Source organism: Macaca thibetana, chromosome 11, assembly GCF_024542745.1.
Source record: "Macaca thibetana thibetana isolate TM-01 chromosome 11, ASM2454274v1, whole genome shotgun sequence".
Taxonomy (NCBI): Eukaryota; Metazoa; Chordata; class Mammalia; order Primates; family Cercopithecidae; genus Macaca; species Macaca thibetana.
The window spans coordinates 98,040,439-98,184,617 of record NC_065588.1 but is presented as its reverse complement, the minus strand read 5'-3'; the positions used below and the strand labels follow the sequence as shown (position 1 = coordinate 98,184,617).

The 144,179-nt window shown below is 42.1% G+C and overlaps 2 protein-coding genes, 3 non-coding genes and 1 pseudogene across 5 annotated transcripts; 4 read left to right on the top strand and 2 right to left on the bottom strand.

The window, feature by feature from the left end:
- Nucleotides 1-587: 587 nt before the first annotated feature.
- Nucleotides 588-1,690, top strand: LOC126931780 (10 kDa heat shock protein, mitochondrial-like). Its single transcript, XM_050750249.1, has one exon. The coding sequence runs from the start codon at nucleotides 1,157-1,159 to the stop codon at nucleotides 1,463-1,465; it is 309 nt and encodes a 102-aa protein (XP_050606206.1). The 5' UTR covers nucleotides 588-1,156; the 3' UTR covers nucleotides 1,466-1,690.
- Nucleotides 1,691-27,219: 25,529 nt separating this feature from the next.
- On the bottom strand, nucleotides 27,220-28,070 carry LOC126931772 (insulin-induced gene 1 protein-like; annotated as a pseudogene).
- A 24,858-nt stretch (nucleotides 28,071-52,928) lies between these two features.
- On the top strand, nucleotides 52,929-140,631 carry GNPTAB (N-acetylglucosamine-1-phosphate transferase subunits alpha and beta). Its single transcript, XM_050750206.1, has 21 exons — nucleotides 52,929-53,321; nucleotides 87,353-87,438; nucleotides 94,364-94,483; nucleotides 95,922-95,963; nucleotides 98,309-98,514; nucleotides 103,915-103,979; nucleotides 104,249-104,383; nucleotides 113,341-113,502; nucleotides 113,913-114,092; nucleotides 114,307-114,477; nucleotides 116,378-116,501; nucleotides 118,472-118,675; nucleotides 119,471-120,573; nucleotides 122,968-123,167; nucleotides 123,385-123,604; nucleotides 124,578-124,691; nucleotides 126,691-126,776; nucleotides 127,038-127,136; nucleotides 130,836-131,003; nucleotides 136,305-136,395; nucleotides 138,855-140,631. Exons 1-21 carry the CDS (start codon nucleotides 53,205-53,207, stop codon nucleotides 138,930-138,932), a joined length of 3,771 nt encoding a protein of 1,256 aa, XP_050606163.1. The 5' UTR covers nucleotides 52,929-53,204; the 3' UTR covers nucleotides 138,933-140,631.
- LOC126931843 (U6 spliceosomal RNA) lies at nucleotides 87,597-87,704 on the top strand. Its single transcript, XR_007717957.1, has one exon. It is a non-coding gene; the product is annotated as a U6 spliceosomal RNA (small nuclear RNA).
- Nucleotides 94,508-94,608, bottom strand: LOC126931915 (small nucleolar RNA U13). Its single transcript, XR_007718022.1, has one exon. It is a non-coding gene; the product is annotated as a small nucleolar RNA U13 (small nucleolar RNA).
- On the top strand, nucleotides 119,265-119,368 carry LOC126931867 (U6 spliceosomal RNA). Its single transcript, XR_007717976.1, has one exon. It is a non-coding gene; the product is annotated as a U6 spliceosomal RNA (small nuclear RNA).
- Nucleotides 140,632-144,179: the final 3,548 nt, after the last annotated feature.

The following is a 144,179-nucleotide window of genomic DNA, read 5'->3' as shown; positions in this document are numbered from 1 at the left end:
ACCTCTACTGAAAATACAAAAATTAGCTGGGCATGGTGGTGTGTGCCTGTAATCCCAGTTACTCGGAAAGCTAAGGCATGAGAATTACTTGAACCTGGGAAGCAGAGATTGCAGTTGAGCTGAGATAGCAGCCACTGAACTCCAGCCTGGTCAATAGAGCGAGACCCTGTCAAAAAAAAAAATGGCCAGGCTCTGTGGCTCACACCTGTAATTCCAGCACTTTGAGAGGGAGAGGCGGGCAGATCATGAGGTCAGGAGTTTAAGACCAACCTGGTCAACATGGTGAAACCCCATCATTGCTAAAAAATACGAAAATTAGCCAGGCGTGGTGGTGGGCGCCTGTAATCCCAGCTACTCAGGAGGCTGAGGCAGGAGAATTGCTTGAACCCGGGAGGCAGAGGTTGCAGTGAGCAGAGACCGTGCCATTGCACTCCAGCCTGGGCGACAGAGACTCGGTCTTTAAATAAATAAATGAATAAAATTTAAAAATAAAAATCACAAAAGCTAGCAACCATGGTTTCACTGTAATCTCTACCTAGGTTTCTATGTTCTGAAAATCACTCTGTTCCTTCCCTTTTTCCCTTTCCTGCCCAGCTACTGATTCATCAAATAAAAAAAAAAACAAAACAAAACAAAAAAAAAAAAAACCTCTCCCTAAGCAAAGAAATTATAATGTCAAAGAGAATTCACCTGATCATCTTACCCTTATGTAATTCCCTGAATTAAGCAATTCAATTGGCTAATCACTTTTAACACAAATATAAGAATTGTCTGGCCGGGCGCGGTGGCTCACGCCTTAATCCCAGCACTTTGGGAGGCCGAGGTAGGTGGATCACGAGGTCAGGGAATCAAGACCATCCTGGCTAATGCGGTGAAAACCCGTCTCTACTAAAAATGCAAAAAATTAGCTGGGGGTGGTGGCGGGCGCCTGTAGTCCCAGCTACTCGGGAGGCTGAGGCAGGAGAATGGCCTGAATCCGGGAAGTAGAGCTTGCAGTGAGCCGAGATCGGGCCACTGCACTCCAGCCTGGGCAACAAAGAGCAAAACTCAGTCTCAAAAAAAGAGAGTTGTCTGTCTATAGAACTAACAAGAATTTGTCGCTTAAGATGAATATGTATACACGAGAGAACAGTACCAATCTGAGGCGGAGGGAGTCATGGCAGGCCGTGCGTTTAGAAAGTTCCTTCCACTCTTTGACCGAGTACTGGTTGAAAGGAGTGCTGCTGAAAGGGTAACCAAAGGAGGCATTATGCTTCCAGAAAAATCTCAAGGAAAAGTATTGCAAGCAAGAGTAGTCGCTGTTGGATCGGGTTCTAAAGGAAAGGGTGGAGAGATTCAACCAGTTAGCGTGAAAGTTGGAGATAAAGTTCTTCTCCCGGAATATGGAGGCACCAAACTAGTTCTATATGACGAGGATTATTTCCTATTTGGAGATGGTGACATTCTTGGAAAGTACATAGACTGAAATAAGTCGCTATTGAAATGGCATCAACGTGAAGCTGCCCGTTCCACTGAAGTTCTGAAATCTTTCTTCATGTAAATAATTTCAGTATTTCTCTTTCATAATAAACTAATGATAACTAACGACATCCAGTGTCTCAAATTGTTTCCTTGTACTGATATAAACATTTCCAAATAAAAATATGTAAATGAGTGGGAAAAGGGGCATGTATACATATATATTTAAAATAAATACACTATAAATGTAAAAGTTCTGTTTTTTTTTTTTTTTCCTAGACAGAGTCTCACTCTGTCACCCAGGCTGGAGTGCAGTAGTGGGATCTTGGCTCTCTGCAACCTCTGCCTCCCGGGTTCACTCAATCCTTGTGTCTCAGCCTCCCAAGTAGCTTGGACTACAGGCATGCCCCACCATGCCCAGCTAATTTTGTCGTTGTTGTTGTTGTTGTTGTTTTGTGATGGAGTCTTACTCCCATCGTGCAGGCTGGAGTGCAGTGGCACGGTCTCTGCTCACTGCAACCTCCACCTCCCAGGTTCAAGCGATTCTCCTTCCTCAGTTTCCCGAGCAGCTGGGATTACAGGCATGCACCACCACACCCAGCTAATTTTTGTATTTTTAGTAGAGATGGGGTTTCGCCATGTTGGCCAGGCTGGTCTTGAATTGCTGGCTTCAAGTGATCCACCTGCCTTGGCCTCCCAAAGTGCTGGGATTACAGGCGTGAGCCACTGTGCCTGGCCCTTCCCAGCACTTTGGGAGGCCAAGGTGAGTGGATCACCTGAGGTCAGGAGTTCAAGACCAGCCTGGACAACATGGTGAAACCTCATCTTTACCAAAAATAGAAAAATGAGCTGGGTATGTTGGCACATGCATGTAATCTCAGCTACTCAGAGGCTAAGGCAGGAGAATCTCTTGAACCTGGGAGGAGGAGGTTGCAGTGAGCCAAGATCACACTGTTATGCCCAGACTGTTTGTTCCCCAAAGAAGACCACCAGAGTCCAGAGTCAAAGCCAAGCGGCAAGGATCTTTACTACAAGTTCGAACTTGGTCCCTCCTTTACACAGTATACAAGAGGGCCCCGAACAATGCGAGCGTTTGCTTTTTATAGCCCGAAAGTTGTAGGGGAACAAAGAAATTCTTTTGGCTCCTGCGCTTTCAGTAACCTTGAACGGCTGTCTCCTTATCGGAGACTTTCCAGGTGGTGTTTGTACTGAGCTCAGGGAGTTTGAGAGATATATGGTGGTGGGATGGGAGGATGGGATGTGTTTGTGCTAGGCTCAGGGAGTTTTGAGCCCGGGGCTGAGGAATGTGCCCAGCTCCTTTCAACACCACTGTACTCCAGCCTGGGTGACACAGTAAGACTCTATTTTAAATAAATAAATGAATAAATAAAATAAAATATAAATAAATAAATAAAATGTTACTCCAGTGAACACAAGATAACAAAGTAAAACAGCCTTATTGCTGATATGTAGAAACCTTTAGTCTTGTAGATGGAAGATCAAATCTGCCACTACATTCCCTTAAGCTAAAGCCTAATCCAGAGCAAGGCTCTACCTCTTAGTTCTGTGAAGGCCGAAAGAGGTGAAGAAGCTATGGAAGAAAAGTTCGAATCTAGCAGAGGTTGGTTCACGAGATTTAAGGAAAGAAGCCATCTCTGTAACATAAAAGTACAAGGTGAAGCATCAAGTACTAATACAGAAGCAGCAAATTACCCAGAAGATCTAGCTAAGATCACTGATAAAGGTGACTACACTAAACAACAGAAATTCAATGTAGATGAAACAGCCTTCTATTGGAAGAAGATGCCACCTAGGACTTTCACAGCCAGAGATAAGTCAATGCCTGGCTTCGAAGCTTCCAAAGACAAGCTCTCTTAGGGGCTAATGCAGCCAGTCGGTGACTAAGTTGTAGCCAATGCTCATTTACCCTTCTAAAAATCCTAGAGCCCTTAAGAATTATGCTGGCCAGGCATGGTGGCTCACGCCTGTAATCCCAGCACTTTGGGAGGCCGAGGCAGGCGGAACACAGTCAGGAGATCGAGACCATCCTGGCTAACATGGTGAAATCCTGTCTCTACTAAAAATAAAAAATTAGCCTGGCATGGTGGCATGCGCCTGTAATCCCAGCTACTTGGGAGGCTGAGGCAGGAGAATCCCTTGAACCTGGGAGGCAGAGGTTGCAGTGAGCTAAGATCCCAGCACTGCACTCCAGCCTGGGTGACAGAGCAAGACTCTGTCTCAAAAAAAAAAAAAAAAAAAAAAAAAAAAAAAAGAATTATGCTAAATCTGCAATAACACCTGGAAGACAGCACATCTGTTTATAGCATGATTTACTTAATATTTTAAGCCTCTTTTTTAGACCTACTGCTCAGAAGATTTATTTCAAAATATTACTGCTCATTGACAATGCACCTAGTCATGCAAGAGCTCTGGTGGAGATGCACAAGGAAATTAATGTTGTTTTTATGCCTGCCAACACAACCATTCTGCAGCATGGATAATTTTGTATTTTTAGTAGAGACGGGGTTTCACCATGTTGGCCAAGCTGGTCTCGAACTCCTGATCTTGTGATCCACCCAACTCGGCCTCCCAAAGTGCTGGGATTACAGGCGTGAGCCACCGCGCCCGGCCTTTTTTTTCTTTTTTTAATTTGAGACAGACTCTCGCTCTATTGCCCAAGCTAGAGTGCACTGGCATGATCTCGGCTCACTGCAACCTCTGCCTCCCAGGTTCGAGTGATTCTCTGGCCTCAGTCTCCTGAGTAGCTGGGATTATAGGCACACACCACCATGCCTGGCTAATTTTTATTTTTAGTAGAGACTGGGTTTCGCCATGTTGGCCAGGCTGGTCTTGAACTCCTGACCTCAGGTGATCTGCTGACCTCGACTTCCCAAAGTACTGTGATTACAGGCATGAGCCACCATGTCCAGCCTCATGTCTTTACTTCTATATGTTTTTATTCACAGGCAGTGAAAACCTCAATTATCTCTCCATTAAAAAAGTTGGAATATCTCCTCTCTCTTTCTCTCTTTTTTTTTTTTTTTTTTGAGACAGAGTCTGGAGTGCAGTGGCATGATCTCACCTCACTGCAACCTCTGCCTCCCAGGTTCAAGAGATTCTCCTGCCTCAGCCTCCCAAATAGCTGGAGTTACAGTCGCCTGCCACCACACCCGGCTAATATTTGTATTTTTAGTAGAGATGGCGTTTTTACCACTGTTGGCCAGGCTAGTCTCAAACTCCTGACCTCAGGTGGCCTGCCTGCCTCAGCCTCCCAAAGTGCTGGGATTACAGGCATGAGCCACCACACCTAGCCAATCCCCTCTCTTGGAGTATGGACTAAAGCTGGGCATGTTGGCTCATGCCAGGAGTTCAAGACCAACCTGTACAATATAGTGAAAACCCACCTCTACAAAAAATATTTAAAAAATTGGCCAGGCATGGTGATACACACCTGTAGTTCTGTAGTTCCAGCTACTCAGGAGTCTTAGGTGGGAGGATTACCTGAGCCCAGAAGCAGAGGTTGCAATGAGGTGTGCTCAAACCACTGCACTCCAGCCTAAGTGACAGAGTGAAACCCTGTCTGAAATAAATAAATAAATAAAATGTAAAAATGTAATAAAAAGGAGTGTGGACTAAGTGACTTGCTTCTGAAGACTTGAGTATGGAAAGGGTAAAAAAGATCTTTGCAGGAGAAATCTGGTAGACACCAATTGAACAAGCTGATTAAAGTGAACATTGAAACCACCATTGCAAAATTATAACTGAGTAGATCTAACCAACTCCATTTTGCTTCCAGCCTCCAAACTGTCCTTGTTCATTCTCGGGCGTAGGCTGAACTAATTTTGGGAGGAACTTACTTTACAGTTTATGGTTTAAAGCAAAGATAAGCCGGGCGCGGTGGCTCACGCCTGTAATCCTAGCACTTCAGGAGGCTGAGGCAGGCGGATCACCTGAGGTAGGAGTTTGAGACCAGCCTGACCAACATGGGGAAATGGGGTCTCTACTAAAAATACAAATATTAGCCAGGCGTGGTGATGGATGCCTGTAGTCCCAACTACTCGGGAGGCTGAGGCAGAAGAATTGCTTGAACCCAGGAGGTGGAGGTTGCAGTGAGCTGAGACTGCACCATTGCACTCCAGCCTGGGCGACAGAGGCAGACTCTGTCTCAAAAAAACAAACAAACAAAAAACAACCACACAAACAAAGATGATAACAATGATAATAGCCCTTTCCCAAAACAAACCCCTTCTCCCCTGGGGACTAGACTGCCTTTGTAGGACGAACAAATTAGCCACAACATTAGAAATTATGGTTTAGGAATCATGCAGCTGGAGGCTACAAGATTCTGGCCCTCCCTATACTGTTCCTAATGAAGCAGGCTATTTCCCTGACCCTTTCATGGGACTTGCAACAGCTGTGCCTCGTTTACTTAGCCCGCCACTCTCAACTCCTTGCAGGAGGAAGCAGGAAAGCGAGCAAGGTAGGAATTGGAGTGCACAAACACTGGAATTGGCTGGCTGCTTCAGCACCAGTGGGACCAAACTCCACTCAAGCAGGCTCATTGTGTTCCACCCCTTGCGGGAGGGAGCACGCAGGTGAATGGGTACAGGAGCCAGAGTGAGTGCTTTTGGGCACCAGCAGTATTGAACTTTGTGCAGGCCCCTCAGCAGCGTCCAGGCAGGGGTACAGCAACTTCCAAAGCCCCAGGGGGTGTGTTACAGTGCCCTTTCAGCTCTGCCATCCCCGGGCAACTTTGTTAACAGCTCAGTGGACCCACTGCCCCTTCGTGTAGGCGAGTGCCCTCTGCTAGCAGAGGCAAAGGGCTAATAGACAGCCTTTTGAATCCACACTTGTGGCTCCTGAGCTCTTGTCCAGAGTCCAGGAGAAACGAGGTCACACAAATTACCTGAAGGATGGTCATGCAGGGGATTTTATGACTAGTTAAAGTGGCTTTCAGCGGGAAGGGGAGCTAAAAAAAAAAGATGGAGTGGGTAGGTAATCTTCCCCTGAAGTCAGCTGTCTCTGACCGGATTGTTCTCTGAAGTCTTGCCATCAAACTGTCCCTTTGAAGTCAAGTCACTTCTCTCTAACGTCCAGCCATGGTCCCCAGTGTCCAGCTGCTTCTCCTTTCTGAAGGTGAGTCTGGGGTATTTATAGGCACAGGCTAGGGCAGGGCGGGGCCATAGGTGATTTAGGAAAAGGCAACATTCAAGCAGGAAAACAGGGATATAAGTTCTCACTTTGAGCCATGGCTCAGGCTTTTCAGCTTGAGGGTGGGGATTCGCCAGAGACCCGCCCCTGTCTGCCTAGAATTTCTCTGCCTCCTGCCTCTATCATTGTATCACTAAGATCAGTGCTTGAGATATTTTGCAGACCCTGCACTTGATGGATCAGCTGGAACCACCCTAGATCGATAAACTGGCTCATCTGATCTTACGGCCCCCACCCAGGAACTGACTCAGCACAAGAGGACAGCTTCAACTTCCCATGATTTTATCTCTGACCCAACCAATCAGCACTCTTAACTCACTGACCTTCCCCACTCACCAAATTATTCTTAAAAATTCTGATCCCTTGCCAGGCGCAGTGACTCATGCCTGTAATCCCAGCACTTTGAGAGGCCAAGGCGGGCAGATCACAAGGTCAGGAATTCTAGACCAGCCTGACCAACATGGTGAAACCCCATCTCTACTAAAACTACAAAAATTAGTTGGGTGTGGTGGCAGGCACCTGTAATCCCAGCTACTTGGGAGGCTGAGGCAGGAGAATCGCTTGGACCTGGGAGGCAGAGGTTGCAGTGAGCTGAGATTGCGCCATTGCACTCTAACCTGGGCAACAAGAGCGAAACTGTCTCAAAAAAAGAAAAAAACAACTCTGATCCCCAAATGCTCAGGGAGACTGATCTGAGTAATAATACAACTCCTCCATCTCCCACACAGCTGATTCTGCATGAATTACTCTTTCTCTATTGCAATTCTCCTGTCTTGATAAATTGGCTCTGCCTAGGCAGTGGACAAGGTGAACCTGTTGGGCAATTACAAATTTGGGGGCTCGTCTGGGATTGCCCTGTAACTACATGCCTATGGTTCAGTAGCCCCCCTCCAGCAATGGATCCAGAGGCCAGCCCAAGCAGTCACCTAGTTCTCTTGGACTGGGGGCTGACTCTGGTACTCTCTACTGGCACAACACTGTTGACTCCAAGAGCATGGATTTAATTGCAATAGAGAAATAGTCCTGGAGAGTCATTCCTTAATGGTAGCCCTATTATGCGGTGTCTGTAGCCCCACGGTGGGGTGTCTGTCTGTAGCCCCATTGGAGGGTATCTGTTTGTAGCTCCATCATAGGGTGTCTGTCTTGTTTGGCTCCTGGGAGGTCTCAGTTGGCTCTCCCTAACTAATAGGAAGAGTCCTGATTCTGGAGACTTCTCCTTGATGAGGAAGATTTCAGGGAGATTTCTCAGACAGAGAATAGGAGGTTAGTTTGGAAGGGATACTGTTGGAATTCTTGGTTAGGGATCTGATTTGGAAGGCTTTCTGTCCGTCATATCTTTGTGTGTGTTTGTATATGTGGAAGGGATCTCAGAAGGAATTGCTGATGGAAGTCCAGCAGGCCTAACTCAGAGAACCCTTCTTATTCATCTGGTCACATTTGGTGAGCCCTGAAGAAAGTTCAACAGGCCCATCTCTGGGTGTAATTCTCATAATTTGTGTGTGTGTGTGTGTGTGTGTGTGTGTGTGTGTGTGTGTGTGAGACAGGGTCTCACTCAGTCACCCAGGCTGGAGTGCAGTGGCATGATCTCAGCTAACAACAACCTCTGCCACCCGGGTTTAAGCAATCCTCAGCCTCTCAAGTAGCTGAAGCTACAGGCATGTGCTGCCACACCCGGCTAATTTTTGTATTTTTAGTAGAGATGGGGTTTCACCATGCTGGTCAGGCTGGTCTTCAACTCCCGACCTCAGGGTTTTGCCATGTTAGCCAGGCTGGTCTCAAACTTCCAACCTCAAGTGATCTGCCCGCCTCAGCTTCCCAAAGTGCTAGGATTTCAGGCATGAGTCACTGCACCTGGCTAATTCTCACAATTTGGAAGGCCAAGGTGGGAGCATCACTGGAGCTCAGAAGTTTGAGCCCATCCTGGGCAACATAGGGAGACAGTTGTATCTACAAAAAATTTAAAAATTTAGCCAAGTGTAATAGCTGGACCTGTGGTCCCAGCTACTTAGGAGTCTGAGGTAGGGGGATTTCTTGAACCCAGGGGGTTGAAGCTGCAGTTAGCCATGATCTCACCACTGCACTGCAGCCTGGGCAAGAAAGCAAGACCTTATCTCAAAAACCAAAAATACAATCTCATATAATTTCACACTTCATTAGTGTCTTAGTTTGGACAGCTCTAACAAATTACCATAGAGAGGGTGGCTCCAATTACAATCATATATTTCTCACAGTTGTGGATGCTGGGAAGTCCAAGATCAAGGTGCTTGCAGATCCCATGTCTGGTAAACCCCAGCTTCCTGATTTGCATCCTCTTGCTGTGTCCTCCCAGGGTAGAGAGTATAAAGAGAGAGGAAGCCGGCACACTCCATGACTTCTAATAAGGGCACCAATCCCATCATGAGGGCTCCACCCTCATGAATTAATTACCTCCCAAAGCCTCCACCTTCTATTAGCATCCCATTGTGGTTTTCTTTTTCTTTTTCTTTCTTTTTTTTTTTTTTTTTTGAGTCAAAGTCTGGCTCTGTTACCCAGGCTGGAGTGCAGTGGCGCGATCTCGGCTCACTGCAACCTCCACCTCCTGGGTTTACACCATTCTCCTGCCTCAGCCTCCCGAGTAGCTGGGACTACAGGCATCCACCACCATGCCTGGCTAATTTTTTTTTATTTTTAGTAGAAACGGGGTTTCACTGTGTTCGCCAGGATGGTCTCAATCTCCTGACCTTGTGATCCACCCACCTCACCCTCCGAAAGTGCTGGGATTACAGGCGTGAGCCACTGCGCCTGCCTTTTTTTTTTTTTTTTTTTTTTTTTGAGATGGAGTCTTGCTCTGTTGCCCAGGCTGGAGTGCAATGGAGGGATCTCAGCTCAATGCAACCTCCGCCTCCTGGGTTCAAGCAATTCTCCTGTCCCAGCCTCCCAAGTAGCTGAGACTACAGGTGCATGGCACCACGCCCAGCTAATTTTTGTATTTTTAGTAGAGATGGGATTTCACTATGTTGGCCAGGCGAGTCTCAAACTCCTGACGTCAAGTGATCCACCTGCCTTGGCCTCCCAAAGTGCTGGGATTACAGGCATGAGCCACTGCAACTGACCCCATTGGGGTTTATGGTTTCAACAAATGACTTTGAAGGGGACACAAATATGTAGCTCATAACACTCAGTCGCCTTATTGATACAGAATGCCTGGGGTCCCAGCTAAACCCACCCTAAGCCTGGCCCTAAGTGAAAACAGCTGACCCCATTTTTCCATCTAAACACTGCCTTTTTGGCTTGCCCTGCCCCTATGCTGTGCCCACAAGGGACATCAGCTGGCAAAGCCAAAAAAAAAACAACAGCTAAGCATGGGAGATACAAGCCGCTGAACGGCAAGCAGAGAAGCAGCAACTGAGCATTGTAGACTATGGATAGACACGGCTAACTTCAGAAGGTGTGGCTTCAAGGAAAGATCCCTTCTTCCCGCACCATCCCCTTTCCATCTCCCATCCCACTGAAAACCACATCCATCAACCAATAAAATCCTCTGCATACACTACCCTTCAATCTGTTCATGTGACCTGATTCTTCCTGGACGCTGGATAAGAACCCAGGTGCCAAGAGGGCAGGGGCTTCAACACTGCACAGAGCCTGCTCCCACCAGAGAGGAGTGACTGGCTGGTTCCAGCATTCATTCCCTCTGGCTCCCACACTCACTTGCTCACATGCTACCTGTCATGAGTAGTGACCAGTGGTGGGCTGAGTGAAAAGAGCCATTCCAGTTCCCACCCATAAAGGGTGTCAAGGTCAAGGAAACAATCCCGTTTCACTATGACAACCATACTACTTTTCTTTCTCTTTTCTTTTTTTTTTTTTTTTGAGATGGAGTCTGGCTCTGTCGCCCAGGCTGGAGTGCAATGGCATGATCTCAGGTCACTGCAACCTCTGCCTCCCGGGTTCAAGCGATTCTCCTACCTTAGCCTCCTGAGTAGCTGGGATTACAGTCATAGGCCACCACACCTGGCTAATTTTTGTATTTTTAGTAGAGACCGGCTTTCCCCATGTTGGTCAGGCTGGTCTGAAACTCCTGACCTGGTGACCCGCCCATCTCAGCCTCTCAAAGTGCTGGGATTACAGGCGTGAACCACTACACCCAGTCTGACAACCATACTACTTTTCTAAGTTGTATTGTAGAAGCAGAAAACATATGTCCAGGCAGAAATGATGAGATGTTCACCTGGGATAAGAGATTTATGCTACTTTTCTACTGTGTAGTTCTTGCTGGGAAGGGGCTTCTCAGGCAGGGACTTCATTTCCTAGGCCTCTGAGAAAAGAAAAACAGCTCAGAGCAGCCTGTGGTATGGGAAGTATGCAAAATTCAGCAGGCCAGAGAGGCATGAGGAGAGGACTTCAGCCATGCCCTGCCGTGCCCAGGCCAGGGGACAATTGTTTAAAGATATTTTGTTCCGGCCGGGCGCGGTGGCTCAAGCCTGTAATCCCAGCACTTTGGGAGGCCGAGACGGGCGGATCACGAGGTCAGGAGATCGAGACCATCCTGGCTAACACGGTGAAACCCCGTCTCTACTAAAAAATACAAAAAACTAGCCGGGCGCGGTGGCGGGCGCCTGTAGTCCCAACTACTCGGGAGGCTGAGGCAGGAGAATGGCGTGAACCCGGGAGGCGGAGCTTGCAGTGAGCTGAGATCCGGCCACTGCACTCCAGCCTGGGCTACAGAGCGAGACTCCGTCTCAAAAAAAAAAAAAAAAAAAAAAAAAAAAAAAGATATTTTGTTCCTGACTAGCTGCCTTACCCATTGTCTTTGAATTCCTGGAATTTGCAATACAAAGAACAATGTACAGCCAATCAATAGCTTATGTTATTTGAATATAAATTCTTGGGAAACAAGTTAGGAATTACGTTTTCTTTTTCTTTAAAAACCTACTTGGTTGGGGGCTGGGGAGTGGTTTCCGGATGACACAAGCACATTACAGTTTTTGTGCACTTTATTTCTCTTATTATTACATTGTAATATATAATAAAATGATTATACAACTCACCATAATGTAGAATCAGTGGGAGCCCTGAGCTTGTTTTCCTGCAACTACACAGTCCCATCTGGGGGTGATGGGAGATAGTGACAGATCATCAAACATTAGATTCTCATAAGGAGCACACAACCTAGATCCCTGGTATGCAGAGTTCACAATAGGGTTCATGCTGCTATGAGGATCTAATGCTGCCACTGATCTGACAGGAGGCGTGGCTCAGGTGGTCATATGAGCGATGGGGAGTGGCTGTAAATACAGATGAAGCTTTGCTTGCTCACCTCCTGCTGCGCAGCCTGGTTCCTAACAGGCCACAGATGGTACTGGTCCATGGTTCAGGGGTTGGGGACCCCTGATGTATAGTATTATTCTTTCTTTGTAAAATAGAATGCATGTGTTTAATTTATGAAAAATAAGCATGAAGAATGAATCTGTAAAACGATACACCAAATTATTAGCAATGTCATCTGGAACCATATGATTCCCCCTTTTCTTTTCTTTTTTTTTTTTTTTTTTTTTTGAGACGGAGTCTCGCTCTGTCGCCCAGGCTGGAGTACAGTGGCACGATCTCGGCTTACTGCAAGCTCCACCTCCCAGGTTCATGACATTGTCCTGCCTCAGCCTCCCGAGTAGCTGGGACTACAGGCGCCTGCCACCACGCCCGGCTAATTTTTTTGTATTTTTAATAGAGATGGGGTTTCACCGTGTTAGCCAGGATGGTCTCGACCTCCTGACCTCGTGATCCACCCACCTCGGCCTCCCAAAGTGCTGGGATTACAGGCTTGAGCCACCACGCCCGGCCCCTTTTATTTTCATTCATAAAAATATCTGTATGCCTGGGAGGCTGAGGTGGGCGAATCACAAGGTCAGGAGATAGAGACCATCCTGGCTAACACAGTGAAACCCCATCTCTACTGAAAATACAAAAAAATTAGCCGGGCATGGTGGCAGGCACCTGTAGTCCCAGCTACTCAGGAGGCTGAGGCGGGAGAATGGTGTGAACGCGGGAGGCAGATCTTGCAGTGAGCCGAGATCTTGCCATTGCACTCCAGCCTGGGAGACAGAGCAAGATTCCGTTAAAAAAAAAAAAAATTGTTTGAGTTCTTTGTAGGTTCTGGATATTAGCCCTTTGTCAGATGAGTAGATTGCAAAAATTTTCTCCCATTCTGTAGGTTGCCTGTTCACTCTGATGGTAGTTTCTTTTGCTGTGCAGAAGCTCTTTAGTTTAATTAGATCCCATTTGTCAATTTTGGCTTTTGCTGCCGTTGCTTTTGGTGTTTTAGACATGAAGTCTTTGCCCATGCCTATGTCCTGAATGGTACTACTTAGGTTTTCCTCTAGGGTTTTTATAGTATTAGGTCTAACATTGAAGTCTCTAATCCATCTTGAATTAATTTTCGTATAAGGAGTAAGGAAAGGATCCAGTTTCAGCTTTCTACTTATGGCTAGCCAATTTTCCCAGCACCATTTATTAAATAGGGAATCCTTTCCCCATTTCTTGTTTCTCTCAGGTTTGTCAAAGATCAGATGGCTGTAGATGTGTGGTATTATTTCTGAGGACTCTGTTCTGTTCCATTGGTCTATATCTCTGTTTTGGTACCAGTACCATGCTGTTTTGGTTACTGTAGCCTTGTAGTATAGTTTGAAGTCAGGTAGCGTGATGCCTCCAGCTTTGTTCTTTTGACTTAGGATTGTCTTGGAGATGCAGGCTCTTTTTTGGTTCCATATGAACTTTAAAGCAGTTTTTTCCAATTTTACAAGAAAAAAACAACCCCATCAAAAAGTGGGCAAAGGATATGAACAGACATGTCTCAAAAGAAGACATTCATACAGCCAACAGACACATGAAAAAATGCTCATCATCACTGGCCATCAGAGAAATGCAAATCAAAACCACAATGAGATACCATCTCACACCAGTTAGAATGGTGATCATTAAAAAGTCAGGAAACAACAGGTGCTGGAGAGGATGTAGAGAAATAGGAACACTTTTACACTGTTGGTGGGATTGTAAACTAGTTCAACCATTATGGAAAACAGTATGACGATTCCTCAAGGATCTAGAACTAGATGTACCATATGACCCAGCCATCCCATTACTGGGTATATACCCAAAGGATTATAAATCATGCTGCTCTAAAGACACATGCACACGTATGTTTATTGCGGCACTATTCACAATAGCAAAGACTTGGAATCAACCCAAATGTCCATCAGTGACAGACTGGATTAAGAAAATGTGGCACATATACACCATGGAATACTATGCAGCCATCAAAAAGGATGAGTTTGTGTCCTTTGTAGGGACATGGATGCAGCTGGAAACCATCATTCTTAGCAAACTATCACAAGAACAGAAAACCAAACACCGCATGTTCTCACTCATAGGTGGGAACTGAACAATGAGATCACTTGGACTTGGGAAGGGGAACATCACACACCGGGGCCTATCATGGGGAGGGGAGGGGGGGAGGGATTGCACTGGGAGTTATACCTGATGCAAATGACGAGTTGATGGGTGCTGACGAGTTGATGGGTGCAGCACACCAACATGGCACAAGTATACATATGTAACAAACCTGCACGTTATGCACGTGTACCCTAGAACTTAAAGTATAATAATAATAATAAATAAATAAAAATTAAAAATAAAAATAAAAATAAAAAATCTGTATGCCTAATTTTTTTATACTGGATATATAGTATGTGTTCAATAAAGAAATAAGGAAGGAAGGAATGGAGGGAGGAAGGAAGGAAGGGAAGGGAATGGAAGGGAAGGGAAGGGGAGGGGAGGGGAGGGGAAGGGAGGAGAAGGGAAGGGAAGGGAAGGGAAAGGAAGGGAAGGGAAGAAAGGAAAGGAAAAGAAGAGAAGGGAAGGAAAGGGAAAGGGGAAGGGGAAATGAAAGGAGGGAGGGAATGCATTCAGACTCACACCTTTATTTATTTATTTACTTATTTTAATAGAGACAGCATCTCACTATGTTTCCCAGGCTGGTCTTGACCTTATGGGCTCAAGCAATCCTCCCACCTTGTCCTCTCAAACTGGTGGGATTATGGGTGTGAGCCACCACACCCTGCCCACATCTTTATATCTTTTGAAAAAAATCGTGATACTATATTTTTAAATTGCAAGATCATACGGATCATTACACCCAAGTAGATGTTACCATCCTCCATCCAAGAGTCCTTTGAAACACTTAAGTAAGTTTATTTGAGTGAGTGTACATAACCATTGCTCTGAAAAAAAGGGGCACACATACTAGGGCGTACTGTCTCTTTAAAAAAACACCATAAATATTACAACTTCTCCTCTCCCTTTTGTGATGGGAAGAAACTTAAAACAAGCTCTTGAGGGTAGGGACCAGGTAGAATCTCTTCCTTCTATTCCTGCTTCTGGCATTAAGCATTGTCACAATGGGGATGTCAAGACTGGGACCAGCCAGTGCAGTGTCGGTGGTCACCATGTGAATGAATGGCTCACCCTGTGTGTGTGTGCATGTGTGTGTGTGTCTCTGTGATTGAGTGCACATATGCACCTGCACGTGTCTTTTTCATGACAGAGGCCCCTCACCTGTGAATGGATTCTAGGCCCTGTCCGCAGGTGTGGAGAGAAGCACTCCTCTATAGAAACTGGGGACACTTCAACATGTTCTCAATGAGTTTTGGATAACACAGAGATTACACAGCGAGCTGGAAACTTTTCTGAGCTATACTTACTTGTATATAACCAACCTCCAAAGATATGCTGTTCATTTCTTTGTAGATCATTCATACGCCAAGCTTCTGTTCTTTCTTCAGGTTATTCTCCTAGAATGTAAGCTCCATGCAGGCAGGAATATCTTTCTCCTTTATTCACTGCTGTGTTCCCGGGCTTGGAGCTGAGCTTGACATAGGCACTTAATAAATGCTTGCGGATTATATTCTCCTCAGCAATAGCCTTCTTCAGGAAGCCTTTCCTAACAGCCCCAAAGTGTGACCTCTGTGTCACTTCTCTGTATCCTCAGGCTCTTTCTATTACATATTTCACAATGTCAACTTGTCAACCTAGTGGATAGAATCTAGACTCTAAACATTGTGAACAGGAATCGAATTTCATATATTTCTATTTCCAGTGCCAAGCACCAGCACAAAATAAGTGGTTAATACATGTTTATTGAAAACATATGTACAGATAGATGCATGCTCGATAGTAGACACTATTACCTAGAGAATCTGATGCTATACATTTGTAGGTACCAGCAGCATAGTAGCACCTCATAAGAGGTACTGTTAACCCTAAGAGTACAGACATCAGAAGGAAGAAGCAAAGGTTTAAAATTTTTCATTACTCGACTAGGAGCGGTGGTTCACGCCTGTAATCCCAGCACTCTGGGAGGCCGAGGTGGGTGGATCACGAGGTCAGGAGATCGAGACCATCCTGGCTAACACGGTGAAACCCCGTCTCTATTAAAAATACAAAAAATTAGCCGGGTGTGGTGGCAGGTACCTGTAGTCCCAGCTACTTGGGAGTCTGAGGCAGGAGAATGGCATGAACCCAGGAGGTGGAGCTTGCAGTGAGCCGAGATCGCGCCTCTACACTCCAGCCTGGGCAACAAAGCGAGACTCCATCTCAAAAAAAAAAAAAAAATTTTCATTGCTCAAAGGGAGAGAGCACCAGTGCCCTTTGTGGGAATGACACCTGACTGTTGTAAGGAGAACCTGATTATTACAAGTTATTACAAGTTTGGGCAATGGAATTAAATACATCTTAAGTTTCATATTTTTTGGCAGATGTTTTCATGCTACCAGAGATGAAGGGAAAAAAAGGCGTTTGAGAAATTTGGGAATTTCCATTATGACAACGTGAGAAATTCTTGTAAGTTTTAAGAGGTCAGGGTTTTTTTTTGTTTTTCTCCCTTCCCCTTATGAATGGTTTCTAAATTACCTCAAGAATATAGGAACTCATATGGTCTAACTTTCTCAGTTTAGCTAATCATAAATCTCTATTTACTTCAACAATTCTACGTAGGGTTTTCCTACAAGGCGCAGTTCATGTTTTAGTTGTCATTATCTGCAGACAAACTGAGTATGATACTCCCGTTCACAAAGATCTTATTGATTTCTCTCTCCACATAGTGAATATATTACAGAAGGAGGAAAAGACTTTGTCAGGTTTTTGCTTGTTTGTTTGTTGAGACAGAGTCTCACTGTTGTCCAGGCTGGAGTGCAGTGGCGTGATCTTGGCTCACTGCAACCTCTGCCTCCCAGGTTCAAGCGATTCTCCCCAACTCAGCTTCCCATGTAGCTGGGACTACAGGTGCCCACCACCACGCCTGGATAATTTTTGTGTTTTCAGTAGAATAGGGGTTTCACCATGTTGCCCAGTCTGGTCTCAAACTCCTGATCTCAAATGATCTACCCGCCTCGGCCTCCTAAAGTGCTGAGATTACAGGCATGAGCCACCCCCGGCCACAATTGTTTTTCTTTCTTTCTTTTTTTTTTTTTTTATTGAGACGGAGTCTCGCTCTGCCGCCCAGGCTGGAGTGCAGTGGCCGGATCTCAGCTCACTGCAAGCTCCGCCTCCCGGGTTCCCGCCATTCTCCCGCCTCAGCCTCCCGAGTAGCTGGGACTACAGGCGCCGCCACCTCGCCCGGCTAGTTTTTTGTATTTTTAAAGTAGAGACGGGGTTTCACCGTGTCAGCCAGGATGGTCTCGATCTCCTGACCTCGTGATCCGCCCGTCTCGGCCTCCCAAAGTGCTGGGATTACAGGCTTGAGCCACCGCGCCCGGCCACTGTTTTTCTTTTTATAGTCTGACATGAATTGGACAAGATTTGAAAGTGGCTACAATAATGACAAAAAGCTCAGAAGGTAATTGTTTGCTTCCCTGCTCAAGGAAAAAGGGAGGGGGATTCTTTTAAGGGAAGGGTTTCTTTCATAATTCTTCTACTTAATAATTAATATCTTGCTGGGTACCGTGGCTCATGCCTGTAATTCCAGCACTTCGGGAGGCCAAGGCAGGTGGATCACTTGAGGTCAGGAGTTCAAGACCAGACTGGCCAAAATGGTGAAACCCCATCTCTACCAAAAATACAAAAATAAGTCGGGCGTGGTGGCATGCACCTGTAGTCCCAGCTACTCAGGAGGCTGAGGGAGGAGAATCACTTGAACCCGGGAGCAGAGGTTGTGGTGAGCCCAGATCAAGCCACTGCACTCCAGCCTGGGAGACCCAGAGAGACTTTGTCTCAAAAAAATGTGATAATAATAATTATTATTATTAATGTCTTATTCAGAAACCACCATCCAGGATCCATGATTAATTCATTCAAACGTTGATTGAGGATGTACAATTTGTCATTGTGCTTTGTGATCAACGATATGGAAAGAAAATACTCAGTGCCTGAATTCAAGGTCATGGTGTTCAAATGAACTTGATTTGTCAAGGGAATAAGTGGTCCAGTGTGACTGGAACACATGAGGATAACACTGGGGAGATTGGTGGTGATGACCTTGTAAAGGGCCTTGTGTAACATGCTAAGGAGGTTGGATTTTGCCCTGAGAGCAATAAGGAGAGCTCATGAGTAGGGTGGTGTCATCATCAAGTTTATTATTTTGTGGTGATAACTCCAGCAACCCTTGGATAGATTGGACTAGAGATAGCATTAACGATTAACATCAGGAGGGTCCTTTTAAGAAATACTAAAAACCTAATGTAAGGCAGTAGATTGTGGATAGAGAAAAAGGATTTGCTGGCCAATTGGATGAGCAGAGTAAGAGAGATAGAAAAGTTGAAGAAGAGGAAGAGTTAGTTCTAGTTTGAAAGGCTCAATGAACTGGGCGCCGTGTCTAGTGCCTGTACGCCCAACACTCTGGGAGTCTGAGGTGGGCGGATCACTTGAGGCCGAGAGTTCCAGACCAGCCTGGCTAACATTGTGAAACCTGGTCTCTACTAAAAATAATACAAAATTTAGGCCAGCATGGTGGTGCACATCTGTAATCCCAGCTACTTGGGAGGCTGAGACATGACAATTGCTTGAATTCGGGAGGTGGAGGTTGCAGTGAGCCAAGATGGTGACACTGAACTCCAACCTAGGTGACAGAGTGAGACTGTCTCAAAATAAATAAATAAGTAAATAAATAAATAAGGCTCAGTGAATATTAATCATTCATTTAGCCAGGGAATAGAAGAAGTCTGGAGGATTACGAATTTGGTTTTAGACATCCAACAGTTTGAGATGTCTGTAGGACACCTCAGTGGAGACAACTGCTAGATAGTTGGAAATTGTCTTGGAAAGGGGTTGGTGTATGAGAGATTACCAAAAAGCAAATGCTGCAGTGGAATCAAGCGCAAAGGGGAAAAGAAGAGATTGGTGTGGGCAGATAAGCAGTCACTGGCAATCTTTGTAGGAATTTCAGGAGAGTGGTACAGATAGAAGCTGGATTGCATGGAACTGAAAAATAAAGCAGTAGGTTCAAACTTCTATTCCAAGAAGACAGTTGGAGAAGCACAAGAAGACAAAATGGAGAGATACATTTGGGGGTTAGGACAGAATGCTTTCTAAGAGAGAATATGAAGACAAAGCAGAAGTAAGTGATGACGCAAAAGCAGGAGGAGGAGGAAGGAATTAATAGTAACAAAAATGTGTTTACTTCTCAGAAAATTTTCAGGTTTACCAATCTCAGCCACATAATTCATGTGCCTGTGCTTAGACCGGATGTATCATTCAGGAGTTCTTTCCATTCTGGCCAATTATAATGACCCCAATTCTAAGGGACTGGAGAGTTACATAATAGCACTGCAATGCATTGCAGTTCCAGTAAGAGGTTAACATGTGACTCAATGAATAACTCAGCTGGCTGACACATTTATGGACAATGAGCCATCTGAGCATTTCAGAAAAAATTATAGATCTACAGAAAAGTTCCTTAGTGGTCATCTGGTCTAATGTCTTGGATTTGCACAAGAGGAAACTGTAAAACCAGAGAGGTAACATGTGCATACTCATATGCTATTTAGTATCAGTCTCCATCATAATGATCATAATCCAGGTTTTATGGTCTTATCCAGGACCTTTGTCTTCACATTTCTTTGGTTAAAGAATTAAAATAAGAAGCCGGGGGCAGTGGCTCACACCTGTAATCCCAGCACTTTGGGAGGCTGAAGGGGGAGTATCACTTGAGGTCAGGAGTTTGAGACCAGCTGGCCAACAGGGTGAAACCCCATTTCTACTAAAAATACAAAAATTAGCCATGCGTGGTGTTGTGCACCTGTAGTCCCAGGTGTCAAGAGGCTGAGGCAGGAGAATCACTTGAGCCCGGGAAGCCGAGGTTGCAGTGAGCTAAGCTCATGCCACTACACTCCAGCCTGGGTGACAGAACAAGACTCCAACTTAAAAAAAAAGAATTAAAATAAGATAAATCTTATTTAAGATTGGCTCAAATTACTCATCAGCAGACCAAAATCTGAAGCATTAAGTATTCTGATTACTTTTTTATGTTTATTTTTTATAAACAGATCTTTGTGGCAGAATGCATTCCAATTCCTATCAAGTGCAGTTTTCTGTGTTTTTGCTCAATTCTGTCATTACTATATCATCATTAATATGTATTGAGCTCCAATGTTTCATGATCAAAATTTAAATATTATGTGTTAGTCTCTTCTCATGCTGCTGTAAGGACATACCTGAGCCTGGGAAATTTTTAAAGGAAAGAGGTTTAACTGGCTCACAGTTCCACAGGGCAGGGGAGGCCTCAGGAAACACAATCATGGCAGAAGGGGAAGTAAACATGTCCTTCTTCATCTGGTGGCGGCAAGAAGTGCAGAGTGAAGGCGGTGTTGGGGGAAGCCCTTTAAAACCATCAGATCTGGTGAGAACTCACTGTCATGAGAACAGCATGAAGGTAACTGCCTCCATGATTCAATTACCTCCCACTAGGTCCCTCCCATGACACGTAGGGATTATGGGAGCTATAGTTCAAATGAGATTTGGGTGGGGACACGGCAAGATCATATCATATTATATCTTAGCTATGTAAAAACATGTACTCTTGTTTTTGCATAATTAATCTAAAAATAGAAGAGAGGCACTCAAATTTCAGGACACTCAAATTTGATAGTTAAAGGGTGATATAAATATAAACTCCCCAAATAGTTTTTTCTCTATAATCTTTTTCCTGTTCTTGCAAACATTCCTCACTTTAAGACTAGGAGATGCTTATTGCCTCAGGGAAAAGAAAGAGAAGAACTAGCTTTAGGTTAAGGAAAAAAAAAATTTCTAAAAGGGACGTCTACCCAGAGGAAGCCTTCCACTGGTCTAGTGGTGCAGGATGTAGAAGATGTGCAGGAAGAGATTAGACACCAAGACCCTTCCTTTATACATAGCTCCTTCTCCCTGTTGAAACTCAAGGGATTGTAATGATAAGAGTTAGCCAGCTTGCTTTAGGCAGACAGTAAGGGAAGGGTCCCCGGAGAACCTCCCACCCACCCCACAAGTGCTTACACCAGATGTTTTGCTCAGATAAGGGAACTTGCCCAGGGAGCTTGCCGAAACATGCCTGCAGTGGAAAATTCCGTTCCTTAACACATACGCAGTAAGGGAAATAGATCAATATGGAACTGCTCAGTCCAAGGGCCTGCATGAGCACTGGAAAGACAGGGTGGAGTCACCAGAAATTCATGCCTTAAGCCTTGGTATGCGACTGTGAAAGGGGCAGCAACCAGTAACCTGCTTTCAAGTCCCTTTTTTTTGCTGAGAGCTTTCCTTTCACTTAATAAATTCTACTCCTCTCACTCTTCAAGTGTCTGCATGCCTAATTCTTCCTGGTGGTGAGATGAGGACCCAGACCTAGCTGCGCTAAGGAGTAAAAAATCCTGCATCAGTAATTGATTAGAAAAGGGAAAACCCAGTTTATGTTGAGGGGAGAAAATATATGTAAAGACAGATTTAGCCTGACCTCTTGTTTTGAAATGGAGAGAACACCACTGCAGAGTGCACCTAGGCCTACAGTGATGTAACGGTAGCCTAATTAGTGCAGACCTCCCTTGATGACTCAGAAGAGAGTCAAAAGTCCCCTTTCCAGCATCCTTTTTGGGGAACTGGAAGGTAATTGAGTGTGACCTGCCATTGGGTCACCATGAGGAATTGGGTAGACAGGGACCTGATAACCTCTGCCACATGTCTGAGGGAGACAGTGGCTGAGTCTTGAAGGGATGCAAAGGTGAGGTCAAGTCATATTTGTAGATCAATGGGCCCTACCACAACTGATATGGTTTGGCTGTGTCCTCACCCAAATCTCAGCTTGAATTGTAATAATCCCCAGATGTCAAGGGCAGGGACAGGTGGAGATAATTGAATCATGGGGCATTTTCACCCATACTGTTCCTGTGGTAGTGAATAAGTCTCTCAAGATCTGATGGTTTTATAAAGGACAGTTTTCCTGAACAAGCTCTCTTGCCTGCCACCATGTAAGACATGGCTTTGCTCCTCATTCGCCTACCACCATGATAGTGAGGCCTCCCAGCCATGTGGAACTGAGTCAATTAAACCTCTTTCCTTTATAAATTACCCAGTCTCAGGTATGTCTTTATTAGCAGTGTAAGAACAGACTGATATACGCCAACCAAGAGGACAGACCAATAGTCATACCACACACTCCAGCAGCAAATGTCCCCAGTGTCCCAGTGGCTGAGCATAACCAGGATATCAATACTAAGTTGAGCAAAAACCTTGAAGCCCACAAGGATTCCAAAGCCTATGGAGAGACTCATTTATGGATAATAGGGTTCCCTCTTCCTGCCAAAAGCACACATGGCTTGCCCGTGGAACCCTGACACCTTGAAAAGTAAGAGAAAGAAGGATGAAATGGCACTGATGTGGAGTTAAATATTAGATTATTTCATATTTACCCAGCAGGAGATGGTCTTAACCATCTTGCAGAGACTAAGGGACCCTCATCTGACAAGTTTAACTCCTGTGGCATCCTACTTCTCTACCTCCCTCCTCCCTCCAACCAAACAGGGTGGAGTTTAGTGAGAATGTTTAGATCAATTATAAGCAGAGACAAAGGAGTAACAGTTGTGGCATATGTGAGTAGTGGTATTTAAATTTTTAACCTTATGCCAGGCATGGTGGCTCACATCTATTAATCCCAGTATTTTGGGAGGCAAAGGCAGGTGGATCACTTGAGGCCAGGAGTTCGAAACCAGCCGGGCCAACATGGCAAAACCTGTCTCTACTAAAAATACAAAAAAAATTGGCCAGGTGTGGTGGCTCACACCTGTAATCCCAGCACTTTGGGAGGCCAAGGCAAGCGCCTCACCTGAGGTCAGGAGTTTGAGACCAGCCTGGCCAACGTGGTGAAACCCTGCCTCACTAAAAATACAAAAATGAGCTGGGTGTGGTGGTGGGAGCTTGTAATCCCAGCTACTCAGGAGGCTGAGACAGGAGAACTGCTTGAACCCGGGAGGCAGAGGTTGCAGTGAATGGAGATTGCACCACTGCACTCCATCCTGGGCAACAAAAAGCGAAACTCCGTCTCAAAAAAAAAAATTGGCTGGGCGTGGGGGTGCAGGCCTGTGATCCCAGCTACTCAGAAGGCTGAGGCAGGAGAATCGCTTGAACCCGGGAAACAGAGGTTTCAGTGAGCTGAGATCACACCACTGCACTTCAGCCTGGGTGACGGAGGAACACTGTCTCAAAAACTAATAATAATAAAATAACAAAATGAATAAATAAAATTTTAACCTTATAACATTTGCTATGTATCAGGCACCGTGATGAGATCTTTATGTGCATTATCTCATGTGATCCACACAGCAGCCTTGTAAGTTATTATTATACCCACTTTACACATGAGGAAACTGAGACTTAGAAATGATAAGACGAGACTTGATATCAAATCACACTGATTGATTCCAGAGGCTATGTTTTTTATGTTTCCCTGTAGGTCTCTATGTTTTCCCTGTAGGTCAAGTAGAATACTTAATGAAACAATAAACATTTCAATAATCACTGATTGATTGAGGTTTTGTATACCACCCTAAACTTTTATGTCTCTGAAATTCCAAGCATCATTCATTCATTCAACAAATATTTTTGAGTACTTACTATGTGTCAGTCCCTGGGCTTAGCAGTAGGTGTGTAATGGTTAATAAACTGCATTTGACAAAATTGGGGGTGGTCACCCAAAAGAAAATCAGGATCTCTTGCCCTGATGTTGAACCTAAGTCAATTTTCAGACCTGGTACTGGGGGACTGAAGAGGTGGCCAGTTCACCAGAATAAAGAACCCTGAAACATCATCTTGAGTATATTCTGTAATGATTTTCAGTCCTTTATCAAAAAGACCAGTGGTCATTTACTGAAGTAGCTGGGCACTGGGGAAAGAAGAATACCCAGAGGCATTCAAGGACCATTCAACACAGGCTGAGTTGACACTGAGATTTGGAGTCCTGAGGCATTAACATGTGTTGTTTGTCTTAGTCTTTTAGTGTTTAATTTAATAATAGATACATCACACACTTAAACATATATGAGTTTCAAACATTTTTTCAGGGCTGGGTGTGGTGGCTCATGCCTATAAGCCTAGCACTTTGGGAAGCCCAGGTGGGCAGATCGCTTGAGCCCAAGAGTTCCAGACCAGCCTGGGCGACATGGTGAGACCCCATCTCTAGAAAAACAAACACATACACCACACACACACACACAAGAAATTAGCTGAGCATGGAGGCACATGCCTGTATTTTTTTTTTTTTTTTTTTTTTTTTTTTTTTGAGACGGAGTCTAGCTCTGTCACCTAGGCTGGAGTGCAGTGGCCGGATCTCGGCTCACTGCAAGCTCCACCTCCCGGGTTCACGCCATTCTCCTGCCTCAGCCTCCCGAGTAACTGGGACTACAGGCGCCCACCACCTCGCCCGGCTAGTTTTTTTTGTATTTTTTAGTAGAGACGGGGTTTCACCGTGTTAGCCAGGATGGTCTCGATCTCCTGACCTCGTGATCCGCCCGTCTCGGCCTCCCAAAGTGCTGGGATTACAGGCTTGAGCCACCGCGCCCGGCACATGCCTGTATTCCCAGCTATTTGGGAGGCTGAGATGGCAGGATCGCTGGAGCTTAGGAGGCAGAGGTTCCAGTGAGCTGAGATCAAATCACTGCATCCCAGCCTGGGTGACAGAGTGAGACCCTGTCTCAAAACAAGATACAAAAACAAAAACACAAATTTTAAAAATAGAATCTAGATTTGTCATTCTTCAAAATAAAGCTTTAATTGGTTTTGGATTTTCTTTTTCTTTTTTTTTTTTTTTTTTTTTGAGATGGAGTCTTGCTCTGTAACCCAGGTTGCAGGGCAGTGGCACGATCTCAGCTCACTGCAACCTCCGCCTTACATGTTTAAGCGATTCTCCTGCCTCAGCCTCCCTAGTAGCTGGGATTACAGGAGCACACCACCATGCCCAGCTAATTTTTGTATGTTTAGTAGAGACGGGGTTTCACTGTGTTGGCCAGGCTAGTCTCGAACGCCTGACTTCAGGTGATCCACCTGCCTTGGCATCCCAAAGTGCTGGGATTACAGGTGTTAGCCACCATGCCTGGCCAAATTTACATTTCTTAGGCTACATTATTTCTAACAGATATAGATTTATTTCCAGTTTAAGAGAAAAAGACATTGAGCCACCACACCCAGCCAATAATCTTATTTTTTAAAACAAAATTCCTCTAAAATAAATTAGCTTCAGGAACCTGAAATTTACTCCAAGATCCCTCGAAACAAAGCAAAACACAGCCCCAAAAAGGATCATCACATACACGAAACCAAATACACAGATCAACACTCATAGGCAAGTTAGTCTAAGTTTTTGTTCTACTGACCGGTGACTTCTATGTAAAATGAGTTTTTTAATCAGGCCACTTTCTCAGATTTTAAAACAAACCAAAATCATTTAAATTGCAAAACACAGCAAGGTAAATTTGTAGGTAAAAATTAACAAACCCACAAAACTGGAGTACTTCAAATGTGGAGGGTTCAGTGGAGGGTACAACACGAAAGAAACTTCGCAACTGAAAGAAACCATTGCTGAGTTTCCTCCATGCAGCACTGAAAGTAAATGGAGAACTCTTCTCTTGAACATCTCACACGTTAAAAAAATAAATAACCATTTAAGAGCTACGAAGCTCAGCTTGGTTTTCATATACATTGCACTTGAAGTTTAAGATCCAATACTTGCAAATTAGGTCTAGTATGGTCTATGCCATTAAATTGTGCTCACCATTGTGCTCACCAATATCATGGAATATTTGGAAACACCACATGTTTAATGCAATGACATATGCACTCTCCTTTTCACAAAGCAATCACAGATTGCAAATTCCATAGGGCTGTGGAAAAAAACAGTCATCTCCCTTCTGGAGTAACAAAGAAACAAACCATTTTGGCCCACTAAGATTGAAATACATGGCAGATAGGTATTCATTCTTAGATGATTATGGATTTGAAAATAAACTTCATAAACTGGGGTGAAAATTCCAGTATATCACAGTGTAGAACCATGACTTTTCATTGCCTTTTGCTCAGTAAGATTGTCTATACAAACTTCCATGGGTGGAATGAAAAGCACAGTTGACTCACTGGTGATACGTACACATGTGACCATGTAAGCACATCACCATAGCATGAACGAGAGACATCATGAAGTGTGGCCACACTGCAACCCTACTTAGAGCAGGACCTTTCTATACTCACTGCTGCTTCTTTTCTTCCTCCTCCTCCTCCTCCTCTTCTTCTTCTTCATCTTCCTCTTCCTCTCCTTCTCCTTCTTCAACACAAACTTTTTTTTTTTTTTGAGACAGAGTTTGGCTCTTGTTGCACAGGCTGGAGTGCAATGGCACAACCTCAGCTCGCCGCAACCTCCATCTCCCAGGTTCAAGTGATTCTCCCGCCTCAGCCTCCCAAGTAGCTGGGATTACAGGTGCCCGCCACCACGCCCGGCTAATTTTTGAATTTTTCTTAGAGACAGGGTTTCACCATGTTGGCCAGGCTGGTCTTGAACTCCTAACCTCAGACGACCCACCCACCTTGGCCTCCCAAAGTGCTAGGAGTACGGGCATGAGCCACTGCGCCTAGCCACACAAACTTATTTTTAAAAATATTTTGGATAAATATTATTCCTATTATGCCATACTTCATCTTTGTTAAGCACCACCAACCCATCTCCTTTGGGCAGTGACAGAAAACTCATAGTTGGTAATTAAGTCTCAGTTCAAGGCTTTGAAATATGGCATCTTGTTTTAATCATGAATGAAATCTAACACTCAGGAAACTGCCACCTGCCTGAACCTACACAGCCTTGGCAGAATGTTCCAGGGCACAGAGAGGCACTAGCGCAGTCAGTCAAGGTAGGATTTCAAGGTAAGTAGTTATTTTCTCCACTTCACCATTGAACATCTTTTTCCATGAATCATTTGTGCAGTCAGCCCAATCTAAATAGATTATTTAACAAAAAAGATAATTTTTGTCATAATCCACAATCAGATTTTCTTCCCAAATCTTACTTATTCTTCAGAATCAGTGGTTTTGAAGACTCAATCACTATGTGGCTTTTCAGGGACACCCATAGCTAACTGTCGTCCTATGCTTCCCACTGTGACACCCCCTGAGAAAGATTATACGTGGGAACCAAGAAGGAACATAGAGGAGACCTGGGGATGTGTACTCATAGACACCATTACAAACGGAAACTGACTGATCAGAGTAGCTAGAAAGGCTATGGTGATCCCAAGCTCCAGGCCACTTCTTGAACCATCAAATGTCCACCAAAAGCCCTAAGACAGGGCTGCTAAAGTCAAGGACAGCTGGACTTTATTGACAAAATCCAGTTTGGCACTGGCTTGGTTAATGCCAACAAAAACTGCTATGCAGCGCATGACACTGGCCCACTCTCTTAAATTTGTGGGGTTCTCCGAGGTGACTGTCGATACAGGGTACAGTAAACCAACAACAGCAGCTGCTGTCCCGCAGCAGGGAGGGACCTATCAGGCAGAGAAAAAAATGGTGGCGATCACCTCCTCTGGGAAGAGGGTGACATTCTTTTGGATCTGCAGCAGGTTAAGCACAGGGCTAGGACCGCCCCTACTGAGAAGAGCATGAAGCTCCTCTGCACCAGGCAATGATGCCAGGTGCTGGTGTGGAGGCCTCCGGGCCCGGGACTGCTCATCCTAGCGCTGCGGCCCCCCGGGCGCAGGGTCAGTGTCCAGGGCCCCACAGACCGCCAGCAGGGAGGGGCCGGAGACGGAGGTGTTGATCGTATCCCCAACCTTGGCAGCCGGCCCTGCGGCCCGGGCTCACTGGGGGCCTCGGCGTCTGGCGCTGTAGGCTCAGGAGTAGCACCAGAAGTGGTCGTCGTGCAATCTGGGCATCCATCACCCCCATCGGAGAGGCGCTTCCTGGCCCAGGCGGCGCGGAATGAAGAGTAGTGGCCCGGGACATCCCCAAGTGCGGCTTATATGGAGGGCCTGAAATCATGCTTTCGAAACATTCGAGACTAGATGGAAAATACGAAGTACAGAACATTGAGAAAAATGATAAATTACACAACTCAAGAAATTCACAAAGGAAAAAATGTAAATGTCTCATAAGTGTGTTAACATTTAGCCCAAAGAGGCTGGGCTCGGTGGCTCACCCCTGTAATCCCAGCTACTTGGGAGGCCAAGGCGGCTGGATCACGACATCAGGAGTTCCAGGCCAGCCTGGCCAACATAGTGAAACCCCGTCTCTACTAAAACTACAAAAAATTAGCCCGGCATGGTGGTGGGCACTTGTAATTCCAGCTACTCAGGAAGCTGAGGCAGGAGAATCGCTTCAATCCCAGAGGCAGAGGTTGCAGTAAGCCGAGATTGTGCCACTGCACTCCGGCCTGGGTGACAGTGCACGACTCCATCTCAAAAAAAAAAAAAAAAAAAAAAAATTAGCCCAAAGAGATTATTTAATTTATTTGAATTGCTGTAAAGAAGGTCTCAGAAGTTCCCTAAGATCCTTAAAAGTGAGTTAAGGCTAATAGAGGGAACAGTAAGTAGCAAGGACATGTAAGAAATGAGATTGTCCCATGAGAACATTCCAAAATAATCACTGCAAACTATTAGCAAAGTAGACTTGGGGTCAGGGTCAAGGTGAAATAATGAAATCCGAGAATTTCACACTGAGCAGGGATTCTCAAAGGGATCGGATCTAAGACCATGTAACATTGTTAACAAACCTTCTTCCTAGCACAAGAAAACAATTAAATCTTCTGGGATGAAGGGTGGAGTGGCAATATCCACATCTTTATATAGTTACCAAAGGTCACTCATTTTGAAATCAACCAAAAATGAACTCTGAAACAGCTCTTCCAAATAAATAAGGTAGCCGGGTGCGATGGCTCATGCCTGTAATCTCAGCACTTTGGGAGGCCAAGGTGGGTGGAAAACCTGAGGTCAGGAGTTCGAGACCAGCCTAGCCAACGTGGTAAAACCCCATCTCTACTAAAAATACAAAAATTAGCCGGGTGTGGTGGCACATGCCTGTAGACCCAGCTATTCTGAAGGTTGAGGCCAGAGAATTGCTTGAACCTGGGAGGCAGAGGTTGCAATGAGCCGAGATCAAGGCCACTGCACTCCAGCCTGGGCCACAGAGCAAGACTCTATCTCAAAAAAAAGAAAAAACAAACAAACAAATAAATAAGGTAACAAGCCAATATAATAAAAGTCAATAGCAACAATAAAAGCAAATGTAGACCCACAAAGACTTCAGATATTGAATACACATACACAAAGTAAAAAATATTGAAGAATAAAATAATATAAAGAAATAAAGGATGGAATCACAGAAATGAGCAAGGAAAAAAGGATATTATAAAATGTTTAGAAATATTTTAAAGGAATCAAACACAGCTTCTGGAAATAAAAATATACAATTGGCTGGGTGTGGTGACTAACACCTATAATCTTATCTCTTTGGGAGGCCAAGGCTGAAGGAGGTCAAGGCTCAAACTCCTTGAGCCCAGGAGTTTGAGATGAGCCTGGGCAACATAGGGAGAGCCTGTCTCTGCAAAAAATTGAAAAATTAGCTGGGTGTGGTGGAGTGCACCTGTAATCCCAGCTACTCAGGAGACTGGGGTGGGAGGACTGCTTGAGTCCAGGAGGTCAGGGCCACAGTAAGCCATAATTGTGCCACTGCACTCCAGCCTGGGCAACAAAGTGAGATACTATCTTAAAAAAAACCATATTTTGGCCGGGTGCGGTGGCTCAAGCCTGTAATCCCAGCACTTTGGGAGGCCGAGATGGGCGGATCATGAGGTCAGGAGATCGAGACCATCCTGGCTAACACAGTGAAACCCCGTCTCTACTAAAATACAAAAAAAAAAACTAGCCGGGCGAGGTGGCGGGCGCCTGTAGTCCCAGCTACTCGGGAGGCTGAGGCAGGAGAATGGCGTGAACCCGGGAGGCGGAGCTTGCAGTGAGCTGAGATCTGGCCACTGCACTCCAGCCTGGGCAACAGAGCGAGACTCCGTCTCAAAAAAAAAAAAATAAAAAAAAAAAAAAAAAAAAAACATATTTTGTATGTATATGTATATTTATGTATTATATTTATTATATATTTATATTTATATCATATTTATTATATTTATATTTATAATATTTATATTTTAAATATATATTTATATTTCTATATTTATTACATATATTTATGTATATTTTGTCAAATGTATATATTTGACAAAAATTACAGTGAATGGATTAAACAATAAATTAGACATAGCCAAAGAGAGAATTAAACTGGGATATAAACCTGAAGAAATTATATGGAACAGAGCACAAAGAAACCAATGGAAAATATAAAAAAAGATAAAGAGGTATGGAGGAAAGGAAGAATTAATACGTATTAATGGAGACTGAGACAGAGAGAAGAGAGTGAGAGAAGAAAGGCAATATTTGAACAAATAATGGCTTCTAAACCTGATAAAAATGTAATTTTACAAATGTAAACATAAGAAACACATGTATAGCTAGCAGGATAAATAAAACAAGGTATAAATAGCAGTATTTTAAAAGTTGACAGGCTGAGTGCAGTGGCTCATGCTTGTAATCCCAGGACTTTGGGAGGCCAAGTCAGGATTGCTTGAGGCCAAGGATTCAAGACCAGCCTGGGCAACACAGTTAGATCTTCTCTCTGTCTCTCTCTCTCTCTCTCTCTCCATATATATATATAAAGAAAAAACTTTAAAAACAATCAGAGAGACAGGTCACCTACAACTGACTACTGACTTCCCAAAAGCAAATGGATGCTAGAAGAGTATGGAATAAGATCTTCAAATATCTTCAAAGACTAAAGAAAACTATCTTTTGAAAGTAAGGGCAAAACCGAGCTTTTTCAGATAAGCAAAAATTGAGAATGTTTATCACTGATAGCTTTCTCACAGTAATCAGGGCAGTGTAGTATTGGTGTAAGGAAAGATATGAAGTTCAATAGAACAAAAATAGATTGATAAATATAAGATCAGTTGATTCTCAAAATGGTGCCAAGCAATTCAAGAGAAAAAGGAAAACCTTTTCTTTTCTTTTCTTTTTTTTTTTTGAGATGGAGTCTTGCATGTTGCCCAGGCTGGAGTACAATGGCGCGATCTCGGCTCACTGTAACCTCTGCCTCCCAGGTTCAAGCAATTCTCCTGCCTCAGCCTCCCAAGTAGCTGGGATTACAGGCGTGTGCCACCATGCCCAGCAAAGTTTTGAAGATATGATGAAGGACCTATAGTCAGAATATATAAAGGACTCTCAAAATTCAATAAGAAGAACAAACAACCAATAAAAAATGTTGACAAGATTTCAGCAGACACTACACTAAAGAAATTGTACAGGTGGCAAATGTGCACATTAAGAGATGCTCAGCCTCATTAGTGTATAAGGAAATGCAGAGTGAAACTACAATGGGATGTCACTATGTACCAAATAATATATCAAACACTGGCAAAGAGATGAAGGAACTGGAACTCCTTTACACCACTGATTGGAATGCAATGGTATAGATGCTTTGGAAAACATTTGGCAACATCACATTGAGTTAAACATACACTTGCCATATAATCCAGTCATCCCACTATTAATTATTATTATTATTATTTGAGACATTTGAGACAGAGTCTTGCTCTGTCACCCACACTGGAGTGCAGTGACGCAATCTCAGCTCACTGCAACCTCCATCTCCTGGGTTCAAGCAATTCTCCTGCCTCAGCCTCCTGAGTAGCTGGGACTACAGGTGCCTGCCACTATGCCCAGCTAATTTTTGTATTTTTAGTAGAAGTGGGGTTTCACCATGTTGGCCAGGCTAGTCTCGAACTCCTGACCGCAAATGATCCACCCACCCTGGCCTCTCAAGGTGTTGGAATTACCAACACCTTGGTGAGCCACCACACCGGGCCCACTCTTTATTATTTACCCAGTGATGAAAGAATGTGTCCATACAAAGATGTGTATGTGAATGTTTATAGCAGCTTTATTTATAATAGCCATAAACTGGAAACAACTCAGATGCTCACCAACTCATGAATGGATAAACAAATTGTAGGACTGAGGTAGGAGACTGGACTTGACTCCAGAGTCAGGGCTCAGACACTGGACCAAATTGAGGACTAGCTAAAACAGGGATGGAGAGGAAGCTGCTTTCCACAAGACACACCCACCAGTGTGCCATATCAGTTTACCATTGCCATGGCAACACCTGGAAGTTACCACCCCTTTCCATGGCAACCGCCTGATGACCCAGAAGTTACCACCCTTTTCCTAGAAATTTCTGTGTAATCTGCCCCTTAATTTGCATGTAATTAAAGGTGGATATAAATATGACCATGGAATTGCCTCTGAGCTGCTACTCTGGGCATACTGCCTTTGGGGTGGTCCTGCTCTACGACAAGCAGTACCTCTGCTGCTGTTGTACACTGCCATTTCAAGAAAAGTTGCTGTTTAACACCACCAGCTCACCCTTGAATTCTTTCCTGGGTGAGGCCAAGAATCCTCCCAGGTTAAGCCCCAGTTTTGGGGCTCGCCTGCTCTGCATCAGTACAACCAGACCCTGGAAACTACTCAGCAGTAAAGATTAAATAACTACCAATACATGAAACAACATGGATGTATCGTAAAAGCATTATGCTAAGCCAGGCACGAAAAGCTATTCACTGTATGATTCCATTTATGTGACATTCTAGAGAAGATAAGACTACAGGTACAAAAAATCGATTTCCAGAGACTGAGAGTAAAAAAAGGAGATTGATCTCAAAGACTACAAGTGAAGTTTTTTGGGGGAGGTTGCTGGTGGAATAATTTTCCTGTCTTGAATGTGGGGATGGTTACACAACTGTATACCTTTGTCAGAAGTCATTGCATTTTAAAAGGATACATTTTACTGCATGTAAGTAATACCTCAATAAACCTGACTTTTAAACAAGGATGAAAAAATATCCTTACTATTGGCTTAGCTGAAAATCATTAAACATATGGAATCACAGACTGATTAACATTTAGTGACGGAAGGGGTTGGAAGTCTATGAAACTGCTACATTCATACATTTAATAGATGAAGAGGTGGAGGGGGAAACCGTTGTTTCATCTCAGTAGTGATTAGGGAAAGGCGACTTAGAACACCAGTGGAGGTTTCTCAGTTTCATCAAGTCTCCATCTCAGGGCCTTTGCACCTCCTGCCTGAAATGATCTTTCCCCAGGGTTTCACGTGGCTCTCCCTCACTTCATTCACATGTGCTAAAAAAGTCACTTCCTCTGAGACCCTTCCTGATGACACTATCTAACCCTTCATTTCATCACTCTCTACTTCCTTATTCTGCTTTATTTTTCTTCATCACACTTATCATCACCGAACACTGTATGTATATTAATTTACCCGTTTCTTTATTGACTCTATCCCTAGTAGATTATACACCCACAGGGGAAAGAATTTTTTTTATTGTTGTTCATCAATTGTCTCTTTGGCCTAGCACAATGCTTGTAACATAATCGGTACTCAATGAATATTTGTTAATTAAATGAATAAATGAATGAAGGAGAAATGGTTTTATATAGGTACTTTTCTTTCACCAGATGTGAAAAACTTATACTGTTCTGGGAAATACAAAAAATTGGGTACTTTTTTTTTTTTTTTTGAGACAGGGTCTCGTTCTGTCACCCAGCCTGGACTACAGTGATGAGATCACCACTCACTGCAATCTCAGCCTCTGGGGTTCAAAGTGATCCTTCTACCTCAGCCTCTTGAGTAGCTGAGACTACAGATGCATGTCACCAGGCCCAGCTAATTTTTGTATTTTTTGTAGAGATGGAATTTCACCACATTGTCCAGGCTGGTCTTGAACTCCTGAGCTCAAGCGATCTGCCCCCGTTGGCCTCCCAAAGTGCTGGGATTACAAGCCTGAGCCATCACACTTTGCCAGAAATTAGTATTATTATATTCTATAGAGGAATGTAGATTGGCACAATGTTTTTGGAGGGCAGTTAACCAATATCTATCAAAATTAAAATGTGTGTACTTTTTGATTCAGTAAGTCTATTTCTAGAGTCTATTTGACAGAAATATTTAGAAATATGTACAGAGATATACAAACAAGGATCTTCACTGTATCATTAAACATAACAGTGAAGAATTAGTTAAAAAGTAAGGGAATTAGGCCGAGTGCAGTGGCTTATGCCTGTAATCTCAACACTTTGGGAGGCCAAGGCAGGTGGATCACCTGAGGTCAGGAGTTCAAGACCATCCTGGACAACATGGTGAAACCCCATCTCTACTAAAAATGTAAATATTAACTGGGCATGGTGGTGGGCGCCTGTAGTCCCAGCTACTTGGGAGGCTGAGGCAAGAGAATCGCTTGAACCTGGGAGGCAGAGGTTGCAGTGAGCCGAGATCACATCACTGCATTCCAGCCTAGGTGACAGAGCGTGGAAAAAAAAAAAAAAAAAAAAAAGTAAGGGAATTATTATATTTAAGCTAATTCTGTGGAATATGTTGCACCTGTAAAGAAATAATAGGATAGATTATATAGTATTAACACAGAGACAATGCACTAGAGGACCGTACAGAGTAATGGTGCAGTTTTGAGGCTCTGGAGCTGAGCTGCCTGGGTTTATACCCCAGCTTTGCCATTTACTAGCTCTGTGTTCTTAGGCAAGTTACTTAATTTCTCTGTGTCTCAGTCTCATCTTCTGCTACACAAGGATTGCAGTTGTTCTCACCTTATAGAGTTAACTTGTTAATAATTGAAAGTACTTAGAACACTGTCAGGAATATGGTAGGCACACAATAAATAACTTTATGGTTATGTTGTTGTTGTAATAATAATTGTTATATATTTTACTACTAATTGTTATTATTACTACTACTATAGAAATAGTTTCAAAAGCTGTATTAGAGTAAGCTTTTCTAGGATGAGTTAGGAAGTGTGTTTGCTTTGCTTGTCATTGTAACCCCAGAGCCTAGCCAAGTATCTGGCACATAGACAACCATTAATAAATACTGACTTATTGAATGATAATATATTTATACCACAAGCTGTAGAACAATATGTATAATATGCCCTTTAAAAGGTAATTTGGCAGCGTACAGTGGCTCATGCCTATAATTCCATCACTTTGGGAGGCCATGGTAAGCAGATCGCTTCAGGTCAGGAATTTGAAACCAGCCTGGCCAACATGGCAAAATCCAATCTCTACCAAAAATACAAAACTCTAGCTGAGTGTGGTAGCACATGCCTGTAATCCCAGCTAATTGGAAGGCTGAGGCAGGAGAATCACTTCTACCCAGGAGGCATAGGTTGCAGTGAGCTAAGATTGTGCCACTGTACTCCAGTCTGGGCAACAGAGCAAGACCCCATCTCAAAAAAAAAAAAAAAAAAAAAAAAAAAAGAGTCATTTATTTGTATTTTATTTTTATTTTTTGAGACGGAGTTTTGCTCTTGTTGCCCAGGCTGAAGTGCAATGGCACAATCTCAGCTCACCGCAACCTCCACATCCCAGGTTCAAGGGATTCTCCTGCCTCAGCCTTCCTGAGTAACTGGGATTACAGGCATGCACCACCATGCCCAGCTAATTTTGTATTTTTAGTAGAAGCAGGGTTTCTCCATGTTGGTCAGGCTGGTCTTGAACTTCCGACCTCAGGTGATCTATCCACCTTGGCCTCCCAAAGTGCTGGGATTACAGGCGTGAGCCACCACGCCCGGCCAAAAAAGAGTAATTTAATGCTGAAGTGTTTAGAGATGAAGTATATTCACCTCTGCAACTTACTCTAAAACACATTTTTAAAAAGACGAATTATTGATGAATGGGAATTGGCATAGATGGCTGGATAGATAGGTGATAAAGCAAATAAGGTAACATGTTAATAGTAGAATCTAAGTGGTGGGTACATGAGAGTTTCAGTGTACAAGGCTTTCAACTTTTGTGTATGAGACTGTGTATGTGTGTGGTGTGTGTGTGTGTGTGTTCACCTGCACGTACATACGTTTAGTTAGCATGGAAGAGATTGATCGTACAGGGTTTCTCAGCAGGGGGTGCCAGCAGCATTCCACATGTTCCAGAACATCGGTCTGTCGTTTGGGAGCCTACTGGACATACTGCAGTTGTTAGCGTCCCTGAGCACTATGCCCTCAACAACCAGTAGAGCTACTCACTGTGACAACCAAAAACGCTTTTCCACATTTCCAAATGCCCAAGTGTTGTGAACCAGAATCCGCATGAAACTGGTAACTATGATTATTTCTGTGCAGTTTCATTTGAGGGGTCTAGGGGTAAGGGAAGGAAACAGAAAAAGAGAATATTACTTGTGTTGTGCTTGTTATTAAAAAAAAAAAATACTTACACTTAAAAAAAAAACTACATTACAAAAAATAATCTTCTGAAATAATACAATAGTTAACTCCTTAGGAGTGAGAACAAGGCCTTGGAGAGAAGGAAGTCTTTAACTTTTTACTCTATGCACCTTTAATTGCTTTTATTTTTATGAGTATGAATTGTTTTAGAATAATATAATCTTTTTTTCTAGGGATGGGGTCTCCCTATGTTGGCTAGGGTGGTCTCAAACTCCTGGCCTCAAGCAATCAATCCTCCCACCTTAGCCTAGCACTCCCAAAGCACTAGGATTACAGACAGGAGTTACCATGCCCAGCCGCAACAATATAACATTAAGGTCGATTTACAAAAGAGAAAAGGAAGGTGAAACATTTACAGAGAAAACAAGCAACAAGGAGAGCTATAGGAGATTTTGTCTTCTTTTACGTGTTTTGTACTAAGGATATAATACTTTAAGGAAATAAAACTAAACTTTAAAAACAAAAAGATATTAAAATGCATTTTAATCATACATGAAAGCAAATATTTGCTATTAGCAGTAGATTTTTTTGATTCTCAACTATATTTATTTAAAATGTTTAACCAGGTTCAGTGGCTCACGCCTGTAATCTCAGCATTTCGGGAGTCCAAGGCGGGTGGATCACTTGAGGTCAGGATTCGAGACCAACCTGGCCAACGTGGTGAAACCCTGTCTCTACTAAAAATACAAAAATTACCTGGGCACTGTGGTGTGTTCCTGTAGTCCCAGCTACTCGGGAGGCTGAGGCAGGAGAATGGCCTGAACCCAAGAGGCAGAAGTTGCAGTGAGCCAAGACTGTGCCACTGCACTGCAGTCTGTGTGACAGACTGAGACCCTGCCTTAAAAAAATATATATATATATATATACACACACACACACACACACACACACACACACACATATATATATCAGCTGGGCTGGGTGCAGCAGTTCATGCCTGTAATCCCAGTGCTTTGGGAGGCTGAGGTGGGAGTATTGTTTAAACTCAGGAGTTTGAGACCAACCTGGGCAACACAGCAAGACCCCATCTCTATGTACTCTAAAATCGAAAAAAAGAAAGAAAGAAAGAAAGAAATTATTAGGTGCAGTGGCTCACACCTGTATTCCCAGCACTTTGGGAGGCTGAGATGGGGGATCACTTGAGGCCAGGATTTGAGACCAGCCTGGGCAACATACTGATAACCCATTTCTACAAAAATTAATTAATTGATTAATTTAATTAGCTGGGAATGGTTGTGTGTGCCTGTAGCCCCAGCTACTCAGGAGGCTGAGGTAGGAGGATCATTTGAGCCCAGACTTCAAGGATGCAGTGAGCTATAATTACACCACTGCACTCCAGCTTGGGTGACAGAGTGAGACCCTGAAAGAAGGAAGGAAGGAAGGAAGGAAGGAAGGAAGGAAGGAAGGAAGGAAGGAAGAGAGAAAGAAAGAAGGAAAGAGAGAGAGAGAGAGAGAGAAAGAAAGAAAGAAAGAAAGAAAGAAAGAAAGAAAGAAAGAAAGAAAGAAAGAAAGAAAGAAAGAAAGAAAGAAAGAAAGACATAGAGAAAGAAAGAAGAAAGAGGAAGGAAGAAAGAAAAAGGAAGGGAGAGAAATAAATAAATAAATTATCTTCTTTCGAGTAACCCAGTCCTCACAGAAAGTAATTCACTGGTCATTTCCACCATAAAGAGATTAGTCTGACTAGCTGGTTATGATCTTATCGTAGTCTTGTTACTATGGTTACTGAAGTCGCAGTGATATGCTTGCTAGTATTGAGCATCTTTGGAAGTTATCATTGTAGATGCTGCCACTTAGTGGTGAAATGTGTTGACTCTTTGTTGCCATATTCTGTCATTCGGACAAGGAATTCAGGCAAGCTGTAGGCCCATGTCCACAGTGAACAGATAATTCCTTTATTTATTTTACAAGCATTGCTGAGTCCCTACCCTGACAGAATGCTGAGAGGCACAATGAGCATTTGAAGTATGAAGCACAGACCCTGCCCTGAAAATGCTCATTCAAGAGACAAGTACACACATAAGGATTTTAATTAAACCGTGATGCTAAGTACCATGAAATTGTGAAGTCTCATATTTATAGAGGTTTTAACAGTTCAACCCTATGAGATGGGTAATGCCAAATAAGGGATAAGAATTTACTAGCAGAAAAGAAAAATCCATGAAGGGAGTTGGAGTGATTTCTGAGGTTCTAGCTTAAGAGGCTGGGAGAGTAATGGTGCCATTGATGGAGGCATAGAAGTTAAAACAGGGAGATGATTTAGGCACAAAAGAGGTGAGGGCCGGACGCAGTGGCTCACGCCTGTAATCCCAACACTTTGGGAGGCTGAGGCGGGCAGATCACTTGCAGTCAGGAGTTCAAGACCAGCCTAGCCAACATGATGAAACCCTCTCTCTACTAAAAATACAAAAATTAGTTGGATGTGGTGGTGTGTGCCTGTAATCCCAGTTACTGGGGTTGCTGAGGCAGGAGAATTGCTTGAACCTGGGAGGCAGGGGGCTGCAGTGAGCGGAGATCATACCACTGCACTCTAGCCTGGATGACGCAGCAAGACTCTGACTCAAAAAGAAAAAAAAAATGGTGAGATGGTGAAATGTTTGCTTTAGACCCCGAATGTTTTGGCTAGTCTTCATTTGCTCCCAGATTCATTCCCACACCCTTTGCTGACCACATGGATGGTTTGACACAGACTCTCCTAACTTCTGGTTTCAACCCATGGGAGGTACCAGGAAGAGATCAAAGGGGTGTTTCTCTCCTGCCTAGCTGCGTCTCTTCTCACAGTGCTGCATCCCTCCACTATGGTAGGGCCTGTCAGTCAGTTTCCTTCCCACAGCTCCAGCTCTCACCATGCTCACATAACACCAGTTTCTTGGTGACATCGTCAGATACCTCACTGCCTTCTATAAATTTTCTTTTCTTTTTCCTTTTTTTTTTTTTTTTTTGAGATGGAGTCTCACTGTGTCCCACGGGCTGGAGTGCAGTGGCGCAATCTTGGCTCACTCCAACCTGTGCCTCCCAGGTTCAATAGATTCTCATGTCTCAGCCTCCTGAGTAGCTGGGACTACAGGCAGCCACCACCACACCTGGCTAATCTAGAAATTTTCTTGAAGACATCATAGTTTCCGTGAAATAAAATGTAGAAGTAAAGTAGAGGGCAGAGGTCTAGTCTATGTGAACTGAACCACCACCTAGAAAGGGTGGGAGATGGACTACAACCCAAAAAAGGAAGCCATCAAAGATCTTCCAGAAAAATCAGAAACATGTTCTGTCCTAGACACCAAAGTAAGACAACATTTCAAGAAAACGTTATTGAAGACATTATCCAATACTGCAGGAGGGTCAAGGAGAAGATGAACCAAAATATACTACTAGACTTGTTAATTAGGATTCACTATATCCATTGCATTTCATTATATCAGAGGTTAGTTTTAATAGAAGAAGGGGTAGATGCCAGGTTGTTGAAGGTTAACCAAATTTAAAAAGTGGGAAAAAGGTTTGAAGAAGACTTTTCAGCAAAGAAGTCACACAAATGGCATGCATATATAGTGGCACTGTTCACCTATAAAGGGTTTATTTTATTTTATTTACTTTGAGACAGGGTCTCACTCTGTTGCCCAGGCTGGATTATAATGTAGTGTCATCATCACAGCTCACTGCAGCCTCGACCTGCTGGGCTTAAGCAATCCTCCCACCTCAGCCTCCCAAGTAGCTGGGACTATAGGTGTGTGCCAACATGCCCAGCTAATTAAAAAAAAAAGTTATTTTATTTTATTTTATTTTTTGTAGAAATGGGTCTCACTCTGTTACCCAGGCTAGTCTGGAACTCCTGAGCTCAAGTGATCCTCCCTCCTTGGCCTCCCAAAGTACTGGGATTACAGATGTGAGTTACCATACCCAGCTAATGGGCCAATTTTATAGAATCTTGTTTTTTGTGTGTGTGTGTGTTTTTTTTTTTTTTTTTTTTTTTTGAGACGAAGTCTTGCTCTGTCGCCCAGGCTAGAGTACAGTCGCACGATCTTGGCTCACTGCAACCTCCACCTCCCAGGCAATTCTCCTGCCTCAGCCTTCTGAGTAGCCAGGATTACAGGCCCACGCCACAATGCTCAGCTAATGTTTTGTATTTTTTTTCAGCAGAGATGGGGTTTCACCATGTTGGCCCAGCTGGTCTCAAACTCATGACTTTGTGATCCACCTGCCTTGGCCTCCCAAAGTGCTGGGATTATAGGCGTGAGCCACTGCGCCTGGCCTAATTTTATAGAATCTTAATTATAATCTCAATAAAGTTAAATAGAGAATGTTCAAGGAAATTGAGGAAAAAGAATTAAAGCAATTATACATGATTGCTCAGCAGACAATGAAGATTTGACCCATAATTTTTTTTTTTTTTATTTAACCTTGTTTGAGAGAAATTTGTCTTAATATAAAAGCATGTTTCTAGAGGAGAAATCTCAAAATTAATTAGTGGTGAATCTGCATATTGTGTGACATGAAAATAAATCCAAGGAAAATGACTTTACTTTGAATCCAGGTCAATATGAAGTAAGATGTGAAAATGGTAAAACGAGTCCTGCCTTATTTCATTTGCAATTTTAATGTTACTGCTTTAAACTAAGAATCCAAAGAATATATAGGCCTTAGAAAGGAATGGGGCTGTGCACATTGGAAGGGAATTAAAATATAGCTTTTAGAATATTTTTGTTTCACGTGGATCTCACAGCAGAGCAACTGAGATAAACCTGCAGCTAGTTCGAACTTGATGTCAGAAGAAAAGACAACAGGAAATCTTTTTCTTTTTCATAAGCTTCTCTCTATTCACACTAACCCTAATGATTATTCACCCTTCTTTTGGTATAATCTAGAGGTTCTTGCCACAGTCATTTATTTGTTCCTTTAGCCTAAAATGTCAGAAGCACCAGTTTTTACTCTTTCACTGTGACATATACACTTTAGATAAATGAACTCTGAAATTTCCTTGTTGGTTGGCATCACTTGGACTTATACTGTTCTCCTGGGATTGGTTACAATGAGTTTAATACATCTAGAGCACTGCCAAAGCATTATAGCAAAATATCACAGCACCTCTGACAGTATTCTGGAAAGCATACTGTGCAGAATGCAAAAGTCTCCCTATTTAATTATGCACTTGACATTGCAATGAATTAGAGAATCAGCCTTTATGGATAATCAATATATATATTGAGTGCTCACTGCTTGGGGTGTTTTATTTGTTTGTTTGTTTCCAGTGGGGTTGGAAGCTTTGGTTTTAAGGAGAAGAAAACTAAAGAAAGTTCCAAATGCTTGGGGATCGGAAAATTGATCCAGTTTTCAAACACCAGGTGCAAAGATGAGGGTAGGAGTTAGTTTTCGCAAATAGGTCGATTCTGCCAAGTATATCACGGTGGACTTCATGTTGATCCTGAGGCTTGTGAGAACTTAAACAGGGAAGACACTAGGAACCAAGAGGGAGACAGGAGACAAGAGAGACAGAGAAAACACACAGAGGAAATTTTCTCTCTCCTTCCTTCCTTCCTTCCTTCCTTCCTTCCTTCCTTCCTTCCTTCCTTCCTTCCTTCCTTCCTTCCTTTCTTCCTTCCTTCCTTCCTCCCTCCCTCCCTCTCTCTTCCCTTCCTTCCATCCCTTTCTTCCTTCCTTCCTTCCTTCCTTTCTTTTCTTTCCCCCCTCCCTCCCTTCCTTCCTTCCTTTCTTCCTCCCTTCCTTATTTTCTTTTGTCTTACTCTTTTGCCCAGGCTAGAGTGCAGTGGTGCAATCATAGCTCATTGTAACCTCAAACTTCTCAGCTCAAGTGATCCTCCCTCCTCAGCCTCCCAAGTAGCTAGAACTACAAGTCTGTACCACCACACCTAGCTAATTTAATTATTTATTTATTTATTTGTTTATTTATTTATTTTGAGTTGGGAGTCCTACTCTTGTCGCCCAGGCTAGAGTACAGTGGCAGAATCTCGGCTCACTGCAGTCTCCGCCTCCCGCATTCAAGCAATTCTCATGCCTCAGCATCCTGAGTAGCTCGGATTACAAGCATGTGCCACCATGCCTGGCTAATTTTTATATTTTTAGTAGAGACAGGGTTTCACCATGTTGGCCAGGCTGGTCTCAAACTCCTGATCTCAGGTGATCCACCCTCCTTGGCCTCCCAAAGTGCTGGGATTACAGGTGTCAGCCACTGCGACTGGCTAATATTTTTTCTTTTCCTAGAGATGGGTCTCACGATGTTGCCCAGGCTGGTTGTAAACTCCTGGGCTCAAGCGATCCTCTAACCTTGGCCTCCCAAAGCACTGGGATTACAGGCATGAGCCACAGTAGTTGGTAAGAATATTTTCTTTTTGAGCAAACCTGAAACTTTACAAAAATGGGCAATGTATTGCTAGGCAACAAAGGAAGAGTCAATTAATTCCAAGGAGTTTTACTATTATACAAGCTATGTTCTCTTACCTTACTTTGGTCAGGGTAATTATTTGTAGATTAAGGAATATATTCACTGATTTAAACAGAAAGGGATTAAGTTGGCTTACCCATAAGCCCTCAGGAGTTCTGAACAAAGAGGCTTTACCTACGATAGTATTCTAGAAAGAGAATACTAGGTTGAATTTGTAAGATCAGGTCCTAATACTCCACTGAACTAGGCTGTCAAGGGAGCTACTGATGTCGCTGGGATCAGAAAGAGCAGGATCAGGATGCTTTCCACAGAGGCAGGAAGCCGCTTCCAACTGCTCCACATCTGCCTTTACTCACTCCAGCCAAAACAGGCACCCTGTGCACTGCCTCTCTCTCTCCATATAGCTTACTTCCAGGCTAAAATCTTCTGCGAATTCACCTGATTAGGAGAACTTCAATCACACCTAGAACCCTGGCTTCAAGGATGTGCCAATAATCAATTTTTGCCTCTCAGTTCCAAATTCACTCTCTTAGAACCTGCTGTGTATACTAATGGATTCGACTTCTTTTGAAGCATTTCTTTTGCAGTGAGTGTGATGTGAAGCTTTGCCAGTAGAGGGCGATGAAGGACTGTTACAGGAAGAAGGTGGCACCACCGCCCCCCTCATCCCTTTCCAGATTTTCTCTCCCTCCCTTCGTCCTTTTACAAATATTTATTTATTTTTGCATATTTTTTTACTGCTCTTTGTGGAGTAGGGCTACTCCATAGTGTGCCCATTTATGTTTTATTTATTTTTACTTATTTTAGAGACAGGGTCTCACTATGCTGCCCAGGCTGATCTCAAACTCCTGGGCTCAAGTGATCCTCCCACCTTGGCCTCCCAAAGTGCACTGGGATTACAGGCATGAGGCATTGTGCCTGGGTTTTTTGTTTGTTTTGTTTTGTTTTGTTTTGTTTATAGGGTCTTGCTCTGTCACCCAGGCTGGAGAGCAGTGGTACAATCACAGCTCACTGCAGCCTCAAACTCTTAGGCTTAGAAAACTCTCCTGCCTCAGCCTCCTGAGTACCAAGTAGCTGGGACCACAGGCATGGGCCATCATGCCCAGCTAATTTCTTTCTTTCTTTTTAACAAAGTTTTTGTAGAGATGGGCATCACGATATGTTTCCCAGACTGGTCTTGAACTCGTGACCTCAAGCAATCCTCCTGCCTTGGTGTCCCAAGGTTCTGGGGCTACTGGCATGAGCCAGTGGGCCAGCCTTCTTTTCCATATTTCATTGTTTGCTTTTTGTGTTTTCTTCCTCCTGCCACATGGTGGGTTAGGGTACCAGTATGGGAGGACATCAGTGGTGCTCTGCAGCAGCCATGTGCACCCAGAGATCACAGTATCTCAGAACCTTGCCACCCTGGCCTAGGCCTGGTGACCTCCTTGTCTTGGTCCTCCTGATGGGTACATTGTGTGCCCAACCCTGACACCCACTGCAGTGCTCCAACTCCCATTATGCACCTGCATTCCGTGCCAATATTGATGGGATGCAATAAAATTAGTAATTAGAGGGACATTTATGCTTTGGAAAACATTTATTAAAAACCCATAAAATTGAAAAAATTGAGCTAAATATTAAATTTGAAAAACGAGTTCAAGAGCAACAGAGCAAACAGAATAAGGGGAAAAATTACAAAGATAGAGGCACAAATCAATGAATAGAAAACCACAGAAAATTAGAGAGAATGGCCCAAACAGGAAGCTGGGTTTTCTGTCTGTTTGGTGGTTTTTTGTTTTTTTGTTTTTTTTGAGACAGAGTCTCACTCTGTTGCCCAGCCTGGAGTGCAGTGGTGCAATCTCGGCTCACTGCAACCTCTGCCTCCCAGGTTCAAGTGATTCTCCCGCCTCAGCCTCCCGAGTAGCTGGGACTCCAGGTGCATGCAACCATGCCCAGCACATTTTTTGTATTTTTAGTAGAGACAGGGTTTCGCCATGTTGGTCTTGAACTCCTGGCCTCAAGTGACCCACTGGCTTCGGCCACCCAAAGTGTTGGGATTACAGGCGTGAGCCACCATGCTTGGCAGAAGCTGGTTTTTTGAAAAGATTAATTAGGCTGTGCACAGTGGCTCACGCCTGTAATCCCAGCACTTTGGGAGGCCAAGATGGGTGTATTGCCTGAGCTCAGGAGTTCAAGACCAGCTTGGACAACACAGGCGAAAACCTATCTCTACAAAAAATACAAAAGTTAGCCAGGCATGATGGTGCACACCTGTAATCCCAGCTACTCCGGGGGCTGCAGTGGGAGGATCACTTGAGCCCAGGAGGTTGAGGCTGCAGTAAGCCAAGATGGTACCACTGCACTCCAGCCAGGGTGACAGAGAGACCCTGTCTCTAAAAAAAGAAAAGGTAATTTAGGCAAAGGGATAAAAGATACAAAGAAGTAGTAGACAAAATGAAGCAAACAAACAACCAGAGTCAATAATAATAGAAATAACAGAGGTTTTAAAACCAAGTTGACATTAGTACAATCCCCCATATAAAAATGATCCCAAACTAGAAAGTTTTCCAAATGAGCTCTCCCTCAAAACGTAGGGTTATTCTCTATAATATTCTACTGTCCTTTAATAACATATTGTAATTCATCAAAATTTTATACAGCTCTGTGATTGGTGCTTTTTTTTTTTTGAAACAGAGTCCCCCTCTGTCACCCAGGCTGGAGTGCAGTGGTGCAATCTCGGCTCGCTGCAACCTCTGCCTCCCAGGCTCAAGCAATTCTCCTCCCTCAGTCTCCCAAATAGCTGGGATTACAGGCATACACCATCACACCTGGCTCATTTTTGTATTTTTAGCGGAGATGTGGTTTCACCATGTTGGCCAGGCTGGTTTCGAACTCCTGGGCTCAAGTGATCCACCCTCCTTGGCCTCCCAAAGTGCAGGTATTATAGATGTGAGCCACCTTGGCCAATGGTTGGTACTTTTATCAGTGCAAAATATATTAATTCACGTAATAAATTTTTATCAATTAGTTTCTATTGGCAAGACACAATGCTAAGATTGGGGATACATTTCTGGATAAGATGTGTAAGTCTCTTGCCTTTATGTTGCCTATATTCCAGTGGATGAAATGTACAAAAAAACCCACAAGTAAATATCACATAAACAGAATAAAGTATGGTTGGGCCTGGTGTGGTGGCTCATGCGTGTAATCCTAGGACTTTGGGAGGCCGAGGTGGGCGGATCACCTGAGGTCGAGACTTTGAAACCAACCTGGCTAACATGGTGAAACCCCGTTTCTACTAAAAATACAAAATTAACTGGGCATGGTAGCACGTGCCTGTAATCCCAGCTACTTGGGAGGCTGAGGCAGGAGAATTGCTTGAACCTGGGAGGCAGAGGTTGCAGTGAGCCAAGATCGTGCCATTGCACTACAGCCTGGGTAACAGGGCTAGGCTCCAACTCAAAAAATAAAATAAAATAAAATAAAAATAAAGTATGGTTACATTTATGTGAAAATTAGGTATTTTTTAAATATATATATATGAGATGTATTTGAACTCACAAAAAAGTTAACAGTGGGCCATGTTATGTTTTGGCTCTTGAAATTCTTCCATCCAAGTACTAACCAGGCCCAACCCTGCTTAGCTTTAAGGGGATCAGTTGAAATTGGGCACCTTCAGGGTGGTATGGCCATAGAGTTGGCTCTTGAAATTCTGTCAGAGGCTGGGTGTGGTGGCTCATGCCTGTAATCCCAGCACTTTGGGAGGCCGAGGCAGGTGGATCACCTGAGGTCAGAAGTTCGAGACCAGCCTGGCCAATATGGTGAAACCCCGTTTCTACTAAAAATACGAAAATTAGCCAGGCATGGTGGCAGACACTTGTAATCTCAGATACTTGGGAGGCTGAGGCAGGAGAGTCGCTTGAACCAAGGAGGCAGAGGTTGCAGTGAGCAGAGACCGTGCCAAAGCACTCCTGCCTGGGCATCAGAGTGAGACTCCGGCACAAAAAAAAAAAAAAAAAAAAAAAAAAAACTATCAGAAACAGTTAAATTACTTAATACTTTTGTTTGCACTAGTTTGCAAAAATTAAAAGCCATCCTCACTTTCTTTTTAGAATGTGTTTAATTTTATTCCAGATTGAAGGGATACACACGCATGTTTGTTAAACGGGTATACTGAGTACTAGTAAAGATTGAACTTCTAGTGTACCATTACCCAAATAGTGAACATTGTACCTGACAGGTAATTTTTCAACTCTTATCATCCCCCAGCGGTCACCTTTTTTGGAGTCCCTGGTGTTTATTATTAATATTGCCATTTTTATGTCCATGTGTCCCCATTGTTTAGCTCCCCCTTATCAATGAGAACATGCAGCATTTGATTTTCTGTTTCCGAGTTAGTTCACTTAGGATGATAGCCTCCAGCTCAATTCATGTTGCTGCAAAGGACATAATTTCATTCTTTTTTATGACTGTCTGGCTTTCTTAGACTAAAGAAAGGAATAGGATCACTTACAACTTACATGTCAATGAATATACACTAAGGGAGGGAATAAAATAAAAATATGTTTCCTGGGAACAAGGAAGGTTTTCAAGCCTAGAGCTTAAAAGGAAAGCATTTACAACATGAACATTTTATCTTATTATTATTAATAAAGCAAGGACTCAATTAAATATAGACTTAACGGGAGGTATTTTAACTTTAATCAGCTACTTAAAGCTCTTTACTTTTCTTATGAGCTCAAGGTGAGGCTTTTGAAGCACACTATTTCTATATACAAAATATGTATAGGTCTGGGAAAAAAGGTCCCTGTTTGAGCAAGATTGTTTACTTTGGATGTTCAGTTTTCACCCTGGCTAAGCAAAGGGAGACTCAAAGATGGGAGATGTTTTAGGGTCCAATACATAAAAGCATTCTCATTGTCTTATGAGTTTTGAACCAATTGAGAAGATCATGCAAGATACAAACAGATGAGGATCAGCTTTAATATTGATGAAGCTAACTGGAGAATGTTGTTTTACATCTGTGGACAAGGGGATATATAGGCTAATACTTCATCCCTGACTTTGATACACTTTCTAGGCACAGGCTTGGGCCAAGGGAAAGGAACTCCCATGCCTGGTCAAGAGTGGCTCAGAACATCTGTAGCAAATAAAAATACAGTACACAGCTGGGCACGGTGGCTGTGGCTCATGCCTATAATCCCAACACTTTGGGAGGCTGAGGCAGGTGGATCACCTGAGGTCAGGAGTTCAAGACCAGCCTGGTGAACATGATGAAACCTTGTCTCTACTAAAAATACAAAAAATTAGCCAGGTGTGGTGGTGGGCACCTGTAATCCAAGCTACTCAGGAGGCTGAAGCATGAGAATCGATTGAACCCGAGAGGCGGAGGTTACAGTGAGCCAAGATCATGCCATTGCACTCTGTCCTGGGCAGTAAGAGCGAAACTCTGTCTCAAAAAAAAAAAATAAATAAATACAGGACACACAGTTAAATGTGAATTTCAAGTAAATAAAGTTTTTAAAGTATTGCATGGGATTTGTTTATGCTAAATGTATGTGGCTGCTTATCTGAAATTCACGTTTAACTGGTTATTTTATCTGGCAACTCTACTGCCACTGGTCTCATTTCAACTCCTCAGGTTCCCTCCAATACATTTTCCACACCACAGTTATGATAACTCTTGAAATTCATTATCTGATTGCGTCATTTGTTAGAGTTTATTTCAATTCTTCATTGTATTTAGGATAAGTTCTTTCATTCTTGCTATGGCCTTTAAGGTCCTGCCAGACTCTCTAGTTCCATCTCATTGCATCTCCAGCCCTTCTTGCCTTAGATTAGAGTCTTTCATGTGGCCAGCCTTGCCTGGAATATAGTTCCCTCCCCACCCCACATCTTGAGTCCCCCAGCTCAATCTTTAGCATCACATCCTTCAGGAATACATCCCTGACCTCCCAGGCTAGGTTATTGCCCCTCACAATACTAACCCAATATATATGTGCCCCTCCAGAGTGTAAATCCCACAAAAGCAGGGAACATGTCTTTCTTGGTACCCAAATATTTCGGTACCCAAGTCACTACGAGATAGACTCAATGTCCAATAAAATGCCCAGCACAAAGCGTTCATTCACAAATGCTAAATAAATATCAATCATTACTTAAACTTTTCTCAAAGATTGTGCTCACCACTATATGCCATATTAGTCTACTGTACTTGGAGGTACTGTTGCCTTCACTGTATCTCTCTGCTCTTACAGATATCTACATCATTGATGTGAAGATGATTACACTTTTGGAATTCATTTGACTTCTTTTTTTTTTTTTTTTTTTTTTTTTTTTTTGAGACGGAGTCTCACGCTGTTGCCCAGGCTGGAGTGCAGTGGCGCGATCTCGGCTCACTGCAAGCTCCGCCTCCCGGGTTCCCGCCATTCTCCTGCCTCAGCCTCCTGAGTAGCTGGGACTACAGGCGCCCGCCACCGCGCCCGGCTAATTTTTTGTATTTTTAGTAGAGACGGGGTTTCACTGTGGTCTCGATCTCCTGACCTTGTGATCCGCCCGCCTCGGCCTCCCAAAGTGCTGGGATTACAGGCTTGAGCCACCGCGCCCGGCCTTGACTTCTTTTTTAAAAATATTTTCTCTCTCCTTTTTTTCCTCTAGTTACTTCATGTTTGTTTGGGGCAAAGGCAGGAAAGGGAGCTCTTTATTTATTTATTTATCTGCTATGGACTGAGAACCCAGATAACAAGTTTCTCGGAATTACATTTATCCGATTTTGAGAGAGGGACTGTGGGGTTCTTCTAAAAGAAAAACTCGGGGGTTTCATTGGGTTCCTGGGAGTCCTTTTTGCTTTTTTGGCTTTTCTGGCTCTTTTAGGTTGCCAGATAAAAGATTTCCAGATAAATGAGATGCTATTGCATATTTTTTCCACTGTTCAGATGTGGAGAGTTTAAAATCATTTCCAGGCCAGGCGAGGAGGCTCCCAGCATGTTGGGAGTCCAAAGTGGGAGGACTGCTTGAGTCCAGGAGTTCAATACCAGCCTGGGCAACATAGTGAGGCCCTGTCTCTACAAAAAATTAAAAAAAATAATTTTCACAAATTATGCATTTACATACTACTAATGCTCTTGAAGTGCATATTTAATCAGTTAATTCTCCGCTGAAAACCTCATTGCTTTCAGAACAAGGCTAAATGTTCTTTCCTTAAATTTTTCCAACACTAAAAATGTCCCAGGCACTTGAGCATTTTCATGTGTTATTTTACATAACCTTCCTAACTGTATAAGGTAGCTAGCTACTACAGGTGTATTATATTGCACCCATATTTATTTTACTCAAGTTCAACCATACTGCCTGAGGAGGGGGAAAAGGGAGTGAACAAGAGCAAGTTCTCTGGAAGAAGGGACTTAGACAATGCTTCTGACCTCCCTTGAGGCTGTCTGGTTGGAGCCTAAAGATAAAGGAAAAAATTTAAGGGTAATTTGTGCTACAACAAAGCATACTTTTTAAGGAGGACCGGTTCTAGGCAAGACCAGGACTAGAGTGAGAACAGTGAGGCACTTGTCTTGGGTGCAAAATCTGAGGGAACTCCAAAAAACTCACTCATCAAGAGCAATAATATTTTAATGATATATATATATATAGCATTATAATGTTATATATGGCATTAAATGTTATATATATGGCATTTTATATATATATACACGGCATATACACACACACACACACACACACACACACACACACACACACACACATATGGCATTAAAATATATTTTAGACAGAGTTTCACTTTGTTGCCCAGGCTGGAGTGCAGTGACGTGATCTCGGCTCACCGCAACCTCTCTCTCCCGGGTTCAAGCGATTCTCCTGTCTCAGTTTCCCAAGTAGCTGGGATTACAGGCATGTGCCACCACGACCTGCTAATTTTGTATTTTTAGTAGAGATGGGGTTTCTCCATGTTGGTCAGGCTGGTCTCGGACTCCTGACCTCAGGTGATCCACCCACCTTGGCCTCCCAAATTGCTGGGATTACAGGCGTGAGCCACCACTCCCAGCCTAACACAATATTTTTAAAAAACCAAAATTAATGGTTGGGTGCAGTGGCTCATGCTTGTAATCCTAGCACTTTGGGAGGTCAAGGCGGGTGAATCACTTGAGGTCAGGAGTTCAAGACCAGCCTGGCCAAGATGCTGAAACCCCATCTCTACTAAAAATACAAAAATTAGCCGGGGTTGGTGGCATGTGCCTGTCCCAGCTACTTGGGAGGCTGAGTCAGGAGAATTGCTTGAAGCCAGGAGGCGGAGGTTGCAGGGAGCTGAGATCACGCCACTGCAATCCAGTCTGGGCAACAGAACAAGACTTGTGAATGTCTCAAAAACAAAAACAAAAATAAAACAAAACAAAAAAACCCCAAAACCTAAAAAAACAAAAAAAAATTACTGAAGAATATCCATGAAAAGCAAAATACCCAAACTTTATGTTTTATTTTATGTTTTAAACTTTTTTTATTTTAATAGGAACAGGGTCTATGTTACCCAGGCTGGTCTCAAACTTCTGGGCTCCCAAACTACTGGGCTCAAGCTATCCTCCCACATTGACCTCCCAAAGTATTGGGATTACATGCATGAGCCACCGCACCCAGCCCCAATATCAAAACTGTAAACAAAGACAGAATCTGACTCCAAACTTGCATGACTCATTTCACTATACTTTCCCCTAATCTTGGCCCTGTTCTACAGCCTAAGTACCTGGTTCAAATATCAATTCTGTCATTTACTATTTGTGTGATGTTAGACAGTTACTTCTTTTCATCAGTTTCTTGATTTGTAGAATGGGGATAATAATGGTATCTCCATTATAAGATTGTTGTGAGGATTAGATGAGCTGGGCACATGGTAGATGCTACCTAAATGTTGGCCAGTATACTGAGAGTCCTGTTGAGTGGCAGATGTTTTTATATCTGTTACCATGCTTTTTTTCCCCTTCTGATTAAGTCCTCAGATCTGTTATCATGCTTGAGAAGACCTCAGAACTATATGTGTCTTGTACAACGGCAATAATCTTTTGCCATGTACATATAGCATATATCAATCATCTTTTTTTAAAAGAAGGATTAAAAGAAGTGACAGCAAAGTGTAAAAATCTTGCCTGGGATTGGAGTGAAGCTAATCCCTTTTGCAAGTCTGTTAATTCCACCTGATCATCAAGTTGAGGGTAAAAATTTGAGTATTTCCTGAAAAGCTGGTTCCCAAGATATTTTTTAAAATGCTTTGAATCATGGCAACATCAGATAAGTGTATTGTTTCCCAGGGTGACTAGGAAAAAAATCTTATTAACTAGGGTGCATTGGGATTAAGAAAAAGATCTCCCTTTCGTAAATCACAGGCACCAAGGAAAGGATCTCGTGGGAAAACCTGGTGTCAAAGTCAGATTACCCGGCCACCCCTGAGCTGGTTCCCCTCCAGTTCATCGCATGATTTCTATCGTAACAACTCTTGTATTTAGTGGTTTACATGTTTATCTCCCCCACTAGAGTCTCTGAGAACAGTGGCCAAGTCTAGTTCATTTTTGAATACCTGACACCAAGCACTATGCCACCCACCAGGCACAAATTACATATTTAACGAATAAATGAATGAATGAAATTCTATTTTGGCAGATTTAACCCAAAGGTTTCCTCTTTCAAACAATATAGTTGGGGGGTTGGAGGAAAGGAGCCACATACAACATCTCCTTTTAGCACTCTGCAGAGAATGCTAAATGCAGAGAAGGTTTTATGCACAAAAATATTCATGGCATTATAGTACCGTCTATGGCACAGTCTCGACACAGGGGGCAGTTTTCTCTTGGTCGCCTGCCCAACCGGGTAAGTGGATCCCGGCTCAGCCAGCTCAGCTCCGCCCCTCCCAGCCCAGCCCAGCCCTCAGGGCCCGCTGCGCATGCGCAGATGGGGAGGGCGCGCGCCTGCCCCATGCCCCTCCGTCCTCCAGGTGGCGCTGGAGACCCCGCCGCCGCCGCCTCTCGCCCGGCCAGACCCGGGCGGCGCCGGCCGCCCTGCCGGCCGCAGGTCCGCCTCCGCCGCGCCGAGGGCGTGGGCTCCCGGCTCCCGGAAGCGGCGGCCGCGGCGCGGAGCCGGGCGGGCGTCCGTCGCCGGAGCTGCAATGAGCGGCGCCCGGAGGCTGTGACCTGCGCGCGGCGGCCCGACCGGGGCCCCTGAATGGCGGCTAGCTGAGGCGGCGGCGGCGGCTCAGGCTCCTCGGGGCGTGGCGTGGCGGCGGCCGAGGTGATGCTGCTCAAGCTCCTGCAGAGACAGACCTATACCTGCCTGTCTCACAGGTATGGGCTCTACGTCTGCTTCGTGGGCGTCGTTGTCACCATCGTCTCCGCTTTCCAGTTCGGAGAGGTGAGTAGCGGCGCCGCCGCCTGGACCGGGCGCCTCGACCCTGCGCTGCCCTCGCCGTGCCCCGCGATGCCCCAATACTGTATGTTTTTTTTCATTATTGGAGATGGGGTTTTGCCATGTTGCCTAGGCTGGTCTCGAATTCCTGAGCTCAGGCGATCTCCCTGCCTCGGCGTCCCAGAGTGCTGGGATTACAGGCGTGAGCCACCGCGCCCGGCCAAATACAGTATTCTTTATCATAAACGTGTACAGACTATGCGAAAGTCAGAACTGAAAGAAGGCATGTATGTGATTTTAGATATTGCCCCCCCCCCCGCCCACCTTTTTTAAAAATAGAGACGGAGGCCTCCCTATGTTGCCCAGGTTGATTTGGAACTCATGGGCTCTAGTGATCCTTCCTTGTTGGCTTCCCAAAGTGCTGGGGTTACAGGCGTGAGCTGCCGCACCTGGCCCAAGAATGCCACTTTTAGCAACTGGGAGAAAAGCTGTATTTTCGAGTGGTTTGAAATCTGTCTCTCAGTTTTAATTTTTTTCTTTTCTTTTCTTTTTTTTGGTAGGATGTTACAAAAGGTTTTAAAATTAACAGTAGTTTTTAGAAATGCCATAGTATACATTTGCTTGAAGTCTTTACCCATCCTGGATTGTAAGCTCCATAAGAGAAGGTTCTGTCTGTCTAAATACTGTAACCCTGGCCCAAGCACAGTGCCAGGTACTGCCAGAGTATGCAGTGCAAGTATTTGTTTAATGGCTAAATTATATGGCATGAATTCAGAGCATGTACTTTTTTAGTAGTTCTTGGTTCTGGAGGCTGGGAAAAAATGTCTTACCATAAGGGTGAGAAAGCTCCAGATTTGTAATTGTGGACTATCTACTGAATATCATAGCACTTGCTCGTCTTGGTTTCATGTGTTGCAACTTAATGTATCTGTGTGTAGTTAGGTGCCTTATTGCTTTTGTGTGATTTTTTGGCCTTGATTAATTTTGAGTTAACTGTTTATTAAGTCCCATGCAGTGTGAAGGTGACTTAAAGGCATCAGGTGTTAGAATTTTTCATTTTACTTTATTTTTTGAGACAGATCCTTGCTCTGTTCCCCAGGCTGGAGTGCAGTGGCTCGATCTCGGCTCACTGCAACCTCTACCTCCCAGGTTCAAGAAATTCTTCTGCCTCAGCCTCCCAAGTAGCTGGGACTACAGGCGCGTACCACCATGCCCAGCTAATTTTTGTATTTTTAGTAGAGATCTGGTTTCACTATGTTGGCCAGGCTGGTCTCAAACTCCTGACTCCAAGTGATCTGCCTGCCTCGGCCTCCCAAAGTGTTGGGATTACAGGCGTAAGCCACCGCACCTGGCCTGAATTTTTCATTTTATATCCTTTTCCTTTTGCTTTCATTCCATGCCTGGCTGTTTACCAAAAGAGAGACATTTTGTTGTAGTATTGAAATGGCCACAGATCATAAGGTTTGGAACAGACAAGAGAAATGAGAGGCAGACAATGCCAACAGGTGCCATGAGAGGTGCAGGCAGCTGGTCTGTGGTTAACTTGTAAGGCATAGTGGAAAAGAGGAGCTGCATGATTAGGCAGATTTGGGCTTGAATGCTGGCTCCAGTTGATAATGATCATAATAATAGCTAATACGTATATTGGTCTTAACAGGTGTCAGGCACTCTCTTAATTGCTTTACAAATATTAACTAATTTAATCCTCAACATCACCCCTGTGAGATAGGTACTATTATTATACTCATTTTATAGGTGATGAAATGGAGGCATTTGCATAACTTAATCCAGCTAACTTAAGCCCAGCAGAGCTGGGCTTCAAACCAAGGCAGGCTGGCTCTGAGCTGTGCTTTTTTTTTTTTTTTTTTTTTTTTTTGAGACGGAGTCTTACACTGTCACCCAAGCTGGAGTGCAATGGCATAATCTCGGCTCACTGCAGCCTCTGCCTCCTGGGTTCACATGAGTCTCCTGTCTCAGCGTCCTGAGTAGCTGGGATTACAGGCGCACACCACCACACCTGGCTCATTTTTTGTATTTTTAGTAGAGTCGGGGTTTCACTATGTTGGCCAGACTGGTCTCGAACTCCCGACCTCGTGATTCGCTCGCTTTGGCCTCCCATGGGATTACAGGCGTGAGCCACCACGACCGGCCCAAGCTGTGCTCTCAAGCACCCCTTTTTATGGTTTCTCAAACAGCCCAGGCTGTTCCTTGTCTGATCTTGGGAAGCTCTCTGAGCTTCCTCATCTTTGAAATGGAGGCAAGAATACCTTCCTTGCAGGGTTGATAATGAGGATTAAGTAAGACCTGTATGTAAAGCACCTCACACAGATCTTACTACATAACAGACCCTCATTAAATGGTCATGGCTACTGCTGCTATTATCAACTATTTATGTCCTTAAACCTTATTTTGGAATATATCCTTGAATCAGAATACTTTGATCATATAGTTAATATTACCAACTTGTTAATAATCTCACTAATTGTAATGGATTGTAAGCTCACTAATTGTAAGTCCTTTTGGACTAAGAAGATCATTATTTTTTGTTTTGAGATAGAGTCTCACTCTGTTGCCCAGGCTGGAGTGCAGTGGGGTGATCTCAGATCACTGCAACCTCCACTTTCTAGGTTCAAGTCATTTTCCCTGCCCCACCCTCTCGAGTAGCTGGGTTTACAGGCGACCGCCACCATGCCAGGCTAATTTTTTTATATTTTTAGTAGAGATGGGGTTTCACCATGTTGGCCAGGTTGGTCTCAAATTCTGGACCTTAGGTGATCCGCCTGCCTTGGCCTCCCAAAATGCTGGGATTATAGATGTGAGCCACCGTGCCTGGCCCTCAGAAGATCATTAACTGTAAATTTGTTATCTTCTTCTCCTCCTCTCAATATAACAGGTATTTGATGCTGTATTTTGATAAGCCTTTTCTGTACTCATCCAAACTTTGACAAGTAGAATTGAGGGAAGGAAGTATCAAACAAAAACAAGCTGGGTGAGGTGGCTCACGCCTCTAATCCCAGGACTTTGGGAGACTAAGGCTGAAGGATTGCTTGAAGCCTGCAGTTGGACTAGCCTGGGAAACAAAGGAGACTCTGTCTCTACAAAAAAATAAAAAATAAAAACAAAGGCTGGGCCTGGTGGCTCACACCTGTAATCCCAGCACTTTGGCAGGCTGAGGCAGGAGAATTGCTTGAGCTCAGGAGTTTGAGAATAGCCGGGGCAACATGGTGAAACCCTGTCTCTACAAAAAAGGTAGAGTAGTCCCAGCTGCTTGGGAGACTGATGTGGGAGGATTACTTGAGCCCTGGTGGTTGAGGCTGCATGAGCCGTGATTACACCATTGCACTTCAGTCTGGGTGACAGAGTGAAACCTTGTCTCAAAAATAAATACATAAAAAAAGTTAGCTAGGTGTGGTGGCACATGCCTGTAGTCCCAGCTACTCAGGAGGCTGCGGCAGGAGTGTTGCTTGAGCCCAGGAGTTTGAAGTACAGTGCCTATGATTGTGCCACGCACTCCAGCCTGGTTGACCCTGTCTCAACAAACAAACAAAAAAAACTCCTACAGGGAGAGCCCTCAGAATGGGGACTAGTGGTCACAAAAATGCATTGCCTTGGGCTGTAGTAGCAGGTATCAGACTGTTGTAAGTTTGTTAGCTCCACAAATGGGGTTACTAGATTGACTGCTCTTAAGATGTTTTTTAGCTTAGAAACTTCCAATTTTTAAATAGTTTGTTCTCTGTTAGTTGCTACTATATAGATTTTAAAACGTGCTTTTGAGTTAAAATTTATTTCAGGGCCATCATTATTTAATCGAACCATTTGTATGCAAGTCCACAATTCCTCACACTCAGGAAAATACAGACTATACATAGCCTCAAGTCAGTTTAGGTCATTTTGCCACCAAATAAGTACAGGGCAGGTCAAGTTTAGTTGCCAAATACGGTACAAAAAGATCTCTAGTTAGTACTGGTCTATTTTGGAAAAAAAAAAAAATTAAAAATCAGAAAAACAAAATAAAATAAAAATGAGAAACAAAAAGTTAAAAGCCCTTCCAGTATTCAGAGCATTTTGGATTTCAGGATTACTAATAGAGGATTGTAGATCACTGTGTATGTGTGTATCTGTGTGGGGATATGGTATATGTATAGCATATCACTTCCTTTGCGCACTAAGTATGAAAACAAATATCCAAATATGGAAACAAATATCCAAGAATTAACTTACATAAAGAAGCAAAATAGGTTCACATAGAATCTGCTGGTAATGAATAGTAATGTTTTCCTGACCTCTCTGCTCCCTTTTGCTTTCCTGTTTTCTGTTGCCGTTTTGAATCAATGAGTTATTTTCTGTGAAAAGGAGAATTGAAAACTGGGTCTAGCTCAAGTTGTGTTCAGCCTCAGTGGTGACCAGTGTCTCATACTGGCCTTATTTCAAGAAATTAGTTATCATGTTTGTATTTGATTAGTTCACTCATTAAACAGATATATTTGAGTGTGTTCTTGGCCAAAGGCAACAAATAGATGAATTAGAAAGAGGCCTGGCCTGAGAGTCAGGGACTGTCTGGCCTGCTTCTCGGTGGTTCCCAAACTGAGTTACTGCCAGCCACCTTGTGGGTTGGGAGTAGCCCCTCTTATCTGTTTTGTGTAAACTTCTTTTTCAGGGGATGGGGAAAGTTTCATTGTTTAAAAAATGTTTAAGGCTGGGCGCGGTGGCTCACGCCTGTAATCCCAACACTCTGGGAGGCCAAGGCGGGAGGATCACGAGGTCAGGAGATCGAGACCATCCTGGCTAACACTGTGAAACCCATCTCTACTAAAGAATACAAAAAATTAGCTGGGTGTGGTGGCAGGTGCCGGTACTCTTGAGGCTGAGGCAGGAGAATGGCGTAAACCCGGGAGGCGGAGCTTGCAGTGAGCTGAGATCGCGCCACTGCACTCCAGCCTGGGCGACAGAGCGAGACTCCCTCTTAAAAAAAAAAGTTTAAAAACTATGAGACTGTATTTCTAAGGGCCTCATTTTAGCTTTAATGTTCTGTGAATATATATTTATTAGATGCTTCACATGAGAAGCATGAATTACAGTGTAATGGATTTTATACCAGAGAGAAAATGCCAGTGGCCACACAGAGCCTTTTTAAAAGGTCTCTTTCTTTTGAGGGGTTTGAGAGAGATACATAGTCCAGCTAACTATCAAAGTAGGGACCTTGTCTTATTCTCTGCTGTATTCTTAGCAACTGGAAAGTGATTGGTACCCAGTAGATGCTGAATAAATACCTGACGGGTGCACGAATGAATGGATCGATGAATTGGGTTGATCTTAACTGACACCCTTTCAAATTTATTTCAAGTAAAGGTAAATTTTTTGCTCTGATGCAGTGTTTATAGTTGCCTTTTATTTCTCAAATGTGATTGATCTGATTATAACTTGAACATTTTCATGCTTTGAGAGTCATTCCTGCTCTGGTAACTTTCTCTAAAAACCTGAGACCTGTCGTTAGACTGTACAGTGGAAGATGCTGTTGTTAGAATGTACAGTGGAAGATGCTGTTGTTAGAATATACAGTGGAAGATGCTGTTGTTAGAATGTACAGTGGAAAATGCTGTCAGAGATACAAACAATTATAGCTCATGCCTTTGGCTATCCTTTAGTTGAGATGAGGCCGAGATACATGTATGAGGACTGAATAACAACACAGGGGAATAAGCAATTGAATGCCTGAGTTGGCACACAACAATTGCTTAGAAAGTCAGAAGACAGAAGAATGTTGTGGGTTGAAACATCCTTGGGACAGTTCCAAGACCTTTACAGGGAGGCATGAGCTTTAGGGAGGCTTCATGGACAAGTAGGAGTTTAAACAGAGGAGAGACAAGGAAAGATTATTTTAGAAAGTAGTGGGAGTAATTTTAGCATAAAGTTGGTAATGTCAGAAAAGTTTGTGATTGCTTTTTCTTTTTGAATTACTGATGGTTTAACATTGCTGCTGGAATTAGTTAACAGCACTAGGTTGCAAGTGACCGACTCCCAACTCAGACCTAGCTTATTAACTAGTTTATTATTAGCCAGTTTATTAACTGGGATAGTTGAAAAATACAGGATGAGGCCAGGTGTGGTGGCTCACATGTGTAATCCCAGCACTTTGGGAGGCCAAGGCGAGTTCGAAACCAGCCTGGCCAACATGGTGAAACCGTGTCTCTACTAAAAATACAAAAATTAACTGGGCGTGGTGGTGCGTGCCTGTAGTCCCAGCTACTTGGTAGGCTGAGGCAGGAGAATTGCTTGAACCCCAGAGGCAGAGGTTCCAGTGAGCCAAGACTGTGCCACTGCACTCCAGCTTGGGCGACGAGTGAGGCTCTGTCTCAAACAAAAAACAAAAAGATTAACAACAACAACAAAAATATATATGGTAAAGTTTCTGGCAGGAGTGAATCGAGGTGCTCAAATGATGTCACCAGGAATCTCTTTTTGTCCCTGTTCCTCACCTCTGCCTTCCCCTCTTTTAGTTTACTTCTCAGCATGCTCTCCTCATATGAGAACAAAGATTGCTGCTGGCAACCCCAGCTTCTGTTCTACCAGTTCAGTAACTGCAGCAGAAAGCTTTTCTTTCTCATTAGTGCCAACTAGACTCAGGGCTGCCTAGCCAGAGAAATAAGTGTCCTTGTTATACCCTTGTTAACCACTGGGATCATCTCCAGAAATAGGGGAGTGGGTGGGGCTATCAGTCTTAGCTGAACCACATGAACTGAGAGGAGAGCCCCAGAAGATAATCACGAGGCTGTTACCCAAAGAAGAGCGGGAACAACAGATGTCTTGAAGACACTGGCTTTAGTCAAAACCCATTTCCTTTCCCTGACTTTACTGTTGACATTGTGTCTGTGATAGCTGTTAGCCCTTTACCTTACTCTAGAAGTTGTAAAGTGGGTTGTTTCTGTTTTTAATATCTGGTTAATTATCTGTGAAACTTGTTTTCTTGCATGGATATATTAATATGGAGCTTTGTTAAACACAGCCCAAGTGTGCCCTTATAAATCTTTCAGTAATGATCAAATATATACCTTTAACTTAATATGGTGATTTGATAATTGCATTTGGTCTTTCTCTTGAGATCTAAATATTGTTCATTTTGTTAATGAATTTTATCACATTGTGAGAGAAAAACTTAACCTGACCTTTTTTTTTTTGAGACAGAGTCTCGTTCTGTCGCCCAGGCTGGAGTGCAGTGGCGCAATCTCAGCTCACTGCAACCTCCACCTCCTGGGTTCAAGTGATTCTCTTGTGTCAGCCTCCCGAGTAGCTGGGATTACAGGCACCCACCACAACACCTGGCTAGTTTTTGTAATTTTAGTAGAGACGGAGTTACAGCATGTTGGCCAGGCTGGTCTCAAACTCCTGACCTCAAGTGGTTTGCCCGTCTCGGCCTCCCAAAGTGCTGGGATTACAGATGTGAGCCTCCGCGCCTGGCCTTAACCATGCCTGCTGCCTCTCCAACAAGCTCTAGAACCATACTTCCTACCAGCTGCCTACACCGCATACATGGCCTCCTGCCTTCCTAAGACTCGGCCTTGTTCATCCTGGCACTTTTCCCTTCCTAAGCCCAGACATAGTTTCAGAATAATTTCTCTAACAGTTTGGTGTTCCTGCTGCTTTTGGGAGGACTCTCAGAAGATGGAGGAATAACTTGACCCAGGACCTCAGCAATCCTTTCCTGGTGTTGGTCGCAGTTATGCTTATAGAGCCATTCTTAAGCAAATCTGTTGAAAGGAGAAAGGGGTTACTTTTAGACCAATCTGACCTACCTCTGAATCCGGGGGCTGGTCTACATACATTTGTTATGTAGGGATAGGTACTTTTATGGAAGAAGAATCGATAAGTGATGCTGGGTAGGCAGCTGGCTGTAATTGTCATGTTGAACAAGCACACCTTGTGGGATGTGTAGCCAATCCCTTTATTCTTTATCTTCCACTGGCTCTTTCTGTTGTCTTGCACTCCTGCCCCTGGATGAAAATTCAGGTGGGCCTGAGTCTTCTGTGGTCACTTCACACTATAGAACAGAATGTGAATTCAGCAATTAGAGTCTTCCGTCCTAAAGCATAACAACTTAAAGCCTAAGTTCCCTCTCCCAGTACAGGCCTGCTGCAGGCAGAAAGCCTGCAGTTGAGGAAGGGAGGGTGGCCACAGGGGGCATCTTCTCACTTTTCCTCACTTGATGCTTCTCTTTCTGCTCTGTAACCTGTTTCTGATCCCTCCTGTGTTGGAGCACGTGGAAGAAAGGAAGGAAATGAGGACAGGAAACTTCTTCCTGAATGAGTGCAGGAGCTCTCTGGGATTTGCAGGTGTCAGAGCTTATTCTCTCCTGAGTGTTTTTAAGGGGCGTCCTTCAGAGACCACAGCCACCACCGTGCTCAGGAGTGGTCACTCGCTTTTCCCCTGATGAGACCAAATGCCTCTTCATTCTGTTTGGTTGCTTATTCCTTCCATAGATCCTAAGAATCTGATAATAATGGGAGCTTCTCCTTTCAGCCTCTTTTGCCCAGTGAGTAGGCCCAGGGTGACCTTCTGCTGGTTCTCCGTTGTGTGTGGCCCACACTCTTTGCTCAGACTAGGGGAGGGTGGGCTGATTCCAGCAGAGTGACAACTTCTCTCTTGTCCTCAGAGCTTAGCCGGCCAGCCCTTTATATTTTTCAGGTGTTACACAGACATGGTACCCGCCCAACTTCATGGACCCATAGTGACTTCTCTTGGTAATTTTGTTGAGCCCTTTTCTTGGGCGTAAGGAAGTGGGAAACGGACTTTCACTGCTCCCCCTTGAATGAGGTGGAGCAGGAGTCACAGAATGCCAGCTGCCTGTGAAAACCTCCTCTGATCGCCACCTCTTGGACCTTTCTACCATGATTTGGATGAGTTTGCAACTCTTCCTTAAGAAACTCGGCCCAACATTTCACTTTGGAATGTGGTATCTTGTATTTTGCTGCCTCAGAAGAAATTTATTTTTACATGCACAGCTTCTCAATTTGGGTACCAGTTAATTGAGCTTGCCTGGGAGATGAAACTTATTTGCTATTTCTGTGCTCAGCATCCTGGTCACAAAGCTGGAATCTTCCTTATCTTCAAATCCCTGTGCCCTGGCAGAGTACCGCCTCATTCATTCAGTTAGTAGTTAATTTTTGAGTACTGTGCCAGGCCCCTCGGGATCCAGCAGTGAACAAAGCAGACTCAGCTCCTGCTGACAAGGAGCTTATATTCTGGTGGTGCAGTCAGACGTTAACTGCCACTTCATTACTATTGTGAGAATTGCTGCAAAGAAATAGAGCATCGTTGTGGAAGAGACCAGCAGTGAGAATCAGTTTGGTCTGGTGGCAGGGGATCAGGAGATGCTTGCTTTTTTTTTTTTTCTTTTATTTTTGAGATGGAGTCTCGCTCTGTCACCCAGTCTGCAGTGCAGTGGCTATGATTTCGGCTTACTGCAACCTCCACCTCCTGGGTTCAAGTGATTCTCCTGCCTCAGGCTCCTGAGTAGCTGGGATTACAGGCTTGCACTGCCATGCCCAGCGACTTCTTAAATTTTTAGTAGAGATGGGGTTTCACTGTGTTGGCCAGGCTGGTCTTGAACCCCTGACTCAGGTGATCCATCCACGTCAGCCTCCTAAAGTGCTGGGATTACAGGTGTGAGCCACTGCGCCCAGCCGGGAGATGCTTTCTTGCTTGATGCTGTTTGAGTTCAACAGTAAATGGTAAGAATTGTTGAGACTGAGGACAGGAGGTCAAGGCAGCTCTAGGACAGTGGTTCTTAGCTAGGTGCGATTTTGCCACATGTCTAGAAACATTGTTGGTTGATACAACTGGGGCATGGCATGGGGTTGCTGCTACTGGCATTTAGTGGGTAGAAGCCAGGGATCCTGCCAAACATCTATAGTGCACAGGACAGCCCCTACAACAAAGAACATCCAGCCCAAAATGTCGATAGCGCTGAAGTTGAGAAATCCAGAATTAGAAGGGGCAAGAATGACTGCAGGGCAGTTAGTCTGCAGGTCTGGCCTGGGACTAGGTCAGTGGAAGGACATAGGAAGAGAAATGGACAGATTCAAGAGGCCTAGGAGGCAAAATCCTCCAGTCCTTATCTTCCATTATGTGCTAGGCACTCCACTAACATCTTGGGATACAAAAGTAAGTGAGATAGACAAGTTCATTTGCTCTCACAGACCCTACTTGTAGGTCTTCCGTGAATATTTGTTGAATGAATACTTACAAACATCAAAATTTATTTTTGTTGCTGATTGTGACTGAACTTAGGAAGAGTGGTTTAAGTGAGGTGCCTAATGTATATAAGACATCTTGTATAGAGCCTGGCGCTAGATATTCAGCTAATTAAGTGCCAGCTGTCCCATCTCAGGATTGTTGTCCATGTGGCCACAGTGCTCATGAAGACAGGACAGGAGACCACCCTGTGGGCTTATGCCTGTTAATCTTTCCTTAAATACAGACTAGAAGAACTCACAGTGATTTCTTTACTTTGGTGTGCTTTGTTATGATTGCTATGAAATCAGAGGGAGCAAGTGCTTTATTTAATATAGCTTGTACTGTATACTAATATATGTAGGCTTTCTCCAGTTATTTCTAAAATATAACAGGTGTATCTATAATAGATTATATATATTCATGATATATCTTTTTAAAATTTCTGTCGTTCTTTAGATGGTTCTCATCTTGTGATACAGATGCAGAATCTTTAGCAGTTGATTAGTCAGCCTATGTGTGATTCATGTGTGTACTAAATTAAACAGGAAAAAGTGATCTTTCAGAAAGACCAGGTCACACCCATTCAGGGAGTGAAACTCATTCTACGATCAGACTAAAAACCATGTTGCCCACTTTAAGATTACTTCCCAAAATTGCTTCATTTTTTAGGATTCTAGTTTATCTTTTTCCTTTGATACACCTTTTTTCCCCCTTCATTTTCTCACTTCATTTCTGTCTCTCATTAATTCCAAATTTGATAATGCTTCTAAAGCAAATTTTCAGAAGTTGTTCATGTGACAGGCTTATGGAGGTGTTCACTCTGGGCCAGTGTATTAGTCCATTTCATACTGCTGCGAAGAAATACCTGAGACTGGGTAGTTTATAAAGAAAAGGAGGCTTAGGTCAGACACCGTGGCTCATGCCTGTAATCCCAGCACTTTGGGAGGCTGAGGCAGGCGGATCACCTGAGGTCAGGAGTTCAAGACCAGTCTGGCCAACATGGTGAAAACTTGTCTCTACTAAAAATACAAAAATTAGCCAAGTGTGGTGGTGGACACCTGTAATCCCAGCTACTTGGGAGGCTGAGGCAGGAGAACTGCTTGAACCCAGGAGGTAGAGGTTGCAGTGAGCCAAGATCGTGTCATTGCACTCCAGCCTGGGTGACAAAAGCGAGACTCTGTCTGAAAAAAAAAAAAAGAGAGACAAAAGAGGTTTAAGGTACTCACAGTTCCACGTGGCTGGGGATGCCTTACAATCATGGTGAAAGGGGAAGGGGGAGCAAAGGCACGTCTTACATGGTGGCAGTCAAGAGAACATGTGCAGATGCCCTCTTGGAACTGCCCTTTCCCATCAGCTCTTGTGAGACTTACTCACTATCACAGGAACAGCTTGGGAAAAGCCTGCTCCCATGATTTGCTTAGCTCCCACTAGGTCCCTCCCATGACACATGGGGATTATGGGAGCTACAATTCAAAATGAGATTTGGGTAGGGACACAACCAACCTATATCAGCCAGGATCTCTACTGCTGACTAAAGACACAGAGAGCTGGGCATGGTTGCACAGGCCTGTAATCCCAACACTTTGGGAGTCCGAGGTGGGTGGATCACCTGAAGTCAGGAGTTTGAGACCAGCCTGGCCAACATGGTGAAACCTTGTCTCTACTAAAAACACAAAAATTAGTTGTGTGGTGGCAGGTGCCTATAATCCCAGCTACTCGGGAGGCTAAGGCAGGAGAATCACTTGAACCTGGGAGGTGGAGGTTGCAGCGAGCTGAGATCGTGCCACTGCACTCCAGCCTGGGTGACAGAGTGAGACTCCGTCTCAAAAAAAAAAAAAAGACGCACAAAGATATTTAGGTTGCTTTCTGCTCTGGAACAACTCATAGTCCAGACAGGGAGATGGACAAGCAAATAGGCAAACTTAATGTGATGAATGCAGTTGAAGAGGCAGGTGTGGGTGTCAGGCACACTTTCTCAGATGGTGTGACACCTGAGCTTGGTCTGGAAGGAGATGGCTGAGTAAAGGACGGGGAGTGTTTTTGTTTGTTTGTTTTGTTTTTTAAGGGAAAGATGCCATTGGTGTAAAGGTATGGATATGAGACATTATTAACTGCTAAGAATAAAAATAGTTCTAAAGGGCTGTAGCATCTTTGGAGTGACAGGGGAATGAAGCCGAAGAGGCAGGCAGGGGCCAGTTTAGGACTCGCCTGCTGGGTGGTGCTAAGAAATGTGAATTCATCCTGAAGTAAATGGGGACCATGAAAGGATTTTAAGGAAGAGTGATGAAATCAAATCTGTGCTTAGAACACTTGCTCCAGAGGTAATGTGGAAGATGAATTGCAGGTGGGAGAAAACGGGCAACAGGAGACAGGGTGAAACTCCCACATCAAGTATAATGCTTCAGAATCTACAAGTTTTTTTTATATTTTTATTTTTTGGGACAGGATCTCACTGTGTTCCCCAGGCTGGTCTTGAACTCCTGGGCTCAAGTGATCCTCCCACCTCAGACTCCCCATAGCTGGGATTGTAGGCATGTGTCACCTTGGCTAGCTAGTAAGCTATTTAAAAAATTAATTACTTTTAATTTTTAATTTTTTTTTTTTTTTTTGAGACGGAGTCTCGCTCTGTCGCCCAGGCTGGAGTGCAGTGGCCGGATCTCAGCTCACTGCAAGCTCCGCCTCCCGGGTTTACGCCATTCTCCTGTCTCAGCCTCCCGAGTAGCTGGGACTACAGGCGCCTGCCACCTTGCCCGGCTAGTTTTTTGTATTTTTTTAGTAGAGACGGGGTTTCACCGGGTTAGCCAGGATAGTCTCGATCTCCTGACCTCGTGATCCGCCCGTCTCGGCCTCCCAAAGTGCTGGGATTACAGGCTTGAGCCACCGCGCCCAGCCAATTTTTAATTTTTATGGCTGTACAATAGTTATGCACATTTATGGAGTACATGTGATAGTTTTATACATGCATACAATGTGTCATGATCAGGCTGGGTGCAGTGGCTCACACCTGAATCCCAGCACTTTGAGAGGCTTAGATGGGTGGATTGCTTGAACTCAGGTGTTCAAGGCCAGCCTGGGCAACATGACGAAACCGTATCTCTACAAAAAAATACAAAACTTAGCTAGGTGTGGTGGCACATGCCTGTAGTCCCAGCTACTCTGGAGGCTGAGGTAGGAGGATCACTGGAGCCCAGGAGATTGAGGCTACCTTGAGCCATGATTGTGCCACTGCTCCACCCTGGGTGACAGAGTGAGACCCTGTCTCAAAAAAAAAAAAAAAAAAAAGGGAATGATAACATCTGGGTAATTGGAATATCCATAATCTCAACCATGTTTCATTTCTTTGTGTTGGGAACATTCCAGATCTTCATTTTTAGCTATTTTGAAATATACAATAAACTATTTTTCAGTTGCCCTATTGTGCTGTCAAACACTAGGACTATCTAACTGTATTTTTGTACCTATTAGCCAATCACTCTTCATCCCCACTGCCCCCACTACCCTTTCCATACTCTGGTAACCACCATTCTATTCTCTACCTCCATGAGATCAGTTTTTTAGCTCCCACATATGAGTGAGAAATGTGAATGAAATTTGTTTTTCCGTGCCTGGCTTATTTTACTTAACATCGTATCCTCTGGTTCCATCCATGTTGCTGCAAATTATAGGATTTTATTCTTATTTATGGCTGAATAATATCCCATTGTGTGTGTATACTATTTTCTTTATCCATTCATCCATTGATGGACACTTAGGTTGCTTCCAAATCTTGGCCATTGTGAATAGTGCTGAAATAAACATGGGAGTGTAGGTATCTCTTCCATATACTGATTTCCTTTCTTTTGGGTTTATACCCAGTAGTGGGATTGCTATATCATATAGTCATTCTATTTTTAGTTTTTTGAGGAATCTTCAAAGTGTTTTCCATAGTGGCTATACTAATTTACATTCCCACTAACAGAGTACAAGCATTGCCTTTTCACCATGTCCTTGCTAGCGTTTCTTTTTTCTGTCTTTTTGATAGTAGCCAGTTTGATTAAGGTGAGATGTCTCACTGTGGTTTTAATTACATATTTCCCTGATGACTTGTAATGTTGAGCATTTTTTAATATACCTATGGCCACTTACATGTGTCTTCTTTTGAGAAGTGTCTATTCTGATGTTTCGCCAATATTAAAATCAGATTATTTGGGTTTTTTTAATGCCGTTGTGTTGTTTGAGTTTCTTATATATTCTGATTATTAAATCTTGTCAAATGAATAGTTTACAAATAATTTTTCTCATTCTGTAGGTAGTCTCTTCATTTTGTTGATTGTTTCCTTTACTGTGCAGAAGCTTTTAAGCTTCATGTAATTCCATTTGTCCGTTTATCTTTGGCTGTGTATTCTCTTTAGGTCTTGCTCAAGAAGTCTTTGCCCAGACGATTGTCCTGAATTTCCCCAGTTATTTTCTTCTAGTAGTTTCATAGTTTCAGGTCTTAGATTTAAGTCTTTAATCCATTTTGATTTGAGTTTTGTGTATGGTGAGAGATAGGGGTCCAGTTTCATTCTTCTGCATATGGAAATCCTGTTTTCCCAGCATCATGTATTGAAGAGACTGTCCTTTCCCCACTGTATGTTCTTGGCACTTTTGTCAGAAATTAGTTTGCTGTAAATCTGCGGATTTATTTCTGAGTTCTCTATTCTGTTCTGTTGATCTTTGTGTCTGTTTTATAGCATCACCATGCTGTTTTAGTTTCTGTAGCTCTGTGGTATACTTTGAAGTCAGGTGGTGTGATGCCTCAAGCTTAGTTCTTTTTGCAGTCTTTCAGGATTGCTTTGCCTATTTGGGAGCAGAATCAGTGAGCATTAAATATTGACTTTTATAACTGTACAAAGACCTGAAAGGAAAGTGTCTTTGTTTTTAGACAGAGGCTTTTTTTTTTTTTTTTCCTGGAACAGGGTCTTGCTTTGTTGCCCAGGCTGGAGTGCAATGGCTATTCACAGACATGATCATAGCAAACTGCAGCCTCAAAGTCCTGGGCTTAAGCAATCCTCTGATGTCAGCCTCCTGAGTAGCTGGTACTACAGGTGTACACCACCACATCCAGCTAGCATTGTTTATTGCTGCCTTATTGTTTGGCTTTGGACAAGTCTCTTTGTTTCTTTATAATATAGAGGGTAGAATAACTTACGTCAGAGTTCTTCAAAATCACTTACAGTCTAGCATTTGGCAGTGAGCTATTATGGGCCGGGCATGGTGGCTTATGCCTGTAATCCCAGCATTTTGGGAGACCAAGGTGGGAGACCAGCCTAGGCAACATGGTGAAACCCCATCTCTACAAAAAAATACAAAAATTAGCCAGCATAGTGGCATGCCCCTGTAGTCCCAACTACTTGGGAGGCTGAGGTGGGAGGACTGCTTGAGCCTGGGAGGCAGAGGTTGCAGTGAGCCTGAGATCACACCACTGCATTCCAGCCTGGACAATGAAATGAGATCCCGTCTCAATAAAAAAATAAAAAATTAAAAAAAGTAAGTTATTATGCTGCCAGCAGTTTTCAAAGTATAGTTTGGGGACTCCTGGGGCCCCAAGATCCTTTTCAGTTATCCTTAAGGTCAAACCTAGTTATGTAATAATATTAGGACATTATTTGCCTTTTACTCACATTCTCTCATGAGAGCACAGTGGAGTTTTCTTGAGGCCTATAGGACATGTGACATTGCAACAGACTGATGCAGAACAGACATTGTCTTCTATTAAATAGACATTAAAGAGATTTTTAAAAATTACTAAGTACCATTTCTCACATTTTTTAATTTTTGAAAATATAGTTATTATGAGAAATAATGTTAACCTGTAATGGGTTTATTTATTTTTACATGAGTATTAAATAAATACTCTTTTATTTATGAGATGGAGTCTTGCTCTTTTGCCCCGGCTAGAGTGCAGTGGCATGGTCCCGGCTCACTGCAACCTCCGCCTCCCAGGTTCAAACAATTCTCCTGCCTCAGTCTCACGAGTAACTGGGATTGCAGGCGCCTGCCACCACAGCTGGCTAATTTTTGTATTTTCAGTAGAGACAGGGTTTCACCATGTTGGCCAGACTGGTCTCGAACCTCTGACCTCAAGTGATCTGCCCGCCTCGGCCTCCCAAAGTGCTGGAATTACAGGTGTGAGCCACCGTGTCCAGCCTAAATGAGCACCTAAATTTTTCCTCAGTTTTAATTTTAATACAGTAGATATCAATAAATATAATCCACATACATTTTTCAAAGCTGTTTGGAGTCCTCAATAATTTTTTTATTTTTTTGAGACGGGGTTTTACTCTCGTTGCCCAGGCTGGAGTGCAATGGCTCAATTTCAGCTCACTGCAGCCTTTGCCTCCTGTGTTCAAGTGATTCTCCTGCCCCAGCCTTGCCGGTAGCTGGGACTACAGGCTCATGCCACCATACCTGGCTAATTTTTGTATTTTTTTGTAGAGATTGTGTTTCATCATGTTGCCCAGCTGGTCTTGAACTCTTTTTTTGTTTTTTTTTTGAGATGGAGTCTCGCTCTGTTGCCCAGACTGGAGTGCAGCAGTGCAATCTCGGCTCACTGCAACCTCTGCCTCCCGGGTTCAAATGATTCTTCTGCCTCAGCCTCCCAAGTAGCTGGGACTACAGGTACATGCCACCACGCCTGGCTAATTTTTGTATTTTTAGTAGAGATGGGATTTCACCATATTGGCCGGGCTGGTCTTGAACTCCTGACCTCATGATCTGCCCGCCTCGACCTCCCAAAATGCTGGGCTTACAGGTGTGAGCCACCGTGCCCGGCCTGAACTCTTGAGCTCAAGTGATCTTCCTGCCTTGGCCTCACAAAGTGCTGAGTTTAGAGGTGTGAGCCACCACACCCAGCCAGTCCTCAATAATTTTAAGAGTTTAAAGGGGTCCTGAGACCAAAAAGTTTGACTACTGCTGCTGCTAGTATTTAACAAGAAACATATGTTAAAAAAAAGAAATATATGGTATCTCTATCATGCGAATACAAATATAAGCCACTGTCATCTCTTAACACTCTTGCTCCATTATAATCGATTATCCAGACTGCAACCAGAGTACATTTTTAAAATGTGAATCAGATTATATCATGTCCGTTGCACATAATAGAAAATCCAGACTCCTTTCAATGTCTTATATATGTCCCTAAATGTAGCACCCTACCCACTTCTCTGAAGAGCCTGTATCAGGTAACCAGTGTGTATCGTGTAACTATTTCTACGAAAATGTCTTGTAAAAAACTATCCCCAAAATTGCTGGCTTAAAATGAGAGCAGCAGACTCCACCTGTTTTTGTGTGGGCTGTAATTTAATAATGGCTTTTACATTTTTGAGTGGTTTTTAAAAATTAACATTTCACAACAACATGAAAATTATATGAAATTCAGGCCGGGCGCGGTGGCTCAAGCCTGTAATCCCAGCACTTTGGGAGGCCGAGATGGGCGGATCATGAGGTCAGGAGATCGAGACCATCCTGGCTAACACGGTGAAACCCCGTCTCTACTAAGAAATACAAAAAATAGCCGGGCGAGGTGGTAGCGCCTGTAGTCCCAGCTACTCGGGAGGCTGAGGCCGGAGAATGGCGTGAACCCGGGAGGCGGAGCTTGCAGTGAGCTGAGATCTGGCCACTGCACTCCAGCCTGGGCTACAGAGCGAGACTCCGTCTCAAAAAAAAAAAAAAAAAAAAAAAAAAAAAAGAAAATTATATGAAATTCATACTCTGGTTTCTCTTCGGATTTCATAAATCTTTTGCCTCATACTAAGATTTCCATGGGGCTGGGTGTGGTGGCTCATGCCTGTAATCCCAGCAATTTGGGAGGCTGAGGTGGGAGGATCACTTGAGTTCAGGAGTTCAAGACCAGCCTGGGCAACATAGTGAGACCCCATCTCTACCAAAAAAAAGCAAAAAACAAAAAACAAAAAAACGAAACCAAAAAAACCACTTAGCTCAGCATGGTGGCGCATGTTTGTAGTCCCAGCTACTCAGAGGCTAAGGTGGGAGGATTGCTTAAGTCTGGGAGGCTGACACTTCAGTAAGCCGAGATTGTGCTACTGTGCTCCTGCCTGAGCAACATAGTAAGACCCCCATCTCTACAAACAAAAATAAATATTTTCATAGAGAGGAACAACTCTGATTTTTTTGTTTTATTTTTGAGACAGGGTCTCACTCTGTCACCCAGGTTGGAGTTCAGTGGTGTGAACACAGCTCACTGCAGCCTCAGCCTCCTGGGCTCAAGATCCTCCTGCCTCAGCTTCCTGAGTAGCTGAGACCACAGGTGTGTGCCACCAAGCCCAGATGATTTTTTCATTTTTTTGTAGAGATCGGGGAGGGGGGGGGGTCTCACTATGTTGCCCAAGCTGGTCTTGAACTCGTGGACTCCAGCATTCCTCGCACCTCAGCTTCTGAAAATGTTAAGATTACATGCATGAGCCACTGTGCCCAGCCCAAGTTTGAGTTTTTTGCTAATTTTTTGAGGCCTTGCTTTGGCAAGGTGATACAGTTTGGATTTGTGTCCCTGACCAAATCTCATGTTGAATTGTCATCCCCAAAGTGGGAGAAGAGGCATGGTGGGAAGTGATTGGATCATGGAGGGGATTTCCCCTTTGCTGTTCTTGTGATAGTGAGTGAATTCTCAGATCTGGTTATTTTTATTTTATTTTATTTGTTTTGAGACAAGGTCTCACTCTGTTGCCCAGGCTGGAGTGCAATGGCGTGATGTCAGATCACTGCAAACTCTGCCTCCTGAGTTCAAGTAGTTCTTCTGCCTCAGCCTCCCAAGTAGCTAGGATTACAGGCACACGCTACCATGTCCAGCATCCCAGCATTTTTTTTAGTAGAGACGGGGCTTCACCATGTTAGCCAGGCTGGTCTCAAACTCCTGGCATCAAGTGATCTGCCCGCCTTGGCCTTCCAAAGTGCTGGGATTACAGGTGTGAGCCACCACGCTCTGCCCGAGATCTGGTTGTTTAAAAGTGTGTAGCACCGGCCGGGTGCAGTGGCTCAACCTGTAATCCCAGCCCTTTGGGAGGCCGAGGTGGGTAGATCACCTGAGGTCAGGAGTTCAAGGCCAGCCCAGCCAACATGGTGAAACCCTGTCTCTACTAAAAATACAAAAATTAGTTGGGTGTGGTGGCAGACACCTGTAATCCCAGCTCCTCCGGAATCTGAGGCAGGAGAATCACTTGAACCCAGGAGGCGGAGGTTGCAGTGGGCTGTGATCTCACCACTGCACTCCAGCCTGGGTGACATAGCGAGACTCCATCTCAAAAAAAAAAAAAAAAAAAAAAAAAAAAGAGTGTGTAGCACCTCCCCCTTTGCTCTCTTCCTCCTTCCCTCTGGCCATGTAAGATGATGTGCCAGCTTCCCCTTTGCCTTCTGCCATGATTGTAAGTTTCCTGAGGCCTCCCAGCAGTGCTTTCTGTACATCCTGCAGAACTGTGAGTCAGTTAAACCTCTTTTAATTAAAAATTACTCAATCTTGGTAGTTCTTTATAGCAATGTGAGAACAGACTAATCCACAGGGATAGAGTAAAAAAGAAAAAAAAATTATGTGAAATTTAAATGTCAGTTTTTGTAATTTAAGTTTCATTGGAACACAGCCATGTGCATTTATTTACATGCTGTCTGTGGCTCTTTTCACATTACAGTGGCCGAATTAAGTAGCTGAGACAGAAACTATATGGCCTGCAAAGTCTAAGATGTTGCTATTTGGTCTTTTACAGAGAAAGATTTCCAGTCCTTGATTTACAGTGGCAATTACTTGCTCTCTGGATGTGCAGGTCATTGGTTAACTGATTGGGGTTGGACTTGGTTGGCTCTGCTCCACGGGTCCCTCATCCTCCAGGGACCAGCAAACAAACCTGGTCATGTTCTTCTCAAGGCAAAGGCAGAGGCCGAGAGATCCTCTAGATACTGGCAAACGCTTCTGAGGTGTTAGCTTAGAACTGCTGCAGTCACCGTCTTTGTCTTTGAAGGCATTCAACTTTTCTTGTCTTAGGAGCTTTGTACTGCCTGTTCCATGAGCGGGGGAGCACTCCCCCCAGATCATCTGCTGACAGGCTTTCTTGTCACATAGGTCTCAGCTGTAACACTTCACTTGGGCCTTCCCCACCACCTGTCCTAAAGCAGCCTCTTTCCCCAAGTCCTGCTTTATCACATTCCCCTATTTTTCCTTTTTTTAAAAATAATACTTTTAGTACCAATCTGAAATTGTATGTTGATATATATGATTTCTTACCTCTCTCCTTTAAAATGTAGGTTCTGTGGGAGCAGGGTCCTTTCTGTCTTGTTCACCACTGTATTTTCGGCCCCTGGAAAGCTGGCACCTAGAAGTAAGCTGAGCACAGAAATATTTTTTTCTACTATCTAAATATGGAAAGGTCACCCCTGGTGAGCAGTTTCTAAATTTGAGCTTAAAAGAAAGAATGTGAATTTAGTTTATATATATGTATGTGTGTATATATGAAGTTGGAGTAGACTTTACATTTTAGAGCAGTTTTAGGTTTACAGAAAAATTATATGGAAGATACAGGAAATTCCCATATACCCCTTCTCCCCTAAACAGTTTTCCATATTTTTTTAATAGGCTTGGTTTATTTACTTATTATTATTTTTAGAGACTGGGTCTTGCTCTGTTGCCCAGGCTGGAGTGCAGTTGTACAGTCAGCTCACTGCAGCCTTGAACTCCTGGATTCAAGCGATCTTCCTTCCTTCAGCCTCCCAAGTAGCTAGGTGTACAGACACAGACCACACTTTTTTTTTTTTTTTTTCGTAGAGACTGAGTCGCACTATATTGAACTCCTGGTCTGAAGGGATTCTCCTGCCTTGGCCTCCCAAAGCACTGGGATTACAGGTGTGAATCACCATACCTGGCCTGTTTCCCCTAAAAACATCTTGCATCAGTGTGTTACATTTGTTACAGTTGGCAAATCAATATTGACAGATTTTTTATTAACTAACGTACATAGATTACATTAGGATTCATTCTTCATTTTATACAGTTCTGTGGGTTTTGACAAAAGCATAATGTGCTGTGTCTACCACTATAGTATTGTACAGAATAGTTTCACTGCCCTACAATTGTTCTTGCTCTGTGCTTCACCTATTCATTCCCATCTTCTCCTTCCTCCCCACTGGCAACCACTGATCTTTCTGCTGTGTCTGTAGTCAGGCCTTTTCCAGAATGTCATTTCTCGGAATCACATAATATGTAGCCTTTTTAGTTTGCTTCTTTCCCTTAGTAATACTCATTTAAGTTTCCTCTATGTCTTTTCATGACTTGGATCTTTTCTTTGCAGCACTGAATAATATTCCATTGTCTGGTGCCATTCACCTTTTGAAAGACTCTTGATTGCTTCCAATTTGGTGCAATTATGAGTAAAGCTCCTGTATACATTTATGTGCACATTTTTATACGGACATAATTTTTCAACTCAATTAGGTAAATACCTAGAGACATGACTGTGCTAAGTCTATGTTTAGCTTTGTGAGACACTGCCAAACTGTCTTCCAAAGTGGCTGCACCATTTGAATTCCCACCAACAACCAATGAGAATTCCTGTTGCTTCACCTTTCCTGACTTGGTGTTGTCAGTGTTTTGGATTTTAGCCATTCCATTACGTGTGTAGTGGTATCTCATTGCTGTCTTAATTTGTTATTCCCTAATGACATGTGATGTTGAGCATCATTTTATATACTTGTTTACCATCTGTATGTTTTCTTTGGTTGGGTATCTTCAGATTTTTTTTGCCCAGTTTTTAATTGGGTTGTTTGTTTCCTTATTGTTGAATTTTAAGAATTCTTTGTACATTTTGGATACCAGTCCCTTATCAGATATGTGTCTTACAAATATTTTTTCTCAGTCAGTAGTTATCTTTTCATTCTTTTAACAGTGTATCCCAGAGCAGAGCAGAAGTTTTTTTGAGATGGAGTTTCACTCTTGTTGCCCAGGCTGGAGTGCAGTGGTGATTTCTCGGCTCACTGCAACCTCCGTCTCCTGGGTTCAGGTGATTCTCCTTCCTCGGCCTCCCAAGTAGCTGGGGTTACAGGCATGCGCCACCACGCCCAGCTAATTTTGTATTTTTAGTAGAAAGATGGGGTTTCTCCATGTTGACCAGGCTGGTCTCGAACTCCCAACCCCAGGTGATCCACTCACCTCAGCCTCCCAAAGTGCTGGGTTTACAGACATGAGCCACCATGCCCAGCCAGAAGTTTTTAATTAGTACAACTGATCAGTCTTTTTCTCACCTATGGATTGTACTTTTGGTGTTGTATCCAAAAAGTTACCATCAAATCCAAGGTCACCTATATTTTCGTTGTTTTGGAGACGAGATCTTGCTCTGTCATCCAGGCTGGAGTACAGTGGCCCAAACAACGACTCACTGCAGCCTCCACCTCCTGAGTTCAAGTGTTCCTCTCACCTCAGCTTCCTGAGTAGCTGGGTCCACAGGTGCCTGCCACTATGCCCAGCTTTTTTTTTTTTAAATTTTTTTTTTTTTGTAGAGATGGGTCTCACTTTGTTGCCCAGGCTGGTCTCAAACTCCTGGGCTCAAGCAGTCCTCCCTCCTTGGCCTCCTAAAGTGTTGGGATTACAGGCATGAGCCACCATGCCCAGCCATGTAACTTTAGAGTCAGTTTGTCTATATCCACAAAATAACTTGCTGAAATTTTGAGTTTGCATTGAATCTGTTAGTCAAATTGGGAAGAACTGACATCTTAACAATATCGAGCCTTCCTGTCTATGAACATGGAATTACATTTAGATCTTCTTAGATTGTTTTCATTGGCTTTCTGTAGTTTTCTTCACAAAGATTTCATACATATTCATACATATTTTGTTAGAGTTATGCCTATGCATTTCTTGGTTTTCTTTTTTAGCTGGGGGTGCTAACCTAAATTGTATCGTGTTTTTTAGTTTTAAATTCCAATTGTCCATTGTTGGTTATAGGAAAGAACTTGACTTTTGTGTGTTAACTTTGTTTTTATTTGTTTGCTTTTTGAGAGAGAGTCTTACTGTTGCACAGGCTAGAGTACAGTGGTGCTATCGTGCCTCCGTCTACTGAGTAGCTGGGACTACAAGTGTGTGCCACCACACCTGGCTAATTTTTGTATTTTTAGTAGAGATGGAGTTTCATCATGTTGGCCAGGCTGGTCTTGAACTCTTGACCTCAGGTGATCCACCAGTCTGGGCCTCCAAAAGTGTTGGGATTACAGGTGTGAGCCACCGTGCTGGCCCTGTACGTTAACTTTGAATCCTGCAGTCTTACTATATTTGCTTATTTGTTTCAGATTTTTTTTGTTGTTGATTCTTTGGGATTTTCTACATAGACAATCATGTCATCTGTGAACAAAGACAGTTTTATTTTTTTTCTTCTACTCAAACCAAGACAGTTTTATTTCATCCTTCTCAATCTGTTTACCTTTTATTTCCTTTTTTTGTGTTACTGCATCAGCTAGGACTTCAGGTACCATTTTGAATAAGAATGGTGATGGGGGGAGGAATCCACTCTTGTCTTGTTCCTGGTTTTAGGAGGAAAGCATGTAGTTTCTCATCACTAAGTATAATATTAGGTGAAACTTTTTTTGTGGATGTTCTTTATCAAATTGAGGACGTTCTCCTGTATTCCTAGTTTGCTGAAAGCTTTTATCATAAATTAATGTTGGATTGTCAAATGCTTTTTCTGCATCTATTGGTATGGTCATACAATTTTTCTTTTTTACCTTGTTGATGTGAAGGATTTTATTAATTGATTTTTGATTGTTAAACCAGGCTTGTATACCTGGGATGAATCCCACTTGGTTGTGGTAAATAATTCTTTTTATATATTGTTGGATTTGATTTGATAATTTTTTTTTTTTTTTTTTTTTTTTTTTTGAGACGGAGTCTCGCTCTGTCACCCAGGCTGGAGTGCAGTGGCGCGATCTCGGCTCGCTGCAAGCTCCGCCTCCCGGGTTCACGCCATTCTCCTGCCTCAGCCTCCTGAGTAGCTGGGACTACAGGCGCCCGCCATTGCGCCCGGCTAATTTTTTGTATTTTTAGTAGAGACAGGGTTTCACCGTGGTCTCGATCTCCTGACCTTGTGATCCACCCGCCTCAGCCTCCCAAAGTGCTGGGATTACAGGCGTGAGCCACCGTGCCTGGCCAATTTTGATAATATTTTATTGAGGGTTTTCATATCTGTGTTCATGAGAGATTGGTTTATAAGTTTCCTTTCTTGTAATGTCTTTGCCTTGTTTTGGTATTAGGGTAATTGTGCCCTCAGAATGAATTAGGAAGTGTTCCCTCTCCTTCTATTTTCTAGAAGAGATTGTAGAGGAGTGGTATCATTTTTTTCCCCTTAAATGTTTGGTAAAATTCACCAGTGAAGCCATCTGGGTTTGGGGCTTTCTATTTTGGAAGTTTATTAATTATTGATTCAAAATTTTTTACAGATACAACGCTATTCAGATGACCTTTTCTTTTTTGAGTTTTGGATCGTATGTTTCAAGGAGTTGGTCCATTTCATACAAATTATAATATCCGTGGAGATAGAGTTGTTCATAATGCTCCTTTATTTTTTTAGCAGGGAGGGTATTGTAGTGATTTACTTTTCTTTTAAATTATTGTGGTTAAACATATATAACATAAAATTTGCCATTTTAGCTATTTTTAGTTGTATAACTCAGTGGCGTTAGTTACATATACAAAGTTGTGCAACCATCACCACTGTCTATTTCGAAAACTTTTTCATAGCCCCAAACAGGAACTTTGTAACCATTAAATTCCTCATTCATCTCTTCCTTTAGCTCCTGGTTGCCTCTAATCTACTTTCTGTTTCTATGGATTTGCCTGTTCTGGATGTTTTATATAATGGAATCATACAGTATTTGTCTTTTTGTTTTTTGTTATTATTCTGGCAGTTTTGGCTTGTCTATGTTTACATGGGGAAAGAAAAATTGTAGCAGCCTGTTCCACCATTTCGTGATGTCAAGCTCCAGACTGATAGTTTTGATTGTTGCTTTTTTAGTATAATATTTTATCAAACACTTTATCCCTTGACTACTTTGTAATGCTCCACAAAGGAAGAAACTTTGTTTTGGTCATTGCTGTGTCTAGAATGATGCCACATAATATTTATTGACTGAGATAATTAAGTTACTGTGTTTTAAATGATTGTTTGAAAATGTGATTTTTAATAGCTTTATCATATTTATATGAATGTACCATAATTATTCACTCAATTTCCTGTTTAAGTTTTAGATCATGTTTAATGATCTAAACATTAGATCATTTAATTTTTATTTTTATCAGTAATAATGGTGATTATCATACAGAAGCCTTTGGGTGGATCTATGATAATTTCCTTGGCATGTGTTTCTTGTAGTGGAATTAACCAGATAAATAGGCATGAACATTTATTTCTTTGTTTCTTTGGTACATACTGCCAATTGCTCCTCAAGAAAGGAGCAAGTTTTTAAAATGGCCTGGCAGCTATTTTTAAAAAAAAAATAACATTCTTGGCCTGGCTCAGGCCTGAATCCCAGCATTTTTGGAGGCAGAAGCAGGCAGATTGCTTGAGCCCAGGAGTTTGAGACCAACCTGGGCAATGTGGTGAAACCCTATCTCTACAAAAAAATCCAAAAATTAGCCAGGCATAGTGATGTGCACCTATAGTCCCGGCTGCTCAGGAGACTGAGATAGGAGGATCGCTTGAGCCTAGGCTCAGTACGTCAAGGCTGCAGTGAACCTTGATGACGCCACTGCACTCCAGCCTGGGTGACAGAGCAAGACCCTGTCTCAAAACAAAAACAAAAACATTCTTTTCACCTTTTATGACTTTCTAGCATTTCAAATCCGTTTTTTATAAGGCCTCTTCTTGGTGTATTTTAAAAATATCTAGGTAACAGTAAGAGATAAAATTCATTTGTTAGTGGAGGTAAATACAATGAGTTTCACAAACCGATATCGTGCAAAACTTCATTTCAGTAAACTTTTTTATAACAATTTTGCAAAAATAAGATTTGAAAATATTAATTTGACTAGTTTGGCTTCTGGTTTACTAATTATACTAAAAGTCTATACCAAGTTAAACCATTTTTTTTGTTCATATGTTGGTTGTATTTTTTTCACGTGATGTATTTTAATTATTTGCTTCATATTTGTCTCCTCAGTAGTCTGTGAGCCCCTTGTGGGGTGTAATAAATTCAGTATTGTATCATAATTTTAATATCTTATACATCCTATAGTACTTTGTAGTTGCCAGAATATTTTAATGTATTAATATATCAGCTCACTTGAATTTTCTAACAACTCCTTAGGGGGATAAGATAGTATTATTTAAATTTTAAAACTGAAATTTAGGGTTAAATTGACTTGTCTAAAATCACAAAACTGGAGCTTAGGTCCAGTTGTTCTGAATTGCCACCTTGCGTACTTTTGTGACAGTCTTTAAGGTTTGAATAGCTGCAGCACTAATCAAACTTAGTGCTGTGACCAAAATCTCTATTTCTGTTTGGCCCGTTATGGTGACCACTAACTGCATGTGGCTGTTGAGTACTTGAAATGTGGCTAGGTGATTAAAGTAGTGAATCTCTTATATTATTTAGTTTACATTTTAAATAATGACTTGTGGCCAGATACCATATTGGACAGCACAGGTCTACTCTCATAGGTAGAATAACTATTTGTCAGGACGTTGTAACAACAACTCAAACATTGGCTGCAGAGTAGGGCACTGGATTTAAAGTTCTTCCTGTAGAATTTGGTGATTCTGAAAACTCTGAGCAATGAAACAAGCAACCTGGATATATTCAGAAAGTCGGTTTGAATACTTTTTGAAAGTATTTTTGGTAGTTCGTTGGTGCCTTTTTTTTTCTCTCTCTCTTTTCTTTTTAGCCAAGTGTGATTGCTAAGGGTTCTTTTTGTTTTCTTTTAGATATGACTTTTATATAGTACAGTGCATTGTCAGAGCACAAAGCAATACTTTGTTTGTTTTGGTTTTTTGAGACAGTCTCACTGTCACCCAGTGATCTTGGTTCACCGCAACCTCTGGCTCCTGGGCTCAAGCAATTCTCCTGCCAGTGAGTGCCACAACGCTTGGCTAACTTTTTAGTTTTTTTTTTTTTTTTTTTTTTTTAAATAGAGACAAGGTCTTACTATATTGCCCAGACTGGTCTTGAACTTCCAGGCTCAAGCAATCCTCCTGCCTTGGCCTCCCAAAGTGCTGGGATTACAGGCATGAGCCACCATGCCTGGCCAGTATTCTTAATTCTGACTTCTAATACAATTTTCTTCCCTACTCCCCAAGTGGCAAACAAATCCTTCCTTTTTCTCCACTCCCTTATTTCCATAAAAATCTCAGCTCTCTCTCCATGGAAAAGTCTCTCATGATTATCCCTTTTGTCTAATAGTGTTTGTTATATTTTTATCTGTACTCATTTAAAAGCTATACAGTAGTCCTACATCATTTCATGCAAATAAATGATTAATCCTCAACAGGGATGTCAGCTCCTTGAGGACAAAGCCCTGATTTCCATTTTATCTTCCTTAAAAAAATCTGTTATGTTGTGTTGTCTGTTGCTGTGGAGGATCCAAAGAGGGTAGGCATGGTGTCGAAAAGTGTCTGAGTTTAATTAATGTTTGACTAAATAGTGGTCATCCATTTTTGGTTTGAATCATTTCCTTTAATTTATGTGAAGAGAAGAAATCATCCCTGTGTTAACCATTGAGCTCCTAATTTTTTAAAATTGTGCTTTATTGCACTAAGCCACTTTGCATTGAGAAAACGGGTGTCTTTAATCAAATGTGATTAGAAATGCTGCTGGTGATCAGCAGATTTTACTTCCTGATTAGTATCATAGGAGGAAGAGGTTTAATAGAAAAGATAAAGCTTAAAATGTCTTTAATATATCTTAGTCTTTCTTTTAGTGCTTCATTGCAAAACAAATTTTGTTTTCAGAAACTAGGGAGGCTTTTGTAATCTAGGAACATGGTACATTTATCTTTTCTTTTTCCCTTGTTGGAGGGAAGACAAGGTTAGAGGGACCTTGATTCTAAGGCAGCTTCTAAGGCTTCTTGGCATGTTAAAGTGCCAGTCTTTGCGGTATCACTTTCTGAGTCCACTTGCTAGACTTTTGAGACTTTTTTTTTTTTTTAACTCAGCCTAATTCCCTGGAGATTCATTAAAGTTGTTGAGAGATTCCATCTTTTTCAGCACCTTTTTGAGTCCTGGCTTCTTACAGAAGTGGCGTAGCCCAGGAGGTCTCCTCATAGTGTTATGTCTGGGAGTCTCCATCTGCTGTAAGTGGAGATTAAGGATTTTAGTGGTTTTCTTTTTAGTATTGTCCTCAAGGGTGCTGGCAAGCTGATTTGCCAAATTAACTAGATCAGAAGTGGGCATAGTTTCCCATTCTGTTCGGGCCCTTTTGACAAGCTGGGAGAGTTCTCAAGAAAGGCTGTTCACTAACATGGAATAAAAGGCTACTTGAATAGATTCAACATTTTCTTTAAATACAACCTGGAGCGTACTGTAATAGTTGTACATAAGGTTCTTGGGCGTAGGCCTGGAGATTTTTCCAGGGTAAGGCTTTAGGAAGAGCCTTGAGAATAGACTTGTGGAGTGTTTTTTTGTTTTGTTTTGTTTTGTTTTGTTTTTTTCTTCTATACCTTCGACTCTATCCATAGTCTTTAGGGGTGTTTTTGTCTAAATCCCCCTCAGGATCATGCCAGTGAGCCTTGACCATCCAGTGTTGTGCCTGACCTTCACTGAGGAGAATGTGAACCACCTGTTGTGGGTGAGAAACCCTGGCTGATAACCCTAAGTTACTATGTTGAATTAATCAGCAAATTGATGAGGATCCCCAGTAACCTCTGGAAGTTCCCTGGCAGTGGCATGAAGTTCAGCCTTGCTCCAAAGAACAAAAGAAATTTGGAGTCTAGAGGAATTGTCAATGAGTTTAATTTTCATTTCTTTCTTCTTCTTTCTTTCCTCTCTCTCTCTCTTTTTTTTTTTTTTTTTTAAGAGACAGGGTCTTGCTCTGTCATCTGGGCTCAAGTGTTGTATTACGATCATGGCTCACTTCAGCCTCCAACTCTTGGGCTAAAGTGATTCTCCCACCTTACCCTCCCAAGTAGCTGAGACTACAGACATGCACCATGCCTGGCTAATTGATTTGTTGGTGTTTTTTTTTTTTTTTTAGAGACAGGATCTCTGTATGTTGCCCAGGCTGGCCATGAACTCCTGACTTCAAGCCATCCTCCAGCCTTGGCCTCCTGAGTAGCTGGACTCCAGGTGTGCGCCACCATGCCTGGCTCATTAAATTTTTTTTTTTTTTTTCTGTAAAGACAAGGTCTTACTATGTTGCCCCAGCTGGTCTCGAATGCCCAACTTCTTGGCCTTGCAAAGTGCTGGAATTACAGAATGAGCTACCACACTCAGGCTAGTTTAATTGAATTGTTTTATTTTTATTTTTTTCCTTCATGCAGCCTCCTTTAACTTTAAAGGGACAGATTTTGGCAGACCAGAAAAAGAGAGGAGAACAGAGAGAAAAGAAGGAAGGGGAAGTCTCATCTGTTCCAGAGAGGAAAGAGTTTGGGTCCTTAAGGCCTTGTTCTTTTTTTAATTTTTTTCCAGCTTTTTTTTTTTTTCTTTTGAGACAGGGTCTCCTTCTGTCACCCAGGCTAGAGCACTGTGGCACAGTAATAAATGCTCACTGCAGCCTCCACCTTCTGGGCTCAAGCAATTCTCCTGCCTCAGCCTCCCAGGTAGCTGTGACTACAGGTGCGTGCCACCATGCCTGGCTAATTTTTTGGTGTTGTAGAGACAGGGTTTTGCCATGTTACCCATGCTGGTCTCGAGCTCCTGGGCTCAAGTGATCCACCTACCTCTGCCTCCCAAAATGCTGGGATTAAAGGTGTGAGCCACTATATCTGGCCTTTTTTTTTTTTTTTTTTTTTTTTTGAGACAGGGTCTCATTCTGTCACCTAGACTGGAGTGCAGTGATGCAGTCATGGCTTACTGCAGCCTCCACCTCTTGGGCTCAAATAATACTCCAGACTCAGCCTCCTGAGTAGCTGGGACTACAGGTGTGTGCCACCATGCCTGGCCAATTTTTAATTTTTTTGTAGAGATGAGGTCTCACTATGTTACCCAGGCTGGTCTTGAACTCCTGGCCTCAAGTGATTCTCCCACCTCAGCCTCTGAAAGTGCTGGCTTTACAGGCGTCAGCCACCTGGTCCTTGTTTTTTCTTAACTGTTTATCTTAATTAATTTTGAGATTCTGTGTTGTAGAGAGGCAATTTTAGGACCCTGAGTGTGTTTAGAAGCTTCAAGGTACCAATTAAAGTATGCCTCCCACTCAGATTTTTAATTATAAGACTGCTGTCTTGTATTGTTTTTTTCTTTTGAGATGGAGCCTCACTCTGTCGCCCAGGTTAGAGTGCAGTGGCGCGATCTCAGCTTACTACAACCTCCGCCTCCCAGGTTCAAGCGATTCTCCTGCCTTAGGCTCCCAAGTAACTGGGATTACAGGCACCTGCCACCATGCCTGGCTGATTTTTGTTTTTGTATTTTTAGTAATGGGGTTTCACCATGTTGGTTAGGCTGATCTCGAACTCCTGACCTCAAGTGATCCTCCCTCCATGGCCTCCCAAAGTGCTGGGATTACAGGCCTGAGCCACCACGCCTGGCCCTGATTTTGTTCTAAGAAAGACAAGTTTGTGGACTCAAAAGATCTCCAGGATGGCCATCCAAATTAGTTTTGATGTTCTCTATCCATTGATTTAAAACTGTTCACAAGAGAAGATCATAATTTTTTTTAATTAAAAAATTTTTTATAACAGGGAAAAAATAGAGACGAGGTCTTACTGTGTTGCTCAGGCTGGTCTTGAGCTCCTGGGCTCAGATAGTCCTCCCAACTCAGCCTCCCAAAGTGCTAGGACTACAGGTGTGAGCCACCACACCTGGCCAAAGACCATAATTTTTGAACATGTAGCTAGCTGGCAGGGGTCCCAGGAGGGGGACTATGATTACATGCTTTTTTCAGCTTCTCATTCATCTCCCAAGAACAAAGTAAGAACCCTATAAGCCCTGTCAGGGAATGTTTGGGGTTTGGACCAGGGTTCCACAAACTAAAGTACACGTGCAAGTGTATGGAAACATGTCAGAACAAAACCAAAACCAAAAGTTCTATTGGGGTTCTCTTCCACGGTGTTGACAGTTCTTTCCATAGAGTACCATAATGAGCATTAAAGATCTTTATGCCCTTCCACTTACCCCCCTACCCCAAATCTAGAGGCTGATTAGAGAGATGCTGTGTTTTAGGGCAGGTAGACCGCTTCAGTGCCTTCAGTGTTGAACTCATGGGGTTCTGGGTGGCCATGGGCATTGTCTAATCAAAAGGACTTTAAAAGGCAGTACCTTACTGGCAAGGTACTTCCTGACTTCAGAGACAATGTGTCGAAGGAACTAGTCCAGTAAAAGAGCTCTTATTCAGGTCTTCTTGTTGTACAACCAAAACACTGACTGTTGGTGTTAATCTTTTTCCATCAAGCCTTGGGGGTTAGCAGCATTACAGATAAGGAAAGCCTGACAGCATTTGCACAAAACAGTAGAGTCAGCCTGTCCCTTCCCTTCCTGCTTTAAATCTTGATGCTTGCTTCTCTTCGTTACTAATAAATGTTCTTTGTCACATTTTTCCCATAATTAAATTTCATCAGTATTAAAAACGTGTTCAGGTAGATATCCTTTCTCATCAGTGATTTTCTTTGGGAACTGATCTGCTGCCTTTTTGTCCGCAGAAGGTGCTTCTCCGGTTATCTTGACATTTTTAAGCCAAATCTCTTTTTAAAATGATCAAATCGTTCTTTGCTGGCATTACATTCTCCTGCTTTAGACCCTTATTGTCCTTTTGCTTTAAGTTGTCATCTAACAACTTTGCTTTTTCTTGCATTATGTTAGTCTATAGGAATGTGTTTCTTACAGCAATTCTGGACCCATGTTAAAGCGCATTTTCAATACAAGATAAAAAGGCATTTAGCAAAAAATGCAGTTTTCGAGCTGTCAGTGACAGCTTCACAGTGATTCTTAGCTAAATTCATTTGTCTTGAAATGGCCAGCAACCACTGCTGCAGACCTCAATTTATGGTGCATATCAAACCATTCAACTTTTTCTTGTAATGTCATGACTTTCCTCTGCTTCTTGGGAGCACTTCCATTAGCGCTAGTGGCACTTTCTGAGTCCTATGGTGTTCTTCACAGTTTACGGTATTGCCTTAAATATGAAAAATACGTAAGAAAGATAAGAGATCACTTTTTACCACAACATGCAATTTACTAGAGAGACAAACTGCTCACATGGAGATAATTAGTGTCACTACAGATACTCGCAGCACATGAGCTCGCTGCAATATTAACAGCGCCAATGACATTACCAATGCCCCGACAATGTGGGGGCGTTGGTAAGGCCACGAAAATGGCGAGAGCATGAGTGATACTGGATTGAGCTGAAGGGTGAATGGGAAGGCAGGAGATTACCTTGAAAGGGACAGAAAATGTGGGGTAGAGGGACTCACTGGAATGGATATGGAGTGCAGGGAAGGTGTTCCCAAGGTACGGGAACATGTTCGCGTGCCAATGGGAATAATCCTATTGAAAGGAAAAGAGAGGCAGGGTCTTGAGAACACACAAGTTGATGAGATCCAGAGCAAATAGAGATTGGATGTCTGCAAGGTGGAGGGACACTTCCTCTATGGTAAGAGGAATGAAAAAGAAAATGGGATATATGTGTGGGTAGGTTTATAGATTTAGGGTGCAAACATGAGGGAACTTCTATCTAAAGCTTTCCATTTTCTCCTGACATATTTAGCAAGGTCATTAGCCGAAACCTCACAGGTAATAAGGTCGTTATCCTCCCATATCTTGTCAGTCCCTTCTGTTTCTTGGTTTTTTGGTTTTTTGAGGTGGAGTCTCACTGTGTTGCCCAGGCTGGAGTGCAGTGGCATGATCTTGGCTCATTGCAACCTGTGTCTCCCAGGTTCAAGCAATTCTTCTGTCTCAGCCTCCCGAGTAGCTGGGATTAAAGGCGCACGCCACCATGCCCAGCTAATTTTTTGTATATTAGTAGAGACAGGGTTTCACCATATTGTCCAGGCTGATCTCTAACTCCTGAGCTCAGGAATCCACCCTCCTCAGCCTTCCAAAGTGCTAGGATTACAGGCGTGAGCCACCGTGCCCAGACGGTCCCTTCTGTTTCTGCTTGTGTTTGTAAATGCTCTGGGAAGAGTCTTAAACTTTAGAGGGATTCTAGTAACTGCCTTAAAATCCTTCAGTGCTCCCAAGACACAGAGGGCACGTCACGCTTAGGGCCCAGCTTTCTTTCCTAGACCCATTTCTCAACAGTTATCTACCTGTCTTCTGGACAAAGCCAGCCACTCAGTTGCCCTAAAACAATTTGCCCTTGCTGCTTCTCAGCCTTCGAGCATGCTTTTCTAACTGGCTGGCCCAGTCCTTTTTTCCCTACCTGGTGAACTCATTCTTCAAGACCCATTTCAAATACCACATCCATTTAAACCTCTTTGATTCTGCTACCCCATTCCAAGCATGGTGAGACACTAAGTCTTTTAGTTTGTCCGTGTCAGGAACTGTAGCTTATTCACCTGGATATAACACAATGTGTGTGGTAGGCAGTAAGTGAATACATGAATTTTGATTGCTTTACCCATTTCTCTAGCAATTCTAATGAAATTAAAATTTAATGAAAGTTATATACTCTCAGTCTTCGATGCGAAGAAAACGCTGTTTCTTTTTTTGTTCTAGGTGGTTCTGGAATGGAGCCGAGATCAATACCACGTTCTGTTTGATTCCTATAGAGACAATATTGCTGGAAAGTCCTTTCAGAATCGGTGAGATCTATTTTGGAGAAATCTATTATTTGGACCTAAATCATGAGTCATAAATTGCCATCCTGTAAATATGACAGTTTAAGTGGTCTTTCTGAGTTATAGATATGGTTTAACTTACTCAAGAGTATGCCCATCTGGTGTGTTCACTTCAGCAGTGCATATACTATATATATATAAAAAAAAAAAGGAATGATACAGAGAAGATTAGTGTGGCCCCTGTGCAAGGGTGACACACCAATTCATGAAGTATTCCATAAAATCTTTTTTTAAAATAAGGAAAGAAAACATAATATGCCCATCTGAAGAAAGTGTGTTCACCACATTTGGTGGGTGAAAAATCTGATTCTCAGAGAGTAATCCCACCTAATAGTTTATTGGGTATCTTAAATTGCATGATTGCATTTTCTGTCTCCCCAGGTCTGTGAGGTAAAGGGAATTGCTTTTTTTTTTTTTTTTTTTTTTTTTTTTTGACGGGGTCTCGCTCTGTCACCCAGGCTGGAGTGCTGTGGCCGGATCTCAACTGCAAGGCCTCCCGGGTTTCATTCCCCTGCCTCAGCCTCCCGAGTAGCTGGGACTACAGGCGCCCGCCACCTCGCCCGGCTAGTTTTTTGTATTTTTTAGTGAGACCCTGGCCAGAATGGTCTCGATCTCCTGACCTTGTGATCCACCCGTCTCGGCCTCCCAAAGTGCTGGGATTACAGGCTTGAGCCACCGCGCCCGGCCAGTAAAGGGAATTTCATTCCCCTGTAGGATGATGAAACCAGGTGGCTACTACATAGCCAGTTTCTGAGCCCTGGCCAGAATTCTGTTGACAACGTCCTGTGAACTGAGACCACTCCCCAGTAACCACTGGGCCTGAACCCCACTCCGTTGGTCACGTGTTGCTGCTTATCTGTGAGGGAGGAGCAAACAGCCTCATACCTTATAGTGTGGGTCTTTCTCTTGGAAGGCCAAGCTTCTTAGTGCCGCCATTCTGGAATGCAGCCTTCACCATTTCTTGCCTTTGGGGATTTTTTTTTCCTCTTCGCAAGACAGGCCTCAGAATGGAAGCAATTTTTTTTCCACACCCTCCTTCCCTTTTTGCAGATAAAATGAATCACACAAGTCCTTTCTGATTTTGTTTCTGTCTTCTCACTATTTTTTTGGTTTGTTTTAGAAAATGTAGCCATTTCATTATAAAAGATGCTATCTTATCTTATCTTATCTTATCTTATCTCATCTTATCTTTTTGGGAGATGGGGTTGCACTCTTTCCCAGGCTGGAGTGCAGTGGCGTAATTTCGGCTTACTGCAGCCTGCACCTCCTGGGTTCAAGTGATTCTCCTGCCTCAGCCTCCCGAGTAGCTGGGATTACAGGTGTGTGCCACCACACACAGCTAATTTTTGTATTTTTAGTAGAGACAGAGTTTCGCCATGTTGGCAAGGCTGGTCTCAAACTCCTGACCTCAGGTGATCCACCCGCCTCAGCTTCCGAAAGTGCTGAGGTTATAGGCGTGAACCACCGCTCTTGGCCTATTGTCATTTTAAAACGAATTAAGTATTTTTAAAATGTTTCAGTTTTATTTTCAAATATGGCAAATATGGATAATTATAACCTTACAAACTAAAGCACTTTGGGGTCCATAAGAATTTTTTAATTTTAAGGGACCAAACAGTAAAAGTTTGAGGATCATTCCTTAATATAGCAGTTCTGAAACTTTAACTTTCAGTGGAAGGCTTAAGAAAATAACAGTTACTTCCCAGCCCAGAGTTTCTGTGTCTGTAGGTCTCAGAGGGGTTCTGAGAATCTGCACTTCTACCGAACTTCCTGGTGATACCAAAGTTGCTGGTCTGGTGCCCCCACTGTGAAAACTACTGCAGTAAAGGATTTTTAATGAAATATAATTTTCACTTTAACAAGTTAATTTCCCTAAGGAAAGTTCTAAATTGATTAACTTTTTAAAATCTGATATTTATTGATTTGTGCTTTATGCTGTGCCACGTGCAGATGGTTTACAGATACATAGATCTCTGCCCCGAAGGAGCTTCAAACCTTTTTAAAATTTTTAAAATTAATTTTAAAAATTAATTCATTACTTATTTATTTTTAGAGATGAGATCTTACTGTGTTGCCCAGGCAGGTCTCAAACTCCTGGACTCAAGCAATCCTCCCATCTTGACCTCCCAAAGTGCTGGGATTAAAGGGATGAGTCACCATGCACAGCTGCTTCAAACTTTTAGAAAGAAAACTAGCTTATTAGAAAATGCAGATTTTGAGGTCAGCAGTTTTAATCAAACACTCTTGTTCTCTTTCTAAAGTTTAGAGGTTGTACTAAAATGTAGTTTGATTTTTATATAGGCATAATTCAAAATTTCCTCATTTTGATGGTGACAAATAAATGGATCATAAATAACATTTCACATGGTCTAATATATTTTAAAATACCATAACATTCGTATATTTTCATTATTTTGCTAGTTTCTCTACAATTTTTTTTTATTTTAAAAAAATTATTTATTTTAATAGAGATAGGGTCTTGCTGTATTGCCCAGGCTGGTCTCAAACTCCTGACTTCAAGTGATCCTCTTACCTAAGCCTCCCAAAGTGTTAAGATTAGAGGCGTGAGCCACCATGCCTGGCCAGTGTAAATCTTTTTAAGGTTGTTTGCTCTGAATGAAAAAAATCCCATTCCATATGTCAGTAAAAGTGAATATGTAAACTATCCACTGCTACTTATTGTGGGTCTTTACGTCTATCTGGGGCTCAATTTTGTCATCCATAAAATGTAGATATTAGATTAAGATCTGTTAGATTAAGATTACAATCTCTTCCAAGTGTTTGGTTCTAAAATACTATTTAAGGCCAGGCGTGGTGGCTCATGCCTATAGTCATAGCACTTTGGGAGGCCAAGGTGGGCACATCACTTGAGGTCAGGAGTTCAACACCAGTCTGGCCAACATAGTGAAACCCCGTCTCTACCAAAAATATAAAAATAAGCCCAGGCGGTGGTGAGTGCCTATAATCCCAGCTACTTGGGAGGCTGAGGCAGGGAGAATTGGTTGAACCTGGGATGCAGAGGTTGCAGTGAACTGAGATGGCACCACGGCACTCCAGCCTGGGTGACAGAGCGAGACTATCTCAAAAAAATAAATAAATAAATAAGACACAAAATACTATTTAAGTTCTCTGTTTTCTCACCTACTTTATAGAATGTAGAACTAAGGGACTGTTAAGTGGCTTTAATATTCACTTAACAGTGATTAAAATGAAAGTTGTGTCAGTGTCATCGCTGCTTTGGTTCTGAGTCATGGGTGACTTAGTCTTAGTTTTCAGCTCTAAGATAAAGCATTCCTTCTCATCTGTGAACCAAGATAGTGACCTAGTGGTTAGAATGAAAGATTTAGAGTGTGACCATGTCTAATAGGAAAACAACTGACTCATTGACCTCGTGTGGATCACACAATCTCTTTCCATTTGTCAGTTTCACCAAAGTTACATTGATCATGTAATACATACAGTATATTATGTTTTAATCAGCTAAATATATATGATATATTAAAAATATTTAATAGCAGATGATTACTTTTACAGGAAAACTTAAGATGTAATTCTCTCCTTTAACCTTTTCTTTTAAAAACATCACTTAAGCAGTTTTTTAAAATTTATTGTTAGTCTGAGCATAAATCACGTGGGAGGCTGGGAATGAGATGACCTTGGATAATTTACATGTAGGCAGTGTGAGGCAGATGGATTTTTTTTTTTTTTTAATGAGAAAGACTGATGTATATATGATAAAGGAATGAACTAATAGTTAGGCAACAAATATGTATTAAACCCCACCCATGTGGGAGGAACTGTTCTAGGCCCTAGGCATATAGTGGTGAACAAAATGAACTCATTGGCCTTATATAGATAGAACTGGCATTTTAGGGGGAAAAAAAGTGAAGTATATAACCTACATGTATATCAGTGGTTCCCAAAGTGCAATTTCTGGAGCAGCAACATCAGCATTACCTGAGAGCTTGTGAGAAAAAGAAATTCTACAAACACTAGAATTTGTTTATTGATAAATTCTGAAAAACCCTAGATAGGGAAACCTTTGCAAATCATTACAGTAGGGAGAGAGAGCCTGAAGATGTAGGAAAGAGAGGAAATAATTAATGAAGCAGGGCACAGAATGCATGATACAATTTCTGCCCTAGAGATATTCCATCTAGTGGAAGATAGGGCTGCATGGAAAATAGCACAACACAGTACGATCAGGATTCCTTACAGTCCAAAGTAGTGTGGAAGCTGCATATTAAGCTATAGATTCTCTTTGTGAGGGGTGAGGGAAGGGAGGGGGTTGAGGAAGGAGGAGGTGGTTAAAGGAAGCATGAAAGAAAGAATGTTCTAGGCAGAAGGAAAAGCATGTTCAAAGGTACAAAGGCCTGCAAGTTCGTTTCGTCTTTGGACAAGGGTATACAATTGGATCATCCAGAACACAAGGTGCAGATTATGAAGGACTTTGGACCTTATTCTACAGGCAGTGGTGAAACTTGACAAGACAGTTGGTAAATACTCAGCTATCACATATGCCAGAGAATAAGTTGATTCCTTATTTTCCTGATGAAGCTCTGGAACTCTGTTGTCTCTTTGATCTTTATTTTCCACTGTTCTCTTCCATTTGCTCTCTCCCCTCTGCTCAGGGAACTTGGCCTCTGGGTCCTTGAACAAGCAAGATATGTTCCTGCCTCAGGGCATTTGCATTTGGTATTCCCTTTCTCTGGCACATTCTTCTCCCAGTTACCCACCTGGCTAGCTTCCTCACTTCCTTCATCTCTTTGCTGAATGTACTGAGGCCATCTCTGATCTCCCTATTTAAAACTGACAACCCCCTCCACCCCATAGGCACTCTTTCTATCCCCATTTGCTGCTTTACTTTCTCCACAACATTTAACATCATCTGACTTTATTTATTTGATTTATTTCCTGTCTTCTCCCTTCTGGAATGTAAGCTCCATGAAAGCACAGATTTGGGCTTTGTTTTATTTACTGCTGAAACCTGTGCACCTAGAACAGTACCTAGCATATACTAAGTGCTCAATAAGAATTATTCAGTGAATGGATAAACTCATCCAGTTATCTCCCCTACTTCTTGTAAGCTAAAGGTTGTTGTCATTTCTGTTTATTTTTTCCTTCCATAATTCAAAAGATTTATCTACCAAATGGTATTTATTTTCCCACGAGATAATATGGTAGCAAGTCTACCATATTACCACAAGATAATATGGTAGAAAGTCTAGGCTGTGCCTGGGCTGTGAGGAGGATAAAAGGATGGTATGCTTTGGTCCGTGGCCTAAAAATCAGACTGCGAAACCCATACAGTTTCTTGGAAAGTACTAAACATGAAATAGCACTATCTAAAGCAAATTTGTCCAACCTGCGGGCCACATGTGGCCAAGAACGGCTTTGAATGTGACCCAACACAAATTTGTAAACTTTCTTAAAGCATGATGAGATTTTTTTTTGCGTGTTTTTTGTTTTGTTTTAGCTCATCAACTATTTTTAGTGTTAGTGTATTTTATGTGTGACCCAAGACAATTCTTCTCCCACTGTGGCTCAGGAAAGCCAAAAGGTTGGACACCCCTGATCTAAAGTAATGTCAGTACCCAGATGTACATACACATGAACTCCTGTGTCATAAGTCAGAGTGGCATGCATCCGGGCAGGCCCCTGAAAGATGGGTAGGTTTTTGAAAAGTGAGAGAAAAGGGAAGAGTGCTTTTGGCAGGGATAAAATCTGGGTAAAATCACTAAGGTGAGGCTTAAACAACATACTCAGTAGTTAAAAGCCTGCCTGACTCTTTATTATGGGATAAGATGATCAGGAAGAAATGGTGCAAGTTCAGGAAGGTCTTCTGTACTAGTGTCTCATATGTCAGCAGATACTTATTGGGCTCCTGTGTGCCAGGCACTCTTCTCATTGCTTGGATACTTTAGAGAACAAAGCAGGAAAGTTTTCTGCTTTCTTGGAGCTTACATTCTAGGAGAGGGCCACACATAATTAATGGAATAGGTTACAAGTTAATTATTTAATATGTTACAAAAGTAGTAAGTGCTGTGAACAAAAAAAAAAAAAAAAGGAAAAGCAAAGGTGAGGCTGGGGAGGGTCCGGGCTTGCGGGGAGCAAGGCACAAGAAGTCTACAGCATTAAGTAGGGCTAGGTCTTCATTGTAGGTTTTGATAACTTTTTTTGTCATTTGTTCTTTTTTTTTAGAGACAAGGCCTCGATCTATCACCCGGGCTGAAGTGCAGTGGTACAATCATAGCTCACTGCAGTCCCACCTCAGCCTTCTGTGTAGCTGGGACTACAGATGCACACCACCATACCCAGCTGATTTTTAAAATTTTTTGTAGAGACAGGTTCTCACTATGTTGCCCAGGCTGGTCTCAAACTCCTGGGCTCAAGTGATCCTCTCATTCTGGCCTCTCAAAGTGCTGTGGTTATAGGTGTGAGCCACTGTGCAGAGCCTGTAATTTTGTTCTTTAAACTTCTAATTTATTTTCTATGTTTGACTGCATTTGTGTCCCAGCGTCCTTGTTTGCTAAATTATGAGAACAGGCAGTTTAATGTAAACTGAGCTTCCAAGACTACTCTACTTCATCCACGAACCATCTTTAAATCTTTAATATTAGCCTTCTTACAGAGTGGCTGTGAGGATCAAGCGATGCAAATTACGTACGTGTCTAGCATAATACAACTCACAGAGAAGGTACCTGACAAATATTAGCCCCCCAGCTACAGTTTGAAAACATGCAGTTCTGTGATAATATGTCATGGTTGGATTACTTCTTCATAGATTTTTTTTTTTTCTTAATCTCTGGGTTTAAGCCCTGTGATATTCTTATTCCCAAATATATTGGAAAAATTCATTTAAACTGTAGGATTTCTTGGTTTGCTCTAGGCTGTGCCTGCCCATGCCGATTGACGTTGTTTACACCTGGGTGAATGGCACAGATCTTGAACTACTGAAGGAGCTACAGCAGGTCAGAGAACAGATGGAGGAGGAGCAGAAAGCAATGAGGTAAAACTGATTTTTTTTTTTCCACATCAGATGGGTAATGTGGCGATGTAATAAGGTCTGAGGGTGGCACATCTCACACATGAGCATGAAAACCCAATCATCATGCTAATGAACTACAAAAGGATCTGGTAAAACTGATTCTTAAAAAACAAAACAGGCCAGGCATGGTGCCTCACACCTGTAATCTCAGAACTTTGGGAGGTGGAGATGGGAGGATCACTTGAGGCCAGGAGTTCAAGACCAGACTGGGCAACATAGTGAGACTTCATCTCTACAAAAAAAAAATATATTGTTGGGTGTGGTGGCGCACGCCTGCAGTCCCACCTACTTGGGAGGCTGAGGCAGGAGAATCATTTGAGCTCAGGAGGTTGAGATTGCAGTGAGCCGTGATTGTGCCACTGCCTTCCAACTTGGGTGACAGAGCAAGACCCTGTCTCAAAAAAGAAAAAGAAACAAAACAAAACACATCGTCCCGTGAGTACAAGCAAGCATGCATTAGCGAAAGATAAGTTGATTTTCACAGTGCCATCCAAACAAACTTGCCTCTCAGTTCATGCCATTACGAGATCTTGGCAGTCATCCATCTGGCCTGTGTTTCTTGGTGCCTAAGGAGGACTCAGCCACTCTTGCCAGATACTGGCCTCACTTTGTTAGATGATTTTATGAATGTGGTGCTCTAGTGATGGCTTGCTCTCCAAGGGACTTAAAGACAGAGGACCCCCTCCCCCACCCCCCTGGCTGCCTGCTTACTCATTTAGAGCCCCAGGTGTGGTATCTTCTTGAAATAAGTGTTTGTTATGACAGATATCTCCATAGTAAGACAGATTCTTCCCTTAAAAAATATAATAGGGCCACAGACTTGTTTCCATTTGAAAATGGCAGTAAAAGGTATATTCCCTTTATGCCATTTAGGAATAAATTCCAGATTATGGAATTAGAAACTTTGGTATTTTTTATTTAATATATGAGATTGGTCATTTTATTTACTTTATCTGGGAAAGATACAGCAGACTTCTGGATAGCCATCAGGGGTAGGAACCTGGCGGATGTAATTCCCCTTTGATTCGTTAGGAGTATTTGTTAGTACCTACTTGTTGACTTCTTTGTGAATGTCAAGAGTGCATCCCAGTGCAGGTCTTTGGCCACCTTATATTGGAGCAAATTCATTTTCTCTTTGTTTGAGGTTATACGACTTACCCAGTGCATGAAAATGGCTGGCAGCCTGGTACAATGTTTTACTAATAAAATATAAAAGTTTATGCTTTAAGCAAACTGTCTTGGTTACAGTGGGAGGTACAGTATTGTTGGTAATATTTCACTGGAACATATAATTCATTATGCATTTTAAGTGTGGTAAGCATTGTCAGTCCCTCTTACTCACATTTAGGGTTACCACTAGTCTATATGTATGTAATAAACTGTATTTGCCTTTTATTAGAGAAATCCTTGGGAAAAACACAACGGAACCAACTAAGAAGAGGTAAGCATTTTGATTTCCTCTCAAGAATAAAAATTGAAAGATAGAAGTGAAATTTCAGATTATTTATTTTTGTTGGGTATTCAGGATTTTCTATTTACTCTATTATCCATATAGTTTTTGACCCCAAATTAGGTACATCTATTAGATGGGAAATTTTGCAGTGCTGAGTGCATAGTTGATTGAGAACTCTGGTTATTTTGCTAACCAAAGCTTCACTGCATTGGGGAGGGTTAGAGTCCCAAGATTTCCTTCTCTACAGTTCCCTCCTATTAATCTGTCTTGGTGCATTATTCTCTTGGTCCACTTATACTCTAACTTCTACCCAGTATTTTCATTTATAAAATTTATGTCCATCATTTACTTGTAGGTTCAATATATACGTCCTTATCTTTAAAAGCTGTATATTTTATGTTTAAGAACCTAGGAAGGAGATTTAGCCCAACAAGAAGAACCAAATACACCTATCTTGACTTGAGTCATTCCTGACTCTGACAGGTCCTTAAAACAAGACTCTCTCACTGAGAAGCCGTCTCTGTTAATTGTCACCTACCCACTTAACCATCAGACTTTTAAAAATGCTTATTGATGGAGAAGATCCTGAAAATTTCAAGATCCAGAAGTGCCTTCTTTTTTTTTTTTGAGACGGAGTTTGCTCTTGTTGCCCAGGCTGGAGTGCAATGGTGCAATCTCGGCTCACCGCAACCTCCGCCTCCCAGGTTCAAGCAATTCTCTTGCCTCAGCCTCCCAAGTAGCTGGGATTACAAGCATGCACCACCACGCCCAGCTAATTTTGTGTTTTTAGTAGAGACAGGGTTTCTCCATGTTGGTCAGGCTGGTCTCAAACTTGCAGCCTCAGGTGATCTGCCCGCCTCGGCCTCCCATAGTATTGGGATTACAGGTGTGAGCCACCATGCCAGGCCTCAGAAGTGCCTTCTAAGCTATCTTTTTATGTTAATTATATAACTTTATTTATAAACTATATTAACATTAATACTGGTTTTTAAATGGTTTTAAAATTATTTAAATAAAAGCAATAGTGCAACACGAAGAAAGATTGAGAAGAAAGTGAAAAGAAAAAACTCACAAAATTTTATAACCCTTATTTAACAACTGTTATTTTTATTATTCCCTTTTCATGCATATTTGAGTAGTTGTAGTTTATAATCTTGTGTGCAGTTTTGTATCCTACTTTTTAAACTTTATGTAATTATACATATGTATCATGTTGATGTATTATCTTCATACTTCATATCTTTCAGTTTTAATAGTTGTATAATATTCCATAAAGTGAGTACTGTAATTTACTAAATGTTAGACATTTCTGTATTTCACTATTGTCATTATTTCATGATTCTTATATTTGGGTCTGTGGCATTTTCTGTGTGTGGGTTTGTTTTTTCTGTTTTGTTTCTCTTCCATACTTGGACTGGACTAGATTCCTGAAAGTAAGGTTACTGAGGAAGAAGCTTATATATGTTTTTATGGTTCTGAATAAGTATGTATGTATTGCATATGCGTATTAGACAAGCATATATGTATATATTACCAACTTGCTTTCCCAAAAGAGTTGGTGTCGTTTGGAGTGATACCAGCAGTATTTAAGATAAGTAGATTTACTGCATTTGTGCTAATATTGAGTCATCATTTTTTGAGGGGTGCTAATTTAGTAAAGGTGATAGCTCTTTGTTTTCTTTTACATTTCTTTATAAAGGAAGTTGAACAATTTTTTATACTGTTTGACTGGTTATTGGTCCTACTTTGTGAATTTTCTAGCCATGTCCTTTGACCATCCATTTGTTTATTCAGGTAATAGGTTTATTGTAGATATTTCTTATAATCAGATAGAAATATCTCATATAAATTTATATTAGAACCTTGTCACAGTTGCTTTTGTTTACATCAACGTAGTGTCATATCCAATGCGTTTAGTTGTTTTCTAACTGGAATTGGTAACTTGTATCTGGTAACATGACACTCTATTAACCAGAATCTACCTCCTTCCTAATCTGCCCAATAATGGGCTTTATTGGAATTATGAATAATCTTTTAAAAATGATAGTAATGAAGTGCTTAATTTCATGTGCACTTTGGAGTTAGTAAATATTGGTGGGGGTCTTATTAGTGGGAGTTTGGAAGCTCTATCTTTAGAGTTGGATTGAACAATTTTATATCATACTTGCGAACTTAATTTTTGTATCCATGAGATAAAAGTCTTCATTTGTTAAAATACTATGATTTTTTTGATGGGCTATAAAAAATCTGAAAAATTCAGTAGTATGACAAGCTTCTCATTGTCGATTGCATTTCAAGAATGTAGCTGTGAGCATGTTGGTGTTTCTTTCCAGTGAGAAGCAGTTAGAGTGTTTGCTGACGCACTGCATCAAGGTGCCCATGCTTGTCCTGGACCCAGCCCTGCCAGCCAGCATCACCCTGAAGGACCTGCCATCTCTTTATCCTTCTTTTCATTCTGCCAGTGACATATTCAATGTTGCAAAACCAAAAAACCCTTCTACTAATGTCTCAGTTGTTGTTTTTGACAGTACTAAGGATGGTAAGATCTTTTTATGGATATTTTAAAATCATATTATCATTGGATGTTTGAATAACAAAATTCTGAGTGGAATAGAAACAATTCATTGTTAAGTGTCTGATAAACTTTTCTAAAAATGCACAAAGAGAAGCAAAAGAGCTGCCGTTGTATTTTGGCCTAACCTCAAAAAGGGATTGCTGCATATATTTTACTCTGTGTAATACACATACCTTTCTGTGCTGTGATGAGGACCTTCAATCTGACATCATAATTACCTTGTTCTCTTGGCCATGAGTTATTCTAGAGGCAATTTTTCTACCATATAACTCCTCTACAAGGTTGCGTTCTGCAGTTTGGACAGAACATACCTGGAGTATTCATTCTGAGATATATGAACTGAATGTTTGTGTTTCCTCCAAAATTTGTATGTTGAAATCATAACCCCCAGCATGATGGTATTGGGAGGTGGAGCCTTTGATGGGATTAGTGCCCTTATAAAAGAGATCCTCGGCTGGGCATAGTGGCTCATACCTGTAATCCCAGCAATTTTGGGAAACTAAGGAGGATTGCTTGAGCCTAAGGAGTTCAAGACCAGCCTGGGCAACATAGTGAGAACCTGTCTCTACCAAACAATAACAACAACAACAACAACAAAAACAAAAACACAGCTGGACATGGTGGTATGTGCCTGTAGTCCTAGCTACTTGGGAGGCTAAGGCAGGAGGATCGCTTGAGCCCAGGAATTCAAGGCTGAGCGGTTCTCCAGCCTGGACAGTAGAGTGAGGCCTTGCCTCAAAATAATAAATAATAGCAGAAGAGACTCCAGAGAGCTCCCTCTGCTCTCCACCATGTGGCGTTGTGAGAAGATGCCCTCTGCAGCCTGGAAGAGTACCCTCACCAAAACCCAAGTGTGCTGGCAATCTGATCTCAGACTTTGGCCAGCAGAACTGTGAAAAACAAATTTCTCTTGTTTATAAGACAACAGATGATTTGGGCAGATAATGGAATTAAAATGGTAATTCCTGGCATAAAACTGCACCCACATCCTTAGAGATCCCATTCTCCCACTTGGCCAGTGCACTGCTGAGCCCATAACCTGCATCTTCTGCTCTAGCCTCTTGTCTGACTCATTCCTCCTCTGCATGGATTGTCTCTATTTGGAAGGTCTGTGGTTTTTATGTATAAAATGAAAGCTGTCATGTTCCCTTTCCAACACCAAGTCTAGTTCTCTAGCTCCCATTCTGCCAGTGTCGTACCTCCCAGCTTAAATCTTTGGAACCATCTTTGACCCTTTCTTACCTTTTACATATATAACTAATAATTAACTTCATCGTATGACTTGCTTTTCTTTTTTTGCACATGATTCTTAGGTTCTTACCTTACTTATTTCCTCCACACCAGACTGAATTCCCTCAGACTCCAGTAATAAGACTCCTGCTCTGTCTGTGTAAAGTCCATCTCAGTCTGTCTGGCACACAGGTCTCAAATAAACCTGAAAACCCTGATTTTATGGGTTCACTGCCTTTATGAAAAGAATAATATAGCAGTGTATGTTTGCTTTTCACATGGATACAAACTTCTTTTCCTGGTGTTTGGGATTCAGCTTTAATTGCCTTGATTTTGTCAGTTGATCCCCACATCCCTGCCTTCCCCACATCATGTTGCAGCTGTCAGTGTCTTCACACATGTGGTGCTAGGCCTTGTGTCCCGCTGCCTGTCCCCTTCTCCTTCCCTCTCAGTCCATCCCCTGCTTCATTCAGCCCCACTTTAAGCCCTCTCTCCTTCATGAAGCTCCCAGACTAATATATTCATCATGATTTTATTTTTATTTTTACTTTCCTGCATTTCTATAATACTTACAATCTAACTCATAACTCAGGTTTGATTGCACAGGGGTTTATGGTTTTTCTCATGGAATTTTTTTTGTTGAACAGAAAACTTGCCACTCACCAGTTTATGTCCCGATCAGTGCCTAACAGTGCTTGCTCCCTGATACTTAACAAGTTATTTTTAGTTTGAGGTTGGGTGTGGTGGCTCACGCCTGTAATCCCAGCACTTTGGGAGGTCAAGGTGGGCAGATTGCTTGAGCTCAGGAGTTCAAAACCAGCCTTGGTAACATGGCAAAACCCTGTCTTTACAAAAAAAACCGAAAATTAGTCTGGCATGATGGCATGCACCTGTAATCCCAGCTACTTGGGAGGCTGAGATGGGAGGATCGCTTGAGCCTGGGAGGTTGAGACTGCAGTGAGCTGAGATTATACCAGTGATCTCCAGCCTGTGCAAGAGTGAGACTCTGTCTGGAAAAAAAAAAAAAGTTATTTTTAGTATGAAAGGAAATGTTAATCTTTCCAAGTATAAATATATCCCCCCTCTATAGATCCTGAACTGATTTGTACCTCAGCACTCACATATTCCATCTGCAGCCTGGAGCGGGGTCTACTCAGCAAAGTAGTTTTCCAATCAAGCTTACACTTTCTGATTTATAGCAAACAAATTTCCTCCAGTGGCAGTTCATTTTACCTCTAGACTAAACTGACTTTCAAAAGGAACCACAAACTGCTTCCTTATAACTTTCTCATATAGGTTAAAGTTGTACCTCCTATGGTCACACAGAACTCATGTAATCCTCTCCCTTGGGACATTTTATTTTCCTTTCTTTGGTTGTCTCTCAGGGACTTGTGAGTGTCCCAGTTTGCTCTTCTCAGATTACTTCTAAAATGTGTCAATGGGAAGTGAACATTCTATTTTAGTGTGGTTCCGTCTTGGCAGGGAGAGCAGGACTGTCCATTTAACGAGTGCTTATTAAGTGCCTGCCATGTGCCAGGTACTGTTCCCTGTACTGAAGATAGAGCAGGGAACAGATGGACAAAAATCTCTGCCCTTATCTTGAGTTTACATCTTGGTGGAGGGAGTCAGACGGTAAATGCGATAAATAAGTAGATTACATAGTTTGTAGAAGATAATGCTGTGGAAAAAAAAAAAAAAAAAAAACACAAGCAGGGGCAGCAGCAGAGAAGTGTCGGCCAGGGCAGGGGGACTGCAATTCTAATTTGGATGGTAGGGACATTCCTCACTCAGAAGGTGACTTTTGAGTGGAAATGTGAAGAAGGTGAGGTAGCCAGCAACGTGACTATCTGGGGAAAGAGTGATCTGAGTAAGTAGAATAGCCATTGCAAAGGCCCTGAGGCAGGAGTGTATCTGGCATGTTTGAAGAAAAGCAAGGAGGCCAGTGTGGCTGGAATGAAGTAAACAAGGCAGAGACAGGCAGTAGATGAACCTGAAGAGGTAAGCGGGGGACCAAATGGCATAAGCCTTGGTACCCATAACAAGGACCTGGCTTTAACTTGGAGTGGGATGCGGAATCACCAGAGGGTTTTGAGTGGAAATGTAATGTGATCTGACTTACATTCCAGAGGGATCAGTCTGGCTTCTTTGGTGGAAATAGACTGAGGAGGGGCAAAAGTTGTGATAATTTGGACAAGAGGGAAGGTTGCTTAGACCAGGGAGGTGCAGTGAAGGTAAGAAGGGGTTGGATTCTGGACATTTTGAAGGTCAACCCAACAGGGTTTCCTAATGACTCAGTTTTGGAGAACATCGTCACCTTTTTTATTCTTATTCGATGTACTTTACTTCTGTTTAAAAACACAAAAATGTGATGGAAATTCAGTATGGCCACAGCACATTGTAGACTCATACTGAACTCACTGTTGAGTAAAACTTACCTTTAAAAAAAAAAAACACTTACATGCTCTAATGCTGAAATACCTATTTTAGTTTATGGTTGTATAGTTGGTTTTGGTACCAAGTTATAAAGGTTTTACTTCATAGGAGATTTTATTTTGCCAGATTTGACTCATTGCTCCAAATAGTCACAAATTTGGGGAATCCATAGTTTCTTATCCAGGACAATAGCTTCTCTGCCATCTTCATATGAATCTACACATTTCACAAGCATGCCTTCTGTAACTTCCAAAACATTGATAGAGGGTTCAGCAAGACGGGACCTGTGAGTAATCTCCTAAACCTCCCTCTACGTTGATTGCGGCTTTGTTATCTCACCTCTTTGGTAGAATTGGTTAAGTTCTAGCCCATCTGAGCACCAAGCCTGTACATCTTTGTTATATCCATGAAGATGACATGAGATGCTCTTAGCTACTTTGCTAGGATTACAAATACATATACCAGGTCTGTTAGGTAGAATTCATCATGTCAATGGAAAGAGAGAGAGAAAAGTTTATCTGATAAAGTTGTAATGAACTCATACTCTTAACAGCCAGTGCTTCCTTTTAAGATAAAGTGTATTATGAGGGCTTTCTTTTCTCCCGTGCTTACCAACTATATTGTTGTGTTTCAGTTTTTGAGACCAGGTCTCACTCTGTCCCCAGGCTAGGGTGCAGTGGCATGATCGTGGCTCACCACAGCCCCAACTCCCGGGCTCAGATGATCCTCCCATCTCAGCCTGCGGAGTAGCTGGGATTATAGGTGCACACCACCGCCACCGCCACCACCACCACACTCGGCTAGTTTTTGTGTTTTTTGTTTGTTTGTTGTAAAGACAGGGTTTTGCCATGTTGTCCAGGCTGATCTAGAACTTACGGGCTCAAGTGATACTCCTGCCTCAGCCTCCCAAAGTGCTGGGATTACAGGCATGAGCTACTGTGCCTTGTAACTCTAGTGCACTTGAGACTCATGCCCAGGATTGACGTCTCATCTCATCAGGCTATAATTTGGAGAACCTGCCTTCTTTGTTTATCTTGAAGATCAGAATTGGAGCTTTCTGACCTGTCTTCTGTTTTCCACAATCCCTGAATGTCAGCAACGAGTTTGCTGATCTCACTTGTCCCCATCACTAACTCTGTCCCAGTGGGGCTGTGTCACCCCCAATCCCTACCCTGATTTACGATGCTCCATGCAGCAGCACCCAGTGAATTTTAGGGATTCATTTTGAGAAAACTGTGCCTCTTAAGGAACCACAAGATCCATAGTAGCCCCCTGCTGTTAACATACATGCCACTGCCTGGCATTCAAAGGCCCCCTTTGGTTACCCTTGTTTCCTAGTACTCACCACTCCCAAATATTTTACTCTAGTCAAACAATTCTTTTTTCCCCCCATCTTTGCACATACATCTGTGATTTCTATCATCCTATCATTTCCTTCTTCGCATTCTAGCTTAAATTTGCTTCCATGAAGCATTCCCTTTGTGTCAGTCACTTATAGTATTGTGAAATTTAACATTTCAATGTACACTGATTTACACTGTTCCCCTTTTGTTGAATGGGCTAATTTTGTCTCCTTCAGCTTCCTTTTTTGGACCATATATTATGCTGCTTTAATAGGTCTCAGAATGTTTTCACAATGTTCTGCCAGACACCATAGTTAAGTATTCATTAAAAATGTGCTTGTTTATTGCTTGGTTGTAGTTGAAGATGCCCACTCTGGACTGCTTAAAGGAAACAACAGACAGACAGTATGGAGGGGCTACTTGGTATGTTATTTTAAATTAAATTGCATTTTTACAATAGACTAGAATAAAAATATGAATAATAAAGCTGTTTGTCTTTGAGAATCTTTTTAATGTTTTTTTTTGTCTAAGGGTAGCTTACTAATATTAATGACTATTGATTCAAGTAATCCTAAAAGTCATATTTTGAAGCTTGTGTTGTGATGCATTAGATCTTTATTAGTTTTCTCAGCTGTAGGTTTTCACCAGCCTCATGATGTGGAAAATGAGTTGTGTTTTTCCCCTTATTTTAGACAACAGATAAAGAAGTCCCTGGATTAGTGCTAATGCAAGATTTGGCTTTCCTGAGTGGATTTCCACCGACATTCAAGGAAACAAATCAACTAAAAACAAAATTGCCAGAAAATCTTTCCTCTAAAATCAAACTGGTAAGAACATAGAAAATAGAGCAGTTAGCCTGGCACATTCTCATTTAATGTGTGATTCTTGTGGTCCATTTTTTTCTCAAAGTTTAGCTGATAAACATAAGAAGCAAAGAGGGATTCTGTTCTGCCAGAAGAGCCTCATTCCTTACTTTTAATTTGGGCAAAAATCTAAGAGTCTTATTTCGTTTGCTTGGTTCCTGGATAGGGCAGGATTCATTTGTTTAACAGATGAGCTCCTACAATGTCTTAGGTGACATTACAGCTGCTGGGGATGCAGCAGTGGACAAAATAGACAAAGGCCCGGATGGAACTTAGGGTGTGAACAATGGAAGCATGGGAGGAGGAGATGAGGGGAAGTCATAAATGTCATCAATGCACACAGCCTGTTGTTTACCCAAAGCTTTCACTCATAAAGGTAGTGTGCTTCAGATATATGGAACATTTGCTAATGAGAACCATTCATTAGTAGCTAATTGAGGGACAAGTGTATTTAAAATTGATACTTATTCGCTCTTCAGGTTTGACCATTGATGCCATTTGTTAAGGTGGACTCTGGAGGCTGGCCTGGGACATGCCTTTTCCTTAACATGTATTGTTTTCAACGCCTTTGTCTGATTGACTTAGGACATAGTCCATGCAGGTGTTCTCTCTATTTGACCTTACGTCAAGATGCCTGCTATTCTGTCAGAAGTGTTTCAGGTTGTAAATCGTGAATGTCTCATCTCTTAGAGTAGAGAGCATAAAGTCCTTGCCTCAGAATTTATGAGGTTCTAGTTTTCTTGATTTTATAAAGAAATGCTCTTTGAGTTCTGCCCCTGGGTTTAGCTTACCTGATTCTGACTTCCTCCTGTTGTATGTCATTTAACAATTTTGAGGGGGAAAGGCTGAAGATGCAGTAGTGGTGGAGGAGCTGTGATTAGAGGTGACTAGAGAGGGGTTTTTGCTTAGTTCCTGTCTTAACCATGTTTTTATATGCACCCCCCCCCAACGAAATTCCTTTTAACTTGTTTCTCCCTACCCCAGACCAAGTGTTTTACTGTTTTATGCTACATTGTATTATCGTTGTAATACAATGGTAATGTGAATAACCACTTACGAAGTTTTTACTTTTTTCGTATTTTTCTTCATAACTTTTTTTTTTTTTTTTTTAGAGACAGTCTCACTCCATCCGTCACCCTGGCTGGAGTGCAGTGGTGTGATCTGGGCACACTGCAACCTCTGCCTCCCGGGTTCAAACGATTCTCCTGCCTCAGCCTCCAAATGGCTGGGATTACAGGCATGCACCACCATGCCTGGCTAATTTTTGTATTTTAAGTAGAGAAGGTGTTTCACCATTTTGGCCAGGCTCGTCTCCAACTCCTGACCTCAGGTGATCCAACCACCTCGGCCTCCCAAAGTGCTAGGATTACAGGCATGAGCCACCATTCCTCGCCCTTCATGACTTTCTTTATTGTACTTTGAAATACTGTAATGCCTGGCTATATTAGAGTTGAATTTGTTCTTAACTGCAGTTATTTTAGAATAGATAATACATTTGTCCTTCCTCTGAGTTATTTTTGGTACTGATTTGGGCAGATAAAACCATGGATTAACTTTCATTTCAGCCAATGTTTATTTGACTTCTTGGCTTCCTAGTTATTAGTTCTAGAATTATAGACACATGTATATTTGTACTTTTGATCACCAGTTCAACTTGCTGATGTAGATAGAATGGCATTCTTGATTCTGTTTATATAATTTTAATATAATAAATGCTGAAAAGAAAGAAGTTTCATTCTACTTCTCCACACTCCACTCCATTTGAATATCCCACATCACTTGGCCTGCTGCCACTGCCCACTAGTGCAGACTGCTCTCATGCGTCTACTGGTGGATGGCTGTGTGCTGCCAGAGAATGCCAGTCCCAAGTCATGGTTGACACTTCAGCAAACTATTTTTGGGTGGCATGTGTGGTATAAGCAGGTCGAGGTGGAGTAGGGTAGCAACTTGAATTGGACAAGGAGAACCAGCAGCCTCCAGGCATGGGGAGATGCCTTTCCACAGTTCACTCACCAAGTCGGAGATTTATTTGGATTTTCAGAGTTGTCTTTGTGGGGGCCAACACCTCTCAGAGCATCAAACTCATCACACATAATGTTCCTTGAAGGTTTTTTTCATGATTCCAACACCTGTGATCAACTTCAGGTACTAGGACTTAAGATTTTTAGAGACTAGAGAGAAAGTGAGAAAGAGGAAGAAGAGAAGCAGTGTCAGCATTAGAGTCCAGGCCTCAAGTGACTTGCTTTCCTTAGGCTCTGCTTCCTGATTATGTTATGAGTACTCTGAGAATGAAGTTTCCTATCATTGGGTTCCTAAACAAACAAAACACCTTTTGTGTGTATGATGAGCTCCAAATAAGAGTTTATACAGAGTGCCATGAGAACATCTGGGCTTTAGGTGTACTTGGGGTCAAGGCAGAGTTTGCATAATAGAAGCATTTTAGCTGGGCCCTAAACAGAGCAGCCATTCTTCCAGCAGAGAAGGGAGCAGAAGAGACCATTCTATGTAGAGAGAACAGCCTGAGCCAAAGGGTTGGAGGCCTGAACATAAATGGCGTTTTCAGGGAACCAAGGCAATGGTTTCTAGCACAGGCAGGGATTTTGGTGAGGATGAGATTGTAAAGACAGGTTGAGAAACGTCTCTGTTAAGAAGCCTAGATTTTTTCCTGAAGGCAGGGTGAGGACACAGTCTGATCTGCTTCTAAAGAACATAACAGGGAAAGGTGTGGTAGGAAAACCAGTTCAGCTGCTGCTGCCATAGCTCAGCAAGACGTTCCCATGCAGCAAGTGCCTTGGCAGTGGGATGCCAACAATGGAAATGGTTCCAGAAGCGTCTAAGAGAGACACTTAGTATCAATTGGTGAACTACAAGCTATTCAGGAGAAGGAAGGGGAGAATGAAAGGGAAAGTGGACCTTTCTGGTGAAGATGGAAGTTATGGAATTAACCACACTCAGAGCTTCAGTGGCAGAAGCAAACGTCTTTTGGAAGGAGACCCAGAGGTCAGTTTTGGATGTGTTGCATTAGCGGTGTATGTGGCATGTCAGAGGAGAGGGCTGTTAGGCATTGGACTTCAAGACTTGAACCGCTGAACCACTTTGCCCTTCCAGGTTCCCCCAGGAGGCCTTTGCCAAGGCCTGTGGCCCTGGAGCCACCTAGGGCTCAGCTCAGCTCTGTCCCACAGATTCTCACTAGGCCACGGCTGTCTCAGGACAGGTACGGCCCTATTCACCTTTTTACCCTTAGTGATTACTTGGCACTTAGGGGGCTGCTTAAGGAATGAGCCAGGTGCAACAGTCTTGGGATATATAGGGAAACATTTTCAGCAGTGTGATTATTCATAGGAGTCACTCTAGGCACAGAAATGTGTCTTTGTACATTGTTGTATATACACAACTAGGCCTTTGTCATTCTGTTTAGAACAAAACCTGAAGTTTTTTTTTTTTCCTGAGGCAGAAATGTGGGACTTGAAAATAGTTTCATTTGTAAGGTAATGGATTTGAATTCATAAACTGGAATTAGAAAGCCAATTTTGAAAATATGTTGGGACTGGCATTCTCTGTCCAAGTAGTAATGGATTTGTGGGAATTCAAATAAACTCTCTTTTGACTGTAGTCTTATAAATCAGTCTTTTCTATAAGAGGCTTTCTAATTTGAGATACCTTGAGGTGGGTCTTCAATGATCTGATTAAGTACTCTATCTGTATGATTTTTGTGTATGACGGACATATAATTCACCTTTTGATAAATCAGATAATCAGTCCTTATTTTCAGATACCTCTAAATCATTTTGTATCTGTAGACATTTTCATTCATGGTGGGTTTTTGCATTTATTTTTTGATTTTTGTTTTTCTTCACTTCTTTTTTAAACATATTTTAGAGCAAGTGGGAAATCTTCCCAAAGCTGTCAAGTGAATTCTCATGCTAAGTTTCCTTCAATTATAGTAGTTGCTGAGTGGGTGTGCAAAAGGTGGAGGAGATGTAGACCCTGCCCTTAAGCATTTATAGTCACATTTTGGAAGCAGCGTGTGTGTTTAGAGCTGGAAACAGGAAAGGTCTGTGGGTCAGAGACATGGGGGAAGTTTTCAAAGAGAAAGAGGCTGAACTGGGTTCTTGAAGACTGAACAGGTTGTTTGTGCAGGCAGGGTGGGAACAGCATATTGTCCTGCGTGGACTCTGCCCCCCTCAAAGCTCTGGTCAGGGCCTAAGGTCACAGTAAATTGTCATAATTTTGTACTGAAGCTCTTTCTTTTAGATAATTCTCTGAAACCACCTTGTGCACTTGTTTTAAAGCATGGTACCTTTTTCTTTTTTTGTTTTATTTCTAAAATAAAAAAGCTTCAATAGATGAAACAACCAACTCTGAAACTGATTTAAGTTTTGGAAAACCACCAGGACATATTAAGATCTAGTAGCGGCTGGGCGCAGTGGCTCACACCTGTAATCCCAGCACTTTGAGGCCGAGGCGGGCAGATCATGAGGTTGATCTGATTGGAGACTGATACCATCCTGGCCAACATGGTGAAACTCCATCTCTACTGAAAATACAAAAATTAGCTGGGTGTGGTGGCACGTGCCTATAATCCCAGCTACTTGGGAGGCTAAGGCATGAGAATCACTTGAACCCAGGAGGCAGAGGTTGCAGCGAGCTGAGGTGGCGCCACTGTATTCCAGTCTGGTGACAGAGTGAGACTTCATCTCAAAAAAAAAAAAAAAAAAAAAAAAAAAAAAAATCTAGTAGCTTTGAATTGTTGAATCACTTAAAGGCACTAATTTGGTTTTCAGTTGGTATTAGCAGACATGTGGGGTTTTTTTCCTAAAAGATTTTTAATGATTTTAGATCAAATGAATCCAAAATGAAAGTAGATTACACCTTCTGAATTTGTAAGCACTTTAAAGTTGTTGGGAACATAACTTCTAATAGGAAAGCCTTTGTTGTTATTTTGGATTTGCATTTCTTCTAGACCAAGTTTTCTCCACCTTTGCACCATTGAGACAGTTGAGACTGGATGCCACTATCCTTAGGGGGCTGTCCTGTGTATTGTAGGATGTTTAGCAGCATCCCAGGTCTTTATCCTCCAGTAGTATTTGCAGATATGTGATTGTTTAGACAACTTGACACAGCCTTTCTTTTTGGCATTCAGAAATGACCAGTTCGATATCATGATTTTTAACTAAGGCTTATCTTAAAATACAACTATTTTGTCTGCCTTAAAAGGATACTTTCTCTTTTGCACTCATTGTTTTTGGTTGACTTAAAAACATGCATTCAAACTTACTTGTATTTGTTGACTACTATTGTTTTTAAAGCCAATTTTAAAATATAGGCTACAATGCTGAGAACAGTAGAACGAACTGTTTATTATTCTCACAATTAGCAATATTTTAAAGTGGTTCTATATGTTTTATATTAATATACTCTAATCTTGCCTTGATAGTTAATCATTTGTAGAATTTAAAAGCGAAGATTATTTACACTGTTTTTTCGATTCTTGTATCTTGTGACTTGGTCATTTATACTGAATTATACTGAATTTAATACTTCTGGGATTGTTTTATCATCCCTGTCCTATGTTATACAGTGTACAAAATGTGTTAGATTTGCTTCCAATATATACATACTTATGTACATATTGTATCTAGAAGTTTAACTGTGAAGTATCAAGCACTTGAAATCTGGTTTCCATATCTGTCATGCCATTGAAATTGGTCTCCATTGAGCTACTAATTACAAAACCCACTTAATTTTGTTTCTTGTCCCTTAATTTTGATGCTTGTTTTTTGTCTTTAGGAATATACCAGAATTAATATTTTTTTCTCTTGGGTTCTGCAACACTGCTTCTCCTGACCATCATCTGTATTGTCTTTCCTTGACTTGAATTGATCCATCAGTTGCTCAATCATTGTAGCCTACCCAGGCCTTGGCCTCAACCACCATTTAGTTCTCCGTCTGTCTGTCTGCCCTTGCCTCATACTCCTACAAGTGCCAGGTGTATCAGTCATGTTATTCTAGATGATGATGCTGGAACAGACATTCTGGAATCTCAATGGCTAAAAACAACAAAGCTTTATTTCTTAGTCATGCCACATGTTGTTCACTGTGGGTCTGTAGGGGGTGGGCATAGAAGTTGTTCCTTTTTGCAGAAACTTATAATTTATGTAAACTTATAATTTAAAGTAAGATGCTATACATGGAGGCAGTTGCCCACAATTGCCCAAGCCACGAACTCCAACCTTAGGCACAAACTACAACTAGTCTTCCCACTACCTCCTCTCGGCTGACAAAAGTAATAATGATGTCCAGGATTGGGCTGCCACCTAGTGGCTCTCAGAGGGTACTTCCCCACCCTTTTTACGGTGGCAGAAAATCTTTCTCATACATGTAAATATTACTTTAACGTCATTAATTTTCATCTCTTTCCGAATTATTGTATAGTTACTGTAGAAAAACCTCTTCTTGCTCTTTTATGCCCATATAATTAGAAACCAACCCTAGGCAAGGCTTCTAATAAAAGAATAATATTAGTGATATACCTTTTTACCAAACAAAGGGCCAATACAAGTTATGAAATTAAACTAGACACACCTCGTCTTCGAGGTGATGCCAAGCCAGCACCTGGGCCCAAAACTGGCCTGCAGCCCCTCAGCTTCGCCCACTGCCTTCCGACCCTGGACCTTTGCAAAGTGAACGAGCTTCAGGACTTCGTGAAAATGTATAAGCAGGATCCGAGCAGTCTGCACACCGAGGAAATGTGCTTCCTGAGGGAGTGTGTGGAGAGCATGGGGGTGAAGTACCACGTGCTACTCAGAAAGCTATTATAAATCAGACGAAAATACCAAGGAATTAAAAACAAAAACAGGTAGTAAGAAGGTGGAGGAAAACATAAACACAGACGAGCCTTCAAGTGAGGAAAGTGATCTAGAAATTGATAACGAAGCTGTGATTGAACCAGACACTGATGCCCCTTGAGAAACGGGAGATGGGTGCCAGGCCTGGTGGCTCATGCCTGTAATCCCAGCACTTTGGGAGGCCAAGGCGGGTGGATCGTATGTCAGGAGACCAGCCTGGCCAATGTGGTGAAATCCTGCCTCTACTAAAAATACAAAAAAAAATTAGCTGGGCATGGTGATGCGTGCCTGTAATCCCAGCTATTAGGGAGGCTGAGGCAGGAGAATCACTTGAACCCGGGAGATGGAGGTTGCAGTGAGCTGAGATCACATCACTGTATTCCAGCCTTGGCAATAAAGTGAGACTCCATCTCAAAAAATAGAAATAAAAATAAGTAAATAAATAAATTATTCTAGAATAGTGACTTTTTCTCTCCAGGGAGCCCTCAGAAATGCTTTGGGGTGCTGTGAGAGGGAGGACAGGGACCCAGGCAGACTACTAATCCCCTGCGTGGCCTGCCTCCCAACACCCGGCACATATGCCGAGGCAAGATAGTGACTCAGTGAGAACCAGCTTAGCGAGTGCTAAATATATGCCAGGCACTCACTAAGTAAAAGAGGTAAAAGAAAGTGATGAGTCAGGAAGACAGTTACAAGCACCTGCAGGTGCTCACACATGCACCTAATCTGTGAGAAGAGTTAATGGCCTATGTAATAAGGGGAAAAGATACAAATGAAATTTCTAACTCTAACCTCTGGTGTTTTGGACTACGTACGCTTAGGAAACTGCTTAGAAAATGAGCTAAGAATAGTCATGCAGCAAACAGAAGAGCTCAGAATAAGCTCATAATAATTTGTGTTTGCTTCTGTTTTATAGATTGAGAAAGAAAACCATAGGCTCTTTTAGAAGCACTAGTTCAGGAGAAGGATTTTACTATCCTACGTTTGTGGTTTTCAGGCCTCTCCACTTTTCCTGAGTGATGAAAGCCTCTTCGTAGGAAGTTGTGTGATACAGAGTCAGAACAGACAACAGATAAAGCGTGGTGTGGACTTTGGTAGGGGTGGCAAAGCCTGTTGGTAGAACTTGATGTTTGTGATGTTCACTCTTAGATTTATGATTGCCCCAAAAGCTTTGCTCCGAAAGCTAGTTTTCCCATGGAAGCACTTCAGGCAGCCCTGCCGAAGATGCTCCTCCCAGGCATGTGGCACAAAAGCTGTTCAGACACCCGACTAGCAGATGTGCTTGTCACCAATTCCAGCAAGGTTAGTTACATTGCAGGTTTTAAGCCCAATATAAGCAGATTGATAATATTCTAGAAGAAAAGTCACAAAACTGTTGGCCAGCAGGCATATTTGCAAAGAAGTCAAAAATCATTTGAGCCAACATTGAAAAATTGGGGAGATTTCATACAGCAGTTGGGGATTCTTGCCTCTGAGGAGACTGGCAGCACTTGGTGCCACTGAGTGGTTGCAGCTTTCAGATGGCTCTGAGGTGTCGAGTTTGCCACTGCCTTTACCACTCCTTCTTATTTTTAGATGCCTGTTTTGTTAACATTCATTTGGGGAATGCATCTGGTCTGTGTAGGTCTTTTCGTTGTGTTTTGATATTGTCTTACCATTTCAAGATTAAAGATCAGGGTGGTTGTGGTGGCTCATGCCTGTTATCCCAGCACTTTGGGAGGCCAAGGCAGGCGGATCACCTGAGGTCAGGAGGTGGAGACCAGCCTGGCCAACATGGTGAAACCCTGTCTCTACTAAAAATACAAAAATCAGCTGGCCGTGGTGATGCATTCCTGTAGTCCCAGCTACTTGGGAGGCTGAGGAAGGAGAATCGTTTGAACCCTGGAGGCGGAGGTTGAGGTGAGCCAAGATCGCGCCACTGTGCTCCAGCCTGGCGACTGAGCGAGACTCTATCTCAAAAAAAAAAAAAAAAAAAAAAAAAAAAGGAAAGATTAAAGAGCAGACTGGGAATTTGAAGGTGCCTCATCCTTGAAACTCAGTCTTTTCATGTGTAATCCTCTTGTTATTTGATAGTTGCAGTTGTATTCAGAGGCCAGTGTAGCACTTCTGAAACTGAATAACCCCAAGGATTTTCAAGAATTGAACAAGCAAACTAAGAAGAACATGACCATTGATGGAAAAGAACTGACCATAAGTCCTGCATATTTATTATGGGATCTGAGTGCTATCAGCCAGGTAAGGGATGCACAGAAGCTTTTACAACCCAAATCAAGAGTTAGGATGTTAAAAATGTGTAAGTTACTGTATTAGAAGAGGAAAGGGGACTTACAGAGAGGTGAGTTGATTGGAACTTTTCTAATTTTCCAGTCACTGCCGTTGGTTTGGTATTAACTGAAGTGATCTAGAATCAGATCCAATAACCTTTTTTATAAAGTGTGTTAGAGAAATGCTGTCTGTTTGAATTTTGGGTTTAAAAATATATATACTGATCTTCTGCATTTTTTGTAATGTTTAAAATTAAGACTCCATTGTTAAAAGTCTGCCAGAGCACCTTGAGAGCAGATGGGGCAGAAGGAAAGGACAAAGAGGAGGAGGTATGACTTAAGGGGTATTTCACATCTTCATGTGCCAAGGGTTTTTCTCAGTCTAAGCAGGATGAAGACATATCTGCCAGTCGTTTTGAAGATAACGAAGAACTGAGGTACTCACTGCGATCTATTGAGAAGCATGCACCATGGGTTCGGAATATTTTCATTGTCACCAACGGGCAGATTCCATCCTGGCTGAACCTTGACAATCCTCGAGTGACAATAGTAACACACCAGGTACAAGACTTTCTAAAAATTACGAGACTGTGGTTTCTAATTCTGCTCCTTTAGTGTGGTACAGGGATTTCCATAATTTCATTCTCCGTACCCTTCTACCTTCATTTCTGCCTTTCTTTAGCTCTTCATTGCCTTCCCTTCCTTCCTTTCAAAAACTAAACCAAACCCAAACAGCTCTCATTCACTCTCTTTTTTTGTTTGCTGTTGTTAAAAGGATGTTTTTCGAAATTTGAGCCACTTGCCTACCTTTAGTTCACCTGCTATTGAAAGTCACATTCATCGCATCGAAGGGCTGTCCCAGAAGTTTATTTACCTAAATGATGATGTCATGTTTGGGAAGGATGTCTGGCCAGATGATTTTTACAGTCACTCCAAAGGCCAAAAGGTGAGTGCCTAAGAGGAGGGGGGATGTCTAGTGTGGAAGTCACTTAGCAAATCAGAAAATCAGTGCACATACTACTATAGTCAAATATCACACAGGCCAGGCACGGTGGCTTACACCTGTAATCCCAGTACTTTGGGAGGCAGAGGTGGGTGGATCACTTGACCCTAGGAGTTTGAGACCAGCTTGGGAAGCACAGGGAGACAAATAATTGTTTTACTTTACAAAAAGTAAATTGTTTTACTTTACAAAAAGTAAAACAATTATTTGGGCCCAGTGGAATACTCATGTAGTCTCAGCTACTTGGGTGTTGGGGGCCAGTCGGGGGAGTGGGGGCTCACTGGCCAAGATGAGAAGATTACTTTAGCCTGAATGTTGAGGCTGCAGTGAGCTGTGATTGTACCACTGCACCCCAGCTTGGGTGACAGAGTGAGAACCTGATCTTGAAAAATAAAATAAAAAAAAAATATATATATATGATCAAATAATCATTTTTGAGTGCTAAGCTCAGAAGTCAACAATTAAGAAGAACACTACAGTTAGAAATTTGCTTTGCTACATTCTTAGACACCCAGGATCCTCACTTTTCCCTGACCATCTAAATTTTCTACTACTACGATAGCAGAAAAAGCAAAATCACTGTGAAACAGAAAATCATGGTTAGAATGTCAGCAAAAGGGCCAAAATAGAAAGTTAACTCAAGTTAGTGCTGAAAGCTATAGATGAAATTTCATTTAAGGCAGCCTGTTGCGCTCTAACTTTGTTGAGAGGTGGGATGGAGAAGTGGTTAAGAGTGCAGACTTGGGGGCCAACTCTTCAGGATGACCTTGGGCAGTGGCTCTACTTCTGTGTTTTCTGTCTGCATAGTGTGGAAAGTACAAAAACCCTTGTAGCATTGTTGGAAGGGTTCAGTGATCAGTTAGAGACTTATCACCGTAAACTTATAAGTTATAAAACTCTGCAACTAAGTGCTAATAACAAAACTACTTTGTCTGTTATTGTTTATGCTACCCAACCAGGCCCATTCTCCTGTTCCCCTATTGACCTGTCTCCTCTGTATCAGATTGTAGGGCTAAAAGGGGAGCTTGTGGCTTAACAAGGGGACAAACACAAGATCAATGACTGTGCAGTGCTTTTCCTGCTGACAGGTGTGCCTTGGTGCTGAGGCATGTGAGCATAGGAGGCTTAAATCAGATGGGATAGGAAGAATGCCCATCCGAATTGACACGTACTTTGAAGAACAAGTAAGAGTTAGTTTAGGTGAAAAAAGATATTCCAATTAGACAGAATATGCAAAGGCACAGAGATTTTTAAAGAGGAGTGTATTTTTTTTCAATGATTTTGAATTTAAAAAGTAACCATGTACCCCATCACTCATTTTTAGAGCAGGTGAATGCACAGCTCAGAATGCTGTGCCGATTAATTTATCACAGGGCCTTATGCATGAAGATAGAGGATATTGTCTCTCAGCCTTGAGACAAGATTATGCACAAATACACTGATGAGCTACTGATAGTTGTTGCAGAAAAGCAGTGACCGTGCATACTTCCCACCAGCTTTGACATGCTTCGGTACTTGCAGTCAAGTCTGGCATGGTGTTACTTTATTTCACAGTAGATTATCAAAGCATGTTGTGAGAGGCTAATCCATGAGTTGAATCCTTGTCTGCTTTCCTTGAGTAATGGAAAAAAGTAAGTATGCTCAGTAAGAATGGTCAACACAGCAGGATCTAAACAATAACTATAGGTACAGGCAAACTTAAAGCGCTTGTGAGTGTGAACACTCAGCCCTTTGAAAATTTTAATCTTTCTAGAGACTTAATTTCTTTTTATAAAGGGAATCTTAAGAATAAAACGTATCAGAAGCCAGAAGTCATTTTATTTTCTCTTTGGTTTTATCGTAGGTTTATTTGACGTGGCCTGTGCCAAACTGTGCCGAGGGCTGCCCCGGTTCCTGGATTAAAGATGGCTATTGTGACAAGGCTTGTAATAATTCAGCCTGCGATTGGGATGGTGGCGATTGCTCTGGTAAGGATGTGTTAAACTGTCGTTCGTTCATTTTTATGGAATATTTTCTTCTTAATCATTATTGAACATGTACTATAGACGTAACCAAACATTCTTTATGTATTAATAAAGAATCAGTAATGCTGGACATGGTGACTCAAGCTTATAATCCAGTGCTTTGCAAAGCTGAGCTGGGAGGATTGCTTGAGGCCAGGAGTTTAAGACCAGCCTGGGCAACATAGTAAGACCCCATCTCTATCAAAAAAAATTAGCCAAGTGTGGTGGTGCACACCTATAGTCCTAGGTGCTTGGGAGGCTAAGGCAGGAGGATCACTTGAGCCTAGGAGTCCGAGGCTGCCGTGAGCTGTGATTGTGCCTCTGTACTCCAACCTGGGCGGCAGAGTGACACCCTGTCTCAAAAAAAATATATATATATGAATGTGTGTGTGTGTGTGTGTGTGTGTATATATATATATATATCAGTAATCAGTACACTCTTTGGAGGTGGTAATTAGTGCTCCCATGTGGCCCAGTTTATTCGTTGTTGAGGGCATTGAACAAGAGAAAATACACTTGAAAATGTCATCTTATTTAAAATATGAAAATCTGGAATATACTTAGTTCTATAAACCCAAGAGCAAGCATCACTCTCACTGGTTCTTATAGGAGCTCACTGCTGGTTGCCGTCAGCAGCAGATTATGATAGGTTACAGAATGACTAAAGAGTTGCAAAAGAAATAAGTATTTTCCTCAGCAACTCTTCTCCCTCCCTCACATACTTATATTTTGACTTACTGATAATAGCAATTTGTTACATTTACTTACTGCCTTTCAATTATAAAGCATTAAATGTATACAGCATTATTCATTATATTCACTTGAATTTTGTTTGTCACCTGAGAGTGAGTATGTACACAAATGTTATCATCCCCATTTCCATATGAAGAAACGGATTTGGAAATGTTTGCATATTGGAGAAAACAAAGCTTCAAGTTGTATTTCAGTCAGATATGTCAGATGCTCTTTAACTGTGGGGAGAGAATACAGATGTGCAAAGTAGATCTGTGTAGACCAGAGAAGTCAGTCTCTACTAGAACATTAGCATTTGATAACAAGGGGTATCAAACACGATACCCACATTTGGACAAGTTTTTGGCAGTTCTGACAAGTCTTTGGGTGCTCCTCCATTTCAACGGAGTCAGGCTGGAGTGCACCTCACTCACTGCAAGCTGCCTCCCGGGTTCACGCCATTCTCCTGCCTCAGCCTTCCCGAGTAGCTGGGACTACAGTTCTATTTTTTTAGATAGAGACGGGGTTTCACCATGTTAGCCAGGATGGTCTCGATCTCCTGATAATCCGCCCACCTCGGCCTCCCAAAGTTTTACAGGCGTTTCGTGCTCCTCCATTTCTGTCAGCATGTGCCGCTTGAGCAAATGTAAGGCCTGTACTTATAGGTTGCATAGCTACAAAATGCTAGGGCCTATTCATTACACTTCTGTCAAGTGACTCCCTTTTCAGTTTATTTTCTTCTTAAGGTACATGAAATCTTTTACTAAAGAATGAGGTGAACCTTTTCTGACTAAAACTTACACATCAACCTTGAAAACATTAATATGAAATAAGGAACTGTCTTTTTTGTTTGTTTTTTGAGATGGAGTTTCAATCTTGTTGCCGAGGCTGGAGTGCAGTGGAGTAATCTTGATTCACTGCAACCTCCACCTCCTGGGTTCGAGCAATTCTCCCGCCTCAGCCTCCCAAGTAGTTGGGATTACAGGTGCCCACCACCACGCCCAGCTAATTTTTGTGTTTTTAGCAGAGATGGGGTTTACCATGTTGACCAGGCTGGTCTCAAACTCCTGACCTCAGGTGATCCAGCCGCCTTGGCCTCCCAAAGTGTTGAGAATACAGGCGTGAGCCACCGTGCCCAGTTCAGAACTGCCTTTCAAAATTGTAATTACAGCAAGATTCCCTCTTCTTCCTCCGCTCTACAGGTAACAGTGGAGGGAGTCGCTATATTGCAGGAGGTGGAGGTACTGGGAGTATTGGAGTTGGACAGCCCTGGCAGTTTGGTGGAGGAATAAACAGTGTCTCTTACTGTAATCAGGGATGTGCAAATTCCTGGCTTGCTGATAAGTTCTGTGACCAAGCGTGCAATGTCTTGTCCTGTGGGTTTGATGCTGGCGACTGTGGGCAAGGTATGTTTACTGCCAAACAAACAAGAATAGGAGGATAAAAAGTTCTTGACAGGTAGAGTTTTGAATGGCTTTTGTTATTTACAATAATGATTCTCTGTGTATTCTTTTTCCAGCCTTACATTCAGACTTGTTATAAAAGTAAGAGAACAACAGAAATCACTAAAGAGTGTTATTTCTTTAGTGTTATTGTTGCAGTCTGGTGTTTTGTTTTGTTTTGTTTTGTTTTGACCAAGCAGATTTACCTTAGCTGAAAATATGTGGTGAAGTTTTAATTTGGAAACAAAAAATTATTGATATCCATCAATAATTCATTAAATAAAGATGGTTCAAATCCTGGATTTTGTTGGTAACATATAAATGGAATTTGTTTTGGCAGAAAGTTTTTTTCAAATGGATAAAAACATGGAAATTGATTATTGTAATTTATTGTTAAGAATCATGCCATATCTCTGTAGTGAGTCAGGATCACTATTTCATGGTAATTATTGTGACTGCCTCAGATAGTGAAATGAGCCCTGTACCAGTAACTGTTGTATTAGGATATCTAATTATTTTGAAATTAAAGTCACTCTTAGAAAGTGAAAACTCAGTGCTTACTTCAGCAGCACGTATACTAAAATTAGAACAGTTTAGGCGTGAGTATGGCCCCTGCACAAGGATGACGTGCAAATTTGTGATGCATTCCCTATTATTTTTTTTTAAAGAAAGTGAAAACTCAGACCCAAAGAATTAAAGGAAAACAGAGGAAAAATGCCTAGTTTTTAAAAAAAATCATGTTTCTGTTTTTTCCTCTAGATCATTTTCATGAATTGTATAAAGTGACCCTTCTCCCAAACCAGACTCACTATATTATTCCAAAAGGTGAATGCCTGCCTTATTTCAGCTTTGCAGAAATAGCCAAAAGAGGAGTTGAAGGTGCCTATAGTGACAATCCAATAATTCGACATGCTTCTATTGCCAACAAGTGGAAAACCATCCACCTCATAATGCACAGCGGAATGAATGCCACCACAATACATTTTAATCTCACATTTCAAAATAGAAATGACGAAGAGTTCAAAATCCAGATAACAGTGGAGGTGGACACAAGGGAGGGACCAAAACTGAATTCCACGGCCCAGAAAGGTTACGAAAATTTAGTTAGTCCCACAACACTTCTTCCGGAGGCGGAAATCCTTTTTGAGGATATTCCCAAAGAAAAACGCTTCCCGAAGTTCAGGAGACACGATGTTAACTCAACCAGGAGAGCCCAGGAAGAGGTGAAAATTCCCCTGGTAAATATTTCACTCCTTCCAAAAGAGGCCCAGTTAAGTCTCAATAAATTGGATTTGCAACTGGAACATGGAGACATCACTTTGAAAGGATACAATTTGTCCAAGTCAGCCTTGCTGAGATCATTTCTGATGAACTCACAGCATGCTAAAGTAAAAAATCAAGCTATAATAACAGATGAAACAAATGACAGTTTGGTGACTCCACAGGAAAAACAGGTTCATAAAAGCATCTTGCCAAACAGCTTAGGAGTGTCTGAAAGATTACAGAGGTTGACTTTTCCTGCAGTGAGTGTAAAAGTGAATGGTCATGACCAGGGTCAGAATCTACCCCTGGACTTGGAGACCACAGCAAGATTTAGATCGGAAACTCACACCCAAAAAACTGTAGGTGGAAATGTGACAAAAGAAAAGCTCTCATCTCTGATTGTTCCACTGGCAAGCCAGATGACAAAAGAAAAGAAAATCACAGGGAAAGAAAAAGAGAACAACAGAATGGAGGAAAATGCCGAAAATCACATAGGCGTTACTGAAGTGTTACTTGGAAGAAAGCTGCAGCATTACACGGAGAGTTACTTGGGCTTTTTGCCATGGGAGAAAAAAAAGTATTTCCAAGATCTTCTTGATGTAAGTTCCATCCAGCCTCATTCTTTCTCATGCTCAGGAAGGGTAAATAAATCTCGTGATAATATCATTATAGCTACCATTTATTCAGCACTTCCTTGTGCCGGCCACGGAACTAAATGCTTTTCTTATGTGGTTTCATTTAATTTGCCCAATAACCCTAATAATAAAAAATGCCACATGAAGGTATTTATTATTGTTATCCACATTTTGTAGTTTAGGAAACAGCCCAAGTGTGAATGAGTAAGGGATTTAGCCAGGGGCATACTTCGAGGAAGGAGAGCGGGAAGTGGTATGTTGTCTTGTCTTGACATTTCAGATCTGGTATTTCTCCAGCTCTACTGATGAAAAAACCCTGGAGTTCAATTAAGTTCATTCGCTTCCCCAACATTATAACAGCAAACCAGTGTGAGCCAAGCCTCAAAGTTGGAGTGCTCGTCCCCTGTACCATGGCCCCACTGTGCTGTGGTGTCATCTGTACCTCTCCTCAGTGCTCTCACGGTGCTAACCACGGGGGAATGCAAGATGACAGGAACATAGCCACTGCTCATGGAAGCTCAGGGACCAGTAGAGAAGACAAATTTGTGGGGAGATAACAAAGAGGTGTGTTTGTGTTGAGATATGGGCAAAAAATCCGGAGGGGAGGACTCCTTAGCTCTGCCTAGAAGTACTAGGAAGGCATACAGGAGGAAGTTCCCTGTGGACTGACCTTCAAAGAGGTGGGAGTTGACAGACCAAGACAAAAATACACAGTCTAGGCTGGATAGTGAAGGCACACAGCCACGAGTGGGTGTAAGACTGGGAGAAAAGAGGGGGAAGGAGGAACTATGTCCTCAGCATTTTAGGAAGTATCTTGTGCCTTGCACATGAGGCATTTACAGATCTAATGAAGGACTGCAGTGTTCTTGACGATGTTTATTTCCTCAGTTTCCCCTGTTGTCTTTCCTTTCCTTTTTTTTTTTTTTTTGAGATGGAGTTTCGCTCTTTTTCCCAAGCTGGAGTGGTGCAATGGCGTGATCTCGGCTCACTGCAATCTCTGCCTCCTAGGTTCAAGCGATTCTCCTGCCTCAGCCTCCTGAGTGGCTGGGATTACAGGCGCATGCCAGCACGCCCAGCTAATTTTTTGTATTTTTAGTGGAGACGGGGTTTCACCATGTTAGCCAGGCTCGTCTTGAACTCCTGATTTCAGGTGATCCGCCCGTCTTGGCCTCCCAAAGTGCTAGGACTACAGGCGTGAGCCACCATGCCTGGCTTCTTTCCTTTTTTTTTTTTTTTTAATTTACAGAAGCATTATAGGTTAGTAGTAAAAATTGCAAGCAATTCAAAAAAATACAGTAAAAAAAGGGAAGTTCTTCCTTTTTCAGTCTCCCTCCTGGAGATAATCACTGTTAATACTTTGATGGGTATTCTTCCAGTATCTTTCTATAGCTATGCAAACATACCTATATGTATGTATGGTTATATAGAGAGAAATATATATATATATAGTGTAAATTTACATGTATTTCCCTGCAGTTGTAGTATGTGGGCAAATGCCATTATTTATTTATTTATTTATACCCATGCCAATGCCATTATTCTTTTTAATAGCTGCAGGTTAGTTATTTCCAATGTTTTGTGATTACAAATAGTGTTGCAGTGAATACTCTTGTACATATATCTTACACTTCAGTGAGTTTTAGTTCTGTGGCTAGGATTACTAGGTTAGCAGATATAAACTTTAAATATGTCTTTCTGAAATGTTGTACCACTTCATATTTCCACAAAAAGTATACAGGAGTGCTTGCTTCACTGCAGTCTAACCAACACCAGTTAATATCAGTCTCCTTACATTTTTATCAGTTTGAGAAGCAAAAGTATTTCTGTAAAGTATTTGAATGCTTTACCAATTTTCTTTGCCTATTTAGTTCTGCCACTTAACTGGTTTTGATTTTATAATATTAAAACTATTATACGATGAAACCAAATTTGTTTCTAGTCCTTGTGCTTACAACTCAAGGACTTGCACATTTGATATCATCTGCAGAATTAGCTTGTTACTGAAAGTACTATCAAATTTATATGTAAATAAATTTTCTAAATGTTGCATTGAATTGGCTTTGAAATCTCACAATGACCAGTCCTTGAAGAATATCCTCCATATGTGACTGTTGTTACGTAGATCTCCCTCATACAGCTGTTGTTCTCAAACCAATATTGGTGATACTTGCACTGAAATCCAGTTGAGTCCTGCTAAATCCAGTTTAGATCCTTAAAGTGACTTGTTAACATGCATTGCATTTGCTCCTAATGGAGAGTTCGTGACTAGTTATTACCACATTATATAAAATGTCTTGTAACAAAGTATACTTGTGCACTAAACATAATGCTGAGTTACATGTAGAATTCTCTTTTCAGGAAGAAGAGTCATTGAAGACACAATTGGCATACTTCACTGATAGCAAAAATACTGGGAGGCAACTGAAAGATACGTTTGCAGATTCCCTCAGATATGTAAATAAAATTCTAAATAGCAAGTTTGGATTCACATCACGGAAAGTCCCCGCTCACATGCCTCACATGATTGACCGGATTGTTATGCAAGAGCTGCAAGATATGTAAGTCTTCCTCGTGTTTGAGTTGTTGGCTTGTGTTCAGAACTAAGGCTACTTGAAGTTTGCATATTTACCATACTAAATTTATGGCTCTAATATTTGATGACTAATATGTTAAAGGTATGATCTAAGTGCGAAAGAAAAAAGTCCATCTCTGCAAATGTTAGATACGGTACATACTTTGAATATCCAGAGTTTGTAATATGTTATATTTGGACAGGTTCCCTGAAGAATTTGACAAGACGTCATTTCACAAAGTGCGCCATTCTGAGGATATGCAGTTTGCCTTCTCTTATTTTTACTATCTCATGAGTGCAGTTCAGCCACTGAATATATCTCAAGTCTTTGATGAAGTTGATACAGACCAATCTGGTGTCTTGTCTGACAGAGAAATCCGAACACTGGCTACCAGAATTCACGAACTGCCATTAAGTTTGCAGGTGTCGTATTGTCTTATTCTAAACTTTTTGATGTTTTAAATGAGAATTTTAATTCTGGTCAGGCACGGTGGCTCACACCTGTAATCCCAGGACTTTGGGAGGCCTAGTCGGCTGAGCTCAGGAGTTCAAGACCAACCTGGGCGACACAGTGAAACCCCGTCTCTACTAAAAATACAAAAAATTAGCCAGACATGGTGGCATGCACCTGTCATTCCAGCTACTTGGAAGGCTGAAATAGGAGAACCGCTTCAACCTGGGGAGGTGGAGGTTGCAGTGAGCCAAGATCGTGCCACTGTACTCCAGGCTGGGCAACAGAGTCAGACTCTGTCTCAAAACAAAGAGAAAATTTTAATTCTGACCATGTCTCTTTTTCCCCTACATAATTTATTGCAAGTAAAAATAACTCTTAATATTTACTGTGGGTATTCATAGCTAGTCTGTTTTAGTGCCAGAATTATAACCAAATTTGAGGTTCGTATTTTATGAAATTACTTTTTGTAGGTTTTTCAGTAGAGATTGATCTTGATTGTCTGGAAAAGAACCAGACCATACCTGCATATAAGATTCTTGTGGTATATCCATTCTAGGACTTCAGATGTGGCTAACCAGAGAGCTCAGCCAGGCCCTTCCTTCATGGCATCCTCTAGTCCCAGGAGTAGGAAACTAACTAATGGAGGTGCCCAGATGAATCTAGCTGCAGGGCATGATTTCTCCTGAGCCTTGGACCACCTTGTGTAAATGGGTATCTCAGAGGCCAGAACGTTCTTTGAGATGAAGATGAAATATTTGTGTTGGCATTGTCTCATTCTGCTTCTCTTAGAGTGCCTTTATCTTAAGAATCATGTAGTCAGACTCTCTTTGAAGATAGCATTTAAACCATTTTTGGAAGCTTTCACTTAATTTTTATTTTTAAAACCACAGTCATTACTTCCAATGCACATAACAGGTTTATCTTCTTCTTTTTCTTTGTTAGGATTTGACAGGTCTGGAACACATGCTAATAAATTGCTCAAAAATGCTGCCTGCTGATATCACTCAGCTAAATAATATTCCACCAACTCAGGAAGCCTACTATGATCCCAATCTGGTAAGTGGAATGGGTTACTTTTATGTACAACAGAAAGTACATCCTTATCAAGTGTTATTTACAGCATTTCTGTATAGCACTTCAGAACTAGAAGCAGGCTCTATGGTTTTATATGGCTTTGTTGCAAAATAGTAGCACAGGTAATCCAGAATCATTCATAGCTTGCTTTGGAATCTTCCTGTTCACCCCATAGATGCGTAATTTGGATTTGTTGCTTGTATTCCATAAACAGATGTCCTGTTCGCTGAGGGTGACAGAAAATAGCCCCAGATTGTTCTCATTGGCCAGAGAGAACAATCCTGAGGTTTAACAATCAAGAAAATATTCATCACGTGGAATGTCATCGTTCATCAAAGCTCAATTGCTTTAATGCTGGCACTTACTCCATTTTACCAGTAGGGGCAGTGGGTGACTAACACACAACTACATTGGGATATCATTTAGCTGAAATAATTGGAAGACTGTAGATTATGAGAGACATTTTAGTTTCAGAGAAGTTAAAATGTGAAGAAAATCGTAGAATTGATGAAATGAATATAATACAGCCATTAGATATTTTCTGTTAATTTTTTACTGATAAATGGAAAAATTCTTATATAATTAGGTGGGGGAAATAATGGGTACTATCATATAGACAGTATGATTTGAACTGTAGAAATCCCGCAAGTACATATACAACACACATACCCCAAAAGACAACAGAAATGACAGTAGGTTAAATCACAGGTAGTTTTTAATATCCTTTTTGTACACTAGAATTTTTCACGTTTTCTATAATGAGTAGATTTTGCTTTCATAATCAGAATAAAATGGTATTTAAAAAAATTACTATCTTGCAAATCTTCAAGCCATGTATAAATAATGACTGCAGATAGGATACCTCCTCCCTCATGAGGGGACGTAGTGTGAAAAGTGGCAGCCATTGGTGAAAGAGGTCAGCATAGCAGCCATCAGAGCATACAGTATGAGTATTGCCTATCACATGTAGATTAATTTAGCATATGGCATGGGTTAGTATATAGATATGTGCCACTTAAAAGCCAATTCTCTAAATGTGCTAAGACTTAACATTACTAAATTAATAAAGTTGAGATAAATAGAGGAGTAAAGACCTGGTATCAGCCCTAAAGGAATTTGCTCTAGTGAGATTAACAGATAGGAATCAGCAGGTCAAGAATGAGACTAGGGCTGGGCATGGTGGCACATGCCTATAATCTCAGCACTTTGGGAGGCCCAGGTGGGTGGATCACCTGAGGGCAGGAGTTCAAGACCAGCCTGGCCAACATGGTGAAACCCCATCTATACTAAAAAATACAAAAATCAGCCGGGCATGATGGCTCATGCCTGTAATCCCACCACTTTGGGAGGCCAAGGCGGGCAGATCACTTGAGGTCAGGAGTTCGAGACTAGCCTGGCCAACATGGTGAAACCCCATATCTTCTAAAAATACAAAAATGAGTTGGGTGTGGTGGCAGGTTCCTGTAATCCCAGCTTCTCAGGAGGTTGAGACAGGAGAATCACTTGAACCCGAGAGGTGGAAGTTGCGGTGAGCTGAGATCGCGCCACTGCACTCCAGCCTGGGCAATAGAGTGAGACTCCGTCTCCAAAAAAAAAAAAAAAAGAATGAGACTATGAGACTACTTGTGGGTTGGGAATTCACCAGATGCCTCATGTAGAGCTGGTATGCAGTCAAGCTAATAACAGAGGAGCAGCTTGTCTATGTACTTCAGTTTCTTTTGGGTTTTTGGCATGATCCAGTAGGATAAAGTACTTCAGGTTTGTTTGTGAAAAATGCATTATAAACTCTCTATTATATAAATCGTAGTAATTGTTTGCCAATGTGTTCTTAAAGATGAAAAAGATGTATATGTAGTCACAGTTGGTGTTTTTCTTACTTCCGAAGAGAATAGAATCAAAGTTTTAAAAATCAGAACTTAGGACTAAATTGCCCTACTTTCAGCTCTGATGTGATATCTGATCTACTTATGTTTTCTCATAGCCACCGGTCACTAAAAGTCTAGTAACAAACTGTAAACCAGTAACTGACAAAATCCACAAAGCATATAAGGACAAAAACAAATATAGGTAAGTAGTACACACATATTCCATTTGTTTAGTATAAGAGTAGTTACAAAAGTCTGGCTTTTTCATAAATCTACAATATTTTGTCTGTTAAGCACTCTTCTAAAATTTATATGAGATTGTTTGCTGTAGTAGTATTAAAAGTTTAAGTTATTCCTGTGGATGTTGAGTTCACTACAGTTTTTAAAAATGTATTTTCTATTGAAGTTTTATTTTTTATATCCATGTAATTATTTAAACTCTTCAAATATGTTTGATAATTAGGTTTGAAATCATGGGAGAAGAAGAAATCGCTTTTAAAATGATTCGTACCAACGTTTCTCATGTGGTTGGCCAGTTGGATGACATAAGAAAAAACCCTAGGTATTGATTTTTATATATAATTTTTAATTATGCAAATAAACCTGAATAAAAGGCAGCAGGACTGGAGAGAAGGGAGTAGCTTATTTCTGTATGGAACATACCAAAAGGCCGAACAGTGGAGGCAGTGTTGGGGGTTGAGTGAGAGATAGGAGTTGCAAGTTGAGGTGGGGTCCCCCATGCAAAGGGATGAGCCTGAACTTCTAAGAACTGGGTTCTGTTAATAACAAGCTGTTCAGGGAGAGCTGGGGCAGATCTCATTGTGGGGAGGTGAGGCCAGGCAGCTGGGACATTCTAGAAATGCCTTTTTAGAATTGTGGCATTTCTAAAAAGGTGCTTCCAGAACAGTTGTTTAGATGGTTAGATTTATCTTAGCAATTCAAAGTAAAGTTCAGATTAGCTTTTGAGGAAAACGGAATGCTACCATAAATGGGAACATTAATCCAGTATACTCCAGCCATCCTTTGGGGATGAATAAATTTTCAGGTTTACCTAAGCCTTAACAATTTCTTTACCAGCCCCTTAACTGTTACTTTAGCAGGTTTGATAAAATGTGCTAAAAATATGCATTTTTGAGTTTTTAACTTTAGTGGGAAATAGGTGTTTCATCAACTTCTTTGGAAAATAAAGACACTGGCATATAAACTATATATTTTTGAGATAGGATCTCACTCTGTTGCCCAAGCTGGAGTGCAGTAATGCAAACACGGCTCACTGTAGCCTCCACCTCCTGGGCTCGAGCAATCCTCCCACTTCAGCCTCCTGAGTAGCTGGAACCACAGGCATGAGCTGCTGCACCCAGCTAAAATTGAGTATTTTTAATTTCTGAGTCTTTTAAATGCATTAGGAGGTCTTCAGTTTTACCTCGCTGAAATTAGGATTCTAATTACAAATGATCAAAGATGTGAACCTTATAGGCATTTTAAAGCCGTTATATTTTTTCTACAAATCCTGTTCTCGTTTGGAGGAGAAAGAAATTGGAATTTTCAAAAAAGTAAAAATATCTTTAACACCCATTTAGTGTCTTCAGTAATCCAGTAATATACTTGATTTTTTACAAAATGTTTCCCACAAGCCAACCAAACCATAAGGTACAATAATAATTAGCCAGCATACAGCCCTCTTTGCATATGCTGTTCCCTGCACTTGAAGTGTACTGTTTCAATTTCCTAAAATAACTTTAGCTTTTAAGAACCAATTTTGATGGGAGTACAGACTTCCCCCTATTTTCTTGATGAGCTGTCTCATTCATGAGTAGTAATAATGTGAGAATTTGCAGTTTTTAGTTGTAGCCAATACTTTTAGGTCTTTGTGCCAATTTGAAAGTTACTGGGTTAGAGTATTCATAGACATTTTCATGGTACTTAGAGGGACAGGGGTTTAGTAGAAAGACACATGGCAAGCCAGGCTTTTTCCACAGTTTGCCAGGCCCAGCTGCTATGTGTGTACCTGAACAGATTTTATCATTAACTCTTGTTTATGTTGTTTTGTTTTACTTTAATGAAGGCTTATTATAAGTCAGGTGTGGAAAACTAGACTTCAGACTGACTTCAGCTCGAAGGACATGTTTATCCCGTTAACAAGGAGTCTGGGATAGACAATATCCAGGCTTTGTTTTTCTTTGATTTTCTTAGCTCTGCTTGTGTTGGCTTCATCATCAGGCCATAGACCATTAACACATTCAAGAACTTTACCATTGATTAAATAATACCATCTAATAGCCTGTCTTCACATTTCCCCAGTTGCCTCCAAATGCCCTTGATAGCTGTTGTCTGCCTCTTTTGTTTGTTTTTAAATCCAAGATACAGCCAAGGCTCATATATTATATTAGGTTGACATAGCTCTTTCGTATCCTTTAATTTAAAGCAGTCTCCAGGTTTAGAGAAAGATTAGTGAGCTCGCACATACCTGTCACTTGTCTTCCTTCTTCAGAAAGATTGAATCCTGATCGAATCCTTCTTCAGAAGGAAGACAAGTGATTTACATTTATTTACTTCCGTTTATATTTAACCTTGTTTCATCTAAACACACCCACTCCATCACTGCTACCTGATTAATATTAAGTGAATCTCAAACATTGTATCATTTTAGCTCCATATTTTTTGTATATATAACCACAATACCATTATCACCCTAAAAAAATCAATAACGATTCCTTAATATGACCAACTACTTTGTCAATGTACACCTTTCACTCCTCTTAACTTTCATAAGGACTTATGTGTTTTTTGGTTTTTAAGTTTGTTGGTTTGAAGTTAAATCTATGGGTTTTCCCTCCATCTCTCTTTTTTTAACCATATAATTTTTTGCATGTGTATATGAAGAAGTCTGATTATAGATTCTATAGCTATCTTACACTTTGTCCTTCTCTGATTGAATCCTAGTTGTTTAACATGTTTCTATGTCTCTTGTATTTCCCATAAATTGGTAGTTGGATCTGAAGGCTTTATCAGGTTTGTTTGATTTTTTTTGGTGAATCTACTTCAAAAGTGTTGGCATACCTACAAGCCATTTTAATGGGCCCTCAGTTTAGTGACCTTTGCCTTGAAAGGAACTTGAAATAAGCAAGGAAGCACCACTGTAATCTGCTTTTTTGCCAGAACTCTAGCATCTTACAACTTGGTTAGAGACATAGTAAGCAGAAATTATCAAATTCATAGAATCTGTAGCTATAAGGCACTGTCTGTCTCTCTCAATCATTTACATGATTTTTCTTTGTAATATAACTATCAGTTCAGAGAACTTAGTTTTGATTTTTTTTTTTTTAATCTTTCTGAGACAGTCTCACTCTGTCATCCAGGCTGGAGTGCAATGGTGCAATCTAAAGATTGCTCACTGCAACCTCTGCCTCCCGAGTTAAGCAATTCTCGTGCCTCATTCTTTTGAGTAGCTGGGATTACAGGCACGCCACCACGCCCGGCTAATTTTTTTGTATTTTTAGTAGAGACGGGGTTTCACCCTGTTGGCCAGGCTGGTCTCAAATTTCTGACCTCAAGTGATCAGCCTACCTTGATCTCCCAAGGTGCTGGGATTACAGGCATGAGCCACCACGCGTGGCCTTCAGAGAACTTGGTTTTAGGTACTTATGGATTGTCTTTTTTTTTGCCTCACCACAGCCTCTGCTTCCCAAGTTCAAGTGATTCTCCTGCCTCAGCTTCCTGAAGAGCTGGGACTACAGGCACATGCCACCACATCTGGCTAATTTTTGTATTTGTAGTAGAGACGGGGTTTTGCCATGTTGGTCAAACTGGTCTCAAACTCCTGACCTCAGGTGATCTTCCCGCCTCTGCCTCCCAAAGTGCTGGGATAACAGGTGTGAACCACCATGCCTGGCCACTGATTGTCTTTTCTAGCTGCCAACAAAATATTCTAGTCAGTTAACTACATTTATTGAACAATTAATTCAGGACACTCTATTAACTACATTTATTGAACAATTAATTCAGGACACTCCAAAAAGAAGTCATTAAATTAATTTACTCCCATAGTTAAAAGGCCATCTACCCTAGTTCTCTTGTTTTATAGGTGAGGAATATCTAAAGAAAAACTGTATAGAACATCATTCCCCCAGAGAATCATATCAGCAAATATACCAACTTGGGACATAAGTCCATTTAAAATATATTTGGAATCCACATCCTTGTTTTGTTAGGTCAGGATTATCCGTATGTAACTAATAACCCTGGCTCTCTGTTATTTCAGGAAGTTTGTTTGCCTGAATGACAACATTGACCACAATCATAAAGATGCCCAGACAGTGAAGGCTGTTCTCAGGGACTTCTATGAATCCATGTTCCCCATACCTTCCCAGTTTGAGCTGCCAAGAGAGTATCGAAACCGTTTCCTTCATATGCATGAGCTGCAGGAATGGTAAATTCTCATGTTTTTTATATATGTGTGTGTGTGTATGAGTGTATACATTATACATACGTATGTATCTATATGTTAGCGATGAAATTTTTTAATTTCTTTTTTTTTTTTTTTTTTTTTTTTTTGAGACGGAGTTTTGCTCTTGTTGCCCAAGCTGGAGTGCAATGGCGCAATCTCAGCTCACTGCAACCTCCGCCTCCTGGGTTCAGTGATTCTCCTGCCTCAGCCTCCTGAGTAGCTGGGATTATAGGCATGCGCCACCAAGCCCGGCTAATTTTTTGTATTTTTAGTAGAAACAGGGTTTCAACATGTTAGCCAGACTGGTCTCGAACTCCTGACCTCAGGTGATGCGCCCGCCTTGGCCTCCCAAAGTGCTGGGATTACAGGTGTGAGCCACCGTGCCCAGCTGAAATTTCTTTAATGTGTTATTTGCTCTGTAATTTATTTGTAAAAGTATAGTTATAATTTTTATTGAGTTTAATACTTGAAAGACATTTATTTGCATTTTAAGGGATTTGAAAAAATGCATAACTGGGTTCTTTCAGTCTATTTGGAACTTCATTTATTCAGCTGTTTGTTGACCAATGTGTAAGTGAAGGAATTGTTTAGTATAAAATGAGAGGTACATGAGGTCAGTATGTGCTGCGCTGATAGTCAAAGACTTTGGGGAAAATGAATTAAACTAAGTCCTGAAGGCAGAATCTCAGAAGTGGTGAGAAGGGAACAATGAGCAAAAGCTTGGAGGTGGGAATGATCTGGGCAATTTGAGGGCTAGCCCAGCTTAGTTGGAGAATTCATATATTGAAATCGTGGAATGTAAATCTGAAAAGGTATTAGGAGCCATTTCATTCAGTACTTCAACAACCAGACTATCTAGTTAGCCTTTATAATCAACTGGGAAACTTTATAATGAGTAAAGGATTGAGTTAAGCAGTTTGTTTTGTTTTCTTTTGCTTTGAGACAGAGCCTTGCTCTGTCACCCAGGCTGGAGTGCAGTGGCATGATGTCTACTCACTGCAATCTCCACCTCCCGGGTTCAAGCGATTCTAATGCCTCAGCCTCCTGAGTAGCTGGGATTACAGGCATGTGCCACCACGCCCAGCTAATTTTTGTTATTTTTAGTAGAGACAGGGTTTTGCCAGGTTGGCCAGGCTGGTCTCAAACTCCTTGGCTCGAGCGATCCTTCCACCTCAGGCTTCCAAAGTGCTGAGATTACAGGCGTGAGCCACCGCATCCGGCCCTAATTTTCATTCTTATATTTGTTAAATCAGCTAATTTATTGAGTATCTGCTGTGGGAATAATCACTAGCAGTACTTACTAAGACCTTTTTTTTTTTTTTTTAACTTAATTGTAACATGGTACTTGACTAAGAGCTTTTCTTGCACATTCTCATTTAACTCTTCTAACAACTCTGTAGTAGGTCCATTTTATCCTCAGTACAGCAAAAGGAAGTAACTTGCATAAGGCATCTTGGCTCCTGAATGGGGGAGCCCATGTATGAACCTGGGCAGCCCATTCACCAGATTCTGCCTACAACACCGGCTAAGTGTGCTTCATCATCATCACTGCCATCAGAGTAGCTACCCTTTTTCTTAAGAACCTGTTGTCTGTTAAACACTGTGCTAGGCAAGATATTTACTCTCTACAGTTAAAAGTATTGTTACTGCCACGTTAAAGATGAGAACATAGTAATGTGAGTTGAGTAACTTGCTCCTGCTGAAGTAGCTGGCAAGTGGCTGATCCAGCCTGACTCCCAACCCTCTGCACATTCCACTGTATTCCAAAGCTGCTTTATAAGTTTTCTTCATCTTTCATTCTACTGCAATTGCCAACATTTAATTATAAAAATAATTTTATCTTTTGGTTTAGGAATGAGAGACAGGACTAGCTAGATTTCCTAGGCCGACTAAGAATCCCTAAGCCTAGCTGAGAAGGTGACCGCTTCCACCTTTAAACATGGGGCTTGCAACTTAGCTCACACCCGACCAATCAGATAGTAGAGAGAGCTCACTAAAATGCTAATTAGGCAAAAACAGGTGATAAAGAATAGCCAATCATCTATTGCCTGAGAGCACAGCAGGAGGGACAATGATCGGGATATAAACCCAGGCATTCGAGCTGGCAATGGCTACCCTCTTTGGGTCCCCTCCCTTTGTATGGGAGCTCTGTCTTCACTCTATTAAATCTTGCAACTGCACATTCTTTTGGTCCCTGTTTGTTACGGCTTGAGCTGAGCTTTCACTCACCGTCCACCACTGCTGTTTGCCGCCGTCACAGACCTGCTGATGACTTCCATCCCTCCGGATCCAGCAGGGTGTCTGCTGTGCTCCTGATCCAGCCAGGCGCCCATTGCCACTCCCCCGATCGGGCTAAAGGCTCGCCATTGTTCCTGCGTGGCTAAGTGCCGGGGTTCGTCCTAATCGAGCTGAACACTAGTCATTGGGTTCCGTGGTTCTCTTCCATGACCCATGGCTTCTAATAGAGCTATAACACTCACCGCATGGCCCAAGACTCCATTCCTTGGAATCTGTGAGGCCAAGAACCCCAGGTCAGAGAACACGAGGCTTGCCACCATCTTGGAAGCGGCCTGCCGCCATTTTGGAAGCGGCCTGCCACCATCTTGGGAGCTCTGGGAGCAAGGAACCCCTGCAAGGAACCCCCTGGTAACAGGAAGATTTTTGACCCTTTGCTTGCCTCTCTGTGCCAGGTGCTAGGAATACTAAGATAAAAGGTATGTGGTACCAGGCTTTGAGATGTTCACAGTCTATCCAGGGAGACAGATACTAGGCAAATTGTGATACAGTATATTGAGGGCAGCAATAAGAGTTCAGTGCAGTTGGTGTACGTAGGAAGGAGCAGCTGATTCTATTATAGGAAGGTGACATTTGGACTTGGGTTTGAATTATGAAAATGACTTCTCCAGGTAAGAAAGAGCATTCCTGGTAGAAGAAATGGCATGTGCAAAGGCACAGAGGTGTAAGATAATCCTGTGTCAAGGAAGAAGATTGTGAAAGACTGTATTTGAATTAGACTTTTTTCTTTTGAGAATGGACCCCCAGGAGACATTTTTTTTTAGATGTTTGTCATGATCAGACTTCATGATTTGAGATGATAATTAGTATTAGAGTGGAGGTTGGAGTGTTGGAGAAGTACTTAAGAGTGGGGCAGGGTTGTCTGGGAACTGGAGGCAGGGAGACAAGTAAGCATTTCAATAGTCCTAGAAACAGTCAGGTGTGAACCAAGGATACAGGCAATAAAGAAAAAGCAGTAGACGAATTGGGAGACATTTTAAAAGGGAAATTGGCAGACCTTGGCACTAGAACTCCTCGCTGTCTTGGAGTTGGGCAAATGAGACAATTAGGATGAATATTGCTGCTATCTTTATGTGTTTATTTTCATAAGGAGAAGTTATTACTGAATCATGGGTCTTCTCTCCCAGAAATGACAAGGAATGGCTTCTCACCATTTTCACTTTCCCTTAACTCAGAGGAAAAAGATCTTTAGGTGGATCTAAGTGTTAACTCCCCAAATCCAATTTGTGACTAAATTTACCCTCAGTGGTCCATTTGAATAAGAAAAGAGTGGGCTTAAAAGTAATTTGAGAGGTCCTTGATTTCTGTGCTATACAAATGGTGTGAATCAGGTGTGGGTGCTCTTGCAGTCATTCCCCTGCCCTGGGGGCTGCTTGCTCCTCCTCCTGCTCAGCTCTGCATCGTCTCTCACTGCTAGCCCTGCTTCCTAGAAATTGTCTTGTTTCTCTTTTCCTCCATGAGTTCCCTGCCATCTTTCCCTAGTTGCCTGCATTGACTTTCTTCCTGTCCCCACAGAAGCCCATTCCTTTTGGGGTATAGCACTGCACAGCCATCTGTCTGGTTGTGTTTGTCTCTCCCGATAGACTATGAGTCCTCTTCCAGGGCAAAGGTGGTGTCTTACTGCTGAGTCCACAGTGCCTCCCTAGTACATAGCAGGTGCTCATTTCATGGATTCTCTTGCAGCTGAGGCAACACGTTAACTGTCTGTAGTCTGTGGCTCCTTAGCTCTTTAAGAATCCACATTGATTCTGAATGACACTAGACATTAGTTGACAGAGCTAGTTATGATCCTATTAACAGATGTGGGAAATACGGGGGGAAGACCTGTGTGTGGGAGAGTGCCATTTTGGATGTGTGACTTGAGGTAGAGACATCCACACCCAAACAGTGGAAAATGAGAATCTGTAACTCAGCACAGAGGCCAGAGTTTGGTAATTACTAGCATATCTTCCAAACCTATGGTAAGCATTTTTATTTAATCTTCATAACCAATTGTTCATTATTTCCAAATTACGGATGAGGAAATGGCTATACTGCCTCTTTTTATCCCCAGTATTCTGTTGGCTCCAGGTCCAGTTGATTCTACCTCAGGAATGTCTCTTCTGTTGCTTATTTCTTTTCATTGTCACTGCTTCCTTTCATGCCTGGTCTAAAACTAAAATGCCTGCCTTTCTTGTTTGTCCATCCTTCAAATGGCCACCATGTTTACCCTGATTATGTCACACACACCCCCACCTGTCTGTTTCATCCACTTTCCCACTAGAGTGTTCTGTCCAGACCCCACTGTGTGGTTTTGCAGAGCAGCTGCAGTTCACACCTTCTCACCTTCACCTGGCTTAGCTCCCCCCATGCTGCTGCATGGATTCACTCCACTCAGTCCTGCAGGGTCCAGCTGGCCACTGTGCCACTCTACTGCTCCTTCTCTTTCTCATCCTTATGCTTCCTGTCCCCTTCAAGGCTCACAGGAAATGCCGCCATCTCTGTGGTGCTGTCCTCATTTCTCTAAGTTTTTCCACAAGACTGCTTTTGATAATGCGTATTTCTGTCTGTCTTATGTGACGGCAAGTCATCAGTCAGCATGTCAGCAACGCCTCAGGTTTCTAAACACTTAAAGCAGGGACTTCATCTTGTTCATCTCTCCATATCCACAGGAAGTATTTATCAAGTAACTGAGTGAATAAATAAGTATGAATGAATAAAAATGAATGAAAGAGTGGTTTTGTTTAAGTGCCAGAAGTAATTTTCTTTTGAAATCCTCTCCCCTGCCTGGATAACTTTACTAATTCAAGTATAATATTTACTATGACATAATAAAAAATCTGAACTCATGTTGGAAATGTATATTGTGTGAGCATTTTAGAATTGCAAGACAATGTTTTTGTGTTTCCCAACATAGTTTTTATAAAACTAGTACATAAATAATGCTTAACCAATGGTAGTGAAACCATATACAGAAGTACATAGTTGCTTTCTTCTCTCTCTGCACAGGAGGGCTTATCGAGACAAATTGAAGTTTTGGACCCATTGTGTACTAGCAACATTGATTATGTTTACTATATTCTCATTTTTTGCTGAGCAGGTAAGTTTTGTATATTTTGTGTGGATATTAAATGGTATTTCTTGGTATACTAGTGTCTGAATGTTTTAGAAAATGATATACACTTACAATCAAAATTTTAGCTTCTCTTACTGTCTTATAGCTCATATGTGAATATGTTAAATATGTTTCACAATATTCAGGCAGCAAATATAACAGTCTTTTATTCATTTCTCTTCTAAATCCATTACCAGTATTCTTTTTATCTGGAACTCAACAGATTAACTTGTAGATACCAGGCTAAAACCAAGTAGCTCTAAGTATTTATAACCAAAAAACCATCTAGGATCCTTATCTAATGTTAATTTTCTGTGGGTCTCCAATTATCTTCCTCTCTCACCCTTCCTTGAGTGAGCACAGTGTCTTCAGACATCCCCCAGTTCCGTCGTGTTGTCCCACTCACACCGGTAGCTCCCCTTTATCTTTCTTTCAGTCGCTAGGAGTTCTCCCTCCTCTCTCCTCCTCCCTCCTCTCCTCATCAGCCCCTCTACACCTGGGCTTTCCTCTGCATGCATGTACACACGCAGCCTCCTTGAGGTGAGTGACCAGAAGTAGGAGGGAGATTTGTGAAGTAAAAAGAAAGGGATAAGAGAGTCCTCATTAGGCTATTCACATATGAAATACTCTGAAGATAAAGGATTGAAGGAGGGGAATGGGCATCTTTACCGACCTGACTTGGGTTGGGCAAGTGACTTGGCCTCTGCCTCCAATCAAGGTGACTATTGAGTGGAGCTTTTCTAGCTGTCACTCAAATGAAATGTACACCAAATTGACTTATACCAAGAAGGACAGGCACCTAAGTACTGAGAGCTTTAGGATAAACGAATGGGCTTCTTGCTGCAAATGGAAGGAAATTCAGGAAACAGAGACTGGGCAGGTGAACAGGACAGCAACTTAACCTTCATCTGCTTCCCAGGGATTGTACATCTTATTCTTGATGTTTGTTACCATTGTTCATGGCAGGTAAAAGTCTTATGAAAAATCTCAGAAAGGCTGTGCCTGCTTTTAGAACAGGGTCCAGTGAGGAACCTTTGAGTCTGCTGTGCTGACCTAGGATGGGGAAGGAAAGGAGCCCTGACCGAAAGGAGCGGTCGTGGTAGTGGAAAGGAAGAGGACTGTTAGTCTTTCCTTTGTGTCATCTATACCAGCAGAGAATAGGGAACTAGAGAGGCAGGAAGAGGGAAGGGAAGGGCAGGTTAAATCCCAGCACCCTGCTCTCTACCTACTGGAGTCAAACTCCTTCCTCCTGCCATACCTACCACCTTCACAAACAAATCAGCCAATGCTGCCTCTTCCTTCCCTCCCAAATCCCAGTTCATCATTCAGTCCATGGTGGCTTATGTTTGGACAAAGCCCTGCCTCCACCTAGAGATGAAGGAACAAGCCAGTCCTACATGGTTGGGGAGAGGGAAGACAGGGTAAACCCAGAGATCCTAGATGGAAAACATAAAGAGCACATTTTGGGCCGGGTGCGGTGGCTCATGCCAGTAATCCCAGCACTTTGGGAAGCCAAGGTAGGCAGATCACTTGAAATCAGGAATTCAAGACCAGCCTGGCCAACATGGTGAAACCTCATCTTTACGAAAAATGCAAAAATTAGCTGGGTGTGGTGGTGTGCATCTGTAGTCTCAGCTACTCGGGACGCTGAGGTAGGAGAATCACTTGAACCCTGGAGGTGGAGGTTGCGGTGAGCCAAGATCACGCCACTGGACTCCAGGTTGGGCAACAGAGTGAGTGAGACTCTTCAAAGAAAATAAACCCCACATTTTTAAATTGAAATTTTATTATAGTGTTGATTTGGTTTTCTGTTTCAGATGTATTATAGGCAAACTTTTTATGAGGAAAAAAGTATTCAAGTTCTAAGCTACTAATTTACAAATGAACTTATATATTACAATCCATTTTAAATTGGGTGTTGCCTGTGTTCTCCAATGATTATGATTAGGTTAAATAGCGGGGGAGAAATGCTGATAAGATTTTCAATATAGGTGTGTGGTTTTTTTTTTTTTTTTTTTTTTTTTTTTTTTTTACAAACGTAGTCATTTTCAAACCCAGAGACAGTGTCTTATCGCTAAATAGAGACAGTTTCCTTCAGTAGAAAGACTTGACAAATGGATATCTTGTAAATAAATATGCTTTGGTAATAGCTGTGTAAAAGTCTGTAGTTGTAGGTCTTAGAAAAATGAAGCGTGGGCTAAAATAATTGCAATCCTCTTGGGTGTCTTTGTGGGCACATATCTAGGCATATTGACCCTACAAAGCTAAACAAAACTAATGTTTTTGTTTTGGAGGAGGAATGATGGAGATTTGTTTGTTGTCTGTTTTTTATGTATAAGATTGTGGAAATGATTAAGGTCATATGGCTCTTAGAAAGTATGATGCAGTTATATTCTTTCATCAACGTGATAATTAAAATGTATTTTGTGTCTTTCATCATTTAGTTAATTGCACTTAAGCGGAAGATATTTCCCAGAAGGAGGATACACAAAGAAGCTAGTCCCAATCGAATCAGAGTATAGAAGATCTTCATTTGAAAACCATCTACCTCAGCATTTACTGAGCATTTTAAAACTCAGCTTCACAGAGATGTCTTTGCGATGTGATGCTTAGCAGTTTGGCTCGAAGAAGGAAAATATCCAGTACCATGCTGTTTTGTGGCATGAATATAGCCCGATGACCAGGAATTATTTAACCAACCCACTGCAAACTTGTGTGTTGAGCAGCTCTGAACTGATTTTACTTTTCAAGAATTTGCTCATGGACCTGTCATCCTTTTTATAAAAAGGCTCACTGGCAAGAGACAGCTGCTAATTTCCCACAGCAATCATTGCAGACTAACTTTATTACGAGAAGCCTATGCCAGCTGGGAGTGATTGCTAAGAGGCCCCAGTCTTTGCATTCCAAAGCCTTTTGCTGAAGTTTTGCACTTTTTTTTTCATTTCCCATTTTTAAAATGAGTAGTTACTAAGTTAACTAGTTATTCTTGCTTCTGAGTATAATGAATTGGGATGTCTAAACCTATTTTTATAGATGTTATTTAAATAATGCAGCAATATCACCTCTTACTGACAATAACCTAAATTATGGGTTTTACTAATGTTTAAGACTGTAAATGGTCTTAAACCACTAACTACTGAAGAGGTCAGTGATTGACATCTGAAATGCTTTGTAATTATTGACTTCAGCCCCTAAGAATACTATAATTTCATGTGCAGGTCTAATTTCAAAGGGCTAGAGTTAGTAACAGTGCTACTTACCAGATGTAATTATGTTTTGGAAATGTACATATTCAAACAGAAGTGCCTCATTTTAGAAATGAGTAGTGCTGATGGCACTGGCACATTACAGTGGTGTCTTGTTGAATACTCATCGGTATATTCCAGTAGCTATCTCTTTCAGTCAGTTTTAGATAGAACAGAGGCCAGCAAACTTTCTTTGTAAAAGGCTGGATAGTAAATTATTGCAGGCCACCTGTGTCTTTGTCATATATTCTTCTTGTTGTTTAGTTTGTTTTTTTCAAACAACCCTCTAAAAATGTAAAAACCATGTTTAACTTGCAGCCGTACAAAACTGGCCACCAGCCAGATGTGACCCTCAGGCCATCATTTGCCAATCACTGCGAATTAGTTTTTGGTGGTGGTGGTGGTGGTTTTTTTTTTTTTTTTTTTTTTTTTTTTTTGAGACAGAGTCTCGCTCTGTTGCCCAGGCTAGAGTGCAGTGGCGCAATCTCAGCTCACTGCAACGTCCGCCTCCCAGGTTCAAGCAGTTCTCCTGTCTCAGCCTCCTAAGTAGCTGGGACTACAGGTGCACGCCGCCACACCTGGCTAATCTTTGTATTTTTAGTAGAGACGGGGTTCCACTATATTGGTCAGGCTGGTCTGGAACTCCTGACCTCAGGCGATACACCCGCCTCCGCCTCCCAAAGTGCTGAGCTTACAGGTGTAAGCCACTGCGCCCAGCTGAGAATTAGTATTTTTATGTGTGGTTAAACCTTGGCATCTAGCCATATTTTGTTTATGTCATAATACAATGGATTTGTGAAGACCAGATTCCATGAGTAACTCTGACAGGTATTTTAGATCATGATCTCAACAATATTCTTTCAAAATGGCATACATCTTTTGTACAAAGAACTTGAAATGTAAATACTGTGTTTGTGCTGTAAGAGTTGTGTATTTCAAAAACTGAAATCTCATAAAAAGTTAAATTTTTGTCTGACACTTTGATGTTTAAATCTTTGAGGATTGAGTTTACTGTTACTCAGATTCAGCAGTCACTTGAGTGCCTTTACTGTGTATCAGGTTCTGTGCTGAACATTACTAAAATTAAGTGGAAAGTAAGGAAAGATTAGTATTATACAGAAGAATGTTGCTTTATAGGGGGGAAAATAGTTTCTAAATGGACTTTATCATATGGTAAAAATTTAGGATATGTTGGTATCATTATAAAAGCTGAGATTTATTCTAGAAAAGTTAGAGAAATGAACATTTGTCTGTAATGACGATTTCTATGGTTAGATGAATATAGTCCATACCTAATTAGGAGCTTGATGATGGGATGGATAATATAATCATAGGCTATTCATAGACTCATTCTAATGATTCTGTGATTCAGTAGAATCATTAGAACAGAGGAACCTCAGAAGTTGATGAGCAGTCAGATGGTCAGAACCGATTGTTCAAATGAAATCCTATAGAAGGTCACTATGTGTTTTAGTTTTTTGTGCTGCTGTAACAAAATACTTCAGACTGGGTAATTTACAAAGAACAGGACTTCGTTTTCTTATAGTTCTGGAGGCCGAGAGTCCAAGATCAAGGGGCTAGCAGGTTTGGTTGTCTGCTGAGGGCTGCTTTCTGCTTTTAAGATGGCTTCTTGAATGCCATGTCCTCACAGAGCAGAAGGGCAAGAAGGCACAAACTGCCTCTGTCAAGCCCTCTAAAAAAGGCATCTAATTGAATTCATGAGGGCTCTGTTCCCATGACTTATTACCCTCTGAAAGCCCCACCTCATAATACTTTTAAATTGCCAGTTAAGTTTCAACATGAATTTTGGACAGATAAAAATATTAACCACAGCATTCTGTGACACAAAAGAAGGAAGGCTGCTCCTCCTGCCTGATTCTCAAGGTGTTGCCTCTAGGTCCCAGGCCCTTCAGGCAGAGTTTCAAAACAACTGTCTGGACCAAGCCTTGCTTTTTATCATCAAGGACACCAAGGCCAGGGGATGACATGAGTTGCTCAAGGTCTTACAACCAGTTAGAGGAAGAGGTACGGTGGGAACCCAGGTTGTCCCTCTTTCCTGTCCCCACCAGCCCATGCTGCCTCCCCAGGACTGTGGCACATGTGGGTGAAGAGCACACCCAGCAGTCAGACTACAGGAGTTCAAGTCCTGGATCCTGGACACTGCTTGCCATGATTTAGCTTTCTCTGCCAAAATGTGGGAGGCAATACTGGTAGCTACCACAGAGGCTTATGGTGATAATTAAAGGAAATGACATGTGCTACACACGCAACCCAGTGCCTGGCAAATAGTCCTGCCTGCTAAATGTCAGTGGTGATGATGGGAATTATGAAAATTCTTGTAAAAGACTGTTGTCCAGGCCAGAGGTGAGGCTCCTAGTCTAGTCATCAGGGTGAGATTATTACATTGCTCTTAGCTAAAAAAGTGATACATTTTCTAATTAAAAAGAGGATTTTTTTTAACCTACCTTATGTCTTCAAAATTGTTTTTTTGTTTGTTTCTTTTGAGACAGGATCTCACTCTATTGCCCCAGGCTGGAGAGCAGTGGCGTGATCTCAGCTGACTGCAGCGTCAACCTCTCAGGCTCAAGTAGTCCTCTCACCTCAGCCTCCTGAGCAGCTGTGACTACAGGTGTGCTCCACCACACCTGATTAATTTTGTTTATTTTTTTGTAGAAACAGGCTCTCACTGTGTTATCCAGGCTGTCTCAAACTCCTGGGCTCAGGCAATACTTCTGCCTCGGCCTTCCACGGTGCTGGGATTATAGGTGTGAGCCACTGCGCCTGGCAAAAGTGTTCATTTTGAAAATTATTTCTACATATACCAAGAAGTGTATACAAATAATAACAGATCAAGGATTTAAACTGAAGTGTAATCACTACTTAGGTCAAAACATCTAAGGAGGAAACAGCACCAGTCCCACACAAATTCTTCCAGAGAGCAGAAAAAAGGAAAATACAGTATCATCCAACTCATCCCTTGAAACACAACCCCAACACTAACACTTGGCTCAGATACCACAAGACAAAAACCATGGGCAGTCTACTCCAAAAGAACCCCAAACAAAACACTAGCAAGCCAAATTCAGTTATTCCCAGAAGAACAACACTTCACAGTCAAGCGGGGCCTACTCCAGGAATGCAAATTTGGCCCAACACTTGAAAATCAATTTACCACGTCAGAAAGACCAAAGGAGAAACGATGATAATCTCAACAGATCTTTCTTTAAAAAAGACCATAAAAATTGTTAAAAAGACCAATAGATGAATTCTTATCTGCTCAACAGTTATCAAGACTTTGCCACATTTATTCATGCTCTGTTTTTCTTTGTGATATATTGTAAGGGAAATCCCAGGCTTCATTGTGACAGGAGTACAGAGCCGTGGTGATTAAAGGGATGTGAAGGGGGCTTCTCGTCAGTCTAATTGCTTTTCTCCTTTCACTTGCCCTAATAACAGCTACATCCTACTGCACACAAACTATGTGCTAAATGCTTTAAGTTCATCATCTCATTTCATCCACAACATATCCCCATTTATCAGTGAGGGAACTGGGGCCTAACTAGGTTTAGTGCCTCACCTCAGGTCTCACTATTAATTAATAGAGACAGCTTTTCCACCCAAGTCTCTACAAAATTTTTAGCCACCACATAAACGTGGATTCCAAGGGACAAATCTAATTCAAGCTTCTTAAGAAAAACAAAGAGGGGTACAGGAGGAAGGTGCTCTTCCTGAACCGTTACTCAGTACCGTCTATCTGTGCCTCTCTGCACATCAGCTTTTCTCCCCTTGGTGAGGACATGGCATTTCCTGGCTCACATACTCCAGAGAGGCAGGAAGTTTCCTCTCTGGCTTCAAAATAGAAAACCCTGGTGGGAGATGAGTTACTGTGATTGGCTCATTCTGGGCTCTGTGCCCACCTCTGTAGCCAGAGGGATGGAGATTTTTACCGAAGGAATGAGGGGAGTGATGCTGGGCCGACAAAAACATCACCTTCCAGTTTCACAGATTAGAGACGGTGCAGGTGGAAGACTAAGTTCCTGGATTAGGTACTCGAGGTGAAGGCAAGCCGCCATACTTGAAAGCAATTGGAAAAATCTGTTGATACAGAGTACAGTGAACCTTGTAAATTTTTCATTACTGAAAGAATTTTAAAAAAATATAAAGCATTCATACAGTACCTGCCACGTAACAAATGCACCATAAATGATGGCTTTTATGATTCACAATTGGTCCCAATTGGAATCTTGCTTCTCCTCTCTTGCCAGCCCCATTCTTGGCCTCATACTACATCAGCCACATTGCATTTTCCAAATGTGCTGTGCACTCTTATGCCTCCATACCCTTATACATGCTGTTCTTATTATCTACAGAGTAGTTTATGGAGACATTTCTATGAGTTTTTAAAAATTATAAATAGAGATGGGGTCCCGCCATTTTGTCCAGACTGGTCTTAAACTCTTGTGCTTAAACGATCCTCCTGCTTCAGCCTCCAAAAGTGCCAAGATTACAGGCATGAGCCCCACT

What these genes read in the sequence shown, in the direction of transcription:
- LOC126931780 (XM_050750249.1), top strand. Translation starts at nt 1,157, where the DNA reads ATGGCAGGCCGTGCGTTTAGAAAGTTCCTTCCACTCTTTGACCGAGTA.
- GNPTAB (XM_050750206.1), top strand. Translation starts at nt 53,205, where the DNA reads ATGCTGCTCAAGCTCCTGCAGAGACAGACCTATACCTGCCTGTCTCAC. An exon ending in CCGCTTTCCAGTTCGGAGAG is followed by an intron (nt 53,322 to 87,352) that starts GTGAGTAGCGGC and finishes TTTTTGTTCTAG; the next exon opens with GTGGTTCTGGAATGGAGCCG. An exon ending in GAGGAGCAGAAAGCAATGAG is followed by an intron (nt 94,484 to 95,921) that starts GTAAAACTGATT and finishes GCCTTTTATTAG; the next exon opens with AGAAATCCTTGGGAAAAACA.